At 27.8% G+C, this 144,179-nt stretch overlaps 3 protein-coding genes across 6 annotated transcripts; all 3 read right to left on the reverse strand.

Moving 5' to 3' along the window:
* Positions 1-29,348: 29,348 nt before the first annotated feature.
* On the reverse strand, positions 29,349-50,517 carry LOC136076744 (NACHT, LRR and PYD domains-containing protein 12-like). Of its 2 annotated transcripts, none has more exons than XM_065790146.1 (6): positions 50,248-50,517; positions 44,061-44,368; positions 39,338-39,385; positions 38,127-38,174; positions 33,544-34,887; positions 29,349-30,105 (listed from the first exon to the last, which is right to left on the reverse strand). In XM_065790146.1, the coding sequence occupies exons 1-6, from the start codon at positions 50,256-50,258 to the stop codon at positions 29,420-29,422; spliced, it is 2,445 nt and encodes an 814-aa protein (XP_065646218.1). In that variant the 5' UTR covers positions 50,259-50,517; the 3' UTR covers positions 29,349-29,419. The 2 variants fall into 2 exon arrangements, with proteins under 2 accessions (XP_065646218.1, XP_065646219.1); XM_065790147.1 differs by lacking the exon at positions 29,349-30,105 and adding an exon at positions 31,197-31,549.
* A 6,173-nt stretch (positions 50,518-56,690) lies between these two features.
* Positions 56,691-111,038, reverse strand: LOC136076745 (uncharacterized). Of its 3 annotated transcripts, XM_065790148.1 has the most exons (16): positions 110,717-110,998; positions 105,956-106,145; positions 94,875-95,005; positions 85,947-86,136; positions 85,661-85,860; positions 85,442-85,520; positions 85,254-85,359; positions 85,062-85,145; positions 84,564-84,713; positions 68,233-68,352; positions 62,777-62,856; positions 62,494-62,560; positions 61,795-61,919; positions 58,944-59,015; positions 58,801-58,867; positions 56,691-56,892 (listed from the first exon to the last, which is right to left on the reverse strand). In XM_065790148.1, exons 1-16 carry the CDS (start codon positions 110,953-110,955, stop codon positions 56,846-56,848), a joined length of 1,947 nt encoding a protein of 648 aa, XP_065646220.1. In that variant the 5' UTR covers positions 110,956-110,998; the 3' UTR covers positions 56,691-56,845. The 3 variants fall into 3 exon arrangements, 2 of the variants coding, with proteins under 2 accessions (XP_065646220.1, XP_065646221.1); XR_010636552.1 differs by lacking the exon at positions 61,795-61,919 and having other exon boundaries at positions 110,717-111,038; XM_065790149.1 differs by lacking the exons at positions 62,494-62,560; positions 62,777-62,856 and having other exon boundaries at positions 110,717-111,001.
* A 27,958-nt stretch (positions 111,039-138,996) lies between these two features.
* Positions 138,997-140,600, reverse strand: LOC136075847 (uncharacterized). Its single transcript, XM_065789284.1, has 3 exons — positions 140,339-140,600; positions 139,831-140,230; positions 138,997-139,654 (listed from the first exon to the last, which is right to left on the reverse strand). Exons 1-3 carry the CDS (start codon positions 140,598-140,600, stop codon positions 138,997-138,999), a joined length of 1,320 nt encoding a protein of 439 aa, XP_065645356.1.
* Between the last annotated feature and the right edge of the window lie 3,579 nt (positions 140,601-144,179).

Here is a 144,179-nt window from a genome sequence, read left to right on the forward strand (position 1 = left end):
ATCACAGAATACAAAAATGTGCCTTAAAGGTATGATGAATGAAAATGTTCCTTTTGTAGTTGTTTCTGAGTCATCTATGCTTATTTTACTGCAAACCTTGAGTTATCAGCAAATACTGCAGTTGCTGCAGAATCCTTATATCACAATTGATTTAATCTTTGCGCTGATTGAAAGTCGCTAGGGTATTTAAGGACACCTAACGTTGTAGTTGCTTGACCTGGATGACAAGCAGCTTTAACTTCTTGGTTTGATAATTGGCATGTTATTTTACTAAATAAATGCATAATACCATTATTTGTAAGTGACACTGCATCTGCATTGGCGTAAGCTGTTCCATCAGCTTTAAGAAGTCTTCCTTCAAACAAGAGAAATGCCTCAGATGGAAGTGTGAACAAATCTTGTTGCTCAACGTTGATTCTTATTTCTCCAGAACTATTTAGATTTGTACGAATTACTGGCTCACATTTATGGAATTCAAATCTTTCAATTCCTTCATCCACAGTTGGGATTTCTGTAAAACTAAATACTTCAGAAGTTGCCATTTTCTCATTTTATATACAATATAAAATTTTTTTTTTTTGCAAACTAATATATTTATAAAAAATTACGCAAGTCTATTACGCAAGTCTATTACGCAAGTCTATTACGCAAGTCTATTACGCAAGTCTATTACGCAAGTCTATTACGCAAGTCTATTACGCAAGTCTATTACGCAAGTCTATTACGCAAGTCTATTACGCAAGTCTATTACGCAAGTCTATTACGCGTCCTTTTTTAACTAGATTGTCTATTCTTATAGCATTTTCATTTGAGATTTTTTTCTGTTGATTTTTTATCGCAGCCCCCATAATTATTTTATTTATATTTGTTGTTGCCTGATCTCCATTATTGATTAGATCTTTAGATCCAGATTTTATTAAATTTGAAATTAATTAGTTAATTTTTTTATTAATAGCATTATTTGGTTGTGAAACTATTTTTGAAATTGCTTTATCAATTGATTGTTTTCTTTTTTCAACTGCAGCATTTCTAGCAGCTTCTATTGTTGATGTTGAATGCTCTTTTCCTGCTGATATAGCAGAAGTTATTGCAGTTTTTCCTAATTCGCTAGCAGCCAACCTATTCAACATAGCTGATGATCCTCCTGTTACTTTTGAGGCTGCTGCTCGTTTGAATAATTTTTTTATACTTTCGAATATGCTACTTCCTCCAACAACATGTTTCTTCATATATCTCTTATTATGAACAATTTTTTATGTGCTATACATTTTTTTATGCATTGAGAATTAAAAATTATTTTGTATCGATTTATACTGAGCACTATTTGAAACACCTTGCCGTAATAATTCTTCAATTTTCTATCAACAGCTACACCACCATCATCATTAATAAATTGGTTTTTTTCCAATGTATAACTTGTCATCTTTAGAATGTATTCCAAATGTAGTATCTGTAGACTTTTTACTATTAGTATACATTCTTAAATAATCTGTTGCAATTTTTCCGAGCCTCAAAGCCATAGTTTCTACATAAGAAGGCATTAGTTCTCTATATGCTTGCTCAGCCATTATTTCAGGATAAGCATTTGAAAAAGTGAGTGCAAAATTATTAGCTTGATCGTGCAATTTAGATATGTTTTCTTTTAATCCAGCTTGACTATCAGTTAATTGCATGTACAATTTTGTCAGGTCTAACTGTAAATTACCTTCAACCATCTATTCATATAAATTATTCAGCTGTATTCTTTTCCTAATATCTAAGAATTCTTTAACAATTTGAACACTTTTTTCAGGATCTTCAATTTTTAGAAATGACATTTTGCCTTTTTTTATAAAAAAAGATAAAAAGAACACAACATAACGATTTATGTTGTGTTTTACGTTGTTGTTTTTTTACGATTTATTTTGATAAATTATTTTGTGTTTTTACGTTTACGTTTTTACTAAATCTACTTTGGAGTATATTAATTGCCTCATCTCTTCCTTCTGTAATTAATAATTCCTTAGTTGTTCATCAGTTTTTATTTTTGTTCTAATTTGTCAAGCATTACTTGAAATTTTTCAAGTTCACTAAGTACTAATTCGTATTCAATGTCATTTATATGTCCATCTACCAAAGCTTTAGAAATATAATCACTTATTGTATTTATTTTTGAATCAGCAAGTATCTAAATCTTTTCATGCATTTCTGCTTTTAAATTTATTTTTTTATTAATTTGTTCACCTCTTATTGATAACACACCTGCTCCTAATGCTATACCTTCACATACAATAACCACTGGTGCTGCAATTATTGTTGACAAAAAACCAATTCCAATAGTTCCATGTGCCATAGTGATTGCTAGTAATACATTATCAACAGCTGAAATTATTTTTACATCTCTATGATTTTACTGAACATAATTCTCTTTACTCTCTCACGCTTTATTTCTTTTTGAGTCTCATTGATTTTTTGAAGGCAATATACATGAGCTTGATTTTCAACAGGTGCACCTGGAAGAGTTGGGTATATTTTATTATATTCCATTTTTAATAAGGGGAAAAAAAATATTTACAATAAATTAACAAAACATAAACTTCCTCCTTTTTTAACAAATACATCAGAAACAGAATTATTAACAACATTTACTAAATATCAGCAACAGACTCTGGTATTACAGAATCTTGTAAACTTAACATTTTTACTTTAAGTTCTTGTTATAGTGAAGCTAACGCAATACTTTTATTAATTGATACACCAAACTTTTAAAGAATACTTCGGTGTGATAAAGATTTTATTGTATGTCACGTTGTACAAATATCTTATATCTCATTTATTAATACTGAAAGGTGTTCTAAATCTTTGTGTGGCTTTAAAAGTATTCGAGGAAGTTCAACTCTTTTATATTTGTTTATAAATTGATGCATTGGTGGATTATTTCTTGACATTTATTTAAGGGAAAAATGATTTTCAAAAAAATCAGAGAATCATATTCAAAAATGGAATATAAGCAAATGGTAAATTTGGTCCTAATAATAAACCAGAACCTTTCGTAGTGGAAATGGATCTATATCCATTCCCGCTACAAAAGTACATTCCATCACCTACAGAACCTCCTTTACCCCATAGTCTCAAATTTAGACCAAAGTTTTTCTAATTGCCCCTTCGAAATATTTATTTTAATATTAGTATATTTACTCATTTTGATTATTACAAGATAATTATCTTTCTCTTATATGAAATGTAATAGTTACTTCTTCTCCTCGTAAATTCAAAAGATTTCCATTTTGATCAAACAAATCACTTTCCATTTTTAAAATTGTTTTTAGTGTTACTAGTATATAAATTAAGTTTAACGGCTCTTAAACAATTATGAATCCAGGACCTAAAGTTGGGAAAAATAAATATATAACGTTTTCTGTTCCTCCATTTATATACGATGATTCTAATTTTTCACTTGTAACACGTAAACTATTAACACTTAATATGTTTACTATATTAGTTGATTCATAGTAACCTAATGAATATATTCCACTGTTTGAATTTGAAGTTATAAAATTAACTTTATAACCAGACACAATATTTAAAACTGATCTTAATATATTGTTATTTCGTTCAAGTTTAATACCTGCAACTCCTGCGCTAATATGCTCATTTTCTGACGTAATCAATTGAATATATTCATTTATATCAGTAATCTCATAACACCCTTCAGGAATGTTTATGTCATGCCAAGTTGATCCATTATCTGTGCAATATCTAAAATTGTTGTTTGAAGAATCAATATTGAGAAAACTCTAATATGTCTCTAATCTAACTAGAGCCATTTCATATTCTTTATCTTGTCTAAGTTGAATAATAGAAACAAACTTTGTTTTTATGTTATTGCTATACCCACTTGATAATAAATAAGTCATTTTATTTTACATATAAAAATTTTAAAATTCACAAGTTGGTATATAAAATTGATCTAATCCACTTCTATATTTTCCATGATCTCTTATAGAAGATAAATCTATGACAACAAATCCATGAGTTTCTGACCATGCATCCATACAAAATCTTATAAACTTGTCTTTTGGTCATATCACTTGAAACACGATTTTTATAAAAATGATTTAAGTTCATTGAATCTTGTGGAATTAAGCAAATCAAATTTGTATTTTCTCTTATAGTTTGTCTAGGTAACATAAAATAACTTTGTACAAGATAGAAACAATCTACATTACTATGCCTTCCTCTTATACAACATTTTTCACACGTATTTTGCTTTGTTAATTGTAAATCATCAAATATCATCAAATTATTCTTATGAATATCAAGATCTTGAGGATCTGGTACATCCTCAGCTGATTCAAAAAACTTGCACTCCATATCTGTTTTGTCATTTAAATTTTTTGAAATGTCTTCAGTTAAAAACTTTGGATTCGCATTTAATTTTTTTATTTTATCTTGTAACTTAAATAGTTCAAGAATAACTTCTTTTTGTAATTTTTTTTCAAAAGATCGTTTTAATATTTTGTATTCTTGTTGAAAAAGAGATTTTCCAAAAACTTGTAAATTATTATAGTTAAACTAAAGAGGTCTTAAAAGTAAATTCAATAATAAAGTAGTTTTCCACAACATGACTTTTCAACAATAATTCCTCTTATACTTTTAGGTAACAACTTATTATTATTTCTCTTATTGTTATTTACATTCGATGGTAAATCTATAATGTCCACTTTTTTTGTTTACTTTATATAAAATAAAATGCAAAAACAAAACAAATACACTAAACCCTCTAAGAGTCGCGAATAAATACAAAAGAAATATGCAATGTGGAACTTGCGCTACTTGTGAAGAAATAAAAACTAAATTCGTAAAAACAGGAGATGATTTAGTTAGTTCAATTAATTCAGCAACAAGTAAAATTAAACTACCATGGTCAAAATTTCCAGTTGAAATGAATTTAACTGGCATAACCTGGTATGAAACGCAATCTTTTTTAAAATTCAATGACGGTATAAAATACTTAATTATGGCGAAAGATGTTATTTCAAAGTACGGATGGATTGTTCCATTGAAAAGTAAAACTGGAGTTGATGTTGCTAATGCTTTAAATAAAATCTTTAAAGAAAGAAAGTGTCAAAAAATACGGGTGGATAAAGACATAGAATTTTAAAATAACCACGTTAAAGCGTTAGGTGTTAAGTTATATTCAGCTGAAAATGAAGAAAAAAATTGCTAAATATTTATTCACCATTTCAGTTGAAATGGTAAATAAATACAACACAAGGCCTTCTTCAATTAAAATGACACCAGTTGCAGCTAGCGATAAAAAGAATGAAAATATTGTTTGATTAAATCTAAATGGAAACGCACGATGATAGCCTGATTCAGTTCACAGTTCCGCCGAAGTATAAAATAACTGACGAAAAAGTTGAAGAAATACAAGGTACTTTTTATGAATAAGAACTGCAAAAAACTAACCGAAAAATATTTAGTATTAAACAAGTTATTCGCAAACTCAAAAACAAGTCATTAGTAAAGTGGTATGGGTACCCTGAGACTTTTAACTCAAGGGTTGATTATAAAGAATTGATAAGTCTGTAAGATATACTCAATCCATGCCTAGCGTTACCAATGGAAAAAGTGATTACATTAAACTCTGGAGATGAACAAATTCGACAATCTGGAAGTTTTTACGCTTTAAAAGGACAATTTTACTATTATGCGTAGCTATATTACAATTACGCTTAGGCTATATTACATTTACGCTGAATGTTTATGAGCCAAAAATTATGAAATTAATTTTATAATTTAGAAACTTTTATATTTTTTTTTTATATTTATACTTTATATTATTTTATTATTGGCTCAGAAATTATGGTTAAGATAATGGTTGAAATATGATGTGAGATTATGGTTAGGATCATAGTTGAAATATGATGTGAGATTATGGTTGAAGTTATGATTGAAATGAGTTAAGAAATTATGGATGGAGTTATGGTTGAAATATGATGTGAGATTATAGTTTAAAGTTTAAATAAGTTAAGAAAGTATGGTCAGGTTTATGGTAGAAAAAATATAAGCCAGAACCGGCACTTCTATTACTGACACCAACGCAAAGGTAAGCCAAATGTCCATCAACTTAAAAGATAACAAAAAAAAAACATTACAACAACAACACACAACAATATCACACACTATAAGTTAATATAATATGGACATATAACATAACTTAAGTAGCATAACATTCATATATAACAGATCATAAGTAACAATATTACGCAAAATGTTATTAAATACATTATTATGTATTTTCAGAATAGTTAATAACAAAGGCTTGAAAACATTCAGACCTAAAGCAGTAACAGTTTGACAATAAACACTGAATAATTGATGTAAGTACATCACTTGGCTGGCAAGATTGACAAATCTTGCTCTACACGTTTACCAAGTCACAGCACTTTGATAACATGGAAACAACATAATATAAGCATATGTACCAACTATAAACACAATATACATATATTTAAACTTATATAAACATATTTAAACACGTTCATAAAACAATTATATAACACAAATTACCGCATGCACAAACAATAAAAAAACTTTCTACATTTTTATACAATAACAATGTTATTGCATAAAAATGTAGAAAGTTTTCTTATTGTTTATGTATGTGGTAATATGTGTTATATAATTGTTTTATAAACGTGTTTAAATATGTTTATTTGAGTTTAAATATATAAGATAAATTTTCAAACTTTATCTTCAGTATAGCAACATATTAAATTTTTACTAGTTTGTTTTTCAAATAATAATCAAAAAATTTATTTCGAAAGGAAATTTTTTGATAAATCCACTTGAAGAACGGTCACTTACGGAAGAAAACTTGAAATTCGTCATAAAAACAAGATTGAAATGTTCCATTTAAAAAAAAACCGCATTGGTAATGTGTCTCAGAGCTGGGAAAAAATTCTATTAATCAAATTTGATTAAATACGTTACGAATTTGATTTGACTGGCCCCTATGAACCATAATTGGGACATTCAACTACCACAATAATTTGCCATCGTGTGTGAAAATTTCATGGCATAGGTTATTCAGTTTTTAGTATTAAATCTTGTTTTAAAGTTATTCGACTAAATTTAGTTACGCTAAAAAGTTAGTCGACTAAATTTAGTTAAACTAAAAAGTTAGTCGACTAATTTATTTACGCTAAAAAGTTAGTCGACTAAATTTAGTTAGACTAAAACTAACCTTAACTCTTACCCCTAAATAACATGAATATAACAGTTATAAAGCACGTAATACCAAATACACATACTTATCAAAAAGTATATATGCAAACAATAAACATATATAACTTTAATTGTGCAAACAAAAATTTTAAAAATGACACGAAAAAATTTAAAAAAATTCAAAGTAAACTAAATATAAATATATATATATACAAACAATACTCTTTACTTTTTATTTTTTTTTTTTTTTGTAACTGTAATTCTCATAACATAATTTAACCTTTACATACAATAACATGTCTGTGTTTAGGTGTAATTTTATGAGGTTCAAACTTGTACTTTTTCATAACTACTTCTATATAATTGAAATAAATGCTCACAGAATAGCTGTTTAAACCCTAAACACGACTTAAAGACAACCCTTAAGGCTTTCTGTTTAAAAGGTCTAGATGTCTCTTTAAAAACCCACTTATAAAATCTCTTCCTGCAACACCATTATATTTATTAAATGGATAAACTATTTTGTTTTTTTCAACGTCCTGGAAGACAATTCGTTGATCGTTACTTATAGACAATCCATTTCTTTTATGTAGTTAACTAATTAACTTTCATTATCATCTGGCAATACTTTTTTTAAATGAACCAAGTGATTTTTTATCTATTATAATAGTCTAAACTCTTTAATTTTCTTTAAGTCCTTCTGTATAAAGCATCTTTTTTTACGCTAAATGTCAAAGCTGCTTTTCTCAATGAGATTTCCTTTAATTTTAACATAACATACTCTCATCAGAAAGATTGCTACATTTAGTTTTTCTTTTATAGTTTCTAACCATATTTAACTGTCTAAATAAACATGGCAGATATTGACAAAACTTAAACAAAAAAAACGTCTCGTTTCGCCCCGCGACATGTTGGCATAGAAATTGTAAATTTTTCCTGGCAATTTTGTCATAAAAATAAAATATCAATATATGGAAATGATAGAGCAACGCCTACAAATGATAGTATAACACTTTAGATATAAGCATTTTTTTCACTACGTAAGATAAAAAAACTCTAAGAAAAATTAAAACATGAACGCATCGAAATTCGAATTGTCATATAGCCAAGAGATGAAATGGTTGTTGTTCTCTTCATTCTCTACATTTCAAAGTGACTCAAAAATTCAAAGTTCAAGATATTTTTTGTAACACTAAACAATTTAAGAACACACCTAAACTTGTAAAAATCATTAAAACAATAAATTGCGTGATTAGGATCATTATAAATGCAATCTATCTCATTTTGCCCCTCTTACCCTAATATGAATTGTTTAGTCTACTATGACGATAACAGTTAAAAATTTTTATGATAAAAATTTTGAATCTGGAGCAATTTCTTTAATAAATCGCCCAACAAAAATAATAAAAAATTCAGCAACTTTGCTGGATTATATCATTTCTACAGATTTATTCAGTAGTGATATAAAATCTTAACAGATATTTCAAACCACTTTCTTATTTTACTTAACATTAGCACTGACCATTAGTCAGTGACCAAGCGCCTAAACATAAGTTGAATAAAATTTAAAAACACGTTTTTTTTTTAACCATTAAATATTGAGTCTTTCGAAAATCAGCTCTCATTATGACATTGGAAATACTTAAATTTTTATGAAAACGCAAATAATCTTGATAAAAAGTTCTTTAAAACATTCACTTCTGTTTACGCGTCTAATTTTTCAATTGTCACAATTACATAAAAAAATAACACTTTAATAATCCCTGGATTACAAAGGATTCAAAAAATAAATTCAAAACTAAACAAAAGCTAAACATAAAATATTTGAAAACAAAAACATCAGCTAGCGAAAAAATTTACAAAGATTACAAAAAAATTTTTTTAGGAAAAAAAAAAAATTAAAAAAAAGCTATAAATGATTGAAAACGCACTTAGCAAATATTGAAAGAAATTACTGGCAAACAAAAAACATACTAAAGCTCTTTGCCACAAATGCTTTAAATCGATATCAAGGTTAGCAAAAGGAGGTAAATAATGTCGTTTGCCGAAGAGTTTTTTCCATTGCTCAAAACGGTAGTGGAGTCGCTTTAAATAAGTAACTCGTTAAATAAGTAGACAAACAGTTCTGAGCATGCATAAAAACGCTGAAACACTTAAAACTAGGATCATAAAACCCAGCGTTAAATAAGTAACATTGCATATAAACAAAAAAGATGGCTGACGATTACTCTGTTGAAGATGTTAAAAAATATCTTTACGATGGAACAATTAAGAAATGTATGAGTTTAAAACAGCGTAAATCATTTCTAAAATATGTTTAAAAATTTCAGTTTACTGGTACGTATTAATATTTTTGCATTATTTTATGTATTAATAATTTTGTATTTGGACTTTAACTTTTTTCGAAGATTTAGAATATAATCTCAGATAAAATATAAACATTGTATACAAATGTAAACATTTGCGTATAATTTATATACGATTGTAAAAACTGCAGTTATAATTCTGTAAATGACTAATCTTCAAATCATTTGAAGATTAGTCATTTACAGAATTATTGTTCATTTGACAAATGAACATATACAAAAGTAACCGTTGCATACAAGTTTTGCATACACATGTCACGTGTGTTTACCAATGTTTACTTGTGTTGTAAACGTTTGCATATAGTTTATATACGATTCTAAACATTACAGAAATAGTTCTGTAATGAATGCATAAACTTATACAAATACTCAAAAGTAACCATTGCGTGTAAATGTTATTGGGTTAAATATTTCAATTGCATATTTTTTTTATCAAATTTTCTCATATAATAATTGTCTTCTTTGCATTAAAAATGATTTTCAAAATGGTTCATTTTCTAACTTAATGTAACTGTAATTATAATAGTAAATTTTTCCAGTGCAAAAGATTATCATATTGTTTGCAAAATTTTATCTTGGTGTGGTTAGTGATATTACAAAATGGGTGAAAGAATGCTACAAGTGCCAATGCATGGAGAAGATTAAAACTTGTGCTCCGGAACTGAAACCAATTAAGGTCAACGGATTGGACCTTAATTGGTTTCAACCGTATGGAGCATGATTGGTTCGAACCTGCTATAATTACTGACTTTAAGCCAACTGGAGCTGTTGTGTCCCTTAATGGTAAAGTTTGGAAATCAGCTGTAGCTCTCCCCAATATGTTTTATCTCTTCAAATATTTTAAAGGAACATAATTATTGTTCGCAAATCACTGACCAAATATATATAATCGAAACACCATGTGATGAAAATACAAACTCTACTTCCACAGCATTAAAGATTACATTGACATTAATGTATGATTTAGAAAGAAAATAAAAGTTAGTGAAGTGATTTTCCTTTGTCTCCAAGCAATTATAATACTAATAATAACTATAGTAATAGTAACTATATTTATAGTAACAAAATTTTATCAGTTAAAGAAGAGAAGCCAGTTGATAGTGTTGTAGAAAGTGTTAAATCTGATAGTATAATTAAAAAAAGTGAATGTAGAAGTTCAAAGATTTCTTAAGTTTTTTGTGCAGTTACTGTTGCCAGTAATTTTTATTCAAAACAGTCAAAAGAAAAAGCCTTAGATATTTTAAGAAATCCATCTGGTTGGCTTGACGACACCTTGATTGATATAGCACAATGTTTGCTTTCATATCAGTTTCCTAAAATATCTGGGTTTCAAAGTTCGTGTATTTTTAGTTGTTTTAATTCAGGTGGTTTTTCCGAAAATTACAGTTTTATACAGATAATTAATGTAAGAAAATCACATTAGGTGCTTTTAAGTAATGTGTCCTCTGATGTTGTATCCCATTTGAAGTGTGTTCAGTTCTACTAATTCACTTTTTATTGATTCACATAAAGATAATACACCATTGATAGTGCACAGAGTTCCACGTTCATCCTTGAATTGTCAAACAAACAGTCCTTTAATTGTCAAAGTAATGGATTGTCAAATGCAACCAAATGGAAATGATTGTGGTCTTTTTGCAAAAGCAAATGAGACAGCTTTGTGTAATGGTATCAATCTAAGTTTAGTTATATGGGAACATAATGATATAAGGCAACATTGCCTAAAATGTATTAAGAATGGTGTATTAGAAATGTTTCCTTCCGTTACTGTGTTAGACAGTCATAAAAAGTCTGCCTTTTCTATTAATTGCAATCATTTTTGTAAGTGCAGACAAAATAATAATAATTGATTGTCATTCAAGTTTTTCTGGATATGGATTTATAATTCCTGTTACATCATTAGTGTTTATGTATCTTGTTTTTCCTGCGATTTTTTTAGTTTTTATGACATAATACATATAAAAGTTTTTTTGTTTTCTATCGTCGGTTTGTTTATGTATCTTATGTTTTAGTTAATAACTTAGTTTATTTTTGTTATTTAATATATTTAAAATTTAGTTAATAAGTTAGTTATTTATTTTATGTTTGTATATATCTTATAGTCGTTTAAAGTTATATAATTAGTTAATTTAGGTCAACTATTGCTTTTTCTTTATTTTTTTATTGGCAGGATGATTTGTTTTGCTTACTTTGTAGTTTATTTTTTATTCTTATCATTTATTTATTATATCAATTAGGATTATTGATATATATTAATAGCTACTGTTATTAAACTCAGTTCTTTACTTACAAGCGTTTGTTTTTGTCGTAGTTAACTTTAAGTACTTCTACTACGACAAGAGTACTATTTAAAGATATGGTTATGTTATTTTTAGTTTTAATGAGATATTTGATGAATTTATTATAGAATATTGTAAAAGTTTAGACTATTCTGGCTTGTAAATGGCGTGATAGTTTTAGCATTTTTAATATTCATACATTTCAAAGATTCAAATTTTTCTGGCACAAATTTAGAGTTCATTTTTTAAATAAATTCATTAACATATATTGATTAATGCAGTTGTTAAGTACTTTTCACAAAAGCAGGTATTTATTATTTAATTTTTTTTTCACTGCATCTTTATTATACTATTTATGTTATACTATATTTCTATATCATATTTATATACTATATTTTTGTATTATATAGGCTTGCAATTCCATGTGGAAAAATCGAATTTCTTCCGAAAATGCCCAAGTTTCAACCAAGTTAAATTTTTTCAAAAGGACATAGAAACCATATTATTTTATTTTGTTATTTATATTGTATAAGGATTTTTTGATCTTATTTTTAAAATAAAGTTTTAGTTTAGCATGAAGTGTGTCGTTTCTTTAATGTCTTTTTAATTTAAAACATTACATAGTAAGAAATAGTAAATTATTGTGCTATATACTTAAAACTGCTAAAATCGTCGAATAACAAACGTCTAGGTTGTTATTCAACAATAGTGCAATAGTGGTGTTGTAGTAGAACGCTCGCCTCATAATCGAGAAGTTCCGAGTTTGATCACCACCACGCCCCTAGTAGTACCGCGCTCAACTTGTTTCTCCGCAAAACAGTCTTGTCCGTTATGGTTTGTGTTTCGGTGTTATAGAGTTGAGAGAGGGTTGTAACCTCAACTAAATAGACTCCTCGACTGTAGTGGCTTTCTCCGCCTTGGGAAGGTAAAGTAACACATAACAATCTGGTTTCCATATTAAACTGACTGAGAGTAACCAGCTGATTGGAAAATTATTTGATGTTCCCATTATTATTAGGAGTAAATGAAAACAAAGAGGTAAGTAATCTATTACCAACAATTTTTTTAAATAACTAGAACGCAATCTGTATCATTTATTTTGAATTTTTATTCATAAATAGTTGGTAGAAAAAGATACTCCTATAGTATATTGAAATGATGTTGAAAGGCTGTTAGCTTTTCATCACAGACATCAAGAAATAAAAGATGATATAAGAAAAGAGTTGATATCAAATTTGGTGCAGATGGAGGGCAAGAATTCCTTAAAGTTACTCTATCAATCACCCTAAAACCAGAGCTAGAAAATTATAAAATCCCAAATAAATTGAGAAAGTGTGACGGCTATGCGTTCAAAGATTTCAAAGATACAAGTGTCCATAAAATAATTATACTGGTTATTTTGCCGTTAATGAAAAAAAAATACCATAACCTGTTGATAATTTTGGATAAATTAAACATTTTTTTCTTAGATTACACAGTATCTGAAGATTTAAAGGTTTTGCTTCAAATGGTTGGAAAACAAACGGCAACATCAAAGCACCATTGTCCGTTTTGCAATACCTCATCTCCTAACTTTCAAAAAGATAATCATTATTCTTTATAATCTTTGTGCAAATTATGCGACCAATATATATCTGATTGTGAAAAATTAAAAAATGTAAAAACTGTCACAAATATTGTTTAACCCTTTTATTAACATCGGACAAAAATTTAAAAAAATAATAGAGTTTGTAAATATTCCCAGTCTACATATTGTTTTAGGTGTTATGGACAAAATTTTGAAAGAGATTGAAAAAAATTTGTTTGAAAACAAGGAGTATGGGTTACAGTTTGTCATCCGATATCTGTCTATGGTAAACATCTGCAGAGTATCTTATTAAATGCAGCATCGTTTAAAAGGCAATGCTTGCAATAAACTGTTAAAAACATAGACATCTTTGAGCTGTTTTTTCAGGAGTCCAGTCTTGGAGATACCGCATCCAAATACATTAAGATACTTAGAGATTTTGAAAAATTTTTAAGTTTGTGATAGGATTACAATAATATTTTTTAACAATAATACAACATTTTATGCAAATTTAAACTTGCATAAACTATGACGATTATTGATTAAATAGACTAAAAATTATTTTGTGAATTTTATATTCTGTAGGCTTAGGTTACTGGAACAAACAAGCTCTCAAATCCATTCACCAGGATTCAAATCAGTTTTAGCGAATAAAAAAAGTTGGAGAACATAGCTCAAACTATATCTAAAATTTTTATTATCTTAGGAGACGTAGTTCTAGGAAGGGGATAATTAGCCGTCGAGACGGGATTGGGTTAGCTCCAATTACCTGAACTTTTTGCAAGTCATCCTCATTTGATACCAGTATTAAAATACTAAAAATTTGAGTATGCCACATAACTCTTAGTTACCTACCTTGAACAACAAAATACGTGATTTCTTCCTCGGCCCCCGGTGAAAAAAGTTGTATTTAAGTTACATTTTTGAAATAAGGAAGATTCTTCCGATAATAAACAAATAAAAAATTTCTGAGGATGTAGCAAGGTCTCAGAGCATTTTCCTATGCACCTTGAGATCTTTATCAACAGTATACAGAGCAACAGTATAGTTGTCCGATTAAGGGCCATCAAGCGTAAAATATACTTTAAACAAATACTTCAACAGGCTGGATGCGTTCACTCAGGTGAGTTTTACCACAAGTTTGATATGGGGTTAGCACCTTTAACAGTCGCTTTATCAACTACCACTCTCGTTGACGTTATCCGCCCATCTTGGACTACAAAGCAGCAACCTGAGCAAAAAGTATTGAAAATTTAACTAATTAAACTAAATCCTACTGATTAAATAATTAGCAAACAATTAGAAAATAGTAACAATCAACAATCAAGTGCCGTAAAGAAGACATTTTATTTACATGTCCGATAAGAGGCAATTAAGCGTAAAATATACTTTGATTAAGTTAAAGTGTAATTTTCTTTCACAAGATTTAACAACATTTAATTATTGGTGAAAACATATTGGTAATTAAAACACAAACTCAGTAATTGTTAGCAATTCTAAAGCTACTAATGAGAAATTATAAACAATTGCTAAACAATTGGTAATAAGCAAATTGGTAATAAGAAATAGCTAAGCAATTAACTAAAATATCATCAACGTTATTAAAAAACGTAATAACAAACAATTTTTATAACAGCCGTTAAACGGGTATAATCAGGACTGACTTAACTCATCATTTCCCTATATTACTTATTACTGATAGCGTAACTCCTAATAAAACTACCCTTGAATCAACAGTATTCACATTAAAAATCAATGAAAGCTCCAAAAGCCAATTATAAAAAAGTAATAAATGATTCCGTCGATTGGAACCTTGTTTTACATTCTTATGATGTAATTAATGCTTATGATTTATTTCTGAACGATTTTGTAAAATGTATGATGAGTCATTTTCTTTAAAAGTAAAAGTAATAAATTCTAAGTTCTTTCTATCACCATGGATGACCAAAGGGCTAATAAAATCATCATTGAAAAAACAAAAATTGTATGAAAAATATTTAAAAAATAAAACATATAAAAATGAAACTATTTACAAAAGCTATAAAAATTCATTTGAAATATTAAAAACAATCACAAGTTAATTATTATGATAAATTGCTTGAAATTAAAAAAGGAAACTCTCAAAAAAAGTGAAACGTTATTAGAGAATTAATTGGGAAAAAAAAATTACAAAAAATAACTTACCTCAAAAACTTTTTATTGATGGAAACCCATTTATCATAAAGAAGTTATTATTGAGAAACTGAACAGTTTTTTCTTTACTTAACAGCAAAAATTCCATTTAGTCAAAAAGGATTTGATTTATATCTTACAACAACTGATATAATTATGGACGAACCGTATATATATATATATATATACATATATATATATATATATATATATATATATATATATATATATATATATATATATATATATATATATATCTATATATATATCTATATCTATACATATATATATATATATATATATATATATATATATATATATATATATATATATATATATATATATATATATATATATATATATATATATATATATATATATATATATATATATATATATATATATATATATATATATATATATATATATATATATATATATATATATATATATATATATATATATATATATAATAGTACTTTGTTCATATTTGACGTAATATATATAAATTACATATTTTTCAAATACAAATAAGGCTTCTAAAAGAAGATCACAATGATTTTATCGTCAGAAGTCTTTTACAAAAGAGAGTTAAACATTATAAAAGCGCCTTTTTACAATAAGAGTACGTACCCCCGTAAAAAAAAACATAAAAACATTAAATCGTACTTAGATAAGTGAAAATAAATTGTGCTTTTAGATGAAAAATTTTCGTGAAAATACCACGTTAAATCTATAGAAAGTGAGATCTCAAAAAGTATTTCCATGTGATATCGAACAAAACCGTTTCTAAAATATTTAATCTTTAAAAAGCATTTTTTTTCCGTTCAATTACAACTATCTTTCTTATTGTAACGTTACCTGGGGTAGCACTAATCATACTAAACTCAAAAAAATTTATAGCAAACAAAACCATGCTTGTAAGATAATATTTGGACAAACAGGAATGCACATTGCGAAACTCTCTTACGTCGGCTTGGAGCTTTAAATATTTATATAATTAATATTCATCAACTAATGTTATTTATGCTTAAAGCAAAACGTGGGTTATCTCCAATATTTTGTAGAATATTTATGAAATCTCTCATAAATATTCAACCAAATTTTCAGTGAACAGTTTTATCATTCCCATAAACAGCATTTACTAAACATGGTATTCGATATACCAGATTTCAAATGTCTTTTTTTAAAACAATTTAAAATTTTTGAATTAATAAATCATTTAGATTTTTATTATTAATTGCTTTCTTTTTTTGGTTTAAAGTTTTTGTTGATATTTTTTAATCAGCCCGAAATACTTGTTTTTATTTTATTTTTAATAAAACTTATTAAACTTATAACTTGTAAGTTATTAATAACAAAAAACGCAATTTTTTGTGATTCATAGCTTCCACGATTTGTATTATTTTTTTTATTATTATTCCGCTGGAAGATTGTTAGCAAAAATTTATTTTATTGCTGAAGTTTTGTAGGTACTTATACTGTTTTATTTATCACTTATTAGTTATGTAAATTTTTAGAAACGTCTAAGAACAAAAAAAGCAACGGGACTCGGTGATAAGAAAAAGTCTTCTTCTTGTTCGAGCCAGGATTTTCTAATATTGTAATTTCTTTGTTGGAGTTTTAAACTAACGGCAAATAATAATAAAAAATAAAATAAAGCGAGCTAAATGAAAAATTTTAAACTTTGAAAAGGAAGAAATAAAAATAAAAGAAAAAATGGAAAAAATAAAATAAAAAATCTTATTCTCTTGATTTAATAATATTAATCTTACTTATGTTGCTACTGGAGTAAGAGCAATTGGTGTCATTATTTTTAATGCAATAAAATAATGACAAGCCATTGAACAAGCTAGATGAGCAATCTAAGAATCTTTAAGGAAGGATATGATACAGATGGGAAGGCCTTGTGCTATGGCATTTCCCCACTACATTCTTGAATTAGGTTTTTTGAAATTTATTTTGTGTATTTCAAATAGAATTGAAATAAAAACTTGGAAAGTAAAAAAGTTTTCAAAAGATAAATAATTATTGAGAAAAAAAATTATTCATGATTGGATGTTTGAAGAATTTAATTTGAGAGTTAATGAACCAAGAACTGGCGGATCAGGAACTAGTAATACCGGAAATTTATACTGACGAGCTTTTTCTGGCCCTCTGAATGTTATGTAAACTGATAATTTTGTTAATTGTTGAAAAAATTATCAGATTACATATCATTCTAATTACAATCAATTGCAAAGACTATATGATCCGGAAAAAAATGATAAATATGTAAATATAAAAAGTTGTTAGAGACATATGATTAGTTCTAGGTCCCAGCTTCCATACACAAAGTATTAGCGCATGCTTGGGCAATTATTATTAATTCATTAGTTTCATTTGGTTTAATGGGAGAGAAAACGGTTGAATCTTGACAAAGAATTTATAAATTTGGTTGTGAACATCATGCAAGGAAAAATAGTAGAAAAACAAATTTATTTGACATTTTCATTCGAGGTATACATACTTCTGATATCTTAGTAAGTTCAATCTCATTAACTAAAAGATTGAAAAGTAAGAAAATTTAAAAATTTGAAAGCAGTTTATAGCATTGATAGAGAAATCAATCAGACTAAATAGAATTAGATGAAATTAATGACTAGATAAAATATATTTAAACGTTGACAAATTTGATGAAAATCTATTATTAGATATAGATGTAGAAGTGTAAACTGTATAGTCTGTATAATATAACTTTATATTTTTTTGTCTACTTTATAAATTTATTAATTATATAAATAATATTATATAAAGTATTAAAACTTTTTTTTTTCTTTATATTTTGTCGTTTAAAAATATTACACTAACTACATATACTTCATAATTTTTACATAAGTAATGACAGGACTTTTAGAAGGATTCAGGAGGATCTTGTCATGAATCCCTTTACAACATATGGTTAACTTTTAATTAAAATACAATGTCTGTAGTCAAATAATGATACACCTTTTTGCAAAAGTATTTAAAAACCAAGATAAAATGTTAAAAAGCCAAGATAAAATGTCAAACGAAATAATATACAAAATAAAACAACAACAACAACATCAACAAATGAATTAAAAATAAATCAAGATAGTTTCAATTAAAAATATAATTTTTTAAGTTTTTGTTTGAATGAAGCAAAAGTCTGTTGGGTGGAAAAATAAAATTTTAGTAAGACTGTTATTTTCCAGAGATAAGGACCTCGGTAAGAAACATAAAAACTGGTCTTTGGTTTTACGGCTAAAAAGGGCAATAGAATTGTTATTAATTCGAAGATTATATTTATTTTAGGTTTCAAATAAAGTTTTCCCCCACCCCAGCATGAGAGTATTGAAAGGTCTTCATGATCATAACTTTCTGAAAAAAAAAGATTATTCAATGAAAGTTAAAATTTGTCAATGAATTTAAATTTATTATAACATTGCGGCAAAAATCTTATTTTGGACTCATTCCTCTCATATTTAGGGAGAGGAGGGCTAATTTTGCGAATATTTGTAATTCCGGGCTGCAATCACCGCAATTTTTTTTGCAAAACATCATATTTTGACTTAATCATGAACTTAACTTGTTTGGAGCATTTAAAAAATGTCCATTATTTTAAAAATGCCCGAAAGTATCACATATAAAAAAATCCAATTGGTGCCCCCAGTGCTCATGTCGATTTACCCCCCTCCTTGCTGCGCCTATGAGCTCGCATAACACCAAATTAAAAAATATTATTATTTAAAAATATGATCTATTTTACTTTAAGGCTTGATATCCACATAAATACAACGATTACATAATTTGCCACCTATTTCAATGAAATGTTACCACTGCACAGTCGGACTGCAACATACGAAAGGATGGCCAAAATTATTTTTCCAATTTTTTTAAAATTTTAATAAAATGTATATAGGTAAGTATGTAAAATTCAAAATTTCACATAACTTTAATCTATAGCTTCCTAGAAACTTAACTTTGTAGCATTAGCGCAAATAAGATTTTTCCGGGGAGGGGTTTTGGGATATATATATAATGGCCAAATCAAGATTTTTCTTTACTGTTATTTTTTTATTCCAATCATCGTCAATTTCTACATCTATATTAATGTTTTCATTAAATCGATCAATATCGTTGTCATAATCTGGTGTGTTATCATTATTTTTTGCCATTGCTAGTATTAACGTCTACTTTTTTTTTTACATTTTAAATAAGCATTTCGTTACAATATCTAAAAAACAAATATATAATAATAAAATATAATCAATGCGATAATCAATGCAAAGTTTAAAAATATTTGTTTGAAAAATGGGCAGCTTAATAAAATTATTATTGCGTAAAATGTATTTATTTTTATCTTTTGATGAATACAAATTATGGAAAGAAGTAGGGGATGAATTGGTTTTACATTTAAACATAAAACAAAGAATATTAAAAGTGTTAAGCTCATATATATTAAAAACTTTCCTTTCAAGTAATTGAGGCTCGGCATGAGTATAACGGTCTTTAAAATATAAAAGACGTGCTATATGCTTCTGCTGACAATAAAAAGGTTTATTTTTTCTTTGTACTACCTAAAGCAATGTTTGCATAGCTTATGTGACAATGAATAAATGAGTCTTATAATTGTACTAAAGTATGTTTATTTAAATCATTTCTTGCTTTGTACAATATTTCTATACTTTTTGAAATTTAACTTGATAAGTTTTTAATGTGATATTTCCATGAAAGATTTTCATGCATATAAGCACCTTGAAAGTTGGTTACTATTATTTGTTTAATTTGTATATTGTCAGAAACAAGATGATGATGGTCTGCTTCTTTTAGTACTAAAAAGTCTGTAACTTCTTTTGGAAAAATATAAGTTTTATTTTTTAGATCTCGTACTCAAAGATAATGTACTAATAATAGGATCTGATGAGTTTATTGCACCAAATAAGTTTTCTTCTCTTGAGCACTTGTTAGTTATGTAATTATGCTAGTTCCTGGATTTTTTTAGGATCCTTCTGCTCTTGGCTTGTCTATTCTCAATCTTAAATTTCTTAATATTAAAAAGTGTATACGTTTTTTTGCTTTAGCGTACATTTTTTTATATCCTTTAAATACGCGCCAAACCTTTAATTCAATACAATATGCAATATGTAGAAAGCATTCAAAAAATCGAACCCAACGGTGTAATGGTGACAGGCCATGTACAAGAGCATCTTTTTTTGCATTGAATTTTTTGAGGTTTTTTATATCACTCATCTTATTAGGTGTTGCTTTACAAAAAGGACAGCATTGCATAGATGACTTGTCTGTGATGAACGCCATAACTTTTCCATCTATCATGCTCAAGATAAATATAAAATCCACAAAAAAAAATTGCCATTCCGGAAATCATCTCTAATAGGGTTCAAAAGTTTCTTTTTCTATATCTTATTGTTTTTAAGGCCTCATTTTTTTCTTTTGTAAGCTCCATGTAGATAGGTCGACAGAATCTTTTAATTTGAGTGTAAGATTGAGCCACATTAAGTTTTTTGTGTTATTGTATAATATTAGTTGTAATGGCGTTGTCGCTACTGTTATTAAATCTGAATCACTATCATCGACTCAATCCATGCTTTGATGATATTTAGCGTTTCCAGAAATTTTGACTAGTCCCAAAGGAACTCAATAATATTACAACCTTTTTTGTTCTCTTTCAAATGCTTCAAAATTGTTGCTTGATTCAAATCAACTAATCTTTTGCCTGTGTTTTTCATGAGAGTCTTTAATTCTACTTTGATAAACTTTTTTGTTGTAGTTATTAAATCTTTTGGTGGAATTTTTTTTTTTGTGTGTGATTACAGTCGATGAAATAAACTTTATCATCTGACAACACGTCATTGTAATTTAATCTGTGTAATATTTGAATTGCTTCAGTTTGATGTTCTATAACATTTTTTAGAAGCTTAACCATGATATAGTTTTGATTATTGTATGCTGTAAATTTGCTGCAAGTAAAACTCGTTCAATTGAATCTGTTTTAGTAACTTTTTTGATGAACGTTCCGCTTTTTTCTTATTTGATAAATTTTATTTTTCGATTGGAAAAGCTAGACTACCTATTCATTTTTATGGTTTTCAAATCTTTAAGTTTATTTACTTTTTCCCACTTTTCTATATATCTGATATACAAAACTCTCAATAAATTTAAAAGTTTTAGGGTATTACATTCACGAATACTTACTACTGAAGAAATATACTCAAAAGCCTTTTAAGAAATTTTTATGACGGTATTAGAGCGACAAAAGTGCTTGATAATTTCCCTCCCTTGTAATTTTGAGCATATTTCATCGCATCTAGTAGTATTTGCTTTGGATTCCATTTTTTAAAGTATTTTTTTACGACACAGGAATGGGTGGTTTTCTTTCAATGACAACAACAAAGAATTAAGCTGTTTTTATCTTTACTAAATCAAAGTCTTATTTTTACAAAAGGTTACTTAAATTGATATTGGAGGTGTACCATGCTAGACAAGAATAAAATGAGGATAGAAAACTAGGAAAGAATAATTTCAGAATAGAATGTTTTATGATAGAAATAAAGAAACCTTACTAGAAAAGAATTTTTACAAAAGAATATTTTTTGGCAGAAATTTTGAAAAGAAACTTGAAATACTTTCTAAGAAAGAATATTTTTTAATAAACGTAAACAACTTGCTTGGAAAGAATTTTTATTTAATAAATGCGAAAAACTTGCTAGGAAAGAATTTTATTTAATAAATCTAAAAAACTTGCTACGACAGTATTTTATTTCATTAATCCAAAAAAACTTGCTAGGACAGAATCACCATTTATAATTAAAAGTGAATCACTGATGAATGATTCATTGAGACATTGTCTCTGGATGGTTGTTCTCAGCATCAACCTCAGAATAGTCCTTAAAAGAAAAATAATAATTGATTGATAAAAGATTTATTGACAAATTGCGCGCAAATTCTTTCTTAAAATTTCTTTGCTAGCACGTTTTTAAAATTTCTTTTCTAAAATTTCTTTGCTAGTACATTTTTCCAATTTTCTTTGCTAGAAAGAAAATGACTTTTACTTGTGCGATTTCTATCCTAAAAAAGTCTTTGCTAGCAAGTTTTTCATTTTTCTTTGCCAGAAAGGATTTATGTATTTCTTTCTTCTTTTCTATCCTTCAATTATTCTATCCTAAAAAGTGATCATGTTATTTTCTATCATAGCAAGAATTTTCATGTTTCTTTCCTAGAAAGGCTTTCCTGAATTCTTGTCTAGAACCGGCCGCCATATTGGATAACGACCCACAAAATACCCTCAAAAATTGCAGTTTAAAAACCGCTTAATTACTATAAATTAAGAGTTATTATAATCACAAACCACATAGTCGTAATTAAACCTTCTATAGCATTCCGCAATAAAATTACAGAATAGCATTTAGTTATAATGATACATTTCGTAATAAATGAATGTATTAAACAAGAACGCATTGCAAAAAATCGCAATAATCGGAGCATGGGAACAAAATACTCTTAAAAGGTTTACCCCCTAGCCCAAATGCGAGGGCAATGAGTTATTAAAATATTTTAATTTATTATCTTTTACTAAATTCAAATTCATTGATAGGTTTCAAATTTCTTAAAACTATCTATATATTATATTGTTCATATGTTATGACAATTTTGGATCCAACACTTATTAAAGATGCAGAAAAGAAATATTGTAAAAAGACCTTGCGTCACTAAAAAACAATTAATTCAAAAAAGGGCAAGAAGGTGCAGCATTAAATTTTTCATTAAATTTTTCTTGAGCAAATTTATAATCAACAAATACTGAGACCACCTAATAAAGAATTGTAAATCAGTTTTCCTGCTCTACTAAAGTCAAAGTACCCTATTATTTTGCAATATTTTTTCATATTTTGGACATACTTTCACGACTACATTTGTAATACTTTTTTTAACTTAAATTATCTAAAACTAGTCTCAATGACCTTCCAATCAATGTATAAATGTCTGAGAAAATATAAAAATTATTTATACATAAATCGGTCGGAACATTACCCACAAAACTCGTCTTAAATGACCGTTTTGACAAAAAAATTTCACTTTGTAACTAAATATCTCGTTATTGATATATTTTAAAAATTTGATATTTTCACATTTTCATCTTGAATGTCTTAGCAAATAAACTCGCCACATAAAAAATCGTAAAAAGTATAAAAAATTTCAATTTTGGCCACCCAACGTTCCACTGCGCACTATGCAGTGGTTTTAATTGCTTTTTAAATAAAAACAAAACATAGTAAAACTTTTTTAATATTTTTACAATTTGGGAAGAGTGGGGTAATGGCGAACGCGGGGTAACTCCGAACATGGTAAAAACAGCATTAAAGAAAAATAAATTTGACAATTTCTTTTTACCTGCTGAGAGACGTGCAGTAGTGTAATGAAGTCCAGACGTGCAGTAGTGTAATGAAGCTGCAATTGTTGTTCACTATAATATGATTTTAACTTTTTTCGATAATTTTATGCAACTTTTTTCTTGAGTAACATTCTGTTGCAGCTTCTGTGGATATAAAACCACTCCTTTTTGTTGTTGTTGTTGCATAGTGTAGTTTTTGTACTAAGTTATTACAATTAGCATTTTATTCGTTATTACGCAACGGTGTTTGTGATTGTCCCCCGGTGTGTTCGTAATTACCCCATGTACGTAGGGTAATTCCGAACACCAATGGTTTCAATTTTGCCATAAATTTTTTTTTTATAATAAGATTTATAATAAGTTGCTTTTGAGGATTTGGTGACTGAATAGTTAAACTAATTGATTAGCAATAAATGTGATCAATTTTGTCTAACTGGTGTCTTTAATTAACAATCCCGCCATTACCCCCCTGTTCGCCATTACCCCCTCTCCCCTACTGAATATCTTTCTTTAAATTCAAAAAAAATTAAATTCAAAAACAATTGTAATTGTATTGTTTAAAGGTTTGAATAAATAAAATTGAAAAGATTAATAACTTTTTTTTTTGTTGCATAAAACATAGTATTGTTTCAATAAAAAGTGGCTTAAAATTTGAATTTTTATTGATAAGTTTGTTAATAACGAATCATTTTATTCGAAAAATTAGTTCTAATTGTCAGATTGGTATTTTTTTACTTAATGTTATTTTGTTGAGCTTATTTAAAGTGCTCATATTACCGAGTGGTCTGGGTTATATAAGCATTTTTGCTACTTTTTTAAAACCTCTGTATTTTTTTAAAAAATCGGGTACCCAAATATTTATGTAGACGATGAGTAGTGATTCCTAAAATTTGTTTATTCGCAAAAATTTTGGATCCATCATAATTATTTTTTAAAAAATTTCAATTTTCGCTTAAGGTGCTCATAATGCTCTATTCTGTCATATGCACAGATGTAATAGAATATGAAAATAGTTTAACAAAAAGTTAACAATATCAACTATCAAATAATCTCAGATTTTGAAAAACAATTTTAATAACAAAATTTCGACGAAAAGTCTATATTACTATTAAAAAAGTCTGTTTTTAATTTTTTCTGAAAAATCTTTATCTTGTAACTCTAAGTTTAATAAGTTTAAGTTGTTTTGTTATATATCACTGATTTAGAACCCCCTTACCACTGCATCTTTTTAACCCCCTCTTCCTCTGCGTACTTACGTATTATTACTTACAAAAAAACGTCTTTTTAAACCCGACGCGAAAGGTTTTTGAAACATTAAAAACAAAAATATTATTCAATTCCACGTTTCATTAGCCAAATTTATTTGACGCAGTCCGCACACTTATGTTTACGATTTAGGGAAAAATAAATAAAAAATGGTACCTTCTCAGTTTGATAAAAAATTAAAAACAAGTGTTCTTCATCCTAACATTTATCCTTTTTCTGGCTAGATTTTTAAAACGCTTCAATTGATTTGTTCTTCTGCTTTATGCTTTATAAAAATTTTAAATCAAAAGATTCTAATGGTCTACTCAAAATACTCTCGTTTACCAAGATCGAAAAGTGTACAAAAAACCTAAATAAAGTTGTTTAAAACAAGTTTATAAAAAGAGAAAAAATACAAACATTTTGCCAGACAAAGTGATATGCTGAAACAAAAATACAATTCAGCAAAAAGAAAATTATAGTTTTAAAAATTATAAAAGGAACCCTTCATATATACAAGTTCAAAAATAAAATTTTCAGAATATTTAAATTGCTTTTATCTCGAAAAAATTACAATGGGAAAAAACTTTAAGTTTTTTATAAATTTTCTTAATGGTTTTAACATAACAAAACCAAATTGTCAAATTTGATTTTTAACATAGCGAAATTAGATTGCAAAACTTGATTTCAAGATAATTTCAGTTTTTCATTTTCTTCCAACCATGTAATGAATTTTCTGTTTCTTCAACAATGACTAATAAAGTATTATTTGTTAAATTTAAAAACGTTTGATGTATTGGTCTCTAGCAGGTATGATTTAAAAACATTAAGTTTTGTATCTGCACACTCAATCTGTAGCTGGCATTGAACATAACATTGAGGGAAATTTTCTACTTGTTGTTCATGGCCCAACACATTCAACACAGCTTTGAGTTTTCTAGTCTAACAAGCTTCAATCAGGGTCACATATCTTTATCAGGGCTACAAACATATTTATTGTTCATTAGGTTAATAAAGTATACGCATTTTTCAATTTTGGATTTAGAAATAAGTTTTTAAATAATTTACTTTTTTGAATATTTTCTAAATGGCCTAGGCCCGGTGTAGAAGCCTGGTTTTATATTTAAAAACAATTCAATATAATATAAAACTTTAAAAGTTTCCCAAAAAAAACCAAGTAAATTAGAAAGTCAACAGTTGTACAGTTGGCAGTCAGCTGAAATTTTATGTTTTCTAAAATCATGCCACTTTGTGTTTTGTTCTAAGTTTATTGACCTTAGTAACCGCATGGCTCGTTTTGGAGCCATGCGGTTACTAAGATCAATATTTACAATACCAGTGTCAAAACGCTCTCTATTAATGAGAAATATGCATTTTAAACCGTTACAAGTGCTTTGTACATGAGTATTTTCAGTGTTATTTAAAATGATATTAGTGACACTTTGGGTATTATTTTTAAAAGTGTAATTTTTCTTAAAATATCACTATTATTTGAATCTTCTGTGAGTTTATTGATATAGAGGTCAATGTTTTCAAATTTAGTGTTATCTATGTGAAGTATAATTAAATCAAATAATTAGGTATTAAAACAAATACAATCTGATAAAATAAAGGCAGTTCTTTGTAACTATTTATAATGTAAATGTTAACAGACAGATGATTTGCGTTTAAATTTCAATTTAATTTGTACAAAATAAACACGCTGCAGATAAACAGCCACTTTTTTAAAGTGCTATTTCAATTTTAAAACAATTAATGATACATCTTTTTAAAAATAGTTTAGTTCTGGATCTGCTGATATAGCAATTATGTCATCTCTTTTTTTATTATTATTTAAGGACTCTCTTAATTTAAAAAAATGGTTACACTTTGTAACTGTTCTGTGCAAGATAGAGTGAATCTTTTCTTTTATAGTTTTCATTGCAGTTAGTATTTTATCATTATTGTGTTTTAAAAAACACAAAAGTGAAAGTAAGCGAAAGTACACAACTTACTTGAACTCACAGGACAACTGCAATGTTCTATTTCAGGATTAAATCAATCAAAAAGTAAGACAACTAATCTCATATAGCGACTATATAATTTTATACTCTTAGATTTAATGATTTAATTTTCACTTCGTAGCATTCTTTATGCTTTTTCAGGAAGTCCTTCCTTTTTATGGTCACAATATCTGTAAATGACATCTTCACTAATTTTCTTATCGTAAAATATCTTGTTTGATGACCATTCAGCTTTAATTTTAGGTATTATAAGTGAGACTGCATTGAAAATACAGGTTTGCTATTCAATAACAATATTCAACAGCCTATTAGGCTTTAGTTTAATTTTTAGCTTTAAATAACATAAATACATTTGCGTTTTGTTTCGCAATTCCTCGAAAGTACCAAATCATTTACAGTATCATTTACGTTTTTAATCATAATGAATTAGGAACTAATAGCAGCAGCAACGGTATTGTTTAGTTATTTTTTTTTTAATAACAAAGTTATTTTTTTTAATAACAAATTTTTTTTTTTAATAACAAAGTTACCATCTTTACTTTTTTCCCTACATCGAACTAATTTCGAGACCAGGCCTCTGAAATGAATTTGGCTAATAAAACATACTGTTACATAACATAATAATGATTTTTCTTTAACTCGTGAGTTTTATTGCTTTCGTTAAAAAAAAAAAATCAAGTTTGAGGAGAAATAAAAAAACAAACGCCGGTAAACCGCCCCTAGTACGCGCTAGTACGTTTTTGAGTAGCCCCACCTCCCCCAATAAACTGTACAATGGAAATTTCATACAAATTCTATTAGAAATAAATACTCAAAAATCTCTTCTATGCTAAATATAGAGTGACTATTTGTTAATACAAAGTCTTTAAAAAGTATACTTTTTATTTCTATTATGCTATAAATAGTGACCATTTTTTAATACTAAATCTTATATAATATGAAATATATACATTTTACTTATCAATGGTTGTCTTACCTACTGCAATATTGCTTGAGAAACTACTTATTTCAGTTAACTAAAGAAATCAAAAAAATAAACAGGAAACAAAAAAATGTCCCCAGGATTTTATTTGGCGTTAACAAAATGGTTAATTACGAATCTCTTTTTAGGAAACTTAATGCCCTTAATCTTTATAAACTTAATATACACCAAGTTTTACTATTCATGATTAAAACAAAACATGGTACATCTTTATGGTTTTTCTTAGAAAAATTTTTATAATTTATTTAATTAAGAAACAGTTTTCTTCAATTAACATGTTTAATTTAATTTTATTACAAAAGAAACTTTTTTAAGATGTTAACATTTTAAAATTAATATCTAATTATTAATTTACAATTAAGCAAAGAACGTTATTTGTAACTTAAAATAAAACTTTTATTTCCGAACAAAAAAACTTCGAATAAAAATTCTACAAAACTTTCGAACTTTTTTATTTTGACAACAAAAATCGTTTGAAGAAACAAATGGCGAAATCCTTAAATTTTTAAAATAGTTGTTCATGAACATAAATATATTTAGTAAATCGAAAATTAAAATAATTCAAAAAATATTAAACATATTCCACAAAAATGTTAAATATATAAAATATTAAACAAAAGATTTCCACATAGCGTTATTAATATTTTCAAATTTTTTAAAACCTCAAAAAAATTTTCCTCTACGTCTATGTTATTTAAAATCAATTTATCAAAAAAGAAAACGAAAATAATTCTAGTTTTTATTTATTTATTTATAACTATATATCTTATTATATTCATTTAATAAAAATTATAATTAATGTTAATTAAACTAAAATTTTAAACATTCATTTAAGAGGTTGCTGAAAAAGTGTTAAAACTTTTTAGTATGTTGCATTACTATAAATATATATTGAAAGAAATAATCATGTTGCATAATAATAATAATAATAATAATAATAATAATAACAATAATAACAACAATAATAAATACAATAATAATATATAAAATAATTGATTATTTTACTATTACTAATATTTAAAAATAAAATTAATTATATTTTATAAATTTAAATTTTTAAATTAAAAATATAAAACTAAAACATTAACAAAACAAAATTATTAAAACTAATTCGTATATTTTGATTATAAAATAATACATTAAATATTTCATTTATTACTTTATAATTATAGTTTATATTTTACTTAAGATAATAAACATTTTTCTGTGTTATAAAGTTTTTTAATTTATCGAGGTTATAAAAATATTTTCCACGGTACACGATCCACAAATCCTTGACATTCGAACAACGAATCCATTCACAAATCTCTTCAATGAAATCGATGTCGTCGTGAAGGTTAAGTTGTAATCCTTCACAAAGATTAATCCACGGAAGAAAATTTTCTTCAAAATCTTTTTTCGTTATTAAATAACGTGAGATGAGTATCACCAACCATTTAATCTTATCTTTCGGTTTCCATTCTTCGAATTTAATTGGACAAAAAAATTTGACTTGGCGAACATTTGTTGAACATTGAATTATAAGATTTTTTTCTTCATCACTTAAAATATTTTTATTAACATGTAACCTCGATAACTTTCTTCCAGATTTAATGTAATGATTTACGAAATAATTTTCACAAGAAGTTTTGTAAGAAGTTTTTCCATCGTCAATCGAAATATTCCACTCTCGTTTCTTGTCCATCCATTCTTCTCGTTCATCGACGATAAATTTTATTTTATCATTAAATGATGATTGATTTTCATAAAAACATTCAATGAATAAATCAACGTAATTATAATTAACGTAATAAGTTTTTGATTTAAAATAAGTATGATTTTTTGATTGATAGTTTTTTAATTGACAAGATAATATAAGTAGACGATCTAAAGAAAAAACAATAATAAAATAAAAATAAACAAATAAATAAAAATTTAAACAATAATCGGAATTAATAACATATGTAATGAAATATAATCAACATAATGATACATATATTTATAAATATAAAATTTATTACATAATTTTATAATAAATTATAATATTTATATATATATAATATATTTACATACTACGTATAAGGTTATAAAAGAATAAAAAATCAATAAAAAATATTATAATTAAATACATTATATATTACATAATAGTATTTACATTAATATTAAATTATATACGTTTAAATAATAAAATTATATATATATATAAAAAAAAGTAACTTTCAATTAAACAATTTTTTACTAAAATTCAATAAAGTTTCAACGTAATTATAGGTTTTTGATTTAAGTTTTTGACGATCTAAAGAAAAAACAAAAATAAAATAACAAATAAAAAAAAGTTAAAATAATAATCGAAATTATGATATTCTACATATTAATACATAAATAAATTAAATTAAAATTAAAGTTAAATATTACTAAATATACAAAATAACTTTATTTTATTATAAATGTAACATGCTTAAAAAAATATAAAACAAATTAATTCATATGAACAAAAAAAAAAGTACTTCGTAATTCATTTCAAACCAACGTAGAAATTAATTTAAATTTACAAAAATTACATCGTTTAGTTGTTTTAATAATACACAAGGAAATCGTTCTTCATTCAAACACAGATTTTGAATAAAAGTTTGTAAATCGAATTCGTATTAAAAAATTAAATTTAGAAATATAAAATCGAAAATCTCCTTCGACTATCTTTTTTTGAAATATGTGAAAAAAACCATAAAAAACTCAAAGAGTGAGAGTTTAAATATTCGATTTCGACGTTGATTTGAAACTCAAAAAAAAAAAAAAAAAAAAAAATCATCACAGAGAATTTATGTTTTTTAATACAAAATATAATCTGTTTATAACTTGTATATTTTATAATATGAAATATATTATGTGATGCATTTTAATAGAATAAACAATAGTTTCACAGAGAAATAAGAAATACTTATAAAAAGAAATAAGAACAGGTCACGAAAAACAAAAGATTTTTATAACTTTTTAAAAAATTTTTTAAACAAAAGATTAAAACTTATTGCAAAATAATAGTCAAAATCATAGTTAAAAATAGTTCCATTGCTACCAGGGTTGTTGAAGCATAACTACCAGGGTTGTTAAAGTATTGCTACCAGGGTTGTTAAAGCATAACTACCTGGGTTGTTAAAGCATAGCTACCAGGGTTGGCATCAAATACATTTTACTAAATACGTTAATTCTAGATTCCCAAATAAAAATTCAAATAAAAGTCTGTATAAGTAGCATTTTCAAACCGAACACAAATATTCATATTTTAGGTTTAAAAAAAATACCAATAACTTTTCGAGGCAAACCAGATAAAATACTAAATAGAAGAATGAAGTGGAAAAACATCACTTAAAAACAAATTTTTAAATCAATTTAATGTTAAAAAATAAAAAATAAAAACTAACAACGAATCTATTGCTTTCTACCAAAACGTTTTTCGCTAATAAAATGGAAAAATTTTGTTTTAGAAATATTTATAAAACAAATATTAAAAGTCGTTAAAATCTTTATTTCACACAATCATTTTATAAATATATTTTTTTACTTTATATATTTGATATTTCTCTGTATTCTTTTTAAGCTAATGTTACAGACGTTCTTGGCGAAAATTAAACATACGTTGTAAGCAGAAAAAAAAACGAAAAAATTATTTACAGGAATTATATTTTATTCCGGTAAGTAATATTGGACGATTAAAACTTGGACCGACTGTTAATTAACAAAAAAAAAGTGCGAAATCGTGGAAATATATAGTAACTAAATAGATTGAAAAGAAAATCAATTAAAATTACAATCGATTAAAATCTCAAAATGTTTAAAAATCAATACGACACGCTTGATTTTGATGTTTATATTAAAAAAATGAGCTTTAAATTAAAATCAATATAACTTCAAAAATGTCTAATTGATATCAAACGTTTAGTTTTCTCAACGAAATTATACTGTTCACTCTAATTAAACTAAATCAAAAGATCTGTTTTTTCTTAAATTTTATGAAATAATTTAATGTATCCAAAAAAAAAATGATATGCTCTATAAAAAAAAAATTGTTTCAAGCTAAGGTCTTGTAACAATTTGAATTTAGTTTCAAAACAAGATTTTTTAAATTATTAACTACGACAATTAAAACTGAAGAATACTTACAACTTATTAAATTTAAAAAGTTTAGCTATCAGTGTTAATTTCAATAAACGATGGTGACAAAATGATTCCTTAAAACATTTTAAGAAAAAAAACCAAATTGTGTGATTTTAAATATCAAAAACTCGATCATCGAACTTCAAAAAATCTTTCAGAAAATTCGAACAAAATTATAATCAAATTGTAAACAACCGTTTTGCTAATAGTTAAACGTATCGTAACTATCGCAACAATTTTTATAAAATGAGAATCTAGCGAATTGCGAACAAAAGTAAATTTTCAAGATTTTTTTTTATCACATTTTATAAAATGACTATAAACCAAGTTTAAGGATTGAAAATGTGACTTTTAATTTAAAATGTGCTAGAGAACATAAACAAATAAGTTTCTGTATAAAATATTATAGAAAAAAAAAATTGGAACAAAAAAATAATTGCGGTTTTCGTTTATATTATCTTTCTTTGGCATCATTAACATATTAAAGTCACTTGAAGAAAAGTGAAATATGTGAGTTACTAAGTGGACTACTAAAAAAAATAAACTTGCATATTATTATTAGTTTACAAAAGTAATACCTATTAAGAAAAAAAATGAATTAAAAAATAACTCACATAACAGATTAAAAAACATTATACTTACCTATAAAACAAAACTTGAAAAATTAGGTAAAAAAAACAACGCTTGCTATGAACTGCCTTAACTCTGGTTTATATTTAAAATCGCTAATATTAAAAACGGTTTAATATTATCAATATGCAATCTGTCATCAGATTGATATATATATATTTTTTTGATAATCTTTGATTATTGTTAACTATAATTACTGATGACAATTTTAGCTTATTTTTAATTTAGATAAAAACACTTGTCATAAAGTTAAAAAGCTTAAAAATTTGATAAATAATTCAATATTTATTTTAAAACCATTTTTTGTTTTTCTTTTGTTTTAAAAACAAATTAATTGATTTTAATCAAGTTTTTGTAATAGTATAAAAATAAATAAATATAAACTATATACATGATAACATTATAAAACAACAAAAAATTTAGAAATGACAGAATTACTCTACTTACCCCCAAAATAATTTGCATTAACAAAAATATTTTTTTTTAGAAAAATAAGGTAAAAATTTATATATTTGTCATGTCTTTTTGCATAATAGAACTTACCTAAAATAGAATACAAAAGTTCTTCAGAACCATTTTTTGAAGGATTTAAGTTAACAAGTAACTTTAATAAACTATTTTGGCTTTTATTAGTTAATCCACAAATCATTGATAAACAACTCAACAGCTTTTCTTTGGCTATAATCTCTTCAATACTTAAACAATTATATGCATATACAGATGCACAAAACTCCATTATTGTTAAGTGTGCAAATTGATAATAACATCCCTCATCTGTTTCAATCTTTTCTATAAATCCAAAAAGATTACTTTCATTGTTATCAAAATCAATGATAAAAGTTTGAATTTCTTCTTCTGAAAAAATTACTTTATTTTCAACAAACAATTCATATGCAATTTTACAAATATTTAAAATATATTTTTTATTGGAATCATCTTCGATTATCTTATTCATCAATTTATTTGTTTTTATGATGTGATTTTGAAAAAAGTATAAAAAAATACTTGCATATAAATTTGTCATTGTTAAGAAAGAATTTTTATTTCTTTCTTTTGAATTAATAATAATTTTACACATGGAACATAAATAAAATGGAACAGATGCCATGGCTTTTGCAATTGGAGAGCTGTTTAAAGTTTCTTTTACAACATCTTTTTTTTCTTCTCTAACATTATTTTCTATATAATTATGTATTCCTTTTTGGTTAAATCCCATTATTTGAATGGTTAACTTATTACTATGCTCTGTAGATATACTTTGGTATTGATCAATTGCATAAACTCTACCAGCAACTACATATTTGTAGTTTTGAATTTCTATTAAAACATTAACGATTGGATACTTACAACTTGAGCTGGGATTTATTAACTCATTTAAAAATTTAAACTCATCTAATCCATCAATGATAAACAGTGCAGGATGATTACTAATTTTGAAATCATTTATAATATCTTTGTAGAAAACATTTAGTAATTCATTAATATTAGAAATATTTGGATATTGATTAAGCCTTCTGCATTCCAAATAAAACACAAGTTCAACACTTTTCCAAATTAAATTATTTGACCAATCAAGCAAACATTTTCGAAGCAACCATGTTTTTCCAATACCAGCTACTCCAGATATTAATATTACAGACTTTTCTTTCATAAAAATTTCATTATACGGAATAGGTTTATAGTTCATTTGCTTTACAAGAAAATTTTTTCGTTCAAAATTAAAAACAATATCCATTTGAGTATTAACTGCATCAACAATACATAGATCAACAAAATTATCCATCAGATCAACATTTGCAGGTACTTTCAACGGTGGTTGAACTTCATTTATTTTCCCATAGTTTTCACGATAATAATTTTTCAGTGCTGTGCACATCTCTGATGTATCTAAATATAAACAATTGATCGAAGTCATCATCATCATCATCATCATCACTTCTTAAATATTTTAGTATGCACAGGTCTCATAGTTTTGAATTCAGAAACTATACATAACAAATTTTACATTTTAATTCTGAAATTTGTATTTACAATTAATTTGAATTCTTAACCAAGTGTTTATTTAGATTTTTGTTTTATTATTTTGAGTAAAGACTTCTTATTACATTTTGCGATGAGTTCTGTTTAAGCAAGAAGCAATAAAAAGGCTGGAATGGCCAAATTACACCGTTTTACTTATGCCAAGTCTTTTTTATATGAAATGAAAGCTCTCAATATATACAATGTTTTCAATATTTGTTTTATGCACAAATGTAAAAATAACTTAACGTTAACGAATCAGTTAAACTAAAATATTAAAAAGTTAGTGCTAATCGAAACTAAAAATTAAAAAAAAAGTTTTAATAAACAATACGTATAAGTTTATTTGTTATACAACTTTGAATTGAAACTTTAGAAACCGTGCTCACAAACAACAAAAGAAAAAATTTTACATCACTAGTTTCACAATGTACTTCTTAAAATAAATGTCGGTATATAAGTTATTTATGTATTATATTTGTATATATACTTACACTAATATATATTATATTAGTATAAGTCTATAATATATTTATTAAGTATATAATCAAGTATATAAAGTATTATTCACTTGATAATAATTAAATGGTGCATTCAGTTTAAATTAGAAAGCAGTTTCCTATTCTGTACAAAAACTTGAATTAAAAGTTATGAAGTCATTACTGCTACTAATAGAAGGGAATGTTGCCTATTTTCAAAACGTTTCATCCCAATGAGAATAGAAAAGTTTAATTTAAAAATTGATTGAATTTAAAAAAATCAAAAGTTTAAATCTACAAGATTTTGTAAAAGCATAAGATTCTTTTGCTTTATTGTTGTTTTTTTTCACACATCTTTTGTAAATAAAAGAAATATTCTTAATCTTTTTATTTTTTATTTTTAACTATTATTTATCTTTAATTTAAATTAAAAACGTTTCTGTTGTTAAGAATGTCAAGCTTTTTCATTTAACTCCAAAAGGGAAATAAAGTTACGTAGTCATCTTTTAGTTTAAATAATCGTCTTTTAGTTTAAATGGCGATATTTCATCGTTTTTATTTAATATCAATTTTACTATGTATAATTAACTTTCAAGTTTACTTTTATTAGTACTACCCCATGCAATGTTTACATAGTTATATGATAATGAACTAAAGAGTAATATAATAGAAATAAGGTTTGTTTGTTAAGAACATTTATTTTGTTTTTAAGACTATTTATTTTGTTTTTAATTTTATTTCTGTTTGTTAAGATTTTTTCAAAATTTTTAATTGAAATTTTGTTTTGTTTGTTAAGATGTTAATTTTTACTTTACATTTTACAATTTACCATTTCACCCGGAAGGTCAACGAACCCATTGAAACATTCTGACAATAATTGAAACACAGTAAAAACATGTCATACAAGTCTATTGCAGTTAATACTCAAGTTCCTACTATCTATTAACTATTATCTATTAGTTACTTAATTGCTAACTTTACTAAAAGTTTTTTTCTGCCAACCCATTAATTAATGTTAAAGCTAGCACAGGAAAACTGAGGTTTTTTCAGCAAGGTTTGCTGGTGCTTCTGCTACAGTATTTTAAATAAAGTGCGCAGATTTTCAGATCTTTTCTTTTCATTGCAGTCATTGCTTGCAAAACTTGCATGTCTATTGACTTTGAACCACAATTGAGTGTACAAGATAAAAAAAGTTTCGGTCAAAAATCTATGCTATTCCTTATCATTTTATAGAATTAAAAAAAATGAAATTTGAGATGAACTTTGTTTTTGTTAACTCTGTTACTAGTATAGCCATCCACAACAAATTTTTTTTTTCTTAACATTACTCAAAAATTTATTAACATATCAACCTGAATTCAAATGCAAAAAAAAGCTACTTTATTTTCTTAAAATATTTTCTTTCAATTTCATGAAAATCAACGCCACAAAGTATTTTCCTATTTTTCCAATTTTTAATTTAAGTAAAATTTTTTGTTAGCTAAATTTTTTCATTAATTCTAACCCTGTTGGAGTTACGGTAAAAAATGTAAGTGTTAACTTTGTAAACAACAAAAATGTTAAGAAAAAACGCCAAAAACTTTTGAAAATTCACATTTTGCAAATTAAAAATTTGAATGTGTTAGTACACTATATACAAACTAAACATCTTTACTTAAAACTTTAAATATGTCTGCACATAATTTTAATATCAAAAGTTCAGCTTTTAATAAAACTTTTAATAAAATTTTTTTTAAAACCCAAGCATCTATTGATTCATTACAACTGCATCCATTGTTTAATTACAACTTTCATGTTGCTAAAAGTCTCTAGTTGTGACATAAACTGAAGCGCTTAATGGAATGCAAATGTTTTTTTTATAACCAACACAGACAAAATATAAAAGAGAAAATATAAGCTAATTATGTAAACTTAATCGTTAAAAAAACTATGCAGTGAGCAAACACATGTTATTAAAAACAGATATTTTTCAACACAAAATACAATGCAGGTATGTTATAATTTTTAGTTTGTTGACAAAATTATAGCTGAGATCTGGTCTAATGTCTAGATTGAAAAATTTCCTCTGATTGCAGATTTTTTAGCTCTCAAAAAATCTGAAATCTTTCTTAGTACTTTGAAACCAAGGATAACTTTAGTTATGCTTATCATGTTTTGTTTTTTTTTAAATTTGAGTTTTTAACAAGTTTTTTTTTTTTATATGGATATGTATTTTTAAAACAAATTCTCTCCATATAATTTTTTTAAATATATATATTTTTTTGTTGATGCAACTCCCTCTCTTAAAACTATAGCTCTAAAAAACAAACTCAAGAAACTCAAACAAGACCACTGCACAAATAAACATATTGAGCAAAGTATTACTAGTGATATAATTGGGTCTTGGTCCAAATTTTCATTTTCAAAAAAAATCAAGGATAACTTCTGGTATTACAACACTGTAATACAATTTATATTTACAACAAAAAACCACCAAAATTACTAAAATTGGTCACTTTTTTTTACCTCTTTACATTTTAAGCTTTACCTTTACTTTTTAATCAAACAAAAGGATATTAAAACCTTATGACTACAAATCATTTTGGAATATACTTAATGTAAAGTAATTTAAAAAATATATATAATTACCTTTGTTGGCAGAAAATCTTGAAGTTATTTCTGTTGAACATGGAGTTTCTAAATGATTCAATTTAAAAGCTTCAAAAAAATTTTTTTTGTGAGCGCAAAAGAACACAAAACTTACAAAAGAATAAAAGTAAAAAACAATGTTCTAAGCAATCTTCTATTACAAGCAATAACAATCTTCTATTACAAGCAATAACAATCTTCTATTACATGCAATAACAATCTTCTATTACAAGCAATAACAACCTTCTATTACAAGCAATAACAATCTTCTATTACATGCAATAACAATCTTCTATTACAAGCAATAACAACCTTCTATTACAAGCAAAAGCAATTGTCTATTACAAGCAATAACAATCTTCTATTTTCATTTAAAGAACATTAATTAACAATATACAATAAATTATATTAACTAATATTGATAATATTATTAGCCATTTTCGTTTGAAGAGCATTAATTAAAATTTTAATTACAAACCGATTTCAAAAAAGCTACACTATTTTTTTAACAATATTTTGTAGTACTGCTAATACCGTAGTGAAACTTTTACAAATAATCAAAATTTTTCTTTGTTCTTTAGTAAGTAATATTAATGTTAGTTTACTCCAAACACTTAAATATTTCATTTATAACTTTGATGTTTATAAGATTTGATAAGGTTTTTTAAGGTTAGGCTTACTATTATTACATTTAAAATAAATTAAGTGATGGCTTTGAATAAAATTGAAACCTACATAACCAAAATGCAAAGGAGGAAACTAAAGGTTCTTGATAAAGACAAAAATGTTAAAATCTGATTTTATTTAATGCAATTTTTTTTCAAACGTAAGATACTGTCTCAGAGTTAACAACCTGATAAAAACTAAATTAATATCAACATTCAGCATTCAACCTAACATTTAGAGTTGAATGTAATTGCCTAAAATACATAATATATAAAATATAAAATACAATATTTATAAAAATAGATATGACGATAGCAGATCTAAATTTAGAAAAATGACAATTCAGAAACTTCCATGCAATCATTTTTAAATTTTATCTAAAACAACCAAGTAAAAGTAAAACTGATCCATTCACTTTTTTTACCTTACATTTAAAGCTTTACCTTTACTTTTTAAGCAAACAAAAGGTTATTAAAACCTGATTACTACAATTCATTTTGGAATATACTAAATGTAAAGTAATTAAAAAAAAAAAACATAATTACCGTTGTTTGCAGAAAATCTTGAAGTTACTTCTGGTAAACCTGGAGTTTCTAAATGATTAAATTAAAATGTTTCAAAAAAAAATTTTTTGTGAGCACAAAAGAACACAAAACTTACAAAAGAATAAAACTAAAAAACAATGTCCTAAACAATCTTCTATTACAAGCAATAACAATCTTCTATTACAAGCAATATAAAATCTTTCTTCAAAAATGTATGCTCTTCCTTTGTATTTCATAGAATTAAAAAAATGACAATTGAGATGAAATTTCTTATTGTAAACTTTGTTACGAGTAACAAAAAATCCACAAAAAAATTTTTTTATTACTCAAAATTTTATTAACATTACAACTTGAACTCAAATGCAAAAAAAAGCTACGTTATTTTTTTATGAACCAAGAATTTTTTCTTTCACTTTCATTATCATGAAAAATCAAGGCCACTAAACATGTTTTCCTACAATTTTTAACAAATTAAACTAAAATTTTTTGTTATGATATTCATTAGCTAGATTTTTTCATTTATTCAAACCCTGTTGGAGTTCGTGCAAAAAATGTATCTGTTAATTTTGTAAACAACAAAAATTTTTAAAAAAAACTGCCAGAACATTGCAAAATTCACATTCTGCTAATTAAAAATTTGGAAATGCTTGAACTAAGGATCTTTATTTAAAACTTTGAATATATCTGCACACAATTTTAACAACCAAAAACTCAGTTTTTAATAAAACTTCAGAATAAACAAAACTTTTTGGATTTTACTAAAGGACAATTTAACCAAATCATCCTATAACTGTTTCTTATGAAGCATTTAATGTTTTTGTAACTGACATGCATTTTTGTCATTATACTATTTTTTCGTATTCTGTAATCGCTTAGGATTTATTTACAAGCAATAGCAATCTTCTATTACAAGCAATAACAATCTTCTATTACAAGCAATAACAATCTTCGATTACAAGCAATAACAATCTTCCATTACAAGCAATAACAATCTTCTATTACAAGCAATAACAATCTTCTATTACAAGTATTACATATTACAAGCAATAACATCTTCATTTAAAGAACAATTAAACTTTATTAACAAACTGACTTCAAAAAAGCAACGCTATTTTTGTAAGAATATTTTGTAGCACCGCTAATGACGTAGCGAAACTTATTCAACAAATCAAAATTTTTTATTTATTTATTAGTAAATAATATTTATGTTACTTTACTCTACACACTTGAATATTTCATTTATAACTTTGATGTTTATAAGATTTGATAAGGTTTTTTAAGGTTATGCTTACTAATATTACATAAAAATAAATTAATAAATGAAAATTCAAAAACCTCCTTGCAATCATTTTTCAATTTTACCTAATACAACCAAGTAAAAGTAAAACTGATCTACCATTAACAAATAATTTTTTTTTAGAAACAATAATATCAGAAAGAATTGGGTACGAAGTATTAAGTAGCAGAAAAAAAATTCTGAAAGCATAGGCATCAAAAAACAGAGTAACATGAATAGTATGTTTTTTTTAAAAAAAAAATTCATAGTATGTTGTTTTCTTGAGAAGTAAAATGGCCTAGCAACTGTTGGCTTTGTTTTGGCCTTGGCCTTCAAAAAAAATAAATATAAAATTAAAGAATTAAAAGTTTTTATTCATTATTTTTATGTATTTTTGTTTTCGGCTTCATACATATCTACAAGTATGTTTCTGAAAGTATGACTCTGAGCACAACCTTGGTTTATTTTTACATTATGTGGTTTATTTTCACAGTAATCGTTACTTATAGTTTTGTTAATAAGTGGCCTTAACGTTAGGCAAAAACTTAAGTCTTTGGTCTTGAAAATGATTGAGTAGGCCTTGGCGTTGAAACTCCTAATCTTGGCCTTGACCTAAAATCTTGGCTTTGGTATTAGCCTTGCAACATGTGGCCTTGGTCTGCTACTTTTGGCCTTGTTAACAACTCTGACTCAAGTATACAAATCAGCATCGGGGAAAAAAACAGTGTCACATTTCAAACCATAAATTCAAAGCATTGTTCTATGAAGTTACTAAAAAGAGAATGGCCAATCATGAAACTTTGTTCAAGGCACTGGAGATTATCTCTCTAACACGTATTGAGTCTGAGCAAAAACTTTCTGTTGCTGAATTATTTGTGGTGAAAATTCGATTCAGAATGAATGACAACTTACTTTTTATCAATATAAAAATTATCAATTAAATCAGGAAGAATAAAAAATGAGACTAACATACAGATCATTTGAAGATCTGCTCCAGATATGGCAACAGTATTTAATACAAGGATGGATAGGAGATATATAGAAATAAAGAATAGAAACCAGAGGAAGAAAGCGGCCATCATGATAAAGAGATACAACCTTAGCAGAAGGTTCATAAATATTCATTCATCCATTCATAATTATTTATTCATTCATCCGTTCATAATTATAGGATGATCTAGATTGTTATGAAAAAGATAAGCCAAAAAAAATTTAGTTTAAATTTTATCTGAATTAAAGTTCACCAGCCACTAAGAGCCCTATGGTATAGCAGAAGTGAGATCCTTATCAAGCTCAAATGCTCCCTTAAAGCAATCAGAGAGTATTGGCTTCTTATCAAGACAAGAATAAATGGTAAAATGTTCAGCATACAATACCACCTTAGATGTAAATTAAAAAAAGTATAGGGCTAAGGATATGGATAAGGATAAGTTAAAGGAAATGAATAAGTGTGCTGTCTATTGAGAACAACTTTTATACTATAATTGGTACGAAAGGTTTCAATAACCTTGAAGATGTTACCTGATACACCATAAAAAGAGAGCTTATGGAGAGGACCAGCATGCCAAACTTTATCGAAGACTTTATAAATGTTGAGAGCAATTGCCTTAGCCTCACAACATCTATCTAATGCAGGATAAAACCTATAAGTTATTAGCATTAACAAATCAGCAGAAGAACAAGAAGATCAAAATCCATATTGATGATATTATTTATTAGATTCAAGATGAAAGATTAAATGTTTGTTAATTAAAAACTTAAAAACATTGCTAATGATAGGAAGAAGACTAATGTGAAGGTAGTTGGACGAGTTAGCTCTCAAGAATTTTCAAAAATAAGGAAAACAGACGTCACTTTCCAACAGGCTGGAAAACATGACTCTGATAAGCACTTGTTAAATAGTTTTGAAAGTATAGACAACAGCTCCAAATAACACTTCTGCAAGACTATAGCAAGTACGTTGTATTGACCACAAGCTGCAGAAGAGTCTTTAGATAGAGAAGCTGGATAGAGATACGAATGCCAAGCAATGGATTGACCTGTTTGTTGGCTATCAGTTAGGAAATGTGATTAGTGGAATCAAAAGATGAGATTGATGAAAAGTTCTTAGCAAATAATTCAGCTTTGTCTTTAGGCAAGATTACAAAATATAAAGCATGCAAGAGAGGTGGAATAACAGATTTGCCTATATAAAAGACACTGTTAAAGATTCTCTAGAAGTCTCAGGAGCATAACATTTGAGATAAAATACGAGATTTTGTGACCTGAGAATAGCGGGCTTCAGCCTTAGACTAATTCTTTTTACATTGGTTTCTAGCAATAGTAAACAGACGTCTGTTTTCTAAAGAATTGTTTTCACGTTAAATATGAAAGTAATGGTTACAATTGAAAATTGCAGCAGCACGATAAAAGGAAAACCATGGAGAAGAGTGAAGATTGACATGGAATTGTCAAGAGGGAATAAAAGATTCCATGCCAGCCTGAATCCAAGAAGTTACATAATAAGCAAATTTATCAGCAGGAACAAAGAAAATCATGGCAAGAGTCCAAGTCAGCTTAAGGGTAGTTGTAAGAGATATGATGATAGGGGAATTCTGCAAAGTCATTAACACTAGAACAAAGCCATTTCAGTGTGATAAGCATTAACGTTACGAAAAACAATGATATTGGCTTAAGAATAAAGAGAAAGGACTCGATTAACTTGATCAGAAATAATATCCAAAATAATACAGTCTTAAAATAAAAGAGAGCGGTATAGAAAATAAGAAAGGTGATAGAGTGAAGTAGTACTAAACAAAGGCACATAAAAGAATAGTCTGTAAATTCAAACCTAGTTTCCTAACAAATGGTTGAATTCTTGCAAATACAAATGGCCAGACCAAGCATGTGACTATTTAAGTCTTTACAAATTAAAGGAAAATGACCATCAACAATAAGTTCACAAGATAAAACAGCTGATTCAAATTATTCTGAACTTTGAAAGAGATAAGACTTAGCAAAGAAAAGTTACTTCATAGACCACAAATATTAGAGAAAGGTTTAGAGAACTTGGTGATGACAATGGTTTTTTGAGTTTTATAGTTTTTTATATTTTATTAAGTTTGAAACAGTTATCACTGTAAAACTTTACTTCAGAATATTTTAGGACACATGATCACATTTTAATAATTTACAAAACACTAGTATAACACTGTTGAGATATTAGAAAAGTTTTCAAGAAGTTTAGATAATGCTCTTAAGTCCGTAATATTATAACCAACTTAGTTTAATTTTATTTGAATAGATTTTGCAATTCGACTGTCGTAGAAAGAACATAGCATGGAATTAAATAGTCTTTTATAGCATCACTATCATTGAATAAGAGTTTTTACTGTAGAAAATCTAAATATTTTGCACACACAAAAAAATTATCAATTAGTTTATTATCATTAGTTAAAAAATAATTACTTGTAAATTTGTCAATTTTTCTTATTAAATCTATTCTCTTCATGTTTCTTAAAGCTGTTTTTAACTCCTCAAATGTTGGATTATCACTCATTTGCATCCATGTATTTAACATTGAATACGCCTTTTCGTCAGTTTTAGGATTATCTTCATCAATCATACTTAAATAATGTTCTTCAATATTTAACCTACGTCCAAGAGTTTTCCAACTTACTCCAACACATTCACTAAAACTCAACATGAACTCTTGGCTATAAAGAATGTTTTCACACTTCTTTGCATATGTATTATTTTGCGCCATTTTGATGTTTCTAAAAAAAAAAATTAATACATACTTATATGTATATATAAATATATATATATATATATATATATATATATATATATATATATATATATATATATATATTAATTAATTGCATTGCAGCAACATCTTCTTTATTTTGATTTATAGCATTTATTTGCCATTTTATAAAATTTTTTATTTATTAAATAGTGTTAAAACTTTTATCGAACAATACACTATAGTGGCTGAAGTGGTTAGCTCTATGAATGGAAAATACCAAAAATCTTACTTTGGACTACAAGCAATCTTTTAAAATTTATTTACATTGTAATACGCCTATTGAGAATTTATGCTAAATAATATAATTGCAGTATATTATGGAATCGTAACTTTAGCTTTAATTTGCAAACTTGTGAAATTTCAGATTCATGAATGCTATACTTAAGTGAGGACTTTGCTTGGTACTGCAATTATTTTAACTGTTGCAAAGATATTTAGGCAATAAAATATTTGTCAAGGAAATGGAAGAAAAATAGCTACAACTACTAGCACATAAATTTTTTCTTTACTTTTATTATTAAGGGAAAAACTTCTTAAAATATTCTTAAGTAAAAAAAACTTAGTTTTTTATGAAATTTATAGACTTTTTTTTTTATTTATAATCATTTACAAAAAAGGACCTTTTTTAGTTTTATTTAAAACAATTTGAAGCAAAAAAACTCACGATGCGTTGCTCAAATACTAAATGAGGAAATAGGCTTTTAAATAAAGGATTCAACATATTGAACTGATTATTTCACAAGACGTCGAATTTTTGTTTCTATTTCTATATTTAAAAGAAAAATATTAGGTTTCTATATAAAAAAAGTTTTTCGTATTTTTTTCAATTCATCTGGACTAATTTTAGATTAATCCAGCAAACTACATTAGTCTGGATAATTTTTTTCATTAAACCGAAAGCGCCGATATTTATATAATTTTATGAATTAAATCAGAAACACAATTTAATAATAAAATGTCGTTGAAAATAATAAAAAAATCTGCTATGATCTGATTCTTTGCTTTTTGGTTTTTTAAAAGTTCCTCAACGTTCTATTCTAATAGATGTTTTTAATTACTTGTGGCTATGAAAATAGCCATTTTTTAATTCATTGCAGAACAGCTCATCAGTTCTTCATTTAGTTCATGGTCTTTCTTTTTCTTTTTATACTTCCTAGAATAGTTAATTTATATCTGGTCTTGAAGCTGTGCTATTCATATCAATAAGTAAATCTCGAAACAACTTAATCATTCTGATATCCTAGTTTAAATTTCCCCCTGTCATGATCGGATAATTATAAAATTTGCGAGCAACATTTTCAGTATTGGTTGTGCCACTTCCTTTCCTGACAAAAGAAACCCATATTTTCAATTGTATCTTGAATAAATGTGGAATTTTTTTTTGCTTTCAATAAATTCTTAACTCTTTTGTGAATATTTCTTCCTTGCTTTACTGCTAAGAGTTTACAAGCAGTATTAAAAACCCACTCCATGCAGCGCATCCATAAATAAAGACTGCAAATTCCAAGTTTCAAAACTTGCTTGCTTAAATTTTTTATTTTTTCTCAATAGTTTCAAATCAATCTCCTTAGAATTTGCAAGACAAACATAGCAGAATTGAGATGAAATTCTTTTCTTAAGCATATTGGATACAACAGTGTTTAGTGTTTTACCATCATTCATTGTGGCATAAATAGTTGACAAATTAGACTTTACTACTAAAGTACTTTCACCTAGATTAAATTCAATATTGTTCAACACAAAATATTTAATAAAAATTGAATTTAAAATTTAAAACTCTGCATTAAAAAAAAAGAAAAAAAACTTAAAATAAAAAGATTAAAACACTAAAAGAAGAAATTGTATTAAACAAAAGTAAATTTTCATTTATTTCATTTCATTTAAAACCTAAGTTTGTCAAAGATTGTCAAAGATAAGATTTTTATAAATGATTTCGATTGAAGTTTTATTAATTCGCTGCAACTATGTTGAGCAGTAGAAATTTTTTGTGCATATGTCACAATAGAGATGTTTATGTTGTTAATGTGCTTAGGTAACTAAGTTTGCATGTATAACACACATTAAAGAGAAAACTTTTTTTTCTTATAGGTTAAGGTTTTTACATTCAAACTTTTTTTCTTTTAAAGATAAATAATGGAGCGAAGCTCCTATTAAGCTCGGAATGGTCTGGAAAAAAATTTAATAAAAACTTAACAGAAACTTAATAAAGAAAAAAATTAAGTTCATACCCGTTTTTTTATAGAGGTCTACATTTTTACAAATAGAAGTTCTGTAGTATTGAACAAGAATTGTTTACTCAAAACAAAGATTTGACTGATTTTTATTTTCAACCACTTACTAAAAGTTATTGAAATAAAAAGGCTATATAAAAAGACTATATAAAAAATAAGTATAGATATGGTAGGTGTGAAATAGACTTACCATGACCCATATTATAAGGGTCATGTCAAATTCACATATGTTCAAGTCTAATTTTAAAATTTCTTTAAATTTTTTATACCAATTGTAATTAATCAACACATATCAAGCGGGTATTTTAAATATTATTTAGAATAACTGCTTCGGATACTTATATCTGAACCACTAATATATAGCGGTTTGTGAAACAACTACAGAAGAGTATAAAATATTTAAAAGTTAACTATATTATAAATTATTTTTTTATTCAAACTTTAAAAGGTAGACAATATGCATAGTTTTTTTAACGCCTACTAAAAAATATTAAAGTAAGAAATAACTATAGAAATGGTAGAATTAACTTATACAGACCTGTGTTTTATGGGTCAAGGCAGCTAAAATGTGTATATTTCAATATACTTTACATTTTTCTTTATTTATATGTACATTTTCGATTAGGAAAAATATAAAGAAATACAAACAAGATAAGAATTCTTCTGGATGTAATCAAGTAACAGTGATTATACCTTTCCAAGCTTCTTCATTTTAAGCTTTATATTTCTTTGTAAAGGTGAATGAAAATATATATACATTTATATACATTTTTTGGTTTTTCGTTTTGCCATCTTAGATAAAAATTTTGCAAGAAAAATCACATTGTTTTTTCTCATGAAACATTGCAGCCAACTTGATTTTTTTGGAGAAACAGATTTACTTCCTAATTATTTTCTAATTTTACACAACTACATTCTAAATATCACATTTGATAACATTATTTCTGTTTGATTGTATAAAGCGTTTGGTTATATTAGTAGAAACTTTGTGATAAACTTTTGCATAACAAGTGAAATACAAAAAGTTGTATTAAGCTTGCATGCGTTAATTATTTATATAAATGCTATCAGTGCTGTACTCAGCATTAATTTAGGAAATACCATTTATGAAAAAGATTCTTACCCTTTCCAACCTTCTTTATACAAAGAGTTTTACAATGATAATGCATTCTGTATTGAAAAATTTTAAATTTTGTACTTGTAGAGTAGTACAAACACTTTCTTGGCACTTTTTTCACAGAAAAAACTAAACAAAAACATTTTTGGTTCAAAATGAGTCAGCAAAAAGCAAGATTTCATTCAGAAAAGATTTCATTCAGAGTCAGATCTGTTTTGGTTGTGTTAATTAAGGCAAAAAAATATCTATATTTGAGGAAAACAGTTTATTGATTTATCTGATCAAAGACTATGTGAACTCAGTCTGAACCTCAAGTCTAAAATCTCATCTGCCTGGAATTTGCTGAAGCTGCATAACTTGTATTTTAAAACAGAAAGATAAAGCAATCAGTAAAGATTTGGAGACTTTCTGAATAAATGACTGTCATCAAGTTAAAAATAATTAAAAAAGATGACAATTGCTATTGAGCTGTTTGAGCTAAGGCTAAAAAAAGTATTAAAAGCAGTACCAGAACGGTATTTGTTAACCTTGCAACAAAAAAACAACTGCTGAAAACTCCTATGCCTTAATTACATCAATAAATCAAAATACTTCTGACAGAGTTGTTTCTTGTAAGCTAAAAAATATCTATTATTGGTGATAGCACAAGTATAAAACTTGCAACAGGAGGAAACATTCTTCCTGTTAAAGAATACAGAGACCAGTCACTTAGCATATAAGAAATAAAACAATCATAAAGTTGACGATAATCTTTTAAATTGTACAGTAATAGGAAAAATACAGCTGATAAGTTAAAATGCTAAAAGAAGAACACCTATGCCAAACACCTATGCTGTTACAGGAGAACAGCTATGCTGAAGTTACAAACAGAACACATTAGTTGAATAGGTTTTATGACGTGATAAAATGTCGACTCAAGAACAATAAAAAATTTTACTAAAAGACTTACATTTATTCTATTCATTTTCCAAGACTTATTGTTTTTAACTTTTTTTTTTGTACTTTGCTATTTGGTTTAATTTTGTAAAACGTATTCAAAATTTCTTTGTCATAATTAATATTAAATAAAAAAAACAAAACAGTTTTGCCAAAATTGTTCTTCAATTTATTCTGAAATGTTTTTTTCCAGGCATTTGATCATGAGTCCTTAGTGTAACTTAGTGTAAAAATGGCTTCACAGTTCAGATTTACACTTAACAGAGATAATATGAGAATTCAAGTTTGCAACCTTGCCATAAAGCATCGCAAAGAAAATAAAAATGTCATATATAAACTATGGATCTGTTTAAAGGTTGATTCAACTACAAGATATATGTGTCACTACCTTGGTACTAATGCCCTATACTCTAAAGATAATCAATTTATTGTTGTCAATCTTAGCACCATTGATACAAAAGGAAAACAAACTGCAGACCACACTAAAAAGATTATTGAAAAATGTTTAGATAAGTTTGGAATTAATAAAGCTAACATTCTTATTTTTTATTTGTCATTCATTTTTTTAAATTTGAAAATGATATGTTTATGTATTTCTTCTTTATTTGTTTAAGGTTACATAAAAAAACTATATATTTTTGTTAATTACAACATGATATATTTTGATCATGTTACTAAGATAATAAAAATTATTTAAAAGTTTTTAATATTCTGAAAGCCAATTCTATGACAAAAAAAAACAAGGTCTTATTTGTAAAATTCTGATAAGTAATTTTTATTTTATATTCTTTTAATTCATCATGATCCTAGTTCGTTATTTTACGCATAGTCATATAGCTGTTTTTAACTCACATGCCATATATTTTTTAATAACGTGTAGTCATATAGCTATTAACTCAGTGGCGAAAGGGTTAAGGCCACTATTAATGAAAAAACTTGCCGCAGGACACGTTTTTTTAAGAGTAGTTTTTGAAGTTAAGATTTCCTAAGAACCAAAACACATCAAATTTGTTTGAAAATTTACATATAGAGTAAAAAGAGGTAAGAAATCTAATGGAACGGGGAACCTTTTTAACACTTATACATAATTTCTAAATACTCAGCATTTAAAAACTTTAAAGTTGATTTATTAAAGAAAAAAAGTCTTATTAAGCTCTTTACAACCATGTTAACCATATATAAACATATTGACAAAAAAAAAAATCCTATGGAATGGCTATCTTCAGAAAGTAGGTAGTAAGAGTTTCCAAAATATGTGTTAGCTGATTTAGCTGATTAGCTTAAAATTAAATAAGAAAAACCAAAATTCATAAATAGAGTTCAACTTTTAAAAATAAAACGTTATTACTATAATTTTTAGAATAAAAATTTGAGAGATATCAGGTCGGATAAAATTGAAAAAAAAAAAATTCTATTATAAATTTAAAGCTGTTCGATTCAAATAAAAATGTTAAATAATATTTTTATTTGAAAATTAATTAAAATATTATATTTAAGATATTATAATAAATATGCATGGCTAAACAATAATAAGCTAAACATAAATAACAATAAACTTACATTCGTATCATACATATGAAACACTCATTCAACACCCCTTCCTTTTTTTATTTGCGTTAACAGAATGTTTATAACTTTTATTATACGTTCGAGGCAATGGTACATTACTAACTTTTGGTTGCATTTCAAACATGTGGGTGGGTTCACGTTGTTAAGGATGATCCTAAGTAAGTTTTGACTTTTTAATAAAACACAGACTACTTAATTCATTATCTTTCGATACAAATTCAATAACTTTGTATGTCTGCGTTTTGTTATTTTTTCAAAATTATATTTTGAATCATCCTAAAGAAGGTTAACCAATCGGGTGCGGCTTTTCCTATTTCACGCAATATTTATACCAGTATAATAAATATTGCATACGCAATTGCGTATGAATAGTTGCGTATGCGTAAGTTTATAGCTAATCAGCTCTAATCGCGTTTTAAATAGTGTTATTAACATCGACTAAAGTGAAAATAGTGGTTTTGCCGAAACACATGATATTCGGCCCGACGCTCGGGCGAAGCTGCCGAATATTTGATGAAACTTTCCTATGTTGAGAGTTCCCACCTGGTTAATTGAAGTGTGTATCGTGGGTATACTACAGGGCCGACAACACCGGAAGAGAGGGGGCGCTGGGCGTTCCCCTCCCCACTTTTTTTCTAAAGGATCGTTTTATTTTTTATCTTTTTTTAAATAAAAATTTAGAGAAAAAGACTTTTTTTTAAAATTGACGACTGTATCCCCCCCCCCCCTCCCTTTTCGAAGCCTTTGTCGACGGCCTGTACTAACATAAGACGTTAATGAATTATTATGATTCAGATTACTAGTTGATTCAGCTCTACTTCGTAAAAAAAGGAAACGTAAATGAAAACGATTAAACTAATCTCTACGAAAAAATGCGTACATATGAAGATGTGAGAAAGAATAACTCTAATTGCAAATGATATTCAATTTGCAATTAGAGTCAATTTTAACAGAACTTGCTTAGAAAATTTTGTTATTTGCAGGTGGTAGTGTACATAGTTATAGGCTATTTTAGGAAGTATAACATCTCTAATTATAACTATTACTTATTTTTTGTTTACTCATAAAGTTTTATCAAATTCATTGCATATTAGCATTATTTTGGCTTTTTCCGGTAATCTGTAATAAGACCGTAAGGACTTCTAAAAGCACCTTAATAACTTCTAATTTTCACACAGGGCCGCGTCAAGCTGGCTTTTGGGCCCTGGAGTAAAATTAAGTTTTGAATCTCCAAAATCACAAAAAAGTTTTTTATACAACCATATTGTAAATATGATTATAAAGACTTTGATATATAGCAAGTATTTAAGTATTTTAAAGATATTTTCTAGTAAAATGCGTATATAATATATGAAAACATGGAAACTCGAAGAGGATCATAAGATCCTGTCACCGAGAACCGTTTAATAATACAATAATAATAAACCAATTATTTCAAAAAAATATAAAATGAAATGAAATTACCGTTTAAGAAAACATACGTACAAATAAGATAAGGTATCTTAATTATAAAACACCGTTTAACAAAACAATAACAAAGAATATATATTTTTTTTAATTACATTTAGATAACACTAATAAAAGAGAAACGAAATCAAAAGAACTCGAATTTATTATTTATTGAGAAAATAACTTGTATTAGTTTATTTTTGACAGAAGAAAAATTCCAATTTTGATAAAAATCAAAAATTTTTAAAACTATTTGGCTCCAATTTGAAACCAAATTTTGGCTCCAATATTTGGAACCAAAAAATGATAAAATTAAATTGTTCTTATTACTAACTCTTGGAGTACAAAAAACTAACATCAGCCAAAAATTGTTTACTGTTGTTTCTTAGAGAATTACTAAAAAAAGAAATTATATTATTGCTTGCTTACAATGCTATTTACATAATCTTGATGACTTTAAATCGATTCAGAATCACCAGATAATCTTTTAAAACTCCAGAATAAAAATAGAATTGCTGAAATTACTAACCAGTTTATTTCTACATGAAGAAGTAAATTCAGCATCTGTCTAATACCTAATCTACTTGTTATGCGAAACCAATAATTAAAAAAACTAAAGCTGAAGATTTAGCAGAAATGATATCATATATCATTTCTGATATTTTATATCAATTATTCTAAACAAAAAACAAACATTAGCAAAAAATAACATATTTTCTTTCCTCCTTTAAATTATCGTTTTTATTTTCTTCTTTAAATTTCCTCTTGAGTAAGTAGTTTTTCAAAACAAGTTAAAATTTTCGAGCCTTTTCTTTTGAGCAGCCGTGGCGCAGTGGTTAGAGTTCTGGCTCAGAACCCAGAGGTCCTAGGTTCGACGCCAGCTCTAGCCCAACAAAAGACATTGGTACGGAAGGAGGCATGAACTTCCTGTTAAATGCTCTCCCGCGGTGCTCTGTGAAAAGACCGTAAGGACTTCTGGAAGCACCTAAAATAACTACAAAAAAAAAAAAAAAAAAAATTTGCATATTAAATGAAGTAGGCGTTTTAATTTAATATGAAAAACTACAGACCCGAAGAAATTAAAAATTTAGTAAATAAAAATTTTTTATTAACTAAATTTTTAAGTTAAATTACATTTTTTATAATAATACCAATATTATATATCAACCCATTTATAGTATTAAAAATTTTTTTTTAATTATTATGGTATTTTACAATATATTTACAAATGTCAAATACTTTTTGTGTTTGCTAAATTAGAGCACTTTTTTTATTTATGAATGACTATTTTTCTGAAATTTACATTAATATTTAATATAAAAAATTAATTTCTTTTAAATTTTTCTCATTTTTCTTTGATACACATATGAACTCTGTTGAAAAATTTATAACAAATGACAATACCGATACCGTCAAGGATTTCATCCCAAATTTTGACTAGTAAATCCTTAGAATCATTTAAGTTATTGCATTTTACATTTTTTAGTTTTTCCAACATAAAAAACATCCAATAACCAATAGGTTCAAATCTGGACTGTTGGCGGGCCATGAAACAGGAGTGAAACAAGGGAAATTTTTTATTTGAACGGTTTTTGCATTATTTTTGGACGCTAAATTCTGATGGAAAGTAGATTTTTATTTTTTAATTGTTTTTTTTTGCCGTTTAATAATATATACAGTTTCGAAGCATATAAATAAAAATAAATATTGGCGAGGCAAGAAGAAGACTTATTTAGCCTCATCACCGAGCCCCATTCTCACGTATTTACAAAAACCTTAATATTTAAATATCTATAGTTAACAAACCTTTCATTAAAAAAAATATAAAAGTAAAATAGATAACATTTCGTTGTCATTTAAAGAAAAATTTAAAGAATCAAAATTTAAGGAAAAAGTAAGATCAAGTGAATAAGAAAAAATAAATAAGATATTATCATTTTCCTAAAATTTAAAAACTTAAATTAAGATTTAAAAATAAAAAAGTAAATAAATTAATATACGCCATAGAAATAACGTAAATAAATTAGCAAACGTCATAAAGGTAATAAAATAATTAAGGTAATGAAAAAAACCACTCATTAACTTTCAATAATTGTTCGTTTCTTGTTTCAAATAGTGTATTAATAACTCTGTGGGAATAAAAAAGATTGAAGTCATCTGCAAAAAGAATACAATTTAAAAGGTCTGTTGCTAAATTTAATTCATTAATGTACGCTAAGAACAACAGTGGTCCTTAAGTAGAGCCCAGGGGAACCCCGCAAGTTACGGCAGACGGGAATGTTTGTTTTTGTTCATACACTATAAATTATTTTCTATCTGTCAAATAACTTTTGAACTAAAGTAAACTGTTATTTTTTACTAAGTTTTTTTACTAGTATATTATGATCAACGATATCAAAGGCTTTTGACAGATCAATGAAAATTCCGAAGGTAAAGTAGTTGCTACTGAATGCACTTGATAGATGAACGCCAAACATTCTATTAGTATGAGGTTTTACAAAATAGAATACAAAAATAGAACTCCTACACTAGCGGCCATAGGAATGGACACCCTTTTAAATATATGAAAACTTCAGTTTGGTGTATTTTTTAAAAAAAAAAAACCCATATTTATGCGGTTTTCTATATTGATCATTATTTTTTGATGTGTTTAGATTAAAAAAACTAAAATTTTGAGTAAAATTCACAATTTTAATATAAAAATAGAACAATTTAATGACAAAGTGGCAAGTTATGGTAAATTTACGTTTTACAGCTAACAAAACATGTTATTAAAAAAATGGCTTATACAAAAAAAAAAATTAATATTTTCTTGGATATCCATTATTTTTTATTACTGCAGCAATCCTACTAGGCATTGAGTCCACTAAATTGCCCAAATCTTCAGTGCTGATCACGTGAGACCAGGACTTGAATATGGCCTCTATTAGTTGTCGCTTGTTTCCAGGTTTTTCTTTCCTAACAAGTTTTCTGTCGGGTTCAGGTCCGGACTGTTTCCAGGCCACTTCAAAACGTTTATTTTTGACAGTTTTTGCGGTGTGGCATGTTGCACTGTCCTGCTGGAACACACAGGTTTCTGTTTTACCTTCAAACAAATCATCAATCTGTTGTTACAAAAAATGTTTTTTTTGGTATTTTTTGACGTTTAAAATACCATCCACAATGTGGATACAACCCACAGCATCTCTGGTCATGCATCCCCACACCATTACACTTATGGGATGCTTTATTGTAACCAATGTGCACTCAGGTAAAAGACCTTCACCGGGCCTTCTTCTCACATACTTAATTCCATCACTTCCAAAAATGGAAATCTTGCTTTCATCACTCCAAATAACTCTTGCGCAGTCTACCTTTGTCCACTCCTTGAGTTCTTTTGCCCAAATCAAACGATTCTTTCGTTGTTTTTTGTTTAAATATGGTTTTTTCCTGGGTCTTCTTGCTTTTAAACCATTTTCAAAAAGCTTTCGGTGAATTGTTCTTGAACTAACCGAAACTGCGGCGGCCTCTGAATCATTTTGAATTTTAGCTGAAGTTGCTCTTCGGTTCTTAAGTGCAAGCCTCATTATCATCCTGTCATCGTTTGCAGTTGTCTTCTTTATTTTTCTATCTTTTGGCGTATTTTTGAAGGTATTGGTTGCCTTAAATCTTTCATACACCTTCCTCACTCCAGATTTTGTTGCTCCATTCCCCAACTTTTTGGCGATTTCCATGTACGAATAACCTTCTCCACGTAATGTAACAGCTTTGCATTGCTTTGTAGGTGACCAATATTCTTTCGCCATTGTAAATAAAAGTACAACTTTAAAAAACACACTAAATCTTCAAGAGCACTATCGACTTTTCACCAGAAATTGTTGAAACGCAACTAAATGACTACAAAACAATCTTTTATTTATAAATTAAAAGATTTATGGATAAAAATGTCAATTTATGACATAATTAACTATTAGTCATCACAATAAATAGACTAATTTTCATAAAAGCACAAAAATAATGAGACATTTATTTTTTACTGGAGAAACCCATTAGGTTTCTTTGCATTGGGTTTCTTTAGTAATTGGTGTTAAAAATGGTGTCAAAATTTCTAGTAATTGGTGTCAAAAATGAGCAATGAGTCATTTTTGACACCAATTAACAACAATAATCCATAATTATGTTTAAAACTGATATAAACGATTAAAATTTGCGATTTCCTATAAGCCAAATAATAGATGACGTGTTTAAATATAAAAATAAATAATTAAATCCACCAAATGTATGATATGTCAACTTTTCTAAGAAAAATGGTAAAAATTGAATTTAAGTACTAGTGTACTTAAATTTAACTTCTTTATCAATAAATTATTATATAAATTAAAAAATTTAATGCAAGTTTTTTGCCCTTGGAAAATGCACCAAAAAATATCACCTTTGATGCATTTTGGAAAGTTCTTACATAACGTGGGACTCAAACTAACTCTATAAACTCAATCATTTTGTCAATTAGCAGGGCGCTTAAGCAGGAATAACTTTTTATTAAAACAAGTTGTCGGTGGTGCTGTTTCTTTATCAACTTTCATCTCTTAATCGCTTAAGCCTATTTCTGATTGTCAGACCAGCAGATAATAGAGCCAACGACAACGACCCCTCCCCCTTTTTTTTTCAGAGAAAATTCTAGATATAGATGACTTTTTGAAAAATTGACGATTGTGCCCCTCCACTTAGAAACCCGTGTCGTCAGCCCTAAGATAACTATCTTTTTATTAGCTTTCATCCATAAGTTTGTTTAAACCAATTTTCTGATAGATTTGGAATTGGTTTCAAATTATTTTGCAACTGATCTTCCCGATTTAGCTAAAATGCGTCTATAACAAATAAGCTTTACGAATTTTTTGGAACGGACCTCTTTATTTCTCTGTTTTTTTGCTGGGATTCCTAAGGCATTTTAAGGTTGCAATATACCATCTTGCGAAAAAAACTTTTGTAAAAACATAAACTTTATATAAATAACTATAAACATTATTCACATATATTTAACAAACATTTTTATTTTACACTTTTGCCATTGTTATGTTTACCATAATTTTAAGTTTAAATTTTTTAACTTTACAATTTGCATATGGTCACATACTAACATTTAGTTGAATCGCGATTCAAATTACTCTTTGAGAGAGATTCTTCTTTTTAAAATAGACGATGGCGTAGCTACAATAAAAAAAAACAAAAAATTAAAATTTTAATTTTTTTATGTTACCTGGTAACATTTTAAATCTTTAATATTTTTTACATCTTTATTTTTAATATTTTAATTGAACTTTTCACAAAATCTTTATTCAAATAATTTGATTATCGAATATACAAATACTTTAATTTCAGATTTCCAAATACTAATTCAAGTACAAATATATGTAATCGGCATTTTCCAAATACAAATACAAAAATTTTTAAGTTAGATTAATGCAATATTGATAAAATGGTATGCTAAATAGAAGAATTAAAACAAACCTTTAACAAATATCTATTAAAAACTAAATTTTAGTTTATTTTAGTGTTAGAAGATGAAGAGTAATAAAACAACAAATATCTTGGTTTTTCCCAAATAAACACTGATCAACCTTGTTTACGGTGGGAAAAACACTGTAAGAAATACATTTCAATCAAATGCAAATAAAAATATTTAAGAAATTTTTAAATCAAATACAACATGAATACAAATACGCCAATTTAGCCCATAACTACCAAATACAAATACAATTTCAAATAAAAATACATATTTGACCCCAACCCTGATCATAGAAATTAAAAACCACACAAGATTAAAAAACAAACTGGTGAGCTATTGGTGACAGACATGATCAAGAACTCTGTCATCTATTTCTCCTAAAAGCATTCTGGAAATTTGGGTACTATATCTGCCCAACAACAACTGTGGTACTACATCTGTCCAACGACAACATCTGAAAAAAATCTTATATAAAACTACATCTGGTTATAATAATGCATTATTATTTAATAATTTTTTCCAGATGTGACTACATCTGAAAAAAAAACCATATATGTAACTATATCTGGTAAAAATAATGCATTATAATTTAATAATTTTATAAAATCAAGTAGCTATTTTTGATATAATTTAAAAGATGTAACTACATCTTCAGAGTTTTCAGATGTAGTTGTACAGATGTAGTTTTTCTTAACATAATTGAAAAGATGTAACTATATCTGTAGTAATCATTTACTTTATACGCAGATGTTATGATACATCAATGAAATTTCAGATGTTGTTGGACAGATGTAGTTATACCTCATTATATATACAGATGTTGAGGGATAGATGTTGAGAGACAGGTGTTGAGAGACAGATGTCATTAGACACAGCAAAAACTGATGTTGTCACCCTGACCAGAAATTTGGTTTAGACAATATTTGTGAAATTATAATTCTTACAATGAACTACATAAAAAGACAAATATAAGTACGACTGATAATCATATTAACACTTTGATACTTCAAAAATCCCTCAAAAACCAACCAAGACATCAAAAAACTAGTTTTAGCCGGTCAAATTCACCACTTCCATTAATTAACTTGCTTCAGTAAAAATGATTATTGTAAAAAATTTTAGCCTGCTTTTTCTTGAAATAAAACTTTTTTGCTTCTTAAATTATTTTGTAATTATTATTTTTGCCCTTTGTTATAAAGACTTTGGCCACCCTTACTGTAGATGTTACTTTTAGGTATATAAACGCTTTTTAAATTCATTCCAGTTTGTAGTTGTCAACTTTCTTCTGGGTAAGAGATTTGAATGAAACTTATTTTTAGATTTTGGGCCGGCAAAGTCTAGAGCCAAGCCAATGAGTTTGATAAACATAAAAATCACCAATAACAACAACATTGGAAAACGAATAAAGAATAAAAAGATTTGGTTAATTTGACTAAAAATAACACCAAAATGTGTGTAGAAAAGGTTTTCAAGTGAAAGGTTGCTAAATGAAAGCACGTAAAGGAACAGTTAGAGAATTCGAATCTGATATCGAACTAAAATTTTTTTTTACTTTTTCAGCCATATTAATAGTATTATTATTAATATTTGGATATATTGAAGCAACTTACATTGCTTGCTTATTCGACGTGTTTTTGGTAAACTTTCGCATCTACCCTCACTCATCCAAGCTGAAACCTGAAATTTAATATTTTCACTTCAGAATAACATTTAAAACTAAAAACAAATTTCAAATATAACTAAATGTAGTTACTGTAAAGCTATAAACTTTAGTTGGCTGAAGAGCTTGCGCAGTAAAACAGCGGTCAATGCCTCTATATATTACCTGGAAATAAATGTTAAACTTAACTCATAGTTGCAGTTCGTTAATTGTTTTGAATTATTTTTATATTATTATATTATTAATTTTTATATTATTTTTTTATATATAAATTTAATTCTAAAGCATAAATCAAATAAATAAATATATATTCAAAAAAGTATTAAACAAAAATAATGATATGAGGAGGAAAAACATTTGCTAACAAAAAAACAACATTCAATACAAGAGGATATATGAAACAAAGCACATAAAAGTTTTCCAAAAAATAGAAAATCTAAAAAGTTTTAAGAAGATTATTACAGAAAAAAATAACATTGTTATCAACAATGTGATAATGGTTGGAGGTTGGCTGCAAGAGCAGGTTCAAATATGTTTACAATGTTTGTCTAAAAAAGAAAAAGCATCATTAGAAGATCTGCCCCATGATTTTTTTTTTGTTCATTCACCTCTCCAAGGCCTAGAAGGCCACTACAGACAAGGAGGCTACTTAATTGTGGTTATAATCCTCTCTCAACTCTATAACACCAAAACACAAACCTTGACAAACAAGGCTGCTGCGCCAAGAAACAAGTTGAGCGCGGTACTACCAGGAATGTGGTGGGGATCAAACTTGGAACCTCTTGCTTATGAAGCGAGCACTCTACCACTACACCACTACCGTATAAACTATACCACTACCTGCATTTGGCAATAGTATTCCATGCAAGGACGATTTTGAGATTTATAGAGATAAAGACTAGAATCCGCAGTCAGAAAGTGTTAAGCACGGTAACCTTAGCAGATGCAAATTTTGCAATGAATTTGATATACGGTTTCCAAGAAAGGTTGGAAGTAAGAGTTAGTCCTAGAAATTGAAGGGTAGATGACTCATCAAGCACATTACCACTCATATATATAAGAAGATCTAAATTACTGCGATAACGATTGGCTGAAAAAAATTGCGTTTTATTTAAATTAAAGTTCATCAGCCACTGTGAGCTCCATGCTGTAGTAGAAGTAAGATCCTTTTCAAGCTCAAATACCCCTTCCAAGCAATCAGAAAGTGTAGGCTACTTATCAAGACAAGAATAAATGGTAGTATCATCAGCAAACAATGCCACCTTAGATGTGAGAATATCTGAAAGATCGTTAATGTAAATTAAAAATATATAGTATAGGGCCAAGAACTGAACCTTGAGGAACCCCTAAAGATACAGAATATGATAAAGAGTGCTGTCTATTGAGGATTACTTTTATACTACAATTGGAAAGAAAGGACTCAATAATCTTAAAGATGTTACTAGATACACCATAAGAAAAAAGCTTATGGAGAAGACCAGCATGCCAAACTATATCAAAGACTTTAGAAATGTTAAAAAACAATAGCCTTAACCTCTCCACCTCTATCTAATGCACGATAAAACCTAATGATTATTACTGTTAGCAAATCAGCTGTAAAAACGAGAAGATCAAAATCTATATTGATGAAAGTAATTTATTACTATCAGAAAGTTAATAGATTCAAGATGAGAGATGTAGCGTTTTTTTAATAAGAGATTTAAAAACCTTAATTTGATAGGAAGAAGACTAATGGGGCGGTTGTTAGACGAGTCAGACCACTCTCCAGAAATTTTGAATATAGGAATAACAGATACCGCTTTCCAAAAAGCTGGAAAAAAAGACTCTGATAAGCACTTGTAAAATAGTTTTGAAAGTATAGACGACAGCTCTGGAGAACACATCTGCAAGACTATATTAGGTATGTTGTCTGGGCCACAAGCTGTAGAAAAGTTTAATCAGGAAATCACTTTTGATACAGAAGCTGGAGTGATATGAATGTCAAGCAATGGATGAACCTGTTTGATAGTTATATCAGGTAGAATGCAACTAGTGGAATCAAGAGATGATATTGATGAAAAGTTCTTAGCAAACAATTCAGTTTTTAATTTACAGCATTCTATCAACAGTTTTTAATTTACAGTCTTCTATCAACAGTTTTTAATTTACAGTCTTCAATCAACAGTTTTAAATTTACAGTCTTCTATCAACAGTTTTAAATTTACAGCTTTCTATCAACAGTTTTTAATTTACAGTTTTCTATCAATAGTTTTTAATTTACAGTCTTCTATCAACAGTTTTTAATTTATAGCCTTTTATCAACAGTTTTTAATTTACAGTCTTCTATCAACAGTTTTTAATTTACAGTCTTCTATCAACAGTTTTTAATTTACAGTCTTCTATCGACAGTTTTTAATTTACAGACTTTTATCGACAGTTTTCAATTTACAGTCTTCTATCGACAGTTTTAAATTTACAGCCTTCTATCAACAGTTTTTAATTTATAGCCTTTTATCAACAGTTTTTAATTTACAGTCTTCTATCGACAGTTTTTAATTTACAGACTTCTATCAACAGTTTTTTTTTCTTTAACTCTCTTTACTACTTTTGGTTTCATTCTTTTCAGCATTCTTCAACTTCATAGTTAACTTCTAAGCATAATATGGCTATTTGTTGGGAGGAAAAGAAAAAAACAACAACAATAAGAAGGAATGTAAATGGTGACAAAAATCACAAAGAAACATGCATAAGCAAAGAGTCTAGTAACAATAAAGTTCCTCGCATGTTTAGCAAAAAACTTTAAGAGCCGCTGTGTTCCATTGTTAAATGTTAAATTTCTTTTTCTATCAGAAAGTTTTAATTCATGTCACGACTAGTGTCACTAAGAATCAGAGAATTTCTTGTTAGATTTCAAACTAAGAACAAATTAAAGTAGAAATACATAAAAAAAACAACAACAACAAACCATGTTATCCATTCTAAGTTCATAATAATTTAATCTGCCAAGAAGATTTTTAGGAGGATCCCACTCAATAAAAATCTCTGTTTTACCATGAACATGTAATTGAGGAGGTGAGGGTGCAAAATAATCTAATAATAAAAACTTATACAATACAATTATCTAATAAAATATTTTGATTTATGAAAAAATGTGAAATTGAAAAATAACAAAATAGTAGATGTTAATAATACTAACAGTAACACTAAAGAAAAAATTTTTTGCATTACAGAAAATACATAATTATTAAATTCAGTATAAATGTATGCAAAACTAATAACAACTTGACTTCGCATGTTTTTATCTTTTTCACTCTGTAAAAGATAAAAATACGATAATGAAATATTGAACTTTTTAAGAAAAAAAGTTCCAGGATTTCCAAAATACATTGCTAAAATGTGTGTTTGTCCAGGACTTTTCCAGGTTTTTAAGGACTGCTGGTCACCCTGCCTTCCTTGTACAGTGTATTTTTTAAACTTAAATAATTTTATAGTACCCTATATCTTTATAGGGTATCAACAAGTAGCTTGTGCTACTTGTGCCTGCGCCTTATATCATGCCTAGTGCCTATATCCTGCTTTCAAGATGTGGAAATGCATTTTAGAAATATTAAATTATACTTAATGTATTTTGCTTAATGTATAAAATAATTATAACAAAAGATACCAAGAGTATTTGTTGTTGCTGTCAAATAAGCTGCTAATCCTTTGCCTTCACTGGTTAGAGCACGTATCTAAACAAAATGGCTGCTTATATTATATACCTTAACAAATTATTTTATGTAAGCTGAGGAAATTTTTTTTTTAGTTTAAAACTAATGTTAAAATTATCAATAAACAGTCACAATTTACAAGGAAAAAGTTAAAATATTTATATTAAGCAATTATTTTATTAATTTGTAGTTAATTTATTATTATTAACTAAAAAAATTGTTGGAATATCTCAATACCTCAAAGTTGTACTGAGTTGAAGATTGTAGATGTGTCATTATATAGCTTTTGGCCTTTAAAAATATACTTATTGGTTTTCCTTAAAAAAATAAAAAATTAAAACCAAAAAATCAATCAGAATTAGAGGTACTTAGGAATTAGGAGATGGAAGTATCAGAATCAGAGGTAATCAGGAGATAGAGGTATCAGAATCAGAGGAAATCAGGAATCAGGAAATAGAAGAATCAGAATCAAATGTAATCAGGAGATGGAGGTATCAGAATCAGGGGTAATCAGAAATCAAGAGATGGAGATATCAGAATCAGAGGTAATCAGGAATCAGGAGAAAAAATAAAAAGTACAAAAAAGAGATGCAATAATAGCAGATGTAACTTTAGCAACTTTGTAGTTGATAGAAAATTTTTTACATGGTTTTGACAAGTGGTCAGTAGTGGAGTATTCATTCATCAAAATAAAAACATTAAAAATTTTGCAATAATTACAAGCAGTAAAAAAAATTTTGTTTGTACTAAAATTCACCAGTATTTGCAAACACACAGAAGAGAGATTACATTTAAGATCATCTATTATAAACATTGAACTATCAGCAAATAAATATACTTTAAAGAAAGATTTTTGAGAAAAACAAAATAAGTTTTATGCATCTATTAAAATATTATGAAATACAAAACAACATATAAAACTTTAAACGTCATAAATTTAAAACAACTAAATAACATACAAAACTTTGCACGTCATTTAATAAATTAACATCATAAGTGCCATTCTAAAATGTGTTTCTATTTTTTAATGATTTAAACTTCAGAAGTTTTGCAATATGTTAAGAAATGAAAAATGTGTAAATCATTGATAAAATATTGAGATACTGAATTTTTACATTATATTAATTAAATATCTTTTTTCAGACTTATTTTAAATGTTTAAAATGCATAATGTGAATGGCAGCCACCAAAAAAAAGTACACATAATATTGTACTTTGACAAGATTACATAATATATTTTTACTAATTTAAATTACATAATATATTTTAACTAAGAAAATTGATTATCCTGTCATTTTAAAACCTTAAAAAAATCTACCACTTAAAAAGAAGAAACATCTAAGAAATAACATATTGGAAATTTCAAAAAGTATTTTCATACTAAAGCTTCAAAACATAAAATTAGTGTTTCTTGGTTAGAAAAAAACATTTTAAAATTATTTGATATATCTGCGTGCAGATATTACATCTTATCTTCCTCGTTTAAATTGTGATGACAGGTTTGAAGCTAATAATACACATACAAAAATCTAGAATTTATAAACAAGTATGACCAAAAAAATTTGTCACAAAACTGACTACAAATTTTACAGTTTCTGTCAAGTTTTAATTCTTTAACTATGTCATCAAATTTTATTATATATTACCCATTAGAAATGTTTGTTGCAAGGGTTGTTCTAATAAGTACTATGTTTGTCTCTGTGAAGAAAGCAAACAGGGTTTTTTTTTGCTGTCGTTGTGTTTTTTTTTGTGTTATTATATTTTAGTTTTATGCTTGTTAATAATTGAAAAACTTTCTCTTAAATTTAGTTAAATTCTTCCCAAAAATTAAGTTCCAGTTTCAGAAAAAGATTATAAAAAGTAAGGGCCATTTTGAAACTAGAAGACTTTGAAACATCCAAAAAGATAAGAAAGAGAAAGCAAAAGTTGCAAGAAAAATAGCTAATGCAAAAATTATAATAACTGGCCGTTTGGATAATTTTTATATTAGTCAAGCTGAAGAAGAAAAAAAAAATTATTTAATTATGTTATCAAATTTTATTCTAAAATACACTTTAAAATTGCGTTGTTAAGGGTTGTTGCAAGGGTTGTTCGGCAAAAAGGTTTAAGTTTAAGAGGTAAACAGGTTCTATTTGTTGACAAGCCTTGCACCCCTTCTTCATCTTTTAGCCTGGCATTGATGTGTTTATAATGTATTGTTTCCAGTTAAGGATGTTGAATGCTAGATCTTTTTGACTCAATTCATGGGTTTTGTTTGTGTCTCTGTTTTTATGACAAGTCAACTCATTCTATTATCTCCTAAAAAGAATACTGCTGTATAACTTATGGTTCTGACGCCGGCTGGTAGTCAGGTTTCCCAAACTCTGTGGTAGCTCTCAATGAGGTTGATTCCATCAACAGCTGTAAAATAGCAGAGTACTTTGGTTTTTTTTAATGTTAATTAAAAAAAAACAAAAAAAACATTTTACATATTCATATAAGATTATTGTGAAAATTTCAAACTAAATCTTGTAAGGTTTTTTAAATATTAAAAAAGTTCCAAGATTATGACCAAATGAAATTCCGTGACATTTCTGTGATTTCCAAGACCAGTAACAACCCTGATTCTATAATTTTTTAAAAATTCTTTTCAAATGTTGTTAAAAACTAGAAATTAGTCTACGTAATTTTCATAAATAGATTAAAAAGCAAATTTTTAACCAATTTCTCAGTGGTGTATAAAATTTTTAAAATTTCTGGAGAACATCATGACCTCTCTAACTATTGTACAATCAGTCTTCTATCTGTCATTAGCAAGGTCTTTGAGTTATTGATTAACAAATTTATAACATCTTATCTTGAGTAAAATAACTTTCTGTCAGAAAATACAATTTTGGATCTTCTGTCTCTATTGCTGACTTGCTAACTGCTGTGATTGAAAGATTCTATAGTGCATTAGATGGAGGCAGCAATTTAAAGCAATAGCCCATTGCTCTTAAAATATCTAAAGCTTTTAATAAAGTTTGGCATGCAGGTCTTCTCCACAAGCTTGCTTCACATGGTGAATCTGGGAAAGATTTTGAAATTATCAAATCATTTTTTTCTATTCATTTTATTATAGTAATCCTCGATGAACAATAAAAAGAACTCTTCTTCATTTCCAGTAACTTCAAGGGTAGCTCAAAGTTCAATCCTTGCTCTTGTTTTGTATCTTATCTACATTGTTGTTCTGACGACCTTAAATCTAAAGTGGCTCTATTTGCTGATGATTTAACTTTATACTCCTGCCTTGACAAAAAATCTTCTCTTTTCATTGGCTAGGAACAGGCAATTGATCTTAAATCTGATCTCAGCTCTGTAACAAATTGGGGGTTGTAGTGGCTTGTGAATTTTAAATTCCATTTAATTTCCAACAAAAATTAGTTATTCACTGGAAGCAATTATTGCAATACTGACGACATTGCTAAATTGATAATGGGAACCCTCTCACTAAGTCCTTTTTTTTACATCTTCTTGGATTATTGTTCACTGACCTCTCATTGAATTATATATACAACTGATTGCTAAAATAGCATCTGCAAAGGTTGCTTCTCTTTATCGTGCTCGCCATTTTCTTACTAATGGTTCCATTCTCTACAAATCTCTTATTTATCCCTGTATTGAATACTGCGGTCATATTTTGGCTAGTTCTTTTAATGAAGCTCTTTCTCTTCTAGACAAAGTGCATTGTTGGACTCTATCTGCTAAACTTGAGCTTCTTCTAAAGTAAAGTTTAAAGTAATAAAGTCTCTTTCTTTTCTTTTTTACAAATCTCTTTCTTACAAATACTAGAAGCTATCATCTCAAGCTCCATCAACCAAAACTTATTCTTGTTTTCGCCATTCAGCAAAATCTTTTTACTGTATCAGTCCCAGCATGCTCTAAAAACTTTTATTTGTCTTGTTTTTTCCTGCACTCTAAACCCTTTGGAACTCTCTCCCATCTTCATGTTTTTCTGACTCATACATCCTTCAACTTTTCAAGTCTTCTGTCAATCTGCTTGTTATATAACTCTATTATTGTTTCAAATAACATTTCAGTTTCAACTTTTAAAGTCTTCTAACAACCCTTTCCTTGCTATATAACTCTATATTTTTTTCTAGTAGCTCCCAACTTAATAGTGATTGTTTCCAGCCTTGTTGGAAGTTAAAGATGTTGTTTGAGACGTTTGTTGGTGATGGCTCTGTCTCTTCTAACTGCTGCCTAGTTACTATTATTATTAATTACTAAAATATTATCAGTAAAATACTTCTAAAATCTCATCTTGAGTCTAAAAATTTAATTCTGAAATTAAACTTAAACCTGAATATTATTTATTTATTATTTAACTATTTGCTATCTGAATTGAGAAATAAATGAATGGTTTTAATCTTCTTGTTTTACTGCTGACTCATTGTAACCATAGTAATAAAAAGATAAAAAGATTAGGTATAAGACAGCGAGGTAAGGCATTGATAAAGTGAGGCAAGGGTGTTGCCACTTGGTTGCTCTCTTGATATGGTTGATTGATATCTTGATATGATACTTTTGATATTTATCATGTATCTTGATAAAGGTTTTTGATGCTGGTTTTCTCAATAAACTTTCTTTATAAGATGCATCTCAGAAAAATTTCAAAATTATTGAATCATTCTTTTCTAACCACAGTATTTAAGTTGTTTTATAAAAATTTGAAATAATAAATGTGTGATAAACAACACACTTATTCATTTCAAATTTTTTTTCATTTATTCATTGAGATTTTCGTCATGATGTTTCATTTCATTCATGATGTTACACAATGTTTCATTTATTCATTGACATTTCCTTCATGATTCCTTCATTAAATCATCATGAAGATCTCTTTTCTGTGACAGATAGGAGCAGTTACTGAAAAAAAATATTTTAATTTTGCTTCTATATTGACTCACTCACTCAGTCACTCTTTTTTTCATTCACACTTTTTTTTGAATAAGTGAGACACTCTTTTTGAGTTTTTTACTTAATATCTTCTCAAAATATCTTTTACTTTTGTTAACTGACCTCTCATGAAAACATTCAATCAACTGTTCAATTCAATTCAAAAAACTGAACTCTCTTGGAAACATTCAATCATTGCAAAGTTAGTCTCTACTATAGCTCATCATTTACTTTGCTTGTCATTTTCTTACTTATGATTCCATTCTCTACATCTATCAATCTTTTATTCGTCCTTGTGTGGAACCCTGTTGCCATATTTAGGCAAGTGCTTCTAATAACGTCCTTTCTTTTATAAACAAGGTCTAAAAATACATAGAAAATATAGTTGGATAACTCTAGATGCCAAGCATTTTTCTAGATGCAGAGTTTTGTCCATTGTTGAAAGGTTGCATTTCTTGCTCTCTCGTACAAATACTACTATTATCGCTGCTCAAGCTTTTATGTCATCCTTATTGTTCCTTTATACTTAAAAAATCTTTATTCATAATGTTTTTCTTTTTCTTAATACTTATCATGGCAAAATATATATAAATAAAAATATACAAACAAAGTATAACAAAAACATTAATACTAATCATAGAATATATTGATTTTACATTAATAAAAAATCATGGAAAATATTGATTTTACTTTTTTTAGCTTTAATTTTATATTATTATTTATATTTATCAAAAGAAAAAAAGTTCAAGCATAAAAAGAGAGTAATGCCATTATACCTTCAACAGAGAGTTCATACCCTATAATTACACCATTTTTTTCCAAAGGTTCATCCCAGCTAAGTTTCAATTTTGATGTCGTAGAAAAAAGAACACAAAATTTTGTAGGAGCACTGGGCACTAAAATTAATTATTAATATTATAAAAAGTCTTTTTAAATATTTTCAAAAAAAAGTTAACTGTGTTTCTAAAATCAAACACTAAAAATCAACTTATTGTTTACTAATGTAGTTTAAATTTTCTTTTTTTATAAAACAGTAATTAAAATAATAATAAGTTACCTTTTAGAACGAACTTCCTGGCACTGTACTTTTTTTTTTTTACATTAACTTGCTGAGCAGTTGCCTCTGATAAACAAGCAAGTAATCAGTTGCCCATAACTGGAAAGCAAAAGGTACTAGGACCACTTTGCAAAGTTATGTACTTATTCTTATAGAAACTTAATAAGTATAGTAGTTTAATTAGGTCTTTTTAAATATTTTCAAAAAAAAGTTAACTGTGTTTCTAAACACCACTCAAAAAAATTTAACTGTGTTTCTAAACACCACTGAAAAAAGTTAACTGTGTTTCTAAACACCACTAAAAAAAAGTTAACTGTGTTTCTAAACACCACTAAAAAAAAGTTAACAGTGTTTCTAAACACCACTAAAAAAAAGTTAACTGTGTTTCTAAACACTACTAAAAAAAGTTAATTGTGTTTCTAAACACCACTAAAAAAAAGTTAACTGTGTTTCTAGATACCACTAAAAAAAAGTTAATTGTGTTTCTAAACACCACTAATAAACTTAAAACAAAAATGTATAGAGATGTATGTACATACTGTTTACATTTCAAACATTAAAAAAACTTGAAAAAAAACTATTTATTAAAAAAGTTTAACTAAAAAAGAGTTAACTGTGCTTCTAAACATAACTAATAACTTTAAAAATTAAAAGTTAACTGTGTTTTTAAATACAACTAATAAACTTAAAAAAAAAAGAGGGTAACTGTTTTTCTAAACACAACTAAAAAAAAGTTTATAAACACAACTAATAAAGTTAAAAGAAAAATACAAACAGATGTATGCACATACTATTTGCATTTCAAACATTAAAAAAATTTGAAAAAAAAAACTTTCATCAAATCTGCTAAAAGATTGTGTATAAATTACATGATGTTAAACTTAAAAAAACAAGAAAGATCAAAAGTTTTCCCTCGCAGAGTCTTAAGTTAAATTAAAAAAATCAAAACACCACATTAAGTTTAATGAAAATTGCAGCATAAAAGTGCTTTACATCTATTCTAAATTTCACAAGTATTCTAAATTATACAGCATATAGTTAAAGAATACATATATGTATATATATATATATATATATATATATATATATATATATATATATATATATATATATACACAATAAAATTGCCTAAGTTCGGTCACTTAAGCTTAGAACATTTATTTATCACACATCAATAAAAAACTTTAATTTTTTTTTGTGAAACATAGAGAAAGTTATATTGATAATTGATATTGTAAAAATAAAAACTAGTACTCAATATTTAATTAAAAATGAAAACATCTACTTTGACCGAACTTTCAATACCATCTCATAAGTTGGGCCGCTATATAAATACTAATGACGTACCACAAACTTAACACCACAAACAATGAAAACTATTTTTTAAATGTTGTTTTATTGTAAAATTATGATATAAATTCAGGTAATACCAGTAATAAACTGAGGAGGGCGTTAAAAAAAGGCTTAAAAAAATAAGTCTTTTGGGGCACCAAAGAAAACAAAAGGAAGCACATAAATAAAAGGCCTTTTTAAATATGTGTAGTAGTTTTTTTAATTTTTATTGTAATTAGCCAACTATTTTATTACTTTGGTCATTATCACATACGCTACGTCATTGGTTAATGAAATTAAAAATATATTTTTCAACTTAGTTAAAAAGGTTTTCTCAATTAACAAAAAAAAAAAACTACTTTGCTTTAAATGAGCTTTGTATGTTTATTGGCAATTCTTCTACGTATCGTTGACCATAGTAGAACAGCAAGACCCAATAAACCAATTGTCACAGGATTTGCAAAGTATCCATCCTATCAATTGTCGTTAAGCTGTAATTTTATCTCCAAAAAAAAAGTCACAAGCTTGATAATTTTTAGAGCTCAAAGAATCGTCAGTTACTTTTTAAATTATGAACAAATTTTTATTCAAATAAAATACCATGGTGTGTATCCATTATAAAACTGTCAAAAGTTACTTGTAAATTTACAGGTAAATTTTACGTTCGCAACACTTATCAACATTTCACAATATTACTGCTCATTGTCTTCTTCGTTGTTTATCCATGAATGACCGAAGTTAGAGTATTTCAAAATTTCATTAATTTTATAAAAAAAGTAGTTAATTTTCAAAAATTAACAATTTTTTTTTTTGTAAATATAATTAATTTTGTGATTCTTAATAATACTAAGATTAAATACAATTATTTATTTTAATAATTTAATTATTTTAGATTTTCACAGTAAGCATTTTTTCAAATTAATGTTTTGCTATAGAATTATTTCAGCAGGTTGCATATAAACATTATTTTTTTATAGATTCATATTTACGAACTAATTAAAATTATTATTTGATAAAAAAAAGTTTGTAAAATTTGAGTTTGGCATGCTTTTTTTATATTTTTCCTTAAATTGATCGAAATTACATGGTGAACATACTTAGGCAATTTTACGGTATATATATATTTTTTTTTATTCAATTATTATTCTGATTCACTCCACAAAGCTGCAAGCAATTACTATTAAGCTGGGAGTTGGGTAATTCCTTGTCAATTGAGCCAGAAAATTTCAAAAATGTCACCATACGTCTCAGATTTTGCTGAATTTTATACAGTTGAGAGTACTTAGTAAAACAAGAAATTCTTGAAAATTTTAGCTTCTAGCTCCAAGAGGATCCTGAAATATGATCATTTTACTTTCAACTGATCTTGGCCAGGCCCCTCTTGTCCTCTCAGAACTGAGACCTTTGTATAAAGGTTCCAAGTCACATAGCTTTAAAAATATTTGATATTTTGACTTAAAAATTTGTACCTGACTGTTTTCAGGGTTGAAGAATCCAATGAAATAATCAAAAATATAAAAAAATATTCTAAAGTACCTGTAATTATCAATTTAAATCAATTTAGGCAATTTTTTATGTACCTGATTTTGATGCTCAAGAAACCCACGTGGCCTTGATGATATCAAAAAAAAATATTTTACACATTATTCTAAATTTTATGATCTTTCAGAAAACATAAGAATTTTGATCTGCAAGTATATGGATTTCCATATATGAATAAGGGGGCACAGGCCCCACTTTTTTGTAGCGGAATCTTGCAATACATTTTCCACTACCTTTCAGACTAGCTAGAGCTATGAAAGTTTCTGTATTTTTTTAGTGTCAATAAACGAGCATTTTAAAATTAAAAAAGAGCCCGAGAAACTAGGGGAGGGGGCTGGGGGCATGTGCCCCACTTTTTTGAGCAGAATCTTGAGATGGATTTTTCACTATCTTTCAGACAAGCTGCAGCTCTGAAACTTTCAGCATTTGTGTAGTCCTGATGAACATGCGTTAAAATTGTTTCAGGTTAGACGACCAGATGGTCCATGGGACTGGGGCACCTGGGACCATGCCCCCCTTTTTTTCTCCAAAAAAATTTTTTTTTTTTTTAAAAACACATAAATGTGTCAAAATTTAAGATAACTTTGAAAATATTATATTCAAAAATTGTTATTGCTTTATACTTGTTCCGTTTTACTTCATTATTTACAAAATAAAATACAAAAAAAAGAAAGTCAAGATAATGTTAAGATTAGCTTAGATGCATCGACGGTCAAAGTATAAAAACGTCCATTTGTTGTTACAGGTGCATCAATTATACAAGTTATGTTGGTAATTTGCACCCAACACTCATCTACTCTAGATGGCCAGAAAAGTTTATTAAAAGGACCATGCGGGTGCATGAGCGCATTATCATAACATCTTGCTCTATATTATCAATTTCATTGATCATACCAATCCAATCAAACGCATCATATTTACACATAATGAATTCACCCAATTTCAAGGCATCAATGTTAATTTGCTGGTCATTTTGAGAACTTTGAATTCCAGAAAAAGAAAAATGCCTGTTATATGAACATTTTCACTTGTTAGTTTAAAGCTAATAGTATCTATAGATTCTGGTTTAAATTGATGATAGCTCCTAGTTCCAGGAATTGTTCTACTTAGCTCAAAACGTGTTTTCAAAGTGGTGCGCAATTCTGTCAGTCTTTCTTTTTCAATCTTGAAAAAAATAATCCCTTTAATATTTTTAGTACAGTAATCAAACATTTTGTTACAATTCAATATCTGGTCATTTATGGGCCTTTGTAGACTTGCATTTGTAGTTAATCATTTTACAGTGCCACCAATACCATCACATAGTGACTTACCATGGCTTGTAGCAAAAAATGTCCACTCTGCATCAATGTCAAAATCATTTTTATGGAGACAGATATTGTAAAGGTTTTTGTGATTTTTATACTGTGCAGCACAGCCATCAGAAAAATAAAGAATCTTTGAAATTTTAGGATGATATTCTTTTAAATAGTTAACTATTTGTGTTTCAACTTGAAACAGAATGAGTTCCTGATGCTCCAACAGTTATACACCATTTTGGTCTTAAACTGCAAAACTTAGAAAATCCAATAACTTCTTGAGGATATTTAGTTTTAAAAAAAACATAAAGTTCTTTAAGATTACATAAAATAAGGCACTTTTGCATGTGTTGTTTTCTACCTACTGTTTTCTCTGGCATCTTCTCTATAGCAATCAAATTTCTTTAAATCAATCTTTCTACAATGACTTAGTTTATGACAAGTATCATTTAACTTTTTTCCAAAATCACATGAATCCATTCTTACTGTAACACTAAAAACAATTTGAGATTAATTTAAAAATGAGAAAACAATAGTAATTAATTTAATGAAAGCAACTTAAGCAATCACCATGGTAATACAAAACTAAACAGTGATTGATTTCTTTTATCTTACTTTGACAAAAAAAAAGTTTCCTTTTCACAAAGTTTAATTATACTCAATTTGTTAATGTTAAAAAGTGTAATGACAGGATGTTTTTTGTTTCTGTTAACAACTTGCTGTTACCATTTTAGAATTAGCAAAATATATTTTTCTTTTTTAATTCAAATTTTAAATATACAAAATAAAATTCTGTTAAAATCATTACTTTAGACTGTTTTTAATCTTATACATGCAAATCAAAATTTTTATAAACATTAAGCTTCTTAAAACATTTTTAAAAGATTATTGAACATAGAATGATCAAAACCAAATGGAACAAATATAAATCACAAAAATTTGGGAAGCAATGTTATCAATGTTTCCCAAATTTTTGGGAAACATTGATAACATTGTTAAACATATGAAATGTTTAACGTTGTTAAAAATGAAAATCTAAAAAAAAATTTGAAGACAATAGTTTTAAAGTTATCTTAAATAAGTTTTAAAAAAAAAAAAAATTTTTTTGAGAAAAAAAGTGGGGCATGGTCCCAGGTGCCCCAGCCCCATGGACTATCTGGTCATCTGACCTGAAACAATTTTAACGCATGTTCATCAGGACTACACAAATGCTGAAAGTTTCAGAGCTGCAGCTTGTCTGAAAGATAGTGAAAAATCCATCTCAAGATTCTGCTCAAAAAAGTGGGGCACATGCCCCCAGCCCTCTCCCCTAGTTTCTTGGGCTCTTTTTTAATTTTAAAATGCTCGTTTATTGACACTAAAAAAATACAGAAACTTTCATAGCTCTAGCTAGTCTGAAAGGTAGTGGAAAATGTATTGCAAGATTCCGCTACAAAAAAGTGGGGCCTGTGCCCCCTTATCCATATATGGAAATCCTTATACTTGCAGATCAAAATTCTTATGTTTTCTGAAAGATCATAAAATTTAGAATAATGTGTAAAATATTTTTTTTGATATCATCAAGGCCACGTGGGTTTCTTGAGCATCAAAATCAGGTACATAAAAAATTGCCTAAATTGATTTAAATTGATAATTACAGGTACTTTAGAATATTTTTTTATATTTTTGATTATTTCATTGGATTCTTCAACCCTGAAAACAGTCAGGTACAAATTTTTAAGTCAAAATATCAAATATTTTTAAAGCTATGTGACTTGGAACCTTTATACAAAGGTCTCAGTTCTGAGAGGACAAGAGGGGCCTGGCCAAGATCAGTTGAAAGTAAAATGATCATATTTCAGGATCCTCTTGGAGCTAGAAGCTAAAATTTTCAAGAATTTCTTGTTTTACTAAGTACTCTCAACTGTATAAAATTCAGCAAAATCTGAGATGTATGGTGACATGGCCTGGCTCAATTGACATGGAATTACTCAGTTCCTAGAAAGAAAAAAAAAAGTTATATAGCAAGGAAAGTATTGACAGAAGAATTGAAAAGTTGTAGGTTGTATGAGTTAGGAAAACATGAAAATGGGAGAGAGTTCCAAAGTGTTGAAGTGTGAGGGAAAAAACTAGAGAAAAAGTTTTTAGAGCATGCAGAGACAGATACAGTAAACGAATGAAAAAGCATTTTTGGAATTTCTTTTCCATTTTCTAGAAGTGAAAGAGCATCATTAGAAATATCAGCCCAAATATGACAACAGTATTCCAAACAGGGGTAAATAATTTGTAGAGAATGGGACCAGGAGTAAGAAAATAGCAAGCACAATAAAGAGAAGCAACCTTAGCCAATGTTAATTTAGCAATTGATTGTATACATGCAATTGATTGTTTCCATGAAAGGTCAATAGTAAGTGATAATCCAAGAAGACGTAAAGAAGAGGACTCAGTAAGAGTGTTGCCATTCATAAATATAAGAATGTCAACAGTATTGCAATAGTTGTTTATAGTAAATAACTGAGTTTTGTTAGAGTTAAAGTTCACAAGCCACTGCAAGCCCTAATCTGTTACATGAGTGATATCTTTAAAAAAAGTGAGATCTGTTACAGAAGTGAGATCTGTAGCAAATATGAGATCTGTAACAGATGGGTGATCTGCTACAGATGTGAGATCATATTCAGGTAAATAAACTATACTAGTAGTTTAAATGAAATTGAACTCAATAAACCTAACTTGAATAAAAAATAATTTTCTATTTGTTGAATATTTATAAATAACTACATACACGCAATTATATAAAAATATATTTTGTACATAATTACATATATACAAAATATATGTAATAATAAACAAAAAATAAATGTATAGATAATATACTATTTTTTTTAATATACTTATTTATAAATATATAAACAAAAATAATAAAATAGTTCTTTTCTTTTTTTTTATATAAAACGTGTAAACTTTTATTTAATTATTTTTATAATTACCAAAACAAAAAGTTCTGAAAAATAAAAAGGTGTATATTTACTCTATTCTTTCATAAATTTATTAATTTATAAAAGAACAAGTAGTAAGAAAATGGCCCAATAAAGAAAGGCATGAACTTTGAAAAGCAATCAAAGTAAATATTAATTTTGCATTATAACTATTGCTATATCATTATCATTATAGTTACCATAGTTATTTGTAACCATAGTTACCACTAGCAAAAAGAAGATTATAAGGAAGATTGTTATTAGAACAACATCAACAACAACAACAACAATAACAACAACAACAATAACAACAACAAAAACAATAACAACAACAACAATAACAACAACAACAATAACAACAACACAAAAATAAAACAACTGGAGAAACAACACAGGAAGAACTTCTGGAGAAATAACACAGGAACCTTCTGGTACCCCAAAAATTACTGGAAATGAAGGAGAGTTTTGTTGGTCAAAGACAATTTTAATACTGAAGTTGGAATTTTAGTATTTCAATACCTATAAAAAGATAATTGAGATAAATGATAATAGATAATTGAGATAATTGAGCATAATAGATTTAGTCGAAAGTCTTTAATAAATAAAGAACACGTTTTAATCTCTACACTTCCTTTCAATCTGCAATAGATTAAAAAATAACAATAATAATAACAAACGTGCAACCTTTTGTTTTGTTGCAACACTTAACAGTAAAATAAAAAAACTGAAATTTATTGTCAGACAGTCAGTTGTTACGTCAAGTTGTTATATCAAAGTTGTTATATCAAAATTATTTTAATTTAAATTAGATCAAAAAAGTTTGCTTACTTTTATACTTTTATATATATATATATATATATATATATATATATATATATATATATATATATATATATATATATATATATATATATATATATATAATAGTTATATATATATATATATAAAATAGTTATATATATATATTTATATAAGAGCGATTTTTTTCAAACTAGCGGCTTTTGACTTGTTTTGTTGATGTATGTTTTTTTGGGTTGTTTTGTCATGGTTTTAAAATTACGTTAATTCAGACGTTTTTTTTCGCTATCATTGATTATTAAATTATTGTAATGATTTTGGGTTGCATAAGTTGCTCATTTTTCTTACACTTTTAATTGGTTAACATAATTTGAATAAGGTATCAATGACAGCGTTAGAATTTATTAAAGACTCTATTGTTGTTTTGTTGATTTTTTTTTTTTAATTTAATAAGGTATACTGCTTTCTGATTGTCTAAGGTTTATTTATTCTAAAAGTACCTATTTGGTTTTATATGTCTTAAAAAGAAAGTTATTAGTGTTTTTATGTTTCTATTAGTATTTTAATTTATTGTGTTTTCATGTTTTCTTTCTGTGGTATGGTAAATGATTTATTTAGTTATTTTTAATTATATTGTAGATCTATTCTTTTAATATCATATCATCAAAAAAATAAAGGTGCTTTACAAATTTGAGGTTAGCTGGGTTTTGGCTACGTGTAGTGAGTCCTTTTTTACTGCAATATGGAAAAGGTGTAAGTCGCAGGGTAAAGCATAAGTGGCGAAAACATTTGTCTGACGGGATAAACTAGTTATTAGTGCTGATCCTCATCGAAACGCCAGTAATAATAGACATGCCTCTGAGGAGGTTTTTATTACTTAATCACTACACAAATTATATTTACACATTAGCATTAATATTTTTTTCCATTCTGAGGCCTTACATTGTGGTATGCATACATTGTGGTCATGCATACTTTTTATTTTGTATATTATTTTTGCTTTTATAAGTTTTTGTTATTTTTTGTTGTATATCTTTGTTTATTTTAGGTGTTTATAAAAAAAATTTATAAATCAAAGTAATAGACATATTGATCCACCCAATTTAGAGAATCTTTAAAATAATGAGAACTTGCTAAATCTGGCCAAAATAAATAGTCTTTAAGATACTTGTGAATGAATGGAAGAAATCGTTTTCTAAACATTCATCAATATAGATCAATGAATTATTTGCTACAGCCTAGGAAGTGCGAAACGATGGCTCAAGCATACCACGGTCAGATATGGCTATGCAAAACAAAAGTACTTTTTATCATCGATGACCAGAAGCAATTTTGTGTTATATCTTTGCCTTTAATTGTTGTTCTATAGTGTATTTTGAAGTCTTTTCACGTTTTCTATATTTAATGTTCATTTTTTTAACTGACAACGCATTGCCTATTGATTTACACTGTATTTAAAACTTATTTTTCTCTAACTGACCCCTTTTCGATTGTTGACAAGTCTCGTTAAAACCCCTTTTTGATTTGTTGATAAGTGCTTTCTATCAGAAAAGGATTGAACAGTTTCAAGTTTTTTTAGGTTATCATATATTGTACTTCGAGCAAATCCTTTCTTTTCAAAATGATTTATGATTGCTTTTTTTTTTTATTTTAGGTTTATTTACAAAAAAACATTTCGAGTTGCTTTCAAAACAATTCTTGTTCAGCTGCAATTAACCTAATTTTAGATAATTGTGTTTCAAATAATAAAGTTTATATTTTATGTTAGCAAAACAAATTATTATGCTCAAATAATTAAATTCAGATTTATCCGATAATTTCAGAATCACCCATTAAAATTTATTAGAATTATTATTAGTAAGTAATAAAAGTATATGAGTTTAATTATAATTAATTTAATTATAAGTTTGAAATAAAAAAAGTTCTTTTAAGAATAATAAAGTAATAAGATCTAAGAGGTAATAAGATCTGAACCATGTGTCAGAGACTTTGTTTAGGACTTTATTTACGACTTAAAGGTTTGACTATTAAGAGAAGATTATAAATAAATTAAATTATATAAAAGATTCTTTAAAAGTTTCTAGAATAATAAAACTTCTTTTATTTAATCTGAGAATATTTAAATATATATATATATATATATATATATATATATATATATATATATATATATATATATATATATATATATATATATATATATGTATATATATATATATATATATATATATATATATATATATATACATATATATATATATATATATATATATATATATATATATATATATATATATATATATATATGTATATATATAGGGGAGAGGGGGGCAAGTTGATATGGGGGCAAATTGATACAAAGCTAATAAAACAGCTATTACACTAATTGCGCAAATAAGATTTGGTACGGGAAATAGCTTTTTAGTTCCGTAACGTCCGATGTAAAAAGATTTCCGTTCATTTCAAAATTGATCAAGCTGGGAAGCATTTTGTAAATCGAGCAACTATTGAAAAAAACTGACAACGTGTTTTGTAAGAGATTTTACAAAAAAGGTAAGTACATTAGGCTCATCAACCCTTCTATAACTTTAACAAAACATTGCTAAATGATATTGTATATGTCATTTGTCTGTTTATTGCTTCTGTTAAAATTTAACTTGAATTTAATGCAATGTGCCCTAAAGGGGCACGTTGATACAGACCACTTGGGGCAAATTGATACACTGTATCATCTTACCCTTTTGGTAAAGCATTTGAATATGGTCAAAAATATTTTTGTTTATGCATTTGCATTAATGCAATTAAATTGTTTGGTGTAGACTTTTTTTTTCTCGCAGAGTTAATAAATAGGTAAATAGGCCTAACAAAACATTGTTAGGCCTTTGGCCTAATTATTATTAATACCACCATTTAAAACTTTTGCAATCCAATCTTTTGAATTGCAATCCGACTAAGTTGTTTCATTCTTATACGCCATGTTTCTAAAGAAACGCGCCCAAATTTCAAAATCAACCAATGAAAATTATAACAGAGTTTAAGTTGCTGTTTTTGTATATTTGTAAACACTTTAAAAGATCGTAGTGTAATTATATTGGTATTAAATATAAATTTGGTATAAAATTGGTATTAAATATAAATTACCAGAGAAAGTAAACATTTTAAATTTTTTATATTTTCAGATGGTGCGAACATATAAAAGAAAAACTACTTTTGGGGCTTCATTGGAAGTCCTTAAACTTGCTGCTGAGGAAGTCATTTCAAAAAAGCAAAGTCTCAGAACTGTCGCCTTGACCCATGGCTTAGATAAAATGACATGATTTCGTTTCTGCAAAAAAGCCAAGGAAGAAGTTTCCATATCTGGTTATTCCAAACACAAACTATTTGTTACTGCTGCAGAGGAGCAAGAACTTGTTAATTATCTGCTAGGCGCAGCGAAAATGTTTTTTGGTCTTTTGCCAAAAGAAACAAGAAAGCTTGCATATCAGTATGCTAAGAGTCTACATAAAATAATTCCTTGTTCCTGGCATGCCATTCAATCTGCAGGAGTAGACTGGTTTAAAGGGCTCATGAAAAGACATGAAAATGTCCTGTCTATCAGAATGCCCAAGGTCACTTCTTTAAGTAGAATTACAAGTTTTAACAGGACAAATGTTGATTTGTTTTACAACAATTTAGAGAGCCTGTACACTCGTTTCCATTTCGAACCACACAACATTTGGAATGTGGATGAGACTGGACTAACCAGTTCAGAAACCATCAAAAATAGTAGCTCCAAAAGGCATCAAACAAGTGGGAGCTGTAACAAGTGCAGAGAGGGGTAAATTAGTAACCTTGTGCTGTGGAGTCAATGCCTTGGGACATGCATGTCCTCCAATGCTCATATTTCCTAGGGTAAGGTATATTGAACGAATGGTAGATGGAGGTCCCCCCGGCTCTGTTGGAGCATATCATATTTCTGGCTGGATGACAAGGGAGAATTTTTTTCTATTTTTGAAACATTTTGTGAAACATTGTAAACCAACAGTTGAACAACAAATAATGTAATCACAAGTAATGCATTCAAGCTTGCCATGTCACCTGCTAATATACAGTCAGGCTTCGAATCTACAGGGATTTTTCCTTTCAATCGTTTTCGGATTGACGCTGTCCTGTTTTTGCCCTCGTCTGTTAGTGATAGGCCAGATCCTGTAGTTTCTGGAGGTGTCAATTCTGCTTTGAACGTGGAGGAAATTGCTACTGCTGAAAACAATGGTCATCTTCAAGTAGACGTCACTATGAACTTAGCTTCATTTGAATTTCAACCGTTGACATAAGCTCTTTCAGATTCGTTAGCGATATGCAAGGAAAATCCAGTAGCTTCCACATCTGCTGGAACTATTTTTTGTGCCAATAGTCAAGCTATAGCCTCGCCCTATGTGGTATGGCCACCTCCTAAAGCCGGACCACGCAGCCAGAGAAAACAGGGTGAAACACGTAATTTGACCGATACACCAGAAAAACTGGCTATTGACCTGGCAGAACAAAAGAAAAAGAAAAAAGGAGAACCAAAGTCTAAATTGGTTGCAGCCATATCAAAAAATAAAACTGTAAGGACTTCATTTTAAATTCAAATGAAAACATTGATGATAGTGTCTGTCTTGTGTGTGGCAAGCCCTATTCAAATAGTAGATCAAGGGAAACTTGGGTTCAGTGTGTAGACTGTAAATTGTGGGCCCATGAAGAATGTACAGATGGTACTCCTGCTTTTATTTGTGAAAATTGTTTAGAGTGATTAAAAAAAAACATATCTTTTTTTAGTTTGTTTACTTAATCTTTTGTGTTTGTTTACCTGTTTACCTAATCTTTTGTGTTTTTTTACCTAATCTTTTGTGTTTGATTACTTAATTAGTTTTTTAAAGCTTCATTTTTAAGTCTTATTAAATGTATCAACTTGCCCCATGGTGTGTATCAACTTGCCCCAACATGGAGCATGTTGATACACAAATCTTTACCTTACTTTTTGTGCTGTATTTATTATAATTATGTTCTAATCAATAAAATTATGGTACTAAAATATGCAGGATACTTAGTGTAACGTATACAAGTTATTATTTCCACTCTAAGTATAAAATTTAGCTTTTAATGTCAGAAAATGTAAAAAGTGTATCAATGGCCCCCCTCTCTCCTATATATTATATATTATATATTGTCAAATCTTTGATATTATTTTTTTAACAAAATCATTTCTCACAAGACTGTAAGCAACCATTAAATCGAGAGTTAGAGTTGAGAAAAAAGTTGAAATCTGTAAGTTATACCAATCAGGGAGATTAAAAAAAATTGTAAAGCATTAATATTCCAAAATAATTTAAAGATTTTTTTAAACACATATATAAACACATATATAACCTATATAACTGTTTTATCTAACAAACAGAACTGAAAAATTTTTGTATAAACTAATGACTTAGCTTTAAATTGCTATAAATATATTAATGACTTTGCTATATGATTATTCTGTATTTTATATTTTTTTAAAAGAATAAAATAAATCTTTTTTATAAATTTTATTTATTACTTTCTTTTTTGAACTTTTTCTAAAAAAAAAAAACAACAACTAATAATTGCAACAAATTATAAACTAATATTTAATAATTGTTTACTTTTTAGTATATTTTCAAAATAGTAAAACGTATACTTTCAAAACTATTTAGCAAGTGTTTATCAGAGTCTTGTTTTTCAGCCTGTTGGAAAGCGGCATCTGTTACTCCTATTTTCAAAAAATCTAGAGAGTGATCTGATTTGTCTCACTACTGTCACATTAGTTTTTTTTATATGATAAGCAAGATTTTTGAATCTTTAATTAACAAACACTTAATCTCTCATCTTGAATTTAATAACCTACTTTCTGATCATCAATATGGATTATGATCTCCTTGTTCTACAGCTGATTTGCTAACAGTAATAAACAATAGGTTTTATTGTGTATTAGATAGAGGTGGAGAGGCTAAAGCTATTGCTCTCGATATTTCTAAAGTCTTTGATTAAGTTTGACATGCCAAACTATTCATTAGCTCTCTTTTTACAGTGAATCAGGTAACATATTATACATCATGAAGATTATTAAATCAACCTCAACATAATGAAGATTATTAAATCCTTACTTACTAATCGTAGTTGGCTGCAAGAGCAGGCCCAACTGTGTTTACAATGCATTTTTGCACCTTGTCTAAAAGAGAAATGAGTGCTGTCCATGAAAAGGAAGAATTCAATAATCTTAAAGATGTTACCAGATACATCATAAGAAAAAAGCTTTTGGAGGAGATCAACATGCCAAACTTTATCAAAAACTTTAGAAATGTCAAAAGCGATAGCCTTAACCTCTCCACCTTTATCTAATGTACGATAAAATTTGAAGATTGTAGAGTAAGATAACAATTTACAGAGAGATAGAGGGATAGCTTTAACCTCTCCACCTTTATCTAATTCATGATAAAATTGGTTATTACTGTGAACAAATCAGCTGTAGAATGAGAAGATCAAGCCCATATTGATGATTAGAAAGTAAGTTATTAGATTCAAGATGAGAGATTAAGTGTTTATATTAATAAGTGATTTAAAAACCTTGCATATAATATAAAGAAGACCAATGGAACGGTAGTTAGACGAATTAGATCATTTTTTGGATTTTTTGAAAATGGGGATAACGGATGACGCTTTCCAGCATGCTGGAAAACAAGACTCTGATAAGCACTTGTTAAATAGTTTTGAAAATATAGGCGACAGCTCCGGAGAACACTTCTGCAAGACTATAACAGGTATGTTGTCCTGAACACAAGCTGTAGTCTATGCACTTTAGATACAGAAGCTGGAGTAATACAAATGTCAAGCAATGGATCAACTTGTTTGACGGCTACATCAGTGGATCAACTTGTTTGACGGCTATACCAGAAGTCACGAGAGCCTAACTTTTGTGATGAAATACAAGATTTTATGACCTGAGAATAGCGGGCTTTGGCATAAAAGAAAAGCTTTACAATGGTTTCTATCAGTAATAAACAGACCTCTGTTTTTTGTAAAATTGTTTTGCTGATAGATATGGAAGTAACCGTTTTTAATTGGAAATTTCAATTGGAAATTTTAATTGGAAATTTCAGATGATGAACTTTCCAATTAAAAATTTTCCAATTCAAAAAGATGAGATGGAAAATTGACTATTTGAGTTAGAGATTGAGAAAGGCAAAAGATTACTCTCATGTTACTCGTCATTCAATTAAGTCTTATCTTTTAACTGCGACTGTTTCTTAGTACTCCAAAAATTCTTACTCGCCAAGTCTTTTTTCTTGAAACATAGATTATTTGCAATTTGCTTCCTCTATCTTGTTTTCCTTACTTATACAATTTGCAATTTTTTAAATCAACTGTTACTCGTTATCTTGCTTTATAAACTTCATCTTTTCTCTTTCAGTAACTTTCAACTCTAATAGTCATTCCTTGCAGCCTAGCTTGAAGTGAAGATGTTTGAAAAAAAAAAAAGTTGTTAGCAATTAAGTTGTTAGCAATTTTTCAATTTTCCATTTATATTTAATTTATTAGAAATTATTACTTGAATATTTTTGAGTTTTTTATTATTTCATTGTTTTTAACTTCCAAATGTATCATTTAAACTATTTTAAATATTATACAAAAAGTTTTTAATTTATTACTATTAATCTGTGAAGGTGTAAATATGCTACATGTTGATAACAAAGGATTATCAGCACTTGGATGTTGCCTTGCAATATTCTAATCTAATATTTTAATATTATAATATTCAAATAAAAAGCAAAGTTTAAACTTTTAGTTTTAGTTTTACTTTGGCCAACTCTTTCAACTTTCAACTTCGCCCAAATCTTTCTTTAACTTAAACTTATTTGAATGGATTAAGAAGATGTAATAACAAGGGTAAACAATAATTTAAAAAACAATAAGAGGGTAATAACAATAATTTAGAAAAAAAAATTTCCACGACTGTTTTCACCAAAGACATTTGTGTCTTTGGTGTAAATTGTAACTAACTTACAAGTTAATGCAATTTTTTTAAATAACAAGAAATGATAAATATTACAAAAACATCAAGGAATGTAAATAATATTAAATTTTTATACCTGATTCTGGGGTGTCAATAAACACTACTTCACTTAAAGGACTTTTTGCACCTTCACTTGAGTAAAACATTGCAAAGGAATACTTGGAAAATGGTTTAAGTCCATTTACAATAACACTTGAGCCATGTAATTTGAAGATTTCAACACCATCTATTATTTTATAAAATGAAAATATTATATAGTTATAAAACATGCTTTTACTCAAGTACTGTTATGTTTTTATCACACAAAAGAAATACTGTGAATGTGATAGAAGGAAAATGGGTCAGGGTTTGATAAGTCAAAAATGACAACAAAAGTAAATTAGAATATAAAACTGTGACATGTGTTAAAATGCTTAATTTTTTTTATATTTTAGCTCAGTCCCAAGCAAAGTAACTTTAATACCAATACATATCTATATATCTATACTCGAGATATAGATATACTATATCTCGCAGTATCTTAGCAACTGAAAAACCCTGCAGTATCTTGGTAAACCCTGAAAAAACAGCATACCTTGAATAATATGATTAAGTACTTCGAAATTATTTTGTGGAACATAAACTTCCCAACTTATGCAAACTGAAAACGCACTTTTCACTAAAGAATTTTTTTTAATCAAAATAAGTGAATGTAAACAAAACAGTTTTTAATCAATAAAAATGAATGTTAACAAAACATTTTAAACTTAACTAAAAGACAAGCAACCTTTGACTAAAGGTGAAGGGGGTTTAGGAAGATCTTCTATGCTCAATAAAATACTATTCAATTTGTCTAAAATTTCTGAGTTCAAGTTATATGTTTCATAGATTTCCTAAAAAGTAAGAGACTAAAATATAATTATAAAAATACAAAAAACAAATTAATTTAAAAGATATAAAAAAAACTACAACTACCATCATCATCAGTTTTATATTTTTATCATCTCTCAATATTACACAACTTTTTTTATGACAGGTCAGTGACTTTAAGAAGCTATAAACCAAATTAGTTAACCATATTCATAAAGTAATAAAAATTATATTAAATAATAATAAAATAATATAGTTAAGTAACAAATATTTTAAAAATAGTATCAAATGTAAAACAAATTATATTGTACTAAATAAACTTACAACAGTGAAAACAAAGAAAGATCGTGATCGTGAGTATTCTTTAGAAAGCTAACAATACCAAACAACATCTTTTCCATACTTTGATGCTCTAATATACGTTGATTGCCATGCTTATTTGAAGCAAGCAAACCTAAAGCAAAGCATGACCCCTTTCTGGTCTCAGCTTTACTTGCAAATAGCAAATTCACCAGTTTTTCAATCTATTAAAAGAAAAAATAAAGCTCTACTTTTAAATGAAACTAATCAATAAAAAGAATCTTTAAAAGAACATTTAAAAAATATATACCATCTCACTTGATTCATTTAAAGAAAGCATGTTTCTCTGACCACTTTCTATGTTAAATAAACAAGCAATTGTAAGAACAATATTATACTGGCAGTCGACCAAATCAAGCGCGCTGATAAAAGTAAGAAAATACTTTTGAACACATCTTTGATTTATAATACGAGCACACCCTTCTTCAGTAGATGTTATTCTAGTTATAAATAAATACATATATACAAACATACATATATATATATAAATATATATATATATATATATATATATATATATATATATATATAAAATAATATACATGTATATATACTTATATAGTAATATATATGCATTATGTTCATATATATATATATATATATATATATATATATATATATATATATATATATGTATATGTATATATAATATATACAAATATATGTATATATATGTATATATATATATATATATATATATATATATATATATATATATGTATATAATGTATATATATATATATACTTATATATATATATTTAAATATATATATATAAATATATATATATATATATAATAATATATATGTATATAAACTTATATATTAATATATATGCATTATGTGCATATATATATATATATATATTTATATATAAATAAATATATAAATATATATATATACATTTATCTCTCTCTCTCTCTCTCTCTCTCTCTCTCTCTCTCTCTCTCTCTATATATATATATATATATATATATATATATATATATATATATATATATATATATATATATATATATATATATATATATATATATATATATAAATATATATATACATATATATATATATATAAATATATATATATATATATATATAAAGATAGATAGATAAATGTATATATATATATTTATATTTATATATATATATATAAATATATATATATATATAAATATATATATATATATAAATATATATATATATATATATATTTATATATATATATATATATATATATTTATATATATATATATATATAAATATATATATATATATATTTATATAGATATATATATATGTATATGTTAATATATATATATTAGGGAAAAAAACACATACTCAAACTTTTTAGTCCCTCTGTAATAAGCTTATAACTAATAATTTAATATTTCACGACCAGGAGGTAATCACTGATATAGGGTGGTAGCCCTCCTATCAAGATCAAATGGCTCTTGGATCAAACCAAGAAAAGAAAGTGAAAGAACTAATTGCTTTTGCAATTAACCAAGTCAAGAGCTAATGGAGAGGATTGACAATCTGGAGCAAATTGTCATTGATAAAGAAGTTGTAATCAATAAAATGAAATTGAATCTTGAAATCCTTGAGAAAAACAAAGTTTGTTTAAACGACACTAACAGTAAGATTTCAAAATACAGCAACTTTGTAGCAGCCTTAGCAAAACCAGGATTACAAGCTAACACAGCTCTTGTTAGTGCCATTTCTGCAAATGCTAAAGCGACTGAAAACAAAGCTAAAAAAGCTATTTTGTAGGCATGTTTCCCTTTAATACTGTAGACCAGATTCCGGACGAATCCACAAGAACCAAAAAAGTAAAAGAAATAGTATCATCTTTAAAAATTAATGCAAAGATTGTATCTACTCGAAGAATTAAGCCCAAATTTAGTCCAACTAATGATGCAGTAAACAGCTCAAATACCAGAAACAACCAAAATTCAATTATTGTTGAATTCGACAGTGCAGAATCCAGAAACATGGTATTAGCAGCAGCACCAAATCTTTCCAAAACAGAACACAAGAATGTTTTCATCAGACCAGATCGAACAATTGCGCAGCAAGCTGAGCTTAACAAGCTTAACTTTGAGAAGAAAGAGGCAAACAGAAATCTTGAAAAAAATTGGTAACCTAGATAAACCATTTCCATTTGTCATCCGCAGCGATAGGGTCCGCTGCATTGATGTATCTAAGACCCTTGAAATCAACGCCCGTTCAATACACCCATTTGCTGAATGGCAAAAAGCCCATATTGCTCGCTCGAAACGAGTCAATACACAATAATATCGAGTGTACTAATATACCATTCAACTCAGCTCAAAGCTGTTCAAACTAGCCATTAAATACTTATATACGCCAAGAAAGTAACTCAAATCATTTATACTTTTACTACACAAAGGCTTGTTCACTGAACAACAAACTGATTTTGCTTGAAGCCCTGGCATACACTTTTAAATACAATGCTATTTTTATAACTGAAACTTGGGCTAACATCAACAGCTCGATGCACATGCATGGTTATAAACTATACTGCAACAACAGGGAAGGTCAAGGAGGTGGTGTTGCAATCTATATAAATGATAAACTAAATTTGTTTGAAGTGAATATGCATCCATTAAACTGCAAATCTGTTGAGCAAATATGGTGTAATTTACTGTAACATTAGAAGAAGAGAACATTTTGCTAGGGTGTATGTATAGACCTCCTCCTAAACACAATGATGAGCCACTTTATCAGATCATCGATTTGTACATACTCTTGAAGATCGCTATATATTTCAAGTGGTTAATTTTCCTTCATTCTGCAACTCAAATAGCAAATATAAAAGTTTTCTTGATTTAAATTTTACTGAATCATCCAATTGCATCTACAATATCGAACCTCTTCCTCCGCTTTGTAATACCTCCAACCAATACCACCTGTCTATTAAATGGCATCTGGCTACCGCCGACACTATAAAAAGACCTCTTTTTGTGCAATTGAATTTGTATTATAAACTAGCAGACTTCAAAAATCTGAATCTTGATTTCAAAAATATTGACTTAGATGTTTTGTTTACTTCTAAGAACACATCACAATGTTACAAAATTTTTCTCATTGAGTACAATTGTTTGTGCAATAAATGGATACCTTGTAGTAAGAAATTATTTCATAAAACTCAACCACCATGGATGAATGATCAGCTACGTAATCTTATTGCAAAAAAGAAACATTTATGGATTTTAGTCCAGCAAACCAGATCCCGTATTATACCACTTCACAATGAATGTAAGCAGGTTCGCAACCAAATTAAAAAATACGATCATTATATAAATAATCTTAAATTATTTATATAATGATCAAATTTGCCATATCGCAGAACAACAACATGGATTTGTTAGGAACAAATCCTGCATCACCAACCTTTTGGAGTCAATGAACATTATTTCTTCATCTTTGGCGGATAAGCAATTAGTTTATATAATCTTTCTTGATTTTGCTAAGGCTTTTGACACTGTACTGCATCAACGTCTTATGCATAAACTAAAAGCCTTCGGTATCACTGAAAAACTACTTTGCTGGATTGGTGACTTTCTCACTAACCGAAAACAGAGTTGTGCTTGGGGAATACAAGTCCAGCTGGGAAAACGTAACTATCGGTGTACCACAGGGTAGTGTCTTGGGTCCACTTTTGTTCATCCTTTACATAAACGATTTGCCATCAGTTATCAATTACTTCCCTTGTAAGTTGTATGCAGATGACTGCAAAATTATTGCTCATATTAAAGATGCTTCAGACTCAGACAAGCTTCAATTAGATTTAAATGCTATCACGGAATGGTCTAAAAAACGGTACATGAAGCTAAACTACAAAAAATGCAAATTGATCCAAATGGGTAAAAACAACCCCCCAAAAAATTACTATACATTTGATGCAGCATCTTTGACCAACGTTAACATTTTAAAATCTGAAAAAAAGCACGATCTTGGCATTACCATTACCTCGAATGGCAAATAGGACACACACACTTCGGAAATTGCATCTAAAGCTAACAACATTTTAGGATGGATGAAAAATACAATCATAAGCAGAGAAGCAAAATTATGGAAGAAATTATACACAGTGTATATAAGGCCACATTTAGAATTTGCTACCCCAGCCTGTAATAATTATTCAAAATTTGCAATACAACGCATAGAATGTATCCAGAAGAAAGCTACAAAAGTACCTTAAAATTGAAATGAAAATTGATAGAGTGACTTAGCAAGTTCAACCATTGACAGTAGAACCTAAGTATGGTCACCAAAAATGCATACGTAGGGAAATAACAGTTAACTGTGAAATACGTCACAACTTTTTTACAAACAGAGTAGCGAATTCGTGGAACAATCTTCTGGATGGTGTTGTTCAGCAAACTTCGGTCGACCTTTTTAAAGCTCATTATAATAGGTTTTTAGATAAAAACCACTAGCTCATTTAAAATGTTTAATGTAATTACCTGCTTATACTGAGTATAGCAGGGCTTGTATTCATGCTCTGTTCCAGGAGTTATCTCCTTGCAGTAAATATATACTATACTATTGCTATATATATATGCATATATATTAATATATATGCATTATGTATATATATATATAAATATATATATATATATATATATATATATATATATATATATATACATATATATATATATATATATATATATATATATATATATATATATATATATATATATATATATAATACGTATATATATATATATATATATATATATATATATATATATATATATATATCAATGGTAAAAAATAAAGTTTGCAAAAAACTTGCTCCCTGCCCTTTTTCCCATTTGTTTATGCATGCAAATGAAATGGGTAAATTTTTGGTTGAACTTAAATACTGTAAGCCTTGCACCAACATGTGATAATGTATGTTTAACATGCAACTAAGATAATATTGGAAAAGTTTCAAGCGCTATGGTAATTATATGTAACATGAGTCTGAGAAAGGATGATGATATCTAGCTGATAGGAAAGCACATATTGGAATTACCAGCTTGCAGAATCTCAACAAAAGGAGATGTTATTCGCTTTTTCTTTTATTTAAAAGATGGACTAATGAAGCAGGAGAAGCAGTTGTAATGTTGCAGTGGCAGACAAAGTTGTTATTAAAGTTCAGCAGCAATGGGCTAAAACCAGCATTGAAATACGTAAAGACAAGGTGAAAGCAAAGATTCTTGATCTGTATGAAAACTATAGAACACTTTTTTTTTAACTATAGGACACTTTTTTTTTCTTTATCTGTATGAAAACTATAGAACACTTTTAGTGAGGAGTTAAAACAGTACTTTTTCATAACACTAAGATGCCCAGATGGAAATAGAAACCAACAGACCTTGCACCAAAAAAAAGAAGGATGAAGATCCACAGTGCTCTTTAAGCTCAAAAAAAGGGGTGCCTGGATGCAGAAGACAAGATCTACACAAGAGAATTAGAGCATAGAATGAAGAGAACTAAGATCTTATTGAGGTAGAAAATGGATCAAAAACAAAGCAAGCAAAACCTGTTTTCAACAATTGGTGAACCCCCAGGTCAACAACCAAGTTGAAAGTATCGATTGCAGTTCTGTTGATTTACCAGAAGGCAAGAATTTTGAATGTCATGTAAAAGAAAAGAGTTTGACAAGTGTGGCAAAGAAGAAAGATATAGTAAAGCTTTAGCTTCCAAAAAACCTGTTAAAGAGTGCAAAAATGTATGCAATAGGTCATGGTTAAATTTGTCAGCTGGTGAAAGAACAGCATTGATAGCTGCAATTATATTAGATTAATAATAATAACATATTAATTCTCCTCCCCAAGGCCACTATAGTTGAGGAGGCTACTTTAGTTGTGGTTACAAACCTCTTAACTCTATAACTCCAAAACATGAACCTTGACAAACAAGGCCACTGTGCGGAGAAGTAAGTTAAGCGTTGTACTACCAGGGATGTGGTGGGGATCGAACTCGGAACTTCTCACTTACAAGGTGAGCACTCTACAACTACACCACCATTGCACAGATTAGGTGGCACTGTTTTGAAAAATGTGACAGTGTCAAAGTCGAGTAACAGAAAAATAGAAAAGGAAATTTGAACCGAAACAGCTCTTTATATAAAAGCATCATTTACTTCACCAAAATATGCCACACTTCACTGGAATAGAAAAAATGTACCTGAAGACAATGAGAGACTTGCCATTCTCATAGCAGGACTGCCAGCTCACAAAAAAGGAAAACTGTTTGGTGTTCCTGTCATAGCTGATGGCACTAAGACAACCAAGGACACTGTTACCCATGCTGTGATACAGGCGTGGAGTGAAAAACGTAAGTCTAGTTTTTGATACAACTGCTTTTAATTCTGGTAGTAAGAATGGGGCCTGTGTCAAGTTGGAAACTCTTTTAGGCAAAAAGGTATTCTACTTGGTTTGTTGACACCATACATTGAAAAGAATCTTGTGTGCTGTTTTGACAGAAATTATTTGGTGCAACATCTAGCCTAGATACACCAGGATTTAAGAATTTTCAGCAGCATTGGGACTCATTCGCTCAGTGATCGACATACAAATGGCTTGACATTTGCAACCATAGGCTGAAACGTCAGCAAAAAGTAGTTGCCTTTTTTTCGTGAAATGCTGTCTGTGCCTGAAATAAAGCAAGTCATTTAGCAATTTCTGAAGCATAAAGAAGATTCCATTAGCTGACTTTAAAAGGAAATGCCAATATTTCAACAGCTGTTGGCTTCTTCACTAATTGGATGAGCTTGCCACTGAGACAATGGGTGACTGAGGCAGTATATAATGAAGCTGCTAAGTTTGTTCACAATTGCAGAGTGGTTAATGAAATGGCACAAACTACAGACTTTGCTGGAACAACTACAAAGGACAAAATACAGAAACAAAATAGTTGAAAAGCACTAACATGATATCTCAAATCAATAAGACAACTTTGCGTGATTTTCTGGCCTAATTTTAGGTTATTGGTACAGTGCACATCTCTTATTGTTTGTAGTATGATTAAGCATTTAGTTTTATGAACAGTAAACCCTCAAGAAGCCGTTCCAGGACTGTTATATAATATTTGTAATTGCTTACTTGAATAATTCGGAAAACAATAAAAAAAAAATTTTTTTAGGCAAGGCTAAACTAAAGTATGAAAATAAAAAAGTTGTTGTCTTGTCAAAATAATAAAGTGTTTGTGGTCAGCCCATCATTTTTTGTTGATTGTCAAAATAATAAAGTGTTTATGGTCAGCCCATCATTTTTTCCATTCGCATTCTGTTGTCAAGTAAGATGACTGGTCATGATGATCACCCTGCTACTGGTAACAAGTAATCCAGTGTAACCTGTTTTATATCCTATTCCTTTGTAGGATTCACTTTAAGCAAAGCCTAGAAGAAGTGTGCTTCCTGTCATTAATACTACCTCATATCTGACATGCCTATTGTAATATATTTATACTTATATATATTTTTTGTCTTTTAGAAGTTGGAAGTGTCTCCTGTGTTAGATTAGTTACCTGTACATTACTAAGTTTGTTTGTTTATGTTCTGTCCAAACCTATAGCGCAGTGTTCACTTGTATGTAAATTACTTTATGTAACTTACATACAAGTGAAACAGTGTTGAGTGAGCTCAGTAACCAACTAGTGACTCCAAATATAAAACCCTAATTTCTAGTATTCTGTTAATGTTTTTCCTAATGCATTCAAAAATATTTCCAGGAAGTAACTTCTTTTAACTACTCCAGGTTAGGTCAAGTTCAGGATCATCACAATAACCCTATTACTGGTATTATGTATTTTGTAGCCCATTACTACCTGTCCCATGCCATGCTGTCTTGTAGGGTTTGATTTTTTCAGGCAAAGGCTAGGAGAAACAAACTCTAACTTAAAAATCTCCTGTTTTGGAACTCTTGGTTAAGTAAAGGCTACAGATAGTGTCTCGATAAAAATACTCATCTTGGGCAGATGTTGATTACATCCAGCTAAAATCTCTACCTTTCTTGGGGCTCTTGGTTGAGTAAAGGCTAGAGATTGTGTCATGATAAAAAATATTCATCCTGGGTAGATGTTAACTGCATCCAACTTCTAATTCCATTAACAGCTGTAAAATATTGGAGTATTAGCAGTGCCATGTAGCGCATGGATATTGTTCCTGTTAATGCTTTTGATGCGCATTGTCGAGGCGGCATAAGGAGCCCTAAGTTACGTCTTTGGGTTAACTAGCAGGACTGAGAAATCTGCATTGCTCATTGCCTGGGACGCGGTGTTCTATCTATGAATAAGTCAAGTGCTCTTTAAACTTAAATGCCTAAAGTAACCCAAAATAATCAACATGAAAAACCATCATCACCACCTAACTGTTTCAATATATCTTTCACAAATATTTGTGATCTTGATAGTAAGCTTCCATCAGTTAAATCTTACATCTTGCAAAATTCACCAGACTTGTTTGCTTTTTGTGAGACTAATTAAAATTCCGCTATTCCATCTTGAGATCTCAGTGATGATAGGTTCAACCATTTGTTTTGCAAAGTTTCCATTAGTCACATGCGTGGCTTGGAGGTATATTTACGCATCTTTATTTTTAATGCATTTATATATAAATCTCTAACTTTAATTTATTTATTTGAATTTAAAATATTTGATAATAACAAAATAAAAATGACTTTTTTTAAGTATTTCCTGATTTCAATGTACTAATTTTTTTCTTTTTAATGAACTTTTTTGAGATTTTATTTTCTAAATATATACATAAAAATATGTTTATATAATAAATAAAATATATAAAAAAATAAAGTTATAACAAAAAAATAATAAATAAACAATTATTAAGTAAAAATATATATGACATATATAAAATTGTAAGGTTTGTCTCTCTCTTAAAGTTTAAGGGACTGTATGAAAATTTAACCACCATGAATCAAGTTAAACATGCAAAAGTAAATTTGATAAATATTGTACAACTTACTAAAGAAATAATCTCCCTCAAACTAATATCACTCTTGCTTTCTTTTAATTTGATTTTACAAATAGAAATCTTTGGGCACTATTGCTTTTTTATTAAACTTTTTAAACTCAATTCCGCACTACTTTTGCTATAACAAAAAAATTAAAAAATAGCAAGAGATGCATTCTATTTATAAAGTTACCTAGCTATAGCAAGAGATGCATTCTGTGTCAAAGACATACTCGATGACTGAAGCATATCACATAAAAGTTGGATAGTGTCATCAAACTCATACTGCTTCAACAACCATAGTCGACCTTCAAATGAAGCAGCCTATCAAAAATTTTGACTATTTTTTATAAAGCAAAATATTTATAAATATATATAAATATATATCTTTTTTATAAAACAAAATATATATATATATATATATATATATATATATATATATATATATATATATATATATATATATATATATATATATATTGTTTGCAGCAAAGAAACTGTCAACAATTGAGGTATACAAAAAAGTATATATAAGACCTGATTGCACTCCTGATGAGCAGGCTGAATTTGCACAATTGAACAAAGAGAGAAAAGAGGCAAATGAAGACTTACAACACAATAATAACCTACACCAGCCTTTTCGATTTGTCATTAGGAGTGGAAAATTGTTGTGTATTGACACTACTACAACAAAAGACATTAGCAACTGCAAAGTTCAGCCATTTGTTAAAGAAAACATTGCTAAGTAGGCCCAGATGGGCCCATACAAGCCAATCTTATAAATCTCATCAAAAGTTACATAATGAACAACTACCTATTTATTAAAAAAAATAGATGTTATTGCAATTACAGAGACTTGGTTCAAATTGGATAAATTAAAAACATTAATTGATATGACCTTTATCACGCAGATAGAGATAGAATTAGAGAAGGAGTTGCCATTTACGTAAATAAAAATCTTACGAATATAGAAGTTGGTAATCCGCATCTTAACAACACAGAAATTGAACAAGTCTGGTGCTCAATAAAATGTAATAATTTTAAATTGATTGTTGGTTGTATATATCGACCACCAAATTCTACAGCTGATTACTCAAAATCATTTCTAGACTCAATCAAAACTGCTTCAAAACTCAAAAGTGGCAAAAACTACACGGATCTCATTGCTGTAGGAGATTTCAATTTCCCTAATATAAAATGGACAGATGACGGTTCAATAATTCATTCAAATGAAAACTCAACTGAGCATAAATTTATTAAAGTTTTAAATGATTGTTCTTTATACCAAATAGTAAACTTTCCAACATATAAACAAAGTGATTCTGTTCCTGCAGTTAACACCCTTAACTTTGTTTTAGCTTGCAATTTGAATTGCATAGATTTTTTTTAATGTGGTCCACAGTTAGGTCACTATGAAAAGGGAAGATACCATTACTCCATCACTTGGCAATATTTTACTAGTACTAGTGACAATATAGTATTCACAAGAGAAAAGTTTTGCTTTAAAAAGGGTAAATTTACACAAATGATTAAGTACTTGAAACAAGTCAACTGTGTTGAGCAATTTCATGATAAATCAGCCTGTGAGTGCTATGAGTTATTTTTACATATTTATAATGAATCCTGTCGATTTTTTGTTCCTATTTTTAATAACAAAAAAAAGAATAGCCAACCATGGTTGGATGCAAAAGTTAAAAAGGCAATAAAGATGAAACAATCTCTATTTTATTCGAATGGGTATAGACAAATTCAAGAATCTCGAAAGGAATTCAACAAAATTTGCGCTAATGTTAAAAAACAAATTAAAAGATCAACTTGATAATATGAAATGGATTTAGTAAAAAGAGCAAAGCTAACATTTAAACTTTTATTCTCTTACGTAAATAAAAAACAAAATGTTAAATCCCAAATTAGAGCCATGAAAACTAAAAAAGACAAATTACAACTGAAATATCAGACATTTCAAATATATTAAATAAGCAATTTAAGTCAGTCTTTGTAAAAGATGATGACCAAGCAATACTTAAGTTTATGCAAAGATGTGAAAATCAGTGTGATGACAGTATATTATCTGATATGATTACTAATGAAAAAATACTAAAAATTAGAAAGTATTGATGAGTCAAAAGCGATGGGTTTTGATGAAATTAGCCCGTTTGTTTTAAAACATGCTACAGAAGGTTTTATTGATCTGATTATCTATATTTTCAAATTGAGTTTTGACACTGGCTGTGTCCCTTTCCATTGGTCTGTTGCAAATATATCACTTATTTATAAAAGGGGATCAAAACTTGAACCAGAAAACTATAGACCAATATCCTTGACGTCTGTGATTTGTAAAATGTTCGAAAAGCTTATTCGGGACATAATTCTGGAACATTTAGTTTTAAATAGTCTTATTTCTGAAAGGCTAACTGGTTTTGTTCCAAACAAATCGTGCACAACAAATTTGATCAAGACAATTGACACCATTACATACAATGCTGCAAAGGGTAAACCGTTATGTGTAATATATCTTGACTTCTCAAAAGCTTTTGATAAAGTAGAACACAAAAGGTTATTGAAAAAGATTGAAGCATATGGTATAACAGGAAAAATATATAACTGGATTAAAAGTTTCCTTACAAATAGGAAACAAAGAGTTACTATTGGTAATACATTTTCAGAATGGGTATCTATTACCAGTGGCGTTCCTCAGGGTTCAGTTCTGGGTCCCATTTTATTTCTGCTATTCATACACGACTTGCCAGAAGTTGTGCAAAACACATTTAAAATGTATGCTGACGATAGCCAATTAATAGCCATAGAAGATTCCCTTGATTAGAAATGCAAACTGACCTTAACAACATTGTGAAATGGTGCAACAATTGGTGTATGGAACTTAATTGAAAAAAATGTAAGGTGATGAGATTTGGCAATCAAAATGTTCTTCGCGGTATTGTTAAACCATACACATACGATTTGCAATCTTTAAAGTCATCTATCAATCGTTATCTTTACTCTTTAAACTTTATCTTTTCTCTTAATTCCAAAACTATAACTTCAATAAATTGTTTAAAAATATATATTTAAACAGTATTTACTTGAATTAACAGACACAAACATATTTTTGTATTTTTAAATTAAAAAAAAAAAAAATCTTGTAATATTTCTTACTGTATGTATTTATTTAATTTTTGCAATTTGTCGTATTCTTGTTGTAATTATGTTTTAACTTGTTATATTTTTACTTTTTTTAATAATTTTATTTTAATATAAACATACAAATAACATAATAATAAAAATACATACATAAAATAAAGCAATGTGCAAACAAAATAAAGACAAAGTACCTGAATATGAATACATATACATATACACATACACAACCATACACACACGTACATGCGTATATATATATATATATATATATATATATATATATATATATATATATATATATATATATATATATATATATACATTCACACACTTATATATATATTAACTTATAATAAACAATTATATTAAAAAGTATATAAAACATATCTACCCATATTTACAAATGCACATATAGAGAGAAAATAAAAAACAAAATTCACCAACAATGTTTCAGAGAGCCTGATTAAAAATGGCTAGCATCGTTCTTGAGGGATGCATTCTGGATTTCTTTACCATTGCCTGTGTCATTATAATATATGTTTCAGGAAAACATGAAGGTGTGAACACTCCAAAGCACTGATATTTTCAGAAAAAAACTATTATATATGATTATTATTATTTAAGCAATGTTTACTAAGATCATAAATCGATTTCAATTCTATTTTTTCAATTTAATTTTTTTTTTGTAGAGTTACTTGATACAACAGATTTCTTATTGGCTAATGGGACTGTAGTGCAGCCTCTGCAAGCACCAAAATGCCACAGAAGGGAGATTAGACTCAAGATCTGCTGCCCGTTCTTTTAAAAACTTAACCAGGTGCAACTTACAAAGCAAGGCTCTGGAAGAAAATCATTCCAGACTTTATCAAAAGCCTATGAAATATAAAGAGTTGTAGCCCTTGTATCATTGCACAGTAAAAAAGTGTAAAAAAATAGTTCACAATAAAAGCTTGTATCTAGTACACAGTATCTAGTGCTGTTAATAAGTCAGCAGTAGAATTGAAAATTACTTTTCAGTGAGTTGTTAGACTAATGATCAGATATTAAAACTTTAATTATTAAAGAAACACATTGCAAATACTTCATCCTAACACATTGCTAATGATCCATTAGCAATCATATGAAATCATTCAAACAAAAAAATAGGTCACCCATACGTTTCAGAGTTGTTTTATTTTTTAATAATTTGCGGTCCATATTAAACAAATGTTAACAGCAAAAATTTTAGCTAAAAAAATGCATTGGTTGTTATGATAATTTCAGTTGAAATAATGCTTATTAGGCACTTTTGGGGTTATCTGAAGAGACAACAAAGCAACTCTAACATGTAATATCTTAATAATGGTTCAGAGGATTTTCCTAAAATTTTGAATCCAAATAGATTTTTGCTTAAAGAAATTTAAAAACACTAATCTAAGGACTTGATAGTCATAAAATTATAGATTTTTGGAGCTAAAATGGCTGTCACCCAAAATCCTTGAGGAAAATGTTGATTGTATATCATTACTTTATTAATATCATTACTATATATAATTAGATTGTGCATTGTCTCTGTAATATTTGACCAAAATAAACACTCCACAAAATAAGCACTCCAAAATATCTTTTCAGATTTTTGAAAAACTTAAACTTTGTAGCAAAAGGAAATATGTTAAAAAAAAAAATTAATTAAAACTTCAGTGTTTTATAATAACTAGTTTAGGATATATTTAGTCATGGGCATACAAAGTGATGCAACTTACCCTAACATCTACCAGATTTGAAAACGAAAAAGAAAAAAATAAATATTAAATTACAAAAAATATATAAATAAAATTATAAAAAGAATACTTTAGGAATTAATCTTTTTCTTTTTTTTGTAACTAACTGCTTATATTATTTAAATCTAAATCAGATATGTTGTGCGTACAACCTGAGATTGTTGTGGGTATAGAAATTATGCATATAACTTTGGACCCAACATTCATCATTTCTCATTGGCCAAAAAAAATTTGAACTGATCCACGTGGATGCATGAATCTGACTTTATTATCATCTTCAGCCAAAATTTATAATAAAAAATGCAGTATAGTTTTTTTTTTTTTTTTTTAATAAAATAATTTTTATTTTTTGGAATAATATCAAATACTTCATTATGTATATCCACACTTGCTTTTTTAAATCTTATTGTGTTTGAATTAATAGGAATAAAATGATGATGTTATATTGTGCCAGAAACTGTTCTTCCATTTAATTATCTTTTTCTAAATTTGCTTGAGTTGTTTCCTCATTTGAAAAGAACTTTAAAAAAATCCCTGTTATTTTGGCTTTACAAAAATAGTAGATTAACAACCAAAGCTACCTGCTTTTTGATTTAATGATGGCAGGTAGCAAAAAATACTCAATAAGCATTTAGTCTCCACTGTGATGACAAAAGTTGATGAAGTTTTTAAAATTTTAAAATTTTGCTGCACATCAATCAAAAAATATTCAATAAAAAATACTTGCAATACAAAAATACTGCAAAAAAAATTGACACAAACATCTGGTAGATTTTCTTTAATATATATCTAGTTATATTTTCTTAAATCTTGTGAAAAAACCCATGATTAACATATTATAAAAGGTAACAAAATTATTATTTTTGAGTCTTCTCTTGAAAATAAATTACAATTGTAAAAGGTTTTGCTCTACTGATAAATTTGAGCTTCATCCTGGACAACAATCATCATTGTTCAATCATCCTGGACAACAAAATTTTAAGCAAAACCTCCTAAACTTAAGCATTCATTTTGGTTTAGATTTTCTTTAGAGTTTTTCAAGTACCTACTTTGCCTTTTTGCTATAAATGAATGCATGGTAAGGTTGTCAATGCTGTAACATAAGAAATCATTAAATTCATCAAGTGGCAATGATTGTAATAATAGTGTTGCACATGGAATGATAGAATACATGCCCATTTTTAACATGTCTTAAAGTCCAAACAAGATACTCAAATACAAGTGTTAAATTGGTTTAAAATAATTTTGTAATATAATAATTCTTTTGTAATCTATTATACAATAATAGATTTCAAAATGTTAAGTGTCATTTATTTAGTATATATGTTGAAAAAGGGGATATTGTTATTGGTCAATAATATGTTAATTGTTTAAGACTCTTATAATCAAAATAAATGAGCAAAGGTTGTAACAGAAATCTAAAACTTATTAGTTATCAATTTAACAAATATTTTAATTGATAACATGATAACACTCCATTCCAACTTAAAGTTTAGTAAAGCAAAGCTAATAAAAATTAAGAACCTTTGATGCGTAAATTGATAATTCCAGTTTAATAAATTCCAGGTGTAATACTAAACTATGTCTCATAGTGTTTGGAGTTCGTATAACTTCTTTTTATGAAGATGCATCTCTATTGCCAAAATACTTGTTATAAATTAACTTATTTTGATTTACTTTATAGGAATTAATATTTCACCTTCATAAGAAGTCTGAATCTCATATTAATGAACATACTAAATATAGAGAATATAGTACACATAACAAATCTGCTACTACTAAACATAGGTTGTTGGTATGCAAAGTAAGGTATCCATAGTAACCTAAAGTAAAATTATCACTTATCACTTCAAGAAGGGCAGACTAAGGAATAAAGCGATTAAGAAAGCAAAAAAGTAATGAGTTTTAGAGCCAGCAAGTTCAATATTTTTTTTTTTATTTTTTTTTATTTTTTTTTTAGATTATTCACCTCCCCAAGGCCCGAGGGGGGCCACTACAGTCGAGGAGGCTACTCATTTTTTTGTGTTTTTTATTTTTCTAGTTGTTATTTGTGGTGCAACCCTCTCTCAACTCTTTAACTCCGAAACACGAACCTTGCCGAACCAAGGCCGCTGCGCAGAGAAACTAAGTTGAGCGCGGTACTTGCAGGGACGTGTTTTAATATTACAACAATAAGAACAATATTGACTTAGGAAAAAAAGGGCTTGGTCAATTTGGTAAGAAACAACATCAAAAAGAGTGCAGTCTTTGGAAGAAGGAAAACGATAATGAAAAGAAATAATGAAAAGGTGATTTAGCAAAGAAGTGAATTAAATGATATTGGAGGTGAAAATTGAAGTGGAGGCGAAAGTAAATAAAAGAATTGTCAAGAGATTCAAACTTGAACTCGTGACAAATAATTCAATTGGTAATTGAAACTCCTGACAAATAATTAAACTAGTAATTGGAACTCGTGACAAATAGTTCAATTGGTAATTGGAACTTGTGACAAATAATTCAATTGGTATTTGGAACTCATGACAAATAATTCAATTGGTAATTAAAACTTGCGACAAATAATTGAACTTGTTTGTAAGTATATGTGACATTTGGAGTCTTTCCAAAAAAAAAACCCATCATTTCTAAGTCAAACAGATGAAACAAATTCAATTTAAATTAAATTCACAAAGAGCAAATAGGTCTGGTAAATTTTGCAAAAGGTAATATTAAACTTGTGAAAAGATAATTTTAAGATCACAAATATTTGAAAAGGATAAAACAATTAAGTGGTAATGTTTTTGTTTTTTTGTGTGTGATATGTGTTTAATATGTGTATTATTCAATAAACGGTACATGTGTTAGTCAATAAGCGGTATGTGTAATATTCAATAAACGGTTGCATCATTCCTGCTTATCAAACCCAAGTTGCAACCAAGGGTACTTTATATGACAAGGACACCTTGTAAACCATTACATCTCTTATAAACCACTACATCTCTTGTAAATTACTACATCTTTTGTATACCACTACATCTCTGGCATACCACTATATCTCTTGCATACCACTATATCTCTTGTAAACTTACGCTTCCAAACTGTACAAACAATAGAATTTGTTTGTACAGTTTGGAACATATTCCATAGCAAAGAATTATGTTTATTGTAATGATTTACAAGCAATCATCAAAAGTATAAACTTTGTAAAATAAAATTTAATATAAATAAAAACAATATATCTATTATATTAATTTATTTTAAATTAAAAAATTTAAGGATTCAACTTGCATTTGTTAATAATGTAAATAAAATAAATGATTTTAATATAATAAATTAAAAAAATTTACAATTTTAAGTTTATAATGACCTTTTCTAAGATTTATTTCCAATTTTAATAAATAATTTTTTAATTATTTTTATTTCTAAAAGTTTTTTATTTGTTAGCTCTTAAAAATCTCATTGTTTACAAAAATTTTCATTTAAATCATTTTTATTTTTTACTAAAACTTTCATTTAAATTAATTTTATTTCCAAAAGTTTTTGTTTTAAGAGCTACTGTTCAACTATTAATGTGATGAAAAGCGCCAGTGCAGCATTGAGGACTAGGAATCAAAATATGACATTTGTTATAAAAATAATTTAAACTAAAATAAAAATAACAATTCTACAAAACCATGTAACCATGGAAGCATTTTATAAATTCTATAAATAACAATTTTACAAAACCTATCTTGAAAATAGCAATAAAGACAGAATTTTTTTTTTGTGATTTTTTTTTTTTTTTACTTTTATCTAAATAGATCTTTAAAAAAAGTGTTTTGATGCAAATTTGAGAGGTTTTTTGAGGATTTTCATAAATAATCAAACTAATTATAATTAAAAAAAAATTGAATGTTAGAAATAATTATATGAATAACTAATTATAATGGATGTTAGAAATTACTTATTTTAAAAACTTCTATTATAAAAAAAATCAGAAGTTAAAATGAAATATCAGTTATGTAAAATATTTAATAATCTAAAAAAAAAATACAAAGGAACTCGATTTTTTTTAGATAAATTCTGAAAGCATTGAGTAATCTGAATAAAGAATATAATAAGTCATAAATAAAAAAATATTACATGTAATACTTAAAAAATATTCTAAATTACGAAGACATTGAAAAATGTCTACAAGCTATTAACACATTTTTTAAAAACAGGTTTGAATATTTCTAGCCCTTCTAAAAATAAGTTTGCAGAACCTTATCAGAAATGTTGCCTTAAGGCTCTAAAAACAGTGCTAAAAAGATGTGTGCCCAGAATAAATCCAATTTTCTTAAAATCGCCTTTTAAAATACCTAACGCTTTGAGGTACCAAATCAAAAACTATATAACAAACTTAAGTGATTACTTTTTATAATTTTTTTTTTAAAAACATTAACAAACTTAAAAAAAAATATTATGAACAAAAAATATAAAAATAAGATCCAGGTAAACTTTAATCCAAAATCAGCGAATAGAGAATACAAGGTTGTATTCTGGATAAAATCATTTATAGCAATGAAGTCTTCAACAATGTCTTCATCAGACTCAAATTGAAGGCATTTTTTGGGTCTTATTTCACAAAATGGTTTGATCATTTTTGGTTTTAAGCTTGTTTCACCTCAACATGATGCTTTACTACATGTAGATTTCAAAACATTATGGCAACACGAGCATTCTCAAAGCTTAGTTGTTGCACAAACATTCTTTCCACATGTACATTCTTCCTTACATTTATAGAATGCCTCAATTTGTTGTTGTTGCTTGGATTTCCTTTCTTCATCAGCTTCCTCTTTTTTGGCTTTGTCTTCCTTGATTGAAGAAACCGTTCACAAAATTTTTTCCCCTCCATTGAGCTGTGAACCTGGGTAACTCTAACATTTTCCTTGTTTATTTTAGTTGTTACTTTGGTTACAGGCAACAAGTTAGGTATTTCTTCCAGTGATTTATCAGATATTGTTTGATAAGCTTCCATGGCGATTTCGTATTTATGTTTCCAATATCTTGCTGAGCCATAGAGAACATCTTTCGGAGATGAGATTGTTACTGCTATTGATAATTGAATATTTTTGGTATTTTCATCAATACACGGCTCAGCTTGTAAGAACTAATCTTCCTGCATCCACTTAACATTGAGTCCTCAACTTGAAATCCCAACTTTTTTACCTGAATTTATGATTGTTTGTTTTCATGCCCACTCTGGCAAACTTTTTTTTTTTTTTTTATTCATTAACTTTCATTTACCTAACATTTTGAGTCTCTTAACCTAGCCTTGTGTGGTGGAAAAAAATAGCATTGTGTGGTGGAAAAAAATAGCATTGTGTGGTGGATTGCAAAAAGTATAAAAGATAAGTGAACCAAACATTTAAAAATATATTCAACATTGAAAGTAAATAATATATGCAGAAATTCATGATTAACTAAGCAATACTACCTATTATTTAACCCAACATTTAGAGATCTAGAGATTTAGAAAAAAGCATATCCTAAATATTTATCTAAAGACATATGAAAACTGTATTAAAAAACCACTAAAACTTTTTATCAATCTAGCAGGAGTATTTTTCCAACTCTCAAAAGTAAAAACAAAGTATATGCTCAAAAATTTGCAGCTTAGCAGAATCTTAAAAAACACCTAACATTCTGAGATCCCTTTACCTGTATAGATTTATAATTTTACCAAAATTTAGAAATCTATAAAAAAGGTGGAATAATTTTTTGATGAAAATCTCATTCCCCATACATCCCATTCCCTATACATATACTCCATTCTCCATTTATGGGGAAGGAGGAGTTGGTTAGGGGGAAAGTGCTTCCAGACTCTAATCGTTAAAAAATTTAAATGACAATATATTTCACATAAATATTTATTAATTGACATAAGTATAAACATAAAAACACATGAAAAGATTTGTTTACTGAAAAAAAAAAATTTTCAACAACTTATATAAAGCATATATAAAAGTGTCAATTGTACTACCAAATTGTTTTTAAATTGAAAAACACTACAAAAAAAACTCAAATTAAAATTTAATTTTACATAAGAATATGTCTGCAATTTGAAATGTTGGGTTTCTTATAAATAATGGTACCAGACAATACACCACCATGGATACTTCATTTTATATCAGTTATCTTTTATATCAGCTATCTGTTTGGTGTAATTTTATGTAGCAACTTAATAAAAAGTTTCAAAGCGTTGATTACAAATACTCATCATATATCCTTTATTTTTATGGGAGAGTTTTGGGAAACCTTCCATAATCTCCAAAAATATGGAAGGTAAAAGATTATCACAATATAGGAGATAAAAGATTATTATAATTAATATCGAACAATATCAACAAAAATATTAATTATAAAATGTACTTACCAATGAGCTAATAATTGCTGAAACATTTAGTAAGGTTTCCTCATCATTCCATCTTAATAATTCATTCAGATTTACAAGAAATATGCTGACAACATCAGCATTATCTGAAATCATCCACTCAATTAGCTGATTCTTACATACTTCATTGTTAAATAGTATTCCAATAACATATGCAGCAGATCCTGAAAAACTGTATATATAACATAACTTATTATTATTAATTATTTCAAACAACATGTACATAGAAATAGGCACAAGGTCTTTAGATATAATTTTAAATAATAAAGAAAGAAAAGTATAAAACAATTTAATGTTCAGTTACTCTCAATAATATGTATGAAGAGATTATTTTCAAAAGGGGTTTGCGCAATTCTTGAGCATAGCTGTTTATCTGATATCATTGCAAGAAAAATATTTTCTTGAGAGAAAAAAAATGCATTTGTTTGAATAACTTTGTCTACTACCTTAATGCAGCCTTAATATACAGTAATTTGATGATTGAAAGAAGACTCCTTCTTAATAATGAACTAAATAAACAAACATAAGAAATGTTGCTATAGTTACTGAGTTTTATGTAGGATTACTGGTAGAAACATATATACTGAGGATCAAGTTGGCAGTGGTGAGCCACTATGAACAAATCAGTTTTTCAGGGTTGCACTTCTCCATATCGGTAGAACAATTGCCACTTTGCCTGCTCTGGCATTTCTAGATTATGGTTTATAACTAAAGAAAATTAAAAACATTCAAGATCTCATAAGTTTCAAGGAACTTTTCAAAAAAGCCTTGATAGCATCTAACTCCTCAAACAAATGATGTTTGGAAGCTCATTTGCATGTAGGAAACAAATAATCCAATTTAGAGGAATTTAAAATTTTAACTAAAACAATCTTATAACATAACCCTTGCTTCTAGTATTTTTGTCATTTCCATCACAGCCCAACACTAGCAAATTATAAAATTATCATAAACCATGCAAAGTTTTATGATAAAGAGAAATATTTCCTTCTCTTTATCATGAACCAGCTCAAATATGACAATTTAGTCCTTATTTAAATAACGGGTGATTACTAAAAATCTGGACAAAACTAAAAATTAAATAACTTTTAATCTAGAAGACCTATTTTATTGTTTTAAAAAGAATAAAATAGCAAATTTATTCTAATTTTAATAAAAACGTTTATCTTAATTCAACAAGACCTTGTCTTCTTATTGTGTCGAGTCTTCAGCTAGTAGACTCTGCCAAGCGTTGTAACAGCTCTTTGTCGAATTTCTTAAAACAGTAAATTATTCTAGAGCGTAATTGATTCAAATTCTCTCCCTGCCAACCATTTTTGTAAACATCTCCTTTGATACAAGACCAAAAATCCTCAATACAACGACATTCAGGCATATTTGGAGGGTTTTCAGTTTTTGTTACAAACTTTATACCATTTTCATTCAAAAACTAAACAGCTTTGTTTGAGTAATGGGCACTTGCTAGATCAGGCCAGAATATGTATTTGGTATTTTTTGGAAGCTGTTTGATGTGTGGTAATAGTTTTTTAGTCAAACATTCATCAACATAAATATGCTGGTTAATAGCTGTTCCAGACTGTACAATGTATGGAGTTGATAGGCCAAAAGGCGAAATGACCATGTAAACCAATAATTTTTCTTCAAATTTCTTTTTTTCTTTGAATTTAACATTGTTTGGTGTTAATTTGATGTTACTTGAATAGAAATTATCATTACCATTAATTTGGCTATTCAAGAGAGTAAAATAAGACTCGTCATCAAGAACTCAAATAAAATCTTTATAATTTTTATAAAGTTGACCACACAAACATTGGTTTTTTGCTCTCTGGCTCTCAGTTCGACTTGAATCTTCATTTGTTTTCTTTTTTTTATTGATGTTTTGGTTTTCAATGTCTTAGAAATAAGTGACTGAGAACATTTGAACTTTTTTGAAGCTATACGCTGAGAAATGCCACATTTATGGTCAAAAAGCTTGGTAAGTTTATTTTCGCGCTTAGTCATTATTTTCAGCTTTCTACCACTACCAGTTTGCCTTTCAAATGGTTTATCTTCTTCTACACGTTTAATAACTCCATATATAGTCGATCTTGATAAGTTTTCTGCTTCAAAATGAGAAACAGTGAATGATTTAGGTTTATCTGAATTTTCTTGATAAAACTGGTACACACGTTTTCTCTGGAGCTCTTCGTTTGACGTCATTTTTAATACTAAATTTAAAATACTTATATAAAAGTTAATATATATTTCAAAAGAAGAATAAATTTGCAACATTTTAAAAACTGTTTGAAAAATTAGTATTAGTTGCATATAGAAATATGATGTAAGCAATTTTGTCCAGATTTTTAGTAATCACTCGTTATGTCAATTCAAGTCTTTTGCTCAACTATTTCATTCAGTTCAAGTATTTTGTGAGGGACAATAAAAGATTTGTAAAGAATTGAATCAGGAGTAAGATAATGACAAGCATGATAAAGTGAAGCAACCTTAGCAGATGCTAATTTAGCAATCAATTGTATATATAGTTTTCCGTGAGAGGTCCGTAGCTAACAATAATCCAAAAGGTTGTAGAGAAGAGGACTCAGAAGAGGGCTGCTATTCATTAATATAGCAACAGTATTATGATAGTAGTTGGTTGATAATTTGTTTACTGAGTTTTGTTGGAGTTGAAATTCATAAGCTATTGCAAGCGCTAATATGTTACAGAAGAATAAGCCCCAATCTGTTACAACAAAAACAATAATCCTAGCCTTGCTGTCTTTATCTAATGCACAATAAAATCTTTCAGTCACAGCAGTTAGCAACTTAGTTGTAGAGTAAAAGATCAAAAACTGTAAAGATTGTCTGACAGTATGTTATTTGACTCAAGGTAGGTGTTAGAAATTTGTTAATTAAAGACTCAAAAACCTTGCTAATAACAGATAGAAGAGGAATTGGACAATAGTTAGAGGGGTAAATATATTCTCTAGAGTTTTTTAAATTTGAAACCACAGATGCAATTTTCCAGTAGGCAGGAAAACAATATTCATTTAAGTTTAGAAAACCTTATTTCCAGCCAACCTCAGAACCATTAAACTGAGTTTTAAAGCTGTATCCTCATTAAGTGACTCATATAATTTATATATATATATATACATATATATATATATATATATATATATATATATATATATATATATATATATATATATATATATATATATATATATATATATATATATATATATATATATATATATATATATATATATATATATATATATATATATATATATATATATATATATATATATATATATATATATATATATATATATATATATATATATATATATATATATATGAAGGAGAACCAGCTTGTAGAAAAAAAAAATAGATAAGATGTTTTTAAAAATTTATTTTTGCTTAGTTCTTAAAGAATATGGAGCATTGTCAAATACACTAATATTTTTATTAATTTTTTATTTCTTTTCATTTGTCTGAAAAAGTGTCTGGATTGAAGTTTTAAAATTTAAAGTCATTTGTATCAATCAACAGTATTAATCAATCAATCAAATTTATTGACAGCCTCAAGGCCCAAGATAATAAATATATTATAGGTAAAAATAAAGTTGATTAAAAAAATAATGCACTTGAATATAAACAATACCCAAAGAAATAAAAAAATGTTAATGTTATAAATATAACTGAGTGCTATTGTTATATGCGACACATAGGCGATGGAATAAGTCTTTTCACAGAAGGTAACATAACTGACATTCATAAATTGAACTACAAAATTTATAACGTGATCATTGTTTGTATTTTTGTTTTGCCGTTTTTGTTCTATTGATAAGGTTCGCTCTAGCATAAATAGAACATACTTGTTTTAAAACATCTTTGTCATCTTGCTTATCATTTGAGATCAATTGACCTAATAATCTGCTATTTAATATTTATTAAATAGCAGAGGGATGGCATATTATCCAAAACTTTTACCATCAGATTTACTGATGGTAAAAGTTTTGGATAATATGCCATCCCATAAGATCTGAGCTGATTGATCAGTATACCAGACAATGAGTAAGTTACACCAGAGATAATTTTAAAAAGTTTCATAAATGATGTGTTAAAGTGCAGTCTATTAAAGGTTTTACTAATGCCAATGAATGCCACATGCATATTTGAGTCATGTGACAGGTAAAAATATAAAAAAATAAATAGTTTAAAATATTAATTAAGCACATTTTTATGGATAGATATGTTTTATATACAATAAAATTTTAGGCAGTGCACTCAAATAATTTTACCATAAATATAGTGGTACGATTGTCTTATGTTCTACTACAGATAAGTATGTCTTATAATATGAAACAAATCATAACATTATTATGATGATTTCAAATTATGATAAATTTTAATTCAAATTTTAATTTATTCTAGTTTAATTTTTTTATCTTGTTGTAGGTCCATCATATTTTTAAGGATGTTTTTATTTAAGAAGTATTTTACCCTAAAATCTGGAACACCTATAAACATAAATTTTATATTTAATATATGCTTTAACTCTAAAATACTTTAAGGACTGCTACATTTTATTACCAATTTTCAGGATATAAAAAACAACCGAGGTTTTCGGTTAGATTTTTCAATCATGTACCAAATATTACTTGAAAATTAAATATCATTGTTATAAAATAACACTGTCTAAAATACAGATTTAAACTGTGTAAACTTCAGTACGAAAATGCTAAACATAAAGTCTACCTTTTATCTAATTTACCAAGTAACTGAAAAAGCCCGGAAACCACCTCCTTCCATTGTTGATGGTTCATCATTTGATAACAATACAGTTCTGAAGTGCAGACATTTTCCATTATTTTTACTACACAATCCAAAACAGAAAGTGTGTATATATTTTCACTAATTAAACAAGTTATCTGATTAATTCCAACGGTTTCAATTTCACAAGTTTGAACTTCATTGGCTTCAATTGATGTTATCATATCTCAAACTATTATACACAAATTTAATGATATATGATAAGCTAAGAAATTTTTAAAATACTTTCTTATACACAAATAACTTATCACATTCACATTAATTGTTTAAATAAACTTTACTAACTAACAAATAATAACTTGTTGATAAACTTTAGCAACAACTTTTTTATGTTTAAAAACAAATTTAATTTAACTTGTAAAAAGCCTAGAAAATCATCTTTAAAAACATATTGGCAAAACTAAAACACGCTTTCTTAAGAGAATGATAAAATGACAATCTATGAAATTTATATATATATATATATATATATATATATATATATATATATATATATATATATATATATATATATATATATATATATATATATATGTATGTATGTATGTATGTATATATATATATATATATATATATATATATATATATATATATATATATATATATATATATATATATACATACATACAAGCAAAAGTTAAAATATGTATTTTATTTTTTTTAAGGCGAAATGATTGAGATATATGTCCTTCATGATAATAAATCACTAAAACCCAAATATTTATTAAAATTAAAGTTAGTTTTATTATGCTATTCACTGTGTCCCAGTACTGGGGCGCAGTGAATAAATGAATACAGCCGTGAATTAATGATAGTCAATAGAGACATAGTCAAATAACTTTTGAGGCAGAGGGAGTAAAGACACTGTACACTATAATTTTGGCATACTTTGATTAATTAGATTAGTATAAAATCGAAAAAATATACATTTTGACAATTGAGAAGAAAATAAAAGAATTATATTGATAACAAAAATTATAAAAGTATTTAAAAAATATTAAATAAATATTAAAATTATTCAAATATTATTATTCACAACTTAAAACTAATAAATTCATTTCCATGTAGTTTGTCTGTTAAAAATGCATGAATTTAATCTTTAAGATCATTAATTGGGCATAGTGAATCAACCTATTCACTGTGCCCCACTATAACAAATTAAGCATAAGTCTAATTTCTTGAGAATGTTTTTAAAAGAAAAGCTAAACTACTAAAAAGGAAGCAAAAATATCAATAATCCCAATGAAAGAATTCAACTTTCGAAATTATTTCAACCATGACCTCTACAACAAAATTAAGGACGGTAAATAAATTTTCTTTTTTTTCCGGTAGTCAAAAATTGGTTACAACTATAAATAAAAATGACTGATATATGAGCACATAAAATGATTACATTATCAAGATGAACAAAATACATTTAAGAAAATGTCAATTGTACCCCAACTTCCCCTACATATATATATACATATAATATATATACATATATATATATATATATATATATATATATATATATATATATATATATATATATATATATATATATATATATATATATATATATATATATATACATATATGCATGTGTGTGTGCGTGTGTGTGTAATATATATATTTTTGTGTTAGTTATAAAAAACATAGAAACCCTAATATGTCAATAAAAGAATGTCAATAGAATTAAACAATGCTATTAAAAATTTATTATGGTGTTTATATACTTTTAAGAGAGATTAAACAACATGTTTGCATTTAAAAGTGATTGAAAAGCATGAAACCACAAGTTTTTGAATAAGACGAGTAAGAGAGTAAAAAAGTTTGCAAAAAATGATAATTATAATCATTACTTAATGACTAAAGTGTTCAACTAGCTGTTTATAATCAAAAATCAAAAATGTTTTTGTTTATTTAAAAAGCTTCGATTTTTTAATTACAAAACTATTTTAAGTAAAATGTTTATTCATAACTTATTTAGGATTAATTAGACAGACCATAGACATGATCTACCTAAAAACTATTGTTCTGCTTAAAGATGTTATGTTATATGTTGACATTAATTTAAATCACGGTGTGAGACAAACCAATCAAAACAATATACTTAACGCCATTCCACGTTGTAACCTAAACCTTTGCAACCACATGTTTTTAATACTTTAAACTTATATTTACAATACACATTTTTAATTTTTTTTTATTTAACCTTCATTTTTATTCAGGAAATTTTTTTTTTTTTTGGAAATTAATAACTATTCAAGATTAACATACGCATAAATTGTTTAAAATTATACATTTGCTAAATATTTTAATTCAAAAAGGAAAGAAGACATTAAATTACTAAATAAATTCCCGTATGAGTAATACGAGGATAATCTTGTTTATTAAATCGCGTCATTTATTGTTTTAAAATTTTCATTCGACGTGAAAAAGTAAATGATAAGCACTTTTGTTTATAGTTTCCTTTTTCTCAAGTGCGGAGATAAAAATCGCAAAAACTGTTTTTGATTGGTTATAAACAAAGATTGTCGCGATTTCATTGGTTTACGTTATCAAATGAACTTCACGTGCTTTTACCGCCCTTTGAACGCTGCACTCATTCATTAAATAGACTTTCGATGTGTTGTGTTAGACTCGTATCTACGATTCAGCAATAGTTTCAAGATAATAATAAGTATGGAAAAAATTATCGAGATATCTCTTGCTAAAATTGAGAGTTGTAAATCAAGAAAAGTTAGTGGAAAATCTACAACATTGCATAAAAGTTTACTTGTAAATACGTTATTAAATCGTGTTAGATGTGGAGAACTAGAAACAAAAGATCCGTTAATGAACTACAGAGAGCCAAAATCTCTTTTTGACATGGATATTGATGATATTGAAAACGAAAAAATTCCTTCACAATTAAATACTGAAAGAATAAAGTTTTCACCTTCCCAACAAAAATCAAGTTCGTTAATCGTCAAGTTGAATACGCGATCTATAGGGATTGATAAACTGAATACATCATGCTCGATCGGAGTTGAAACAAAACTTAAAAAAGAATTAATATTGGAAAATAATTCTTCTGAATATTTAGACTGTTCTCCAATAAATATTTCTTGTGAATGTTCGCTAACTAATACATGCAACAAAGTTATTAAAAGACCTCATATTGAGCTGGATATTGACAATGTTCCTGCTAAAAGGAAGTGTTATACTCTCTGGACTAATAACATGAATTCTAGTTCACAAGATTCCTGTTATACTATTTCAAGTCTAGCAATTTTATTTGGGGACTTAGTAGCACATACGGAAACCGAGAATGATAATATTAAATTAGGGAGTACGTTTGTTACACCAATGATGGCTTATTAAGTTAGTTAAAGGTATTTGACGTGTTATCTAACAAATCATCAGTTGAATAATGATGCGAGGATTCTAACAATTTGGTTTTAAATAAATTTTTGGAAGGCAAGTATTTTGAAAGAGTATGCTTTAAACTTTCTCAATGTCTAATCTCTTGGTTAGTTAATGCAGTCTCTCTTATCCGATCATTGCTTATTAATGAAATAAGCTGAAATTTTCATTGTTAAAAAAAAAACGATTTCTATATTGTGTTTAAAAATTGATGTTTGATTTGAAATCATCTTCGGTTTGAAAGCTTGTGAAACGCCTCAGTGAGTTTTTGAAAATCAACAAAGCTATATAACGCATTTCAATTAAAACAAAAACAGCTTAAATATTTTATAAAGCGTTTTTATTTTTATTTTATTGAAAGCTGGATTTAAAGATACTTAAATCAGCAGGTGTGATTTTGATTGCCGCATGTTATCATTGCCTGTCTCGCCTATTACCAAACAATTTCTAAAGCACTTTTTTCACAATACTGGATAAAACATTTTTGGTATTTATCTCGTTATCTCGATTTAGGTATTTATCTCATTATCTCGAATGTAGCAAAGCTGGATTTTTTTTTTTTTTTAACTTGTAAATATCTGCAAAATATATTATAGTAATGTAAATTAAGTTTATTCCCGGATGGTTTCCTGATGCTTTTATTGAGTTATTTTATAAAAAAAAAATTTCAAATATGTCAAATATGTTTGGCAATGTACAATAGTCTATTAAAAAATTTTGTTTTATAGAAAACATGTAAATAAATGATGAATAAAATCTAAAAAAAAGCAATGAAATCGAAGTATATATTTTGTTTTGATATCGTTATTACTTATCTCGTTGGTATTAATATTGCAGACAAATTTTAAAAGAGTTATTTTAAAAGGTGTATTTGATGCTTGTCCTGAAAATAAATTTGAATGGACAGTTGGTATTTATCATATACATATATATACAAAAGTTATATATATGAAGTTATCTCAATGTTTAGGTCTAAAAATATTATCAAGTTTAATCCGTCTCTTGTGTTTTTAAAATTTGAGAAAGCGTATAATATTAGTTTGTCAATTTATGGTTTATTATTAAAATATTGGTTTTTGAAGTTTATTTTATAATCTCATTACATTTATAATAAGATGAAAATCTTCGACATTCTGCTAAACTATAGCTTTATATTTCCGCCATTTCAAATTGACAAACGTTTTAAAATAACAATCTATTAGAAGTTATACGATTAAATATACAATCAATCTAAAAAAATCGTACGGTTTTTAATTATTAACGGGTTATTTAAAAGCTCCTACTGTTTGTTTAAAAAAGGAAATCGTTTCTTTTAAAACACAAAACAATTGTCGCCATCTTAAGTTAATGCGTTTGCGTCATGTCTCTCTATACGGGTTAATTTTTTAAAACACGTATTTACGTCTTCACTGCGGTTAACATTATCTTAATTCAAACGATATTTTTCGAGGAGATTAAATATTTCACATTTACTTTAACCACTTGATCTGTCTATGATGTGTCTAAAAGTTATGAATGACGTAGTTTAACAAAATGGTTCGTATAAAAAACGTTTTGGTATTCTGCAAAAGTGCTCAATTTTTAGATAAACAATTAAGAATGTAATAGCACTATAAATTAAAACCTCCCTAGTTTGTTTGTTTTTTTTTTTTAATTTTATCAGGGAAATTCCCTTGTCAATCTTGTAAAGACTTATTTTTATAATATACCATTGCTAAAAAACCACAAAAGTTGATAATTTAAACCAAATAGTAAATTTTGTGATAAAAGACATTTTTAAGCTTCACAATATTTAAATAAAAAATATCATAAATCGTAACTACCTTTACAAGTTTAAAACTAAAAAGAGGAACTCGCCCCGTGATTATTGCACCAACTGACCCCAATATCTTTTTGTTTCAAAAATTAAAACATTAAAGTGAATCAGTTAATCTACTAGCTTTTGAAAATTGAAAAAGTTTTAATAAAACAAAAGCTAAAAATTCACAAACACGAAAGTTGCCTTAATTTCTTTGCGCGTGCTCTAATTTCCTTAATGCTACACAGAAAGATAACTCTGTAAACAGGGTCGGACTGGCGAGGGGTTGGGCCATGTCTAAAGGCCTCGGGCCCCTCGTAAAAGCAGCCGCAGCGCAGTGGTAGCGCATTTGCCTTAGAAACAAAAGATCCGTGGTTCAAACCCCTCCTCTGGGCAAGTTTTGCGACATTGGCTCGGAAGGAGGCGTGAACTCCCGATTAAATGCTCATCCGCGGTGCTAAGACCTTAAGGACTTCATCGGGCACCTAAAATAAAAATTAAAAAAAAAAAGAAAGAAAAGGTCCTCGATATATAATATGGGGAAATTTTTATATAGACGGCGTCACTGCATCTGTCTCACCCCCGGGCCCCTAAATGCCAGTCCGACCCTGTCTGTTAAGTTGAAAGATTCCTAGGTTAAACTTATTCTTTTAGTCAACTAGCCCAGGTTTTTGCAATACAGAATACAGTGTAAATGTACGGAAAACTTTTTATTATTGAGTGAAATATTTGGGTTTCTATAAATTACGTCACGCTCTCAAGGGAGGGAGTTAGTGGTTTTATGACAACTCATGCAAAACTTGCAACTAAAGTGTTTCAATTTTATGACGAGGGGAAGGGGTAGATCAAAATCGGTAAAAATTGCGTGACGTAATTTATGGACGACCCTTTACATGAATGACAAGCTCAGACTCGGCGCTGTTATCATTGTGTGGCCAATTCATACAAAATATTTCTGAATTTTTTAGATTTTGTAAAGGCAATCTTTATTTTATTTTAAAATAGTTTTGCGATAAAATACCGTAATTGATATTTAAAAATTGCGTTGTAACTTTTCATCCAAAAAGAAAGGGCTCAAATTTTTCTTTCATATTTTATTAAATATACATTTATTAACATTCATAGGCGAAAATTTTTACTTTTCCCGGATAGAGCTCAAAATATTTGGTGAAAGTTCAAAGTATATAAATGATAAAAAATCTTTATACGCTCGTAACTTATAAAAGGCACATACGCTTGTAACTTATAACGCCCGTTATTTAGAATAAAACCACTTGTTTTTAGAGCAATTTAACCATTTCTTCAGTTCTAAAGAATCGCCTGCTCATAGTTTAAGAAGCATGCAAGTTTAAGAAGCATGCAAAGTAGTAGTTAACCGAGCCCCAGCGCGTTTTACGCCTATGTTTAAATAAATAGCTTTCAACAAATACTTTTAAAAATAAAATTTAACTTTGATTTTCTTTTATACAGAAATACAAATTAAATATTATTAGCTATCATTTAAAACCAATGAATACAAATTTATTTCATAAAAAGAAGATCTGGAAAATGTTTTCTTTTACCACTCAAATAAATAAATAGTTTTGAATGGTAAAAGACAACGTTTACCAAACACATCATTTAAAACCAAGGAATCAACCAAGCACTTATAAATATTTATCATTAAACACCAGTGCCATATTGATCTAGTGGTTAAATTAATTGTTTACTAATTAGCGGGTCGTTAAAGCGTTAAAGTTTAAAAAGCAAAAAATGTTAAAGCGAATATTTTCTTAATACTTTTTACGCTTAAGAAGTTTCATTTAAAAATTTAATGGACCGCGTGCGTGTTTCTCGTTATTACATTTTTTTATCGACAAGAATAAAATATATAAGGATTTAAAGTAAAAAACTGGAAGATAAAGTTATTATAGAGATCTTGTTTTTTTCAGTAGTTTCGAAATTCGTTTTTCGAGTGAATAAAAAAATGTAACAATTTAAAAATTGAAAACAATTTAACTGCGGACGCGGATTTGGTGCCCAGCGACACATTTTATTTTTTTTCCTGAATCAATTTTGACAAGGTTATGACCATATAAAGGATTGTTAATTAAGATTTTTGGCAGACCTTTTCTGTTTACTCTCACTGTTCCTGTTGCTGTGGTTTGATGTAGATGATGTAGATAGAGATCCAATAACAGTTGTGGAGAAGTATAATAGTTATCAATACCTAAGTGATAACCTCGATGGAGGAGGTTGGTTTGACGCAAAAGACGAAAAAACCAAGTTGTAAGTCATACCATGGGCAACAGCTGCTTCACCTGGATCTTTTCCTCCCTTGTAAATTTCAAACTGAGACATATAACCATTGGTGCTGTCTGAAAAACACCATAATTTTATTCCAAACCGAGAATGACGCTTATTTGGCATATATTGGCGGAGATGTGGTGTCTTTCCCTTGTAACCAATCATGCTCTCATCTACAGCAATATCTTTTTGAGGAATATAAAAGTATAGAAATTTTTTTGTTAAAATGCTTAACTAAATACTGAACTTTATAAGTCTTACTTGGTTGTTGTTGATTAGGATAGAGATATCAGAAAAGTAAATAAACGTAAACAAAAGTTGAAAACGGTCACGATTGAAGTGAGTAGCAAACTAGGAAGTGGAAGCACAAGGATGACTAATATCCCAATATAGTTTAATACTAGCTTTCTTGGTAAGACCCATATTAATAACAACACCAAGGAATGCCTTTATTTCTAAAAGATTTGTTTTTCCTTGTTTTATCCATACATGACCTATCGACAATGGATTTCAAATGTTGTTGGTTACTTTGTATCCATGCATCAGCATACTGGTTGGTATAAGTTACTAAATTTTCCAAAGATTCTATTTTGAAAGATAAGCCAACATAGTCAATGGGCTTTGACTCTGGTGAAATAGTATGTTTGGGTCCTGGTACACCAGTAAAAAGAAAAACATTAGTGCCATTGTCATCTCCTACAACAAGAAGCCACAAATCTAAAACATCGTAAACACCAGCATCATCATCAGAACCGGAGTCTACATAAAAAATAAAAACTTCAAATGCTCAGATTTGATGATATTTAAATTAAACAATATTGTATATAATTTTCAATAAAAAATATTGTGCCTTCATCAAATAAGCTATCATCACTGCTACTTAAATATTCTTCGCTTGTACAACTTTCTTCTTTTGTAAAACTTTCTTCGCTGTCACTCACCTTTAATACGAAATATACACAAACAATATACCAAAAGATAGAAAAAAAATGTGCTCTAATCAATGGTACCATTTTTAATCAATGGTACCAGTAATTTATAAACAGCGGTATTTTGCAGAAAAAGTTATAGTTCTGAAGAACACTTTCAATAGGGCAGGTCGATTTTGGAATCAGAGGTTAGTAATAAGGAGGTTTGATTGTTAGGTGAAAAAAATGTGCTTGGTAGAATTTTTTTTGTTTTAATGAAGTTTAAGTTGAGCTAAAATGATTTTAAATATTGATATTTTTAATCAAAAATTTATTTGTAAAGCCATCTTTACGACTAACATTTTCATACAAATTAAAGATTGCACTTACGCAAAATAAACAAATGTAATAATGTGTAGGAAAAAGAAAATTGTAGAGGTCGAAAAATAATGTTTTCAAACAAGCGTAAAAATTGCACAAAAAGCAAGTTTAGTGGAAGTTCTAGCCCTCTTGTAAATACAGAACTACCCACAAACAGACAGATTATTCAAGATTTTTATTTTTTTCACAATACTTATCCAAGTTTTTGCTTTATTACTTTAATACTTATCCAAGTTTTTGCGTAATTGTAAAACTGATAGCTGAAAAAAACTTAACATTTGGCTACCATTAATATCCACCTATTAAGTAGAAAAAAAAGTTGGAGTACTTCTAAACATATCCAGGTTATTTAACTGAAGTAAACGCAAAGTATTAACAGAAAAAAACACTTCTAAAAAAATGGACAGGCTTTTTTATATCAGTTCCTGCACATGTGATCTTAAAGTTGTTCTTTGTGATGATAAAAATATCGAATGTAGTCAAGATAATTATCCTGACACTCATATTTTATGCACATGTAGTCCAGATAAAAAAGTACTATGTTATTTTTTAATAATAGATAAATAAAATAAAAGTGTTTTTAAATAAAATGAACGTTAGTATATTACTAGTATGATAAAGTTTAATAATTTAAATAATTAAGTATGATAAAGTTTAATAATTTAAAATGAGTTTCATATGTAATTACTCAATATTATCAAATAATATTTAGATTTCTGTAGACGTAAGGTTATATTTAAAAGACAGAGAGAAAAGTCAGGTCCAAAAGGATCATTTCAACAAAAAACTGAATATAAAAATGTGGAACAATCATTACAACAAGAAACATTTAATTTCCTTTCAGAAATAGCATTATCAGAACCTGTCATTTCTAGCTAGTGAGATAAATAACTAATAAATTGAAATTTGGTTTATTTTTTTACATTTATTATTCATTTTTTTAAATTAACTTTCTTTTTTTAACATATAAATTTTTTATATTAAAATTTTTTGTTAAGAACTTTATAGTTTTTCTTTTAGATATGGGAGCCTGAAAGAAATCCATCAGGAATTTACAATCTTTAAATGTTTCCAAAGTTTGCTATAGACTTGATCAGAAACGATAAGGAAGTTTGATTGAAGCTGCGTTAGGGAATGCTCTTATGCTCGATCTATTAGGACTGTTTAATGATACAGCAATTATATCAATTTTAGTTTTCGACAAATCCAAAATAGACAGACAAAAAAAGTCAGTTAAAGTATTGTCAGACTTGAAATCCGTTGAAAATAACAGAAATATTATTTGCCTTGGTGTTGATGGTAAAATGGATAATGAAACTTTAGTTATAAGAGAAATAAAAAAAGATGATGGCGAGGTTGTGTTAAAGAGATCAACAAAGAAAAAACGTCACATGACTGTGACTAAAGAACTTCTCCCTAATCTTTATAGTGGGGAGTATTTTACTTACAAAGTTTTACCTCTTGTTGGAGCAGGTTCTTGAAGAGTATGATTCTTTAAACACTCTAAAAGCATTTTTGGTAGACAATACTTCAACAAACACAGGTCATAAGGCAGGAATGGTTGTAGAGTTAGAGAAAAAACTTGGAAGAAAACTTCAGACTATAGGCTACAATCTTCATCAGAATGATCTTCCCTTTAGATCTTTGTTTAAAAAAATTGATGAAGCAACTAATTCACCAAAATATTTTGCTGGATTAACAACTAAATTATGCTTATTATTGATATAATGGCAAATATCAATAATAAGCTTAACTTAGTAGTTAATTTTGGTGTTATTAAGTCATTTGGTGTTATTTAAGTAGTGACCAAAGGCTTTTATATGAATATTGCATTGGAATTGCCATTGGAAATGTGAATGTCAAATATGAAGACCACAATGGAAAAAACGGCAGAGTCACATTTTTATAATTTTTCAGTTATGGCCCTTGGGTAATAAAGCATTGAAAAATGCTTCTTTTAAGCCAAGTTTCAAATGAAAAAACCGACATAGTCTATGGTAAAATGGAATAAGAAAATATGGTATACAATGGAAAAAACAGCAGTGTCCACCAGTGACAAGGAAAGAAAAGGCAGGGTCCATATAATAACGTTATATGTGACTCTGCCGTTTTGATTTCCATTGTGATCTTCATATATTTAATTATTTCATAATTTTTTTATTTTAAATTAATACTTTTTGAGCACGTAAACACCTATGCCTCCGCCTTTTTTATTGCTTCCTCGTGGTTGGCTAATTAGTTTGTAATTTGCCAAACTATAATTAGAATTCAACTCTAGAGGACATTCTGAATCATGCCAAGTCTCTGACAGAGATATGACGTCGAACGTGTAATTTATAATAGATAGAAATTCTTTAAACTTTTCAAAATTTTGCCGCATGCTTCTTATGTTTAAGTGTAATATAGAAAGTAAATTTAAATCTTTTTTGATTTTAAATTCATAAGGATTAAAATAGGGTGTTTTTATTAAGCTCATTTGAGTAACCAGTACACAAAGAATCTATACTAAAACAAAATGGCTGACTACGATGCTACACCTATTGTTACAGACAAGCCAAAAAAGAGAAAGAAAAATGGCAGTAAGAAAGACATAGCAAAGAAACAGAGGTTGTCATCTCATGTAACTGGCCCTGACTGTAAATGTATAAGACTTAAATGCTTTCAAACAGTCAAAGAAGAGAATAGAGCCTTGATCCTCGAGTCATTCAATGCATTACCAACAAAGGATGCTCAGGTGAGTTCTTCTTTTAAGTTTTAAATTAAACTCTTTAAATATAGTTCTAGACTATTTTTTTATTTATAATACTAGCTCTAGATTTAGGTCTAGACCTAGATTCATAATTTTACTGCACCTGTTATTCCACCATGAACATGTTGATTAAATAAGACAAAGAGTTTCTCATTCTCATTTTCATTCAAATTTAGTTAGGTCTAGAATAGCTAGACCTGTACATCTGAATCATAACCATGGTAGACATCTGGTTGTATTACTGTGTTATGATACCCAAGGCTGGTATTGTATGTTTAATAGGCATTTTTAACTTAGTTTTTTAGTGGGGTGGACCCAATATCACAGTTCATTGTTCTATTTGAACGCAGCATACCAACAAGCCTAGACGTCTATCTAATAAAAAAAACACTTCTTTATAAAATTGATAATTCCATTATGTTCAACTATCTATAGACAATTCTTGATAAAATCGATCATTCTATTATGTTCAACTATTGAGTAGGTCCTAGCACAAAGCAGTGAAATTTATTAATTCTAACAAAGTAGGTAGGCTTATATATTTTTAAATTTTATAAAAATGCTTGTGTTTCTAAAGATGTGTGACCGGTTGCGTTAATAATCTTATATTGCTTCTTTTTACAGGATTCCTATCTTGCTTCACTGATCACAGTCGCGGAGATTAGCCGAAAAAGACCTCGAAAGGAAGAGCCTAAAAGTGCAAACAGTCACAGCTATCACTATAAAGTATTCCTGAAGAGTACAGATGATGTTGACCCAGATTCATTTGCCTATGTTTGCTTTCAAGCCTTCATCTCCATCTTTGGAATTAAGAAAGGGAGACTTGAGACTATCAAGAGAAGTCTTGCTACTACAGGTAATTTATACTATTAGCAATAGTTTTTTGTTTCAGTTTGTGGAATAAAAAAGCTATTTTTTCTTATCATAGTTAATGTAAAAAAAATGCACATTTTTCTATAATCCTTTCTTGTCTATATATTAATATTTTTCAATATTTAAAAAGAAATTTTGAAATTCATAAAGAGTGCTGTTATTCTCTGAACATGTATTTTTATAACTTTTTTTTAATTTTTTTTAATTTTTTTTACTCACCCCAGGCCTGCCTCCTGTTGATGGACGAGGAAAGTATGGCAGTCATCACAAAATATCTGATGAACTGCGGCAGAGAATAAGAGACCACATCTCTTCGTTTAGGGGTCGGCAGTCTCATTACTCACAAGAGAAGACGAGACGGCTGTACCTGCCAGAAGAACTCAGCATCTCCAAGATGTTTGATTTATATCAAGAGAAGTGGCCAGGAGACAGTTTAGTGTATGAGTCATACAGGCTTATATTCAACAACGATTTTAACATTGGCTTTGGGTACCCAAGAACCGACACTTGCTCAGCCTGCGACCAGTTCTTGGCAAAAATAGAAATTGCTACAAAGACTCTTGAATCAGACCCAACAAATGAAGTCCTCATAAGGGACCTGAAGCAGTTAAAATTTCAAAAAGATCTCCACCAGCAAAAGGCTGACACATTCTACCGGAGAAAAAGAGACGCTAAGCGAAGGGCCAAGATTACACCTCATCTTGAGGCCTACCCTCAAGATGAGGTGTAATCTTCCTACCCAACAAGTCCACCAATGACTTTTACTACAACAGAAAGCTCACATACCAATCATTTAACATTCACCAACTATCAACTGATGATGTTTTTCTTTACTGCTATGGTGAGAATGTCGCTAGGAAAGGTTCAGATGAGGTGGCTTCTTTCCTGTATGACCACATCACAACCAAGGTCAGCGAAGAGGTTACTCACCTTCAACTATTCTGCGATTCCTGCTCAGGACAGAATAAGAACTTTACCCTGATTCGGTTTTTAGATTATATGGTGCACCATAGAAAAAGGTTTACCTCAGTGACAGTGACATTCCCTGAGCGCGGACATTCTTATATGGAGTGTGACAGGGACATGGGTCCAGTAAATACAAAGTCTAGTGCTAGTGTTCCAGAAGACTGGATAAAAATATTTAGTGAAGCACGAAAACATCCTACACCATTTAACGTGACTGATGTTAAACAGGATCTGGTCAAAAACTTCTCCGGCTTTCTAAGGCCATTGTATAAGAAAGGCTGCCCGTTCCCCACGCGCCCCATTCGGGAAATGGTTTTAACAAGGATGAAGGTCCAGGGACCGTTTGTCACAGAGACTCATGGAACGGTATTTTCTTGAAAACAAACATCATTGTTCCAACGAGAAAAAACAATTTTTCAGTATGCACAGCAGTGCCAGTAGCTTTGTATGAAGACAGACTGGCTATATCAGCTGCAAAGTACAAAGACCTCCAAGTCCTCAAAAAATTTACCACCAATGACGCATTCTATGATGCTCTGGCGTATGACGATAAAGTTGAAGATGAGAGTCAAGACCAGTGAATGTTCATGCATTTTTTATTTTTTTATTTGTTTAAAATAAAAAAATTTTAAAATTGAATGGTTTTATATAGTTAATTCTTATGTGTTACAATAGAAAAACAGGCAAAGTCCTAATCAACGGAAAAAACAGCAGAGTCCAATCTGAACACATTTTGAAAAAACAAAATTTTCTATGAGCTAACATGATTTTCAGAATATTTATTTGTTAAAATTTGATGCTTAAATGGATGACCTTCCCTTAAAAATTAAAAGAACTGACAGTTTCTCACATAATTTGTAATAAAAAGGTTTCAAACCTTTAATTTAGGTTTTCTCAAAATGTGAAAAATGTGACTCTGCTGTTTTTTCCATTGTGCTCTTCATATTCAAGTTGGAAAATTGGTCCCCTTAATAATTCTCGTTGGTTTTAAAATTGTTTAACAACCTCGTTGGTTTTAACATTTAACATTGGTAATACGGTTGATGTCTTTATATGTTCGAGTACTAGTTCCTGATTCTGAATTAATTATTTTGGTAACCAATATTGTCCAAGTCTATGTTCCTACATGGTTCCTCCATAAAAAGAGCAATAAGTTACACGAAGCTCCGTCAATTAAATATTTTATGCTTAACCAAATCAAGCTCCAAGGAAAAGAGGTGCAAGATCTTTGCTTAGCAAACTTAAGGTTCAATACCTTTTGTCTACTTCTTGAGAATATTTTGTACTCAATGTTAAAGTCAGAAGAAATATATATACGATCATTAGCAATGCAGAGATTACTTGATATTAAAAATCGTAAAAAAGATGGCCAAGCTGTAAACAGAATCAATAAAATTCCAAAAAATTAACATTGATGCTCATATATGGTATAAGTACATAAATATTTTTGATGAAGACATAGATGAACCAGCAACAACTCAAGATTTTAGTGATGAAGAGATTGTTGTACAGTTATTGTCTGTAGAAAAAATTGACCTTCACAGAGTGTTGGGAGATCTGTACAACTTGTTTCCATGGCTTCTCATACTGTTTTTGGAAAGGAAGCACGTCATAGGCATATTTTAGCAAAAATTCTAAGCAGAAAGCATAGAAAAAGTTTTGTCTTAATGTTATTACAGTGAGACATATGATGATATTTTTTATTTATTATTACTTGTAAATATAAAATTTAATGAAAATGTATAATAATTTTTGAGTTAGTCATTACCTCTCGTGGTTGAACATTGTTTGAATAATTTCTAAATAAATAAAAGATCTTATTTTTAATGCAATTTTTTTAATGGAATCTTTTAACTATATAATTTCAACTTTTGAAAGTTATTTCAAAGGTTTTTAATAATCGTTATTAAAATTTAACTTATTGGGTAAATTTTAAGTAGAGAGGTTTTTCCTAAAATAATTAAATAAACCTTCCTTAAATAATTAAAAAAAAAAGCCGCAGGATTACAGTTTTAGTATGTTTTAAATATAGTTTCAAATCAAAATATTATGTAATTTGGACAGACTGAAGAGCCGCGGAATTTAAATAACTGAGTAGCACGAGATTCGCGATCCTTTTTTCTGACCTCTGATACAACCATTTCACAAATTTTCTACATTTTAAGTTTGCGTTTTTTTTATAAAATCCGGACCAGAATTTACAAAAGAATTTTGTTAAAGAATTAATATCTAACTTAAAAAAAAAATATATACTTTTGATTTAAAGATTTTTATTTTGTTTTTCTTTATTTCTAAGTAACTGTCTTTTTGTCCTTTTGCTTTTTATTTATTTTATTTTATATATAAATTAGATGGGTCCTGAATTAATTAATACAACGCCGAAGTGAATGTTGCGTAGTTAGCCTTAGGACCCAACTTCAAAGCTAAAATCGCTCATTAAGAAACTATTTTAATTTCATAAAATTTTCCAGGATGTGTTTTTGAACTGTTTAGAAAATATCTCTATAATGCCCAACACTTAAATCCAAAAAAAGTTGTCATTCGAACTTTCAAAGCCACGATCCTGGCTCTACGTGCTCTGACGTTATAGCCACGATCGTGGCTCCCCGTGCTCAAAGGGTTAAAAATTGAAACCCGTAGTAAAAAACTTAAAGACATTTCTTTGCTTGCGAACTTTGCTTGCGTTTAATTATGCGATATCGCTTTAATTGCAAATATTTCTTTGGGTCTCCGTGAGTTCACAAAATTACAACGCGTTTTCCTATTGAAACAATGGAGTTTTTTATTAAAATTTCAACACGAAATCGCCATAAAATCTTTGCAATACCAACAACAGATTTCCAAAGTATTGCATTTCTTTTTTTAACATCGACGCTTAAGAAACAGTTTGCTTTCAACGTGTAATTTTGCTTAATTGATGTTTTGTCATTGCTGCAATAAACTTTTAATATCGTAAGTCTGAAAAAATGAATAAAGTTTAATTTTAATTTTTGTAAGTTTTACCTCACCAAGTTAAAAAATGAATTGAGTCATTTTGTACAAAGAATATTACAAAGGCATCTCTAAAAATCATACAAAGATACGTCGAAAGAATCATACAAAATATACACGGAACCGTAACCGCCGGGGGCCCCGGGGGGCCAGATCCCTCTAATAATTTTTTTAAAACGTTTTTTTTACAAGAAACTTATTGTAAAATATATAGAATGACTTTATTTCTATAGCATTTATTTTCTTGAGATAAACTTTAAATCTGCGAAAACCTTACATTTTCTCAACTGCTTTTTATTGCAAAAAATGAAACTATTTATTGTAATACACGTGAGGTTTTTACACATCACAATTCGATTGACAAATAGAATAACGTTATCATCAACATTTTTTTCGAATTATTATCAGCATTTTGTTATTAAAACTAATCTAAAAAGGTTTGTTTTAGTTATTATAAGTTATTATTTTCAAAAATTTTGTTGATCATAACTCCCCTCTCCCCCCCTTTTTTTTTTTAATTGAAGAAACCCCCAGAAACCCCACCCCACCCCCATATCAAAAATTGGTGGTTACAGCTCTGATACGTCAATAGAATCATACAAAAGATACGTTGAAAGTATCATTCAAAATATACATCAATAGAATCATACAAAAGACACGTCAAAAGAATCATACAAAATATACATCAATAGAATTACTAGGGTTGCCAGATGTCCGGTTTTTACAGAGGAGAATACAACGCCAAACCTGTAAAAATAAATTTTTTTACTGTGTTCTCCTCCGTAAAAACCGGACCTCTTGCAACCATAAGAATCACACAAACAATATTTCAATGCTATTAGTCAGTTCAAGTCAAAACAAAACTGCCAAAACAAAATAAATATTATATTAAATGACATAAAACTTGTGAAAAACTTCCTTAAAAATCAAAGAGTTGTTTATCTAAAGCAATCAAAATCAGAGGTGAGATGTTCTAGTTGGTCTCTGCTACAAAAAAACGTTAGTATCTCAAGAAAAGGAAACACTTTGTGGATTCTCTGAATCAAATACTTTCTCCGATCTCGAATCTGATGAAATTAATGTTGCAGCAAAGCATTTTACTTTATAGCATCAAACACTGCAGATTCGACTTACAAAGCACAAAAAGTACTGCATGTTCAAGCTAACAATGTGCAAGAAGAGAGAGAAATAATCCGATAAAACTTGAAATTAACTTAAATTTTGCAGGCCAACAGAAAAAAGAAAAAGAAGGTTTTTATAGGAAAAAAAGATTTATTATTTAAAAATGAAAAGTTCAGAAGTAGGTGAATACTTAAAAAAACTACGCGATTTAACACTAGCAGAAAAATTTTTATCTTGAAATTACAAATGTCCACAAGGTGAAGAAGATCAACTAGATAAAGGTGTCCACAAGGTGAAGAAAATCGCCTTGTGGACATTTGGATTTATGGACAACTGAATATATTAAAAACTGATTATTAATACAATATTGTCAGCGGTTACGGGCCAGCGGTTAGCGTTACGGGTCAGCAGCTCATAAAGAAAGTAGAGATTATATTGTTTAAAGCTCAAAAACTTTAAGTAACTAACCAAAATATTATAATTGGTCTTTTTTTTTTGAAAATTAGGATTACCAAAAAAATGTAGTTTTACATTTTATGCTTTTGAAGACATTCTGTAAGAATCGACAAAACTCTGTTAATTTTTTTATGTTGTTGCTACTCATACTACAAGCTCAATACCAAAAATTAAAAAAAAATATCAATTGGTTTACTAGATATTTGATTTCAAAGTTTCACAAAATTTTTTGAAATATTGACCAAACGGTGCCGCAAAAGCCTTTGTAAACTTGAAAAAAAAATTAGTGCTTCAATTGATAATTGTTTATTGGTTCAGAACAAAGAATTAAATTATTAAATAAAACTTTTTTTCCTTGTCTAAATATCATGCTTCAAATTACGCGGAAAATGTTTTTGTTTTTTTTGTCATTTTTGATCTTCGTTTTCAATCAAAGCCGTCATTTTCCCATAATTTTTTTTTGTGTTATTATAAATCTTCATCTTGGTAAGTACCTAAAATTATAAAATTACGTGTGGGAAAGTAAAGGCTTAGTCGCAAAATCCAACTCGAAAACGAAATTCTAATCTTACGACTCATTTATTGGGACATGATAATGATTTTTTTTTTTTTTTTTTTTTTGTTCTTTATTACATTTTAAACAACATGTCGTTATAAAATAAAAAGTTTACAAGATTACAAGATCAGAATAATAAGTAAATGACAATAAAAAATTTACAAAATTAGATCGATAAAAAAAAATAAAAGAACCGCTTAACGTGACAATTTCTCGTAATAAATAAAATAAAGGATAAAATAGATATTTATGTATCGTAAAGGATAAACAAGATATTTACAAATTTTTCTTTACAGAAATATTCGTTAAAATTATTAAAATCTGATGTATATCCCATACATCCTATATATCCAAAAAAAAAAAGAAAAAAAAAATTGCATAAAAATCTTAGTATATATATAAATTTTAAAAGTTTTTTGATAAATAGAAGGTAAAAAGGGGATATACAAATATATATATATATATATATATATATATATATATATATATATATATATATATATATATATATATATATATATATATATATATATATATATACACACACATATACACACACATATATACATATACACACATACATATATACACCCACACATACACACACAAAATTTTTTGTTAAGTGATTTTCTACTAATATATAATTGCTCTGTTCTTTTAAGAACATATACACATATACATATACACACACACACACAAAATTTTTGTTAAATGGTTTTCTACTAATATATAACTGCTCTGTTCTTTTAAGAACATTGAGCACTCTATTGTGTAGAATACATTTTAAAGTTGCTTAAATGTATATATATATATATATTTAAATATACATACTTTTAATGTATATATATATATATATATATATATATATATATATATATATATATATATATATATATACTTTTAATGTATATATATATATATATATATATATATATATATATATATATATATATATACAAAAAAATAATATATATATATATATATATATATATATATATATATATATATATATATATATATATATATACTTTTAATGTATATATATATATATATATATATATATATATATATATATATATATATATATATATATATATATATATATATATATTAAAAGTATATCACCAAATCATCAATTGTAAAAATTAGTTCTTTAAGATTTCGTTTAAATGAGTTGTAGTTACATTGTTCAATAAAAACTCGAGAAAAATTTTTTGAAACTATTTTGTTCCATAAAAATGGTCCGCGGAAAGCAATGCAAAACTTACTATAATTTGTTTAAAAATATGGTTTAAAAATATGCTTAGTAAAATTATCATTGCGTAGAATGTATTTATTTTTATCTTTTGAAAAATTCAAATTATGAAAAGAAACCGGGGAAAAATTGATTTTACATAAAAACATAAAACATAGTACATTATAAACATTAAGTTGGTATATATTTAATGCATTCATTTTTCTTATTAGAGGTTTTACATGTGTAAAACGTTCACTAAAAATTATTAAATATGCTATGTGCTTCTGATGAAGATGAAGAGATTCAAGTTTGCTTTTATTGGTAATAGCCATGCAATATTTGCATAATTAATATGGCTGTGAATAAAAGAGAAATATAATTGAGTTAGAATTTTAGCTTCTTGCCTTATATAAAATTCCTATACTTTTTGAAGTTTTGTTGCATAAATTTTCGATGTGAATTTTCCAAGTAAGGTTATCATCAACATAAACACCTAAAAATTTTGTAACATTTAGTCTGTTTATTTCGACATTATCAATGTAAAGGGATGGCATTTTGTTAGGAATTAGTTTTTTTTAGAAAGTTAATGAAAGAAAATCAAATCAGTTTTTTTAATGTTAAGCGATAATTTGTTTGATTTAAACCAATAAGAAATCTTGTTTAATTCTAGATTCATAAGTTGAAATAGTGTAGAGATGTTATCATGTGATAAAAATAGGTTTGTATCATTGGCAAACATTGTCTTTAATCTGGATACTTTATGAAGATTGTTAACATATGAGAAAAAGAAGTGGTCCGAGAATTGGTCCTTGTGGAACACCAAAGGTAATCTTTAGCAAATTCATTGGTGAAGGAGCGCCAACGAATACAAATTGATTGCGATTATTTCGATAACTTTTTAACCAATTAAGAACATTTCTAGTTATTCCGTAATGTTTGAGTTTTTGAAAAAGAATTTTATGGTCTATAGTATTAAAGGCTTTGGATAAGTCAATGAAGATGCCTAAGGTATATTCAGATTTTTCAAACGATTCAGTGATACTACGTGTTAACTGGAGAACCGCGTGTTTTGTAGAGTTATTTTTTTTAAACCCATACTGATGGTTATATAACAAATGATTTTCAGTAAGATGTCTAAATTCTGTAATACATAATTCTTTCTAGAATTTTCGAAAAAACTGGAAGAACAGATAGAGGGCGATAGTTATTAACATTTGTTAAATCTTCTCCTTTAAATATCGGTGTAACTTTTGCTATTTTAAACTGATCAGGAAAAACTCCTTGTCTTGAATTTGAAAGATGAAAAAACCTTGAATTGAAGATGAAAAAACCTTAAAAAGAATGTCTTTAATAACTTCGTTTGAATTTTTAATTATTTTGCTATTTATATCATCAAAACCACTCGCTTTGTTTGGTTTTAGCACACTAAAAGCAGTTTCAAATTCCTCAAGTGATAATTCAAAAGAATCAAGATTAGTTGTTGCTAAGGACAATATATGAATTTTTTTTTTTATATTTGGAATTTTTTTTGGTTCAACTGAGACAAAAAATTTGTTCAATTGCTATTTCATGAGAATCATATATGATTTCATAATTAATTTTAATGCCATTTTAAAAATGGCATAATTTAGATTTAGTGTTACCGGTAATTTCTTTTAGAATTTGCCATGTGCGTTTGGTATGATTTTTGTTTTGCTTAAGTAAATTAGAACCGTATTTTTTTTTTTAGATTCTTTTCAAGTCTTTCAAAAACTTTCGCATTATTCTTGTAGATGGTTTTACTTTCAATTGCCTTAGCTTTTAAATATTTAATGTATAATTTTTGTTTGACTTTTGAAGATTTTCTTGTTCGCTATCCATGGCGATTTTACATTTTTCGGTTTTAGATTTATTTTTGGAAAGTTAGCATCATTTTTATTTCATAAAAAGATTTTAGGAATTGGTTGTAAGCTAAGTTAACGTCAGATGAAGTGTTTATATTTTTCCAATGAAGCAATGACAGTTGCTCCCAAAACGATGATAAATTTGCTTCGTTGTAGATGCGTTTAAAAAAGATTTAATTGCTAATTGGTATTTCATTTGGTTCTAAATTTATAGAGAAAAAAATTAGGAAATGATCGGAGATGTCATTTTTAATAATACCTTTTTTAGAGTTTCATTAAAAATATCGTTTGTTATCAATTAACGAAGCTGCTTTTTTGGTGATTCTAGTTGGTTTATCTATTAATGGAAACATTCCATTTTTAAATAAATCGTTATAAAATTTTTTAATGGTACACTTGGTGTGGTATTCAAAACAATTTAAATTGAAATCACCAATTAAATAGTTTAGTTTGTTTTTTTGTTCAGTTTTTTTTATAATTGTTGTAATTAAATAATTGTTAAAACTTTCAATTACGCCAGAAAATGGGCGATAACAACAGCTTAAAAGTATATTTTTAGTTTTTTTGGTTAAAATTTCGATTGTTAGAATCTCTTTATCGTCATCAGAAATACACATTTTAAAACCTCGTAAAAAATTGAAAACTTTCTTTTACATAAATAAGCACACCACCACCTCGCTTTTTCGCTTTACGCGCGAGTGATATTATTTTAAAACCAGGCAAGCGGACATTTGAATTAGAATTTGCTTCATCAGACTTGCACCATGTTTCGATTATACAAATTAAATTAAAACTGTTCAAGGTATCTTTCAAACTTATAAAAAAACTTTCAAAAATTTTTTTTAAGACTTCTTATGCTAATATGCAAAACATTTAAGCGGTCACGCTCTAAGAATTCTTTTATTTCATTTGCTTAGAAATAAGTGCAATTACTTTGTAATGCACGTGCTTCGCTAAAATAATTTAGATCTGGGTCAGATCTTTCATCAATAAAATAGTGATTTTTTTGAAAAAAATTAAATGACGTTAATTCAAAATCATTAACTAGAACGGAATCCATTTTAGTAATAAAAGAACTCTAAAATTTTAAAATGTTAGAAATAAAAACTTTTATTCTAAAAGATCACGCGTTATCAATTTATTGTAAACATCTTTCGCATATTTACCTTCTGTTAGTAGTATTTTAGCTTCTATAAACAATTTCTTTCTTATTTCCGTCGTTCTCTCGCTAAAATCTTCGTTTAGATCTGATGATCTGTCCAGAGTTTTAACTTCAAATGATTTTCCATTATTAAATGTTTATCTTTATAATTTAAGAATTTTACAACTATAGTTCTGTTTTTTAATTTTTCACCATGTTCTTTTTTTCCAATTCGATGTGCTATTTCGATTAAAATACTCTTTTCAATACCAAGTTTTGAATTTAACAACTCTTGTATTTTTATCTCGCTCTCTTGTTTCATTATCACTTTTTTTGATACCACTAAACCTTAAATTATTTCGCCGACTGCGATCCTCTAGTTTTGCTAGTTTGTCTTTAATCGTATTATTGCTCTGCTCAAGGTCAATGCTAGAACTATTCAAAGATGATGTTGCCATTTTCTTTTTAGATTCAATCAGTTCTGATAATATGTTTTCGTATTTTTCATTTATGAACTCAACAGGTTTCTGTAGTTCGCCAATTTCATTTTTAAAGTTTGCGTTTTTCATTTGCACATGTCAATGAAATCTATGTGTTAAGTTTAGAAAGTTAAGTTTTTTTTACTTTTTTCAAAGATTTTTTATTAAAATATGCAAAAAATATTTCTCACGACACATGTTGCTATGAACGGAAAAATTGTAGACCTTACATGCGATCTACTCCAAATGTAGATAAAATGTTTGAAAAAATTCAATCACATCTTACAAACCTAAAGGTAAACTAATATTATCATTTTTTGGTAAAAACACGTAAATAAATGGATTTGTAACTGTAATTTCACAGTACGTTTTTAAAACGTTCTTTGGACGTTTTTATTAGATTTAAACCTTATAAAAATGTCTAAAAAACGTTTTAAAAACGTACCGTGCCCAACTTAACTAGTTTTTAAATTAAACTAAAGTTGTAAAATAATGAAATTATTTTTAAGAAAATATTTTAGGATTTTGAAGAGTTATGAGTTTAAAAAAAAAAAAAAAATGGTTTTTAAAAGTTATGAAAAATCTCGAATGGAAAATTGTTTGAACTTAAATTTTAAAAATACAGAAAAAATATGTGCTTATCATCGCTATACGTTAGAAATAGGATGGAAACTAACAAAAAAATGTATGCGCCCTGATCACAAAATACAAACAGGAAAGAAAACATTAGGGCAATCCGCAACAATATCTTGGACACTTCAAAAAAAAACTTCCCATACTTTCCATAGTATGGGAAGTATCTGAAAGTAGTTCATACTGGAAAGTATGAACTACTTTCCGACTGGAAAGTAGTTCATACTTTCCAGTCGGTTTAGTTATATGCAATTGTTATAAAAAAAAAAGCAAAAAGAAACAAAAAATAAAAACTGAACATAAATCTACATCAACAGCTACTGATGTGGATTTTATATCAGATGAAAGAACTTAATACTTCAAATGAAATCAGAGAAGATATCACAGCATATCCTGGGACCTGGGACCAATTAAATTCAAGTTTAAAAGAAAACTTGAGCTTATTAATGAATCCACTGAAAAAAAAAAAAACAATAAATGCGGAAGAAATATAAACGTATGGAACAGACCCAGAGAAAAAAGTTTGCAAAATCCATTGCATCGGGTCAGCCGGAAGAGTTTTTGAAAGTGCTTAAAGTTAATAAAAATACCAAAACGGAAGTTCATATGAAACGTACCAAACGTACCAAACGGAAGTTCATATGAAATGACAAACTAAAATAGCACAATAAAAATCGCCGCGTAAAAGAGTTTACAATCTCTTCCATCTGTTTATTAAATCAATTTAGCCTTGCATTGTTTATGGACAATCCTTAAATGCACAAAATATAAATTAGGACGTGTCAGAAAATAGCAAAAGTTGCATACAAACAAGCCTCTGTCTGACTTTGCTGCGGATACTTAATAGAATTAGTTTTCATAGAGAATGTCTGGCTGGTTTAAATGATACGGTTGCTGCAGGAATGAATGCATTTTCAACACTTGAACAATTCGCAAATATGTTCAATAAAAAAACAGCTATTGTGAAACCTGAAAGACTAAAAAAGGTATTTAAAAACTAAATACAAACTTCATTGCAGCTATTTAAAAAATGATATTGCAAAACATTCAACTCGGTTTGTCAATTCTGATTCTGAAAACATTAAGTTGCAATCATGTTGCATTTTAAATGATTCTGTATGTTATGAATGCTTAATATGAGTTGTTTGAAGTTTTAGATTAAGTCAACCAAATAAGAAATGAAAACAATGTTGATGATGACGTATTAAATAACATTAAAGTATTAAGCTCTTTGCAAAAATAAAACTTTTTAACTTCTACGACTTTCTTGTTGTGAAAATGAACGATAGCGAAAGTGAAAGTGCTTCCGCTGAAACAATAGTTAAAAGTTATGTAGATGCTGGCAATTACATAGTAACAGCAGAAGATGTTGCAAAAGCAGTGGAATATGGTCATGGCGTTAAAAACGATATGGTTAGTGCAGTAAAAATTAAAGTTTCTGTTGTTGCATTCTCAATTATAAAAACCTTTCAGTTAAGCCATCAACTGAATTATTTGTTCCAATCACAAGATCTGAAGGAAACTTTCAGCAAAAACCTTGAGTGGAAAAAAGGAAGAAAAGAAATTGTGGTTTAAATACACTATATTTTTGCCAGAACAGTTGTCCTTTGAAACTATCATTGAGTTAAAAGCATATGTTGACAGAACAGATCTAAACAATTTTCTTCTTTAGATTATTTAGATTCTTTAGAGTAAATAAGGTTTATATGGTTAAGAGCAACTTCGCAAGCTTATTCTAATTCTATAATTAGTATTAGTATTAGTATTAGTAATTGCTGTAACTGGTGTGAGCCAGTGAGTGTGGTGTTAACACACTATGACAGCCGATTTGCTTGACTGCTGCTCATCCAGCAATCAAGACCTGCTTTAAAACTGTTAACTGATTGTGCTTTAACCAACTCGCTTGGCAAGCTATTCCACAAATTAGCCGATCTATTAAATAAAAAGTTTTCACGACAGGCTTGCTTAATGATTTCTTTGACATATTTAAAGCTGTGACCTCTCGTTTGAGTTTGTTGAATACTAATTTGTTTTATTGTTTCCAAATCGTTAAAACCGTTGAAGAATTTAAAAAGTTGAATAATATCTCCTCGTTGCCTTCTTTTTATCAAGGTAGTCAAGTCAAGAGCTTTTAGACGATACTCATAGTTGATTTTTTTAAGTGATGGTATTAAGGAGTTGCACGATGTTGGACTCTTTCTAATAACTCAATTTCTCCCTTTCGAATAGGTGACCAAACTTGTACTGCAAACTCAAACAGTGGTCGCACAAAAGAAACATAAAATATTCTCAGCAGTCAAATTTCTAAACAAACGAAGCATTTTCTAATCCGACCCAACATTTGGTTGGCTTTGCCTACGCATTTTATAACATGATTTTTCCATTTCAGATTGCTTGAGAAGATTATTCCAAGATCACTTTCAGATTCTGTTATGTTTAACTTTTGTTCATTGATATAAAGGGGTGATTTTTTGTTATTCCAGCCAAAGTGCATGACCATACATTTTGAAATATTAAATTTCACAACCCAGTCTTGAGTCCACTTAAAAGCTAAATCAAGATCTGATTGCAAAGAAAGAGTTGTTGCACTGGAAAGCATTTAATTTGAAATTTTGGTGTCATCTGCATACAGCTTGGTTAGATTTTTTAGAGTTTTAGGCAAATCGTTTATAAATAGTACAAACAAGTGTGGTCCAATTACTTCGATGAAAATCATGTTTAGAAAGATATTTCGTTTTTTCAATACTTCATAAATGGAGAAAATACAGAAAATAAGATGTCACCAAAGGTAAACATATTGATAAATCTTACAGCTGATGAGTTTATTTTAAGCCAACAAATTAAACCTTTGTTCTCGAGATGGAGTAAGCTTTTAAGATATGGAAAATTGACTGCACTGATTAATGAAAAAGACGATAACAATAAATTTAAAGTTGAAAAAGTCGAGAACTATCAAGAAGAAATACATAAACTTGCAACCGAACTTTCTGTTGTATGGCTGAAAGATGATTGGGTGGCAATTGTTCACAAAAACCAATGGTATCCAAGAGTTGTTGCAGAGATATATATTTTGTATATATTGTTAAACAAAAACTTATAGTGCAAAAAACTAATAATATTGATAACAATCAGGGCCGTCCCGAACCAAATTATTAGGGGGGGTGAAACTCCTGTAAATGCCAACTCAAAAAAAAATTTGCAACGCTCGAAAACAGTGAAATACTGGGCCTTTTTTTAAATACACCTACTTTTTAGGTTTTGGGGGTCTCTGACCCTCTAAATTCTGTACTCCTAGGTCATTGAACAACTTAGATAAAGCTCTGATCCGTCTAACGGATTTGCAAAGTTTAGAGCTTGGGTTATCGTCATTACATGCATCGATTCGTTGTTTTGAGTGTTGTATTAATGTACACTGTACATTAACACAACACTCAAAACTATTCATCAACTATTTGTAATGGTTTTAAAAATGACAAATTTTCGCCTTTTTTTTTCAAAAAAAGTTATTGTTAAAATCTACGTAACTGTACAATGCATTGTACAGTTACGTAGATTTTGAGGTTAAGTTTTTAAATAAAATAAGCGAACGTTTGACATTTTTATAACCATTATGAATGGTTATAGCGAGCTCGCCTAAGACAAGCTATGAGTTTGCAAGTAATTTCAGGGAAATTTAATGGAACCCTTGTTAAACTTTCTGAACTTGTTGGTCAAAAAATTATAAATATACAATGCCAAATATTTTTGAGTAGAGTAAAGTATTTATGTTTTAATAATGAAAGAAAGAAAATGTTTGAAGAATTCACTTTTTTGGGACTTAGTAGGCCAGAATATTTTTTCCGACCACGGAAAAAATATTCTGGCCTACTGAGCATTGGAGTAATAACTATCATTTATGAAATGGGCGTATATTACGATATCAAAATACAGTTTTAATACTGTAATACTATTTATTAAAAGAAGATTATTAAAATTATATATCTAAACAATATTTCTTGACGTTAGCAATAAAATTTTATAATAAATTGTATAAACTTGTTAAATTTGCATACGCCGGTTTTTTAAAATCGACGATTGATGTGCTATTTTATTTATATCCAACTGGTCAACAATATCTTTTTCTACACCCAATAACACTAAAGAATTCAATCTCTCTTCAGCTATTGTTGATCTAAGATGCGTTTTTATCAATTTTAGTTTACTGAATGTTCTTTCATTTGTTGCAACAGTAACTGGAGAAGTCGAGGCTAAACGACAAGTTTGATTAGCACATGGTAAAATATGCTTTACTTCTTCTGATTTTTCCATTAAGGAATTAAATGATGTTTCGTCTTCTTTTAACTTATTAAATAATATTTATAGTTCTGTTTGAACTAAGTCATAATCTTGAAGATTTGCACCTTGGCTGGCTGGTGGAAATGAAATATTAAGTTTATTAAATGGTTGAGAAAACAATAGATATAATGGTTCAATAGAAGAAATACATGTTTTTAAATTTTCATTTGTTAGTTTAAAAATGGTATCAAGAACTATTTTAAACTCTTTTCTGTAAAATAAATTCATTGTAAATTCTGTTTGTATTGTAGAATTACAATCGAATCGTTTAGGAGCTAATTTTCTACGATGATGGTTTCGAAAATCAGCTTCAGAGTCTATTCCACGTAAGGTGGCAAACTCTTTAGCACTATTGATGAAATTGTTCATTGCATAATTGTCATAGTTGATTGATGTTAGAATTTTCATTGTGCTGTCAATTAAAGTTATTGCATCAATTATAGATAAATTTTTTGCCTCAAGAGTTTCAGTAAGATACTTTAGTTTGTACATAATGTTCTTCGTGAAAGATATAGAAACAATAAAATTGAAAGAAAGTATTTGTTTTCGAAGAGCAAGTGCTTTTGATCTTGTTCCTTTATCAAAACATTCGTTTAATAATAGAATTTTATCAGGGCTTTCAACAACAGCTTCTAATGAATTCCATACAGCTTTAACACTTTCAGCACGAGCTGTCCACCTGATTTTTGACAAGTTTCTTAATTGTAACGCATTTTCAATTTGGAAATTTTCTCATTAAGCATACCATATCTTTTATTACTTGAGGAAAAAAAGACATAAAGATTTTCTAATATATCAATAGTACTTCCAATTATACTACTAGCATCACAACTATGTTCTAAAAACGTGTTCAACCGCTGGGCTTGGCATGGTATAAATATAATTTTGTGACCAACAAGTTCAGAAAATTTAACATGGGTTCCATTAAATTTCCCTGACATATTACTTGCAAAATCATTGGATTGAAAGGGTATTAACTCCGGTTTTAATAAATTATTTTCTAAAATGTTGACTATTTGTGATGCTGTACCCGAACCAATTTTATCGTTTCCTTTTTCAATTTCCAAAAGTCGCTCAACAGATTTGCCTTGACTATTAACATATCGGACACATACTGATAAACAATCCTGATGTGATATATCTGGTGTAGTATCAGCAGATACTGAATAAATGTTTGCTTCATGTATCTCTTTTATTATTATGTTACGTGTTTCTTTAGCTAGTAGTTCAATAAATTCATTTTGAGATCGTGGACCTAAGTAAGTAACTTTATGTGATCGTAAAGAAGACTATTCCATCCAGCATTTCATTAAGGGATTATGCCTAGTGAGAAATTGAACAAATTGCATAAAATTTCCTCCACTTTCGTCACCATCACCCCGAAATGCTAATCCTTGTCGTGATAATGTTCTAGCAATATCAAATAATATAACTACAATTTGTTTATTGAAATCTTTTTTTTGTTCTAACTTAATTGCTTCTTTTCTATTTGATATGTTTAGAATTATATCAATATGATTTTCAGTTGTCATAAAATGATAATAATCATGTAACGCTGCTTTATGAGAAAAACAAGAAATATGTTGCTGTAATTTACTTAATTTTTTAACTCCACAGCTTTTCATTTTATGCCATTGACGAACACCAGGTTTTACCCATGCTGAATCTTGATAAGATTCAGCATGGGTAAAACCTCATCTTCCTGGACCATTTGAATATAAAGTACATACAAAACAGTATGCAGAATCTGTCACAATACTATATTCTAATAATGGATATTTATTGTACCATTTAGGATTAAAACTCTGCTGTTTAATGTTGTTAACTGTAGTATTAACTGGATATTTAGTTAATTTTGGCTGATGTGGCCCTAAAGCAATAAGGTATTGACGCTGAGATGCTGAAGCAACCGAATCACGACTGCCTGGATCATGATTAATTATGTTATCGATAATATTGTTAATTGGTTTGAAACTTTCAGGTGATTTAGAGATTTGTTCCGATAAAATATTTGCATTTTTTAAGAATTCTTTAGAACTTGATTTTATTCTACTAATGGCCTGAATGCTTTCCAAAAAAAATATCACAGGATTTGGAAATATCTCAGATTTTAATTTAGACAAAATGGTACCACACTCGTTTAAGTCTGTGACAATGTTTTCTAACTGACCAGCACACGATAACCAATTGACTTCATCATTTTGTATGTCAGGTTCATCTATTAGAGACAATTGAATTGAATTCTCTTGAAATAAATCCTCCTCTAACATTTGAAAACGACATGTTTCATGGTTCTATATTATATTAAATTATATTATACTTTATGTCATATAAATATACCAAATATTTCAATTCTAAATCATTAAGTAACTTATATCTTTAATTAAAAAAATAATAAATCGCAAGTTATAAGGAAATAACTTTAATTAAAAAAGCTTAATAAGTTCAATTAAATTAATCCAAAAGAAGCTATAAAATAAATGCTTTTAATTTTTTAAAAACGATTTTACTATTTTTATCCTTGAATAAGTGATCTTTATTCAGAATACATAAGGGATTTGTTAAAAAATACATAGTAGATTGATTTCTTAAAAAATACATAATGGATTGATTAATTTATTAAAAAATGCATAAAGGATTAATTGATTTGTTAAAAAATACATAATGGGTTGATTTATTTCTTAAATGTTACGTTTTAACTTAAATTAAAACTCAGATGTTTTAAATTATTCTACAACTTTATTAGCATAATTATCGTTGAACTTAATATTACATTAAACCAGGTACATACCGATTCTCGTTTCCCTGCGACTTTGGAAGTTTTAACTGCACTTTGAAAAGGATTTTCGGGAGCACCAACGTGTTTTATATTTACTGATATCCCATTATGTACTTTTTTTTGGTGTTGTTTTTTAAAATCGTTATTAAATATACTGCCACATTTTAGACATTCAACTTTATATCTCTTACGTTTTGCCCCTATTTTACTCATTCAAAAAATCGTATAACAAAAATTTAAATATATTAAAACTCAAGAAAACAAAACATCAAGTGCAACTTCGTTGTGGTTTTAAAGACCGCAGTTCCTTATGGGATTGATATGCCTAAAAAGTAATTTTTTTCAACGTCACCAAAACGGTACCCTATTTCATTCCCGAAAGTCGTAAATATCAAAAAGTATATAATATATCAATATGAAATTTACATTTTTTATTTAAAAAAATATTTAACAAAACTCAAACACTAATTGTACAAGTTGGCATCAATGCCAACTCAAATGCTAAATGTACAAATATGCCAACTGACATGCACAAATAACACCTTTGGGGGGGGGGGGGGGTGTGACACCCCCTACACCCCCCCTTCGGGACGGCCCTGATAACAATACAAAAACATAAATGATTATTTATTATAGGATAAGTTTCATTTCAATGACGACATGTTATGTAAAATGTCTTCTGACTCCAATTAATCACCATGGTGATTACTTCTTAGCATCACTTGTTGCTTAGAAGTAATTACCAAGTTTATTTCATTAGTTTGTAATCTTCTTCTTGAAGAAGCTTACAAACTAATGAACAAATGAACTTGAAAAAGTTGTGTAAGAAGAAATTTACTGTAAAGCAACATGGATTTTTTTTTAAATAACTACAAAATATGCCTATACCCCACAAATATAATTTTTTTATCTGATAATTAATAGAAATAATACAAACCATTTTCATGTCACAATCAATGCGTCAAAAGATGCGTTTCAAATTTTGCTTTTGAGTTGGATTTTGCGGTTAAGTCTTTACTTCCTCATAGTTTTTTTTTTTATACTTTTTGGTAGAACAAAACTTTATAACTTTTAACTTGACAAAAATTTATGATAACAAAAAAATATATATATTTAAAAATAAGTTTTCATTTAAAAATCGTTTTTCGTGTATTTAGAAGCATTTAGACAAAGAAGAAAATTTATTTTCTAATTTTATTAATTTTCAGCGTGAACTAATAACCAATAAACAATAATCAAGTTAAATACTCATTGTAAAGTACTTTTTTTTTTTTTTTTCAAGTTTATAAATGCCTTCGGAACCATTTGGTCAATATTTCAAAAATTTAGTCAATCTTTGACATCTCATATCGTGAGAACCAATCAATTTTTTTTTTAATTAGTTAATTAGTTGACTATATATGATAAAGTTATCGATAAGGCTGTTTCCGTTTTTAGGTCACTTTTGTCAAGTCAAGTTCAAATTTTAATTTGAAATTTGATCAAAATTAAAAACAACAAGAGTTAAAAGAAATTAAAAGAATTAAAAAAAGAAACTCTTATTGTTTTGCCGAACGGTTACTAATTTAGTAGAAATGTAATGTTGTATCCAAGAAACAACGCTAAAAAAAGGCTTTCTAAAGAAGAAAAAAGACATGTAAAAACTGTTTCAGTTGATTAGATTGAAAAACAATATACACGCAAAACGTAAAAATAGATTTACCTTCAAAGGAAATTGACCTAGCAGAGCATAATTTACTGGAGAACATGGTCTTGATGGTCAACGTCATTCTAGACGTCATCCTTGACGTCATGATAGCTTATTATCAATATAAAAATTAATTTAACAACATGATGTTAAAAAAATTCTATACTGATTTTATGGTTCTGAAAGCCAAAAAATTACAAGCTGCTGTCTCTCAGTTCTCAGTCTCTTTTTTTGATAAAAAAATCATCAAGTGATATAATGTTACGTAACAAACCATCATGTTACGTAATATTTGATAACTTTTTAAAAAGTTTTGTTTCACTTTTTTCATTCCTTTGCCATCTCTTCTTAAGAGAAAAATTTTTGCATGCAATTTTTCATGTTATTTATAATTATTGACATAACATAACAACAAGGATAAATAATGAAGCAGATTTGAAAAGAACAGGTAAGTCAAAAATGGATGATCCCAAATATTACAATTGAATGGTTAGGCGTGACTGATATTCGTAGATCTATTTTCATTTTAATATCCCATGGTTTTATCAAAATTTTAAAGGCTAACATCAATTTGATGTTAAATGATGTTGATGATCAAAAAAGTAGCGTAATTTCATACGAATAATAGATCTGAATAAACCTGCTCTATACCTCGTGATTAAAGTTATCTTAAAATAAAATTTGTGTCCATTATTAAAGTCTGTTTTGAACAGTTGAATAGTGAACAGTGGTGAATCC

This window comes from Hydra vulgaris, chromosome 02 (assembly GCF_038396675.1).
Source record: "Hydra vulgaris chromosome 02, alternate assembly HydraT2T_AEP".
NCBI classification, from domain to species: Eukaryota; Metazoa; Cnidaria; class Hydrozoa; order Anthoathecata; family Hydridae; genus Hydra; species Hydra vulgaris.

Excerpts from the sequence above, each read along its gene's own strand:
- LOC136076745 (XM_065790148.1), bottom strand. The coding sequence starts at position 110,955 with ATGATAACATCAATTGAAGCCAATGAAGTTCAAACTTGTGAAATTGAA. Across the intron at positions 84,714-85,061 it reads ACTTAATCATATTATTCAAG|ATGGTGTTGAAATCTTCAAA; the intron begins GTATGCTGTTTT and ends ATAAAATAATAG. Across the intron at positions 61,920-62,493 it reads AGCAACAACAAATACTCTTG|ATTATTTTGCACCCTCACCT; the intron begins GTATCTTTTGTT and ends TTTTATTATTAG.
- LOC136075847 (XM_065789284.1), bottom strand. The coding sequence starts at position 140,600 with ATGAAAAGCTGTGGAGTTAAAAAATTAAGTAAATTACAGCAACATATT. Across the intron at positions 140,231-140,338 it reads TCGGGGTGATGGTGACGAAA|GTCCACGATCTCAAAATGAA; the intron begins GTGGAGGAAATT and ends TTACTTACTTAG. Across the intron at positions 139,655-139,830 it reads ATACCATGCCAAGCCCAGCG|GTGGACAGCTCGTGCTGAAA; the intron begins GTTGAACACGTT and ends GTCAAAAATCAG.
- LOC136076744 (XM_065790146.1), bottom strand. Across the intron at positions 34,888-38,126 it reads AAGATTTTCTGCCAACAAAG|ATACATCAGAGATGTGCACA; the intron begins GTAATTATATAT and ends GTTTATATTTAG. Across the intron at positions 30,106-33,543 it reads ACTTTTGTATTCTATTTTAG|ATCGTCTACTTATATTATCT; the intron begins GTAAGTTCTATT and ends TTTTTTCTTTAG.